Raw genomic sequence first — 144,179 nt, forward strand, 5'->3', positions numbered from 1 at the left:
GTCACAAGAGAAAACAGCCTTTGTGAAGAATGTGAGTTTGGAATGGCTGTTCCTCCTTGGACAGAAATTCAGTGCTGATATTTCAAAGGCAACTTCTTTGATACAAATTTGTTCACAGTTGCATTCAACCTGGAAAACAGCTCGACATTAATGTCACTGAAGGAAAGTGTGACTGCGTTGTATGTTTCAGAGTGTTTGTGTTGTTGTGTGTTGCTTGTGACTGAGACTGGGACGTGACGCAAGTGGGAGGGTTTATCTGAGGTTTGGAATATTTGTCAGTCAGGAACAAGAAAAATCAAAGGAACCAAATAAGAAAACCTATCTCTCATGTGGTTACCGAGAAACAGTGAGGAGATATTAAACGTTGTTCTTTTCAATACAGCAGTGTGAACATTGACCTTTCCTGCCTTTTATAAACAGTATTTGAAGTGTCTCGGTAACAATGTTCAGTGTTGATAAGAGTGGGGTCTGGGTGAGCAGCTGCTGAGTGTGACAGGGTCAGGACTGGATGCAGGAAGTACTCTGACAGTCTCTCTCTCTCTCTCTCGCTGATGGGTTTGAGTTGATTTTCAACTGGCAGCTGTTGGTGTTTCGATAAATCAAGTTCCCTCCACCCATTTTTTTGGACAGACAGTGTAGTATAAGGATGTAAAGGGTTAATGCTGAAGACATTGGGATCAATCACTCCCACTGTCAGAGTGATGATGTAACAGTCACATGAGATGAGGTTTGGGAGGAGAGAGCAGCACCAAGGATGCTAGCTCAGGAGGCTTGATGAGTGTGTATATAGTATTGTGTAAATTAGAAAAGAGTTCTTAGTTCTTTCAGCAGGAAATGCGTCCAGAAAATATCGAGAAACTCACAATTTTATTGTTCAGGAGTCGGAACACAAATATGAATTCCAAGTGACCGTTCTGGGTTCATTTAACAAAAAAAGGTAGAGAATAATATTACTCACTGATTGAAATCCCCCAGTGAGGAGACAGTTAAACAGGTGATCTGTTGGGGCATCCTTCGATCCAAGGTTTCTGCAGCATTTAATCTCCCTTTTTGGTGAAATTCTCTGTTATATGCAACTTTTTTTTTTATCCAGCTTTGAGGGGCAAGTGAAAAAACTGAAAAAAGTGAGCAGTTCCATCCTTTCTTTTCTTCCTTCTTCCCTTCTTTCCATCAGTTTCGCTTTTCTGTCTCAGATCAATATAGTGATGAGAATCCCAATTTAATCTGTTGTTTCTGGTGTTTTATCCATTCCAATCAGAATTCAACATTCCAATCAAATCTATTTGTTATTCCACAGTGTCTCTCCATGTGTTTTATTCTGTTGTATTCTCTCACAGTCTGTTTGATGATCAATGTTACATCTCACTCTCTGTTCAGGTGAAGATCAGAAGCAGTGATATCTGTTTACACCATCCACCAAGTCGGCCTGAAGATGTGCCTCGCCGATCATGTGGAGTTAGGAACATAGGAACATAGGAGCAGGAGTCGGCCATTCAGCCCATCGAGCCTGCCCCACCATTCAATATGATCATGGCTGATCATCCACTTCAATGCCCTTTTCCCCACACTTTCCTCATATTCCCTTATGTCATTTGTATTTACAAATCTGTCAATCTCTGCTTTAAACATACCCAACGACTGAGCTTCCACAGCCATCTGGGGTACAGAATTCCAAAGATTCACAACCCTCCGAGTAAAGAAATTTCTCCTCATCTCTGTCCTAAGGAGCTTCCCCCTTATTTTGAAATTGAGCCCCTGGTTCTCGACACCCCATCCAGATGAAACATCTTAGCTGCATCTACCCTGACTGTCCTTTAAGTATTTTGTAGGTTTCAATGAGATCACCTCTCATTCTTCGAAACTCTAGAGAATACAGCCCCAGTTTCCCCAATCTCTCTTCATAGAACAGTCCCACCATCCCAGGAACAAGTCTGATGAACCTTCGTTGAACTCCCTCCATGGCAATAATATCCGTCCTAAGGTAAGGAGACCAAAACTGCACACAGTACTCCAAATGCGGTCTAACCAAGGTTCTATACAATTGAAGCAAGAATTCACTACTCCTGTACTCAAATCCTCTTGTGATAAAGGCTAACATACTATTAGCCTTCCTAATTGCTTGCTGCACCTGCATGTTAGCTGTCAGTGACTTATTGACATGGACACCCAGGTCACCCTTATATTCTATACCTCAGCTAATAAAGGAAAGGATTCCATATACCTGTTGAACCACCTTATTGACCAGTCCTGCTACCTTCAGGGATCTGTGGACATTCACTCCAACGTCCCTCACTTCCTCTGCACCGTTCAGTGTTCTCCCATTAATTGTGTATTCCTTTGCCTTTTTTGACCTCCCAAATGCATCACCTCACCCTTGTCCAATTTGAATTCCATTTACCACTTCTCTGCCCACCTGACCAGTCAATTGATATCTTCCTGCAGTGTACAGCAGTTCTCCTCCCTATCAACAACACGGACAATTTTTGTGTCATCTGCAAACATCTTGATTGTGCCCTCTACATTTATGTCCATATCATTAATATATACCACAAAAAGCAGGGGACCTAGTTCTGAGCCCTGTGGAACACCACTGGAAACAGTCCTCCAGTTGCAAAAACACCTGTAACCAATTCCTTTTTGTTTCCTGCCACTGAACCAATTTTGTGTCCAGCTTGCTACATTCCCCTGGATCCCATGTGCTTTTATTTTTTTTAACCAGTTTGCCATGTGGGACCTTGTCAAAAGTCTTGCTAAAATCCATGTGGATCAGATCAACTGCACTATCCTCATCAATCCTCCTTGTTACTTCTTCAAAAACATTCAATCAAGATAGTCAGACAGGAGCTTCCCTTAACAAATCCATGCTGACGGTACTTGATTAATCTGTGCCTTTCTAAGTGACAGTTTCTCCTGTCTCTCAGAATTAATTCCAATAATTCGCCCACTATTGAGGTTAAGCTGACTGGCCTTTAATTATTTGGTCGATCATTCGCTTCCTTTTTCAACAATGGTGCAATGTTAGCAATAAAAACAAAAAGTGCTGGACATACACAGCAGGTCTGGCAGCATCTGTGGAGAGAGAACCAAAGTTAACATTTCAGGTCAGTGACCTTTCATCAGAACAGAAACGTTAACTTTGCTTCTCTCTCCACAGTTGCTGCCAGATCTGCTGTGTATTTCCAATGCAACTAGTTTTTATTTCAGATTTGCAGCATCTGCAGAATTTTGCTTTTATTGCAGTGTTACGAGACCTCCAATCCTCTGACATCACACCCGTATCCAGTGAGGGATTGGAAACTGATGGTCAGACCTTCCACTATTTCCTCCCTGACTTCTTTTAACAGCCTGGGGTACATTTCATCCGGCCCTGATGATTTATCCACTTTCAAGGATGCTAATCCCATTTATACTTCTTCTCTCCCTCAGTTTATCATGTCCAAAACTTCACACTCCTTCTCCTTAATTACAATATCTGCATCACCCCCCTCATTTGTGAAGACAGTAAAATATTCATTAATAAACATACCAACATCTTCCACACTGACACATAGGTTACATTTTTAGGTCTTTGATGGGCCCTACTCTTTCCTCAGTTGCCTCTGACTGCAATGTATTGATGAAACATCTTTGGATTTGTTTTGATTTTGCTTGTCAATATTCTTTCGTGATCTCTGTTTGTTCTTCATCGCTACTCCCAAATACCTCTAGTCATGTCAAAACACAACTTATCAGAAGGGGAATTTGAACCCACCCCTGCAGAGAGAATTGTGATCTGAATGAACCGTCTCAGACTGCTCGACCATCCTGACTACCCCATGTGTATGTTTAATGCTGACGAAATTATCCATTCATTGTGAAAGTATTTGTGAGATTGTGGAAATGTCTGGAAGAGGAAAGACCAACGGGAAAGCTCGGTCCAAGGCCAAGTCTCGCTCCTCCCGGGCTGGACTGCAGTTCCCGGTGGGCCGTGTTCACAGGCTCCTGAGAAAGGGTAACTATGCTGAGCGTGTGGGTGCCAGAGCCCAGGTCTATCTGGCTGCTGTGCTCGAGTATCTGACCGCTGAAATCCTCGAGCTGGGCGGTAACGCGGCCCGGGACAACAAGAAGACCTGCATCATCCCCAGACACCTACAGCTGGCCGTCCTCAATGATGAGGAGCTCAACAAGCTGCTGGGAGGGGTGACCATCGTTCAGGGTAGAGTGCTGCCGAATATCCCGGCCGTGTTGCTGCCTCAGAAAACCAGTGCTCCGGGCACGAAAACCAAGTCAATCTGCCAGGATTTTTTCAAATACTCAAAGGCTCTTTTCAGAGCCACCCACAGTATCTGAAAGGGCTGATTACTGTCTGAAGTCTGTTGTACCCGCACCTCTGTCTATCCCTCTTCATCTGGAACAACCAACGCTATCTTCCATTCCTTTCACCATTATGTGTTTAACTAGCTTCTCCTTATAGTCAGTCCAATATCAATGTACTAATGAAATGATCTGTGTCAGTGCTGGCAATTTCCATAGAATCATAGAAAAATTAGGGCACAGAAGGAGCCCATTCAGCCCATTGCGTTTGCTCTGGCCGAAAAAACTAGCCACCCAATCTATTCCCACCTTCCAGCACCTGATCCGTAGACTTGCAGGTTACAGCACTTCAGGTGCATGTCCAGGTATTTTTAAATGAGTTGAGGGTTTCTGCCTCCACCACCATTCCTGGCAGCGAATTCCAGACACCCACCACCCTCTGGGTAAAAACGTTTCCCCTCATGTCCCCTCTAATCCTTCTACCAATCACCTTAAATCTGTGCCCCCTGGTAACTGACCTCCCCACCAGGGGAAACAGGTCCTTACTGTCCACTCTGTCTAGGCGCCTCATAATTTTGTACACCTCATTCAAGTCACCCCTCAGACTCCTCTGTTCTAAGGAAAACAACCCGAGTTGCTCCAATATTTGCTCATAGCTGCAACTTTCAAGCCCTGGCAACGTTCTTGTCAATCCCCTCTGTACTCTCTCCAGAGCAATTATGTCCTTTCTGTAATGTGGTGACCAGAACTGTACGCAATACTCCAGCTGTGGCCGAACCGCCGTTTTATACAGTTCTAGCATTACATCCCTGCTTTTCTATTCTATACCTTGGCCAAAAAAGGAAAGCATTCCATATGCCTTCTTCACCACTCTAGCTACCTGTCCTGCCACTTTCAGGGACCTGTGGACATGCACTCCAAAGTCTCTCACTTCTTCTACCCCTCTCAATATCTTCCCGTTTATTGTGTATTCCCTTGCTTTGTTTGCCCTCCCCAAATGCATTACCTCACACTTCTCCAGGTTGAATTCCATTTGCCACTTTTCCGCCCACTCAACCAATCCATTCATATCATTCTGATGTCTACAGCTATCCTCCTCACTATCAATTACACGGCCAATTTTTGTGTCATCAGCAAATTTCCCAATCATACCTCCCACATTTAATTCCAAATCATTAATATATACCACAAACAGCAAGGGACCCAACACTGAGCCCTGTGGAATGCCACTGAAAACTGCTTTCCATTCGCAAAAACATCCGTCGATAACTATCCTTTGTTTCACTGAGTCAATTTTGGATCCAACCTGCCACATTCCTCTGTATTCCATGGGCTTTCATTTTACTGACCAGTCTGCCATGTGGGACCTTACTAAAATCCATGTAGACCACATCCACCACACTATCCTCATCAATGTTTCTTGTTACTTCCTCAAAAAACTCAATCAAGTTAGTGAGATATGACCTTCCCTTAACAAATCCATGCTGACTATCCCTGATTGATCCTTGCCTTTCTAAGTGGCAGTTTATCCTGTCCCTCAGAATTGATTCTAATAATTTACCCACCACCAAGGTCAGACTGACCGGCCTATAATTATTTGGCCTATCCCTCACATCATTTTTAAATAATAGTACAACGTTCGCAGACCTCCAATCCTCCGGCACCTCCCCCATATCCAGTGAGGATTTGAAGATGATCCTCAGCGCATCCACTATTTCCTCCCTGGCTTCCTTTAACAACCTCAGATGCAAACCATCTGGCCCTGGTGATTTATTCATTTTGAAGGATGTCAGACTCTCTAGTACTTCCACTCTCATTATGCTTATCGTATCTAATATTTCACACTCCTCTTCTTTGTCTGCATCAGCCCTCTCCTTTGTGAAGGCAGAGACAAAAACTCATTAAGAACCCCACACACATCTTCTGCATCCACTCATACGTTCCCTTGTACATCTCTGATAGGCCGTACCCTTTCCTTAGTTATCCTCTTGCTCTTAATGTACTGATAGAACATCTTTGGGGTTTCCTTCAAGTAGTTGTATCCAGTCCACATCCACCAAGTCACCTCTCAGTTTTGTAAAATTTGCCTTCCCCCAATTTAGAACTTTTACTTCTGTTGTATCTTTGTCCTTTTACATGATTATGCCAAAACTAATTGCAGTATGGTCACGAGGGGTGGTGGTGGCGTAGTGGTCTTGTCAGTGGACTTGTCAGTGGATTAGTAACCCAGACACCAAGGGTATTGCTCAGGGGACGTGGGTTCAAATCCCACCATTGAAATTTAAATCCAAATAATAAATCTGCAATTAAAAAGCAAGTCTAATGATGGTCATGAAACCATTGTTGATGGTTGTAAAAACCCATCTGGTTTACTCATGCCCTTTAGGGAAGGAAATCTGCTGTTCTTGTCTGGCCTGCATGCGACTGCAGACCCACAGCAATGTGGTTGACTCTTACATGCCCTCTGAAATGGCCGAGCGAGCCACTCAGTTGAAACTAAACACTACGAAGTCAATAAAAAGGAATGAAACCAGACGGACCACCCGGCGTCGACCTGGGCACCAGAAATGACAATGGCAAACCCAGCGCTGTCGACCCTGCAAAGTCCTCCTTAGTAACATCTGGTGGCTTGTGTTAAGTTGGGAGAGCAACAGCCTGACGTAGTCATACTCACAGAATCATACCTTACAGGCAATGTCGCAGACACTGCCATCACCATCCCTGGGTATGTACTGTCCCACGGGCAGGACAGACTCACCAGAGGTGTCGGTACAGTAGAGAGGGAATTGCCCTGGAAGTCCTCAACATCGACTCTGGACCCCATGAGGTCTCATGGCATCAGATCAAACAATGGACAAGGAAACCTCCTGCTGATTACCACCTACTGCCCTCCCTCAGCTGATGAGTCAGTACTCCTCCATGTTGAACAGCACTTGGAGGAAGCACTGAGGGTGGCAAGAGCACAGAATGTACTCTGGGTGGGGGACTTCAATGTCCATCACCAAGAGTGGCTCGGAAGCATCTCTACTGGCCGAATCCAAAAGGACATATCTGCTAGTGCTGCTTGATGGCAATATTGAAGGCACCTTCCATCACTTTAGGCCCCATCAGTCTACTCTCAATCATCAGTAAAATGATGGAAGGTGCCATCAAGCGGCACTCGCTTAGCCATAACCTGCCTCAGTGACACTCAGTTTGGGTTCTGCCAGGGCCACTCAGCTCCTGACCTCATGACAGCCTTTGTTCAAACATGGACAAAAGAGGTGAGGTGTGAGTGATTGCCTTTGACATCAAGGCAGTATTTGACCGAGTATGGCATCAAGGAGCCCGAGCAAAACTGAGGTCAATGGGAAAACCCTCCACTGGCTGGAGTCATACCTAGCGCAAAGGAAGATGGTTGTGGTTGTTGGAGGTCAATCATCTGAGCTCCAGGACATCACTGCAGGCGCTCCTCAGGGTAATGTCCTCAGCCCAACCATCTTCAGCTGCTTCATCAATGACCTTCCTTCAATCAGAAGGTCAGAAGTGGGGATGTTCGCTGATGATTGCACAATGTTCAGCACCATTCATGACTCCTCAGATACTGAAGCAGTCCGTGTAGAAATACAGCAAGACATGGACAATATCCAGGCTTGGGCTGATAAGTGGCAAGTAACATTCGGGCCGCACAAGTGCCAGGCAATGACCATCACCAATAAGAGAGAATCGAACTAACTCCCCTTGACATTCAATGGCATTACCATTGCTGAATCCCCCACTATCAACGTCCTAGGGGCACCATTGACCAGAAGCTGAACTGGAGTAGCCATATAAATACCGTGGCTACAAGAGCAGGTCAGAGGCTAGGAATCCTGAGGCGAGTAACTCACCTCCTGACTCCCCAAAGCCTGTACACCATCTACAAGGCACAAGTCAGGAGGGTGTTGGAATAGTCTCCACTTGCCTGGATAGGTGCAGCTCCAACAACACTCAAGAAGCTCAACACCATCCAGGACAAAGCAGCCCACTTGATTGGCATCCCATCTACAAACATTCACTCCCTTTTCCACCGACGCACAGTGGCAGCAGTGTGTACCATCTACAAGATGCACTGCAGCAATGCACCAAGGCTCCTTGAACAGCACCTTCCAAACCTGTGACCTCTACCAACTAGAAGTACAAGGGCATAAAATGCATGGGAACACCACCACCTGCAAGTTCCCCACCACGACACACACCATCCTGACTTGGAACTATTTCGCTGATCCTTCACTGTCACTGGGTCAAAATCCTGGAACTCCATTCTGAATAGCACTGTGGGTGCACCTACCCCAAATGGACTGCAGCGGTTCAAGAAGGCAGCTCACCACCACCTTCCCAAGGGCAATTAGGGATGGGTAATAAATGCTGACCTGGCCAGCGACGCCCAAAATCCCATGAATGAATAAAAAAAAGCTATCTCCAAAATGGTCACCCACTGCTACTTGCCCAGCTTCATTACTGAAGACTCGCTCCAGAGTTGTGCCTCCTCTCATTGGACTTGTGATGTGCTGGCTATTAAAGTTCTCTTGAATGCAGTTCAAGAATTTTGTGCCCTCTGTGCCCTTCACACTGTTTGTATCCCAGTTGATATTGGGATAGTTGAAATCCCCAACTATTATTTCCCTATAGTTTTGCACTCAGCAATTTGCCTACATATTTGTTCTTCTCTCTCTCTCACTATTTGGGGGTCTACAGTACACTCCTAGTAGTGTGGCTGCCCCTTTTTTATTTCTGAGCTCCACCCATATGGCCTCATTTGATGATTCATTTAGCATATAATATAATCCCTCCTCAAAGCTGTATGCCTTCCTTAACTAATAATGCTACACTCCCACCTTTTTTTATCCCTATGCCACATGAAAACTCTATATCCAGAGATGTTGAGCTGCCATTCTTGCCCTCTTGAAGCCGAGTTTCCCTTATTGCAATGATATTGTGTTACCATGTGTGGGCACAATGGCGCAGTGGTTAGCACCACAGCTCCAGGAACCCGGGTTCGATTCTGGGTACTGCCTGTGTGGAGTTTGCAAGTTCTCCCTGTGGGTTTTCGTCGGGTGCTCCGGTTTCCTCCCACAGCCAAAGAATGCAGGTTGATAGGTAAATTGGCCATTGTAAATTGCACCTAGTGTAAGTAGGTGGTAGGGAATATGGGATTACTGTCGGCGTAGTATAAATGGGTGGTTGTTGGTCAGCACAGACTCAGTGGGCCAAAGGGCCTGTTTCAGTGCTGTATCTCTAAATAAAAATAAAAAGTGTGATGTTACTTTATCAGCACAGGCTTGGAGGGCCGAATGGCCTGTTCCTGTGCTGTATTGTTCTATGTGTCTATCTGTGCCCTCAGCTCATCAGCTTTATTTACCATATGAATATACATACAAGTATAAATATTAGGAGCAGGAGTAGGCCATTCGACCCCTAGACCCTGCTTCCCCATTCAATAAGTTCACGGCTGAACTGATTACTCCACATTCCCGCCTACCCCCGATAACCTTTCACCCCTTTGCTTATCAAGAATCGATGTCCCTCTGCCTTAAAAATATTCAAAGTCTCTGCTTCCACCGCCTATTGAGGAAGAGAGTTCCAAAAACTCACCACCCTCTGAGGGAAACAAATTCTCCTCATCCCTGTCTTAAATGGGTGACCCCTTATTTTTAAACAGTGACCCCTAATGCCAGATTCTCCCACAAGGGGAAACATCCTTTCCACATCCACCCTGTCAAGACTCCTCAGGATCTGATCTGTTTCAATCAAGTTGCCTCTTTAAATAAATAAATATCCTTTAACACTGCCAAATTCCTCTGCTGCACACTTTTTAAACTTTGCTTCTTCTGTCTTTCAGAGTCATTTGCTAATTTTCTGCCTCCCGTTCCCTGCCCTGAAATTGCCCTGTCTGAAACTGCCCTCAGGTTCCCATCAAGCTGCCAAATTAGTTTAAACAATCCCCAACAGCATCTGCAAGGATATTCATCCCGGTCCTGTTCAGGTGTAGACCGTTCGACTTATATAGGTCCTACCTTCCCAAGAACTGGTCCCAATGCCCCAGAAATCGGAAGCCCTCCTTCCTGCACCATCTCTCCAGCCATGCATTCATCTGGTGTATTCTCCTATTTCTATACTCACTAGCATGTGGCCTTGGGAGTAATTTGGAGATTACTACCTTTGAAGTCCTGTTTGTTAATCTCTTTCCTAACTCCCTAAACTCAGCCTGAAGGATCTCATCCCTCTTTCTTCCTATATCGTTGGTACCAATGTGGACCACGACCTCTGGCTGTGCATCCTTGCCCTCCAGAATGCTCTGTCGCCACTCAGTGATATCCATGATCCTTGCACCAAGGAGGAAACCTGGTTTGCGAGCACTGAAATACCTATCTGTTCCCCGAACTATACAATCCTCTACCAGTATTGCTCGCTTGTATTTTCTCCTCCCTCCCTGCACAGCTGAACCACCCATGGAGTTCTGGTCATGACTCTCACTGCACTCTCCAGAGGAACCCTCTCTCCCATCAGTACTCAGAACTGAATACCAGTTAGAAAGTGGGATGCCCTCCAGGGACTCCTGCACTACCTGCCTTGACCTTCTTGTCTGTCTGGCAAACTCCCAATCCCTCTCAGCGTGTGCTCTCTTCAACTCCGAGGTGACAACCTGCTGAAAATCCACGTAGTTCTCTGCCTTGCGGATGCACAACACTGACTCCAGTTGCTGCTCGAGTTCTGAAACCTGGAGCTCAAGCTTCTGCAGCTGGTGACACTTCCTGCAGATGTGTTTGTCAAGGACACATGGTGCATCCATGACTTCCCACATACCACAGGAGGCACATTCCACTTGGCCGAGCTGCCCTGCCATAACTAAGCTTTACAAACTCATTATTGCTCGTGTAATAAGTGTAATAAGTAGATTAATTTACCAGTTACTCACCAATCAGCTTCTTCCCCTGTACCATGGAGGCTGAAAAAGCAGAAAAGAAAAGAGACCAAACAGCACCTCCTTCCCCGAGTCAGTGAAGTCCCTCACACATCAACTCACAGCTTTACACTCTGTCCAAACAGCACTTTCTAATCAGTAATTATTAGAAATTGCACTAACTAAAACATTAGTAACCTGACCAATTACAAGGTAGCTATTTGAGGGTTTTTAAACAAAGAGCTCTTTCCCCCATCCTGATTTCAGGTCCCACTCTGGACACTTGCTTTTGATTCCAGGACACTGAGGGCGGGGTGCTGCCGAATATCCAGGCCGTGCTGCTGCCCAAGAAAACCAGCGCTCTGGGCACCAAAACCAAGTCAATCTGCCAGGATTTTATCAAATACCCAAAGGCTCTTTTCAGTATCACCCACAGTATCAGAAAGGGCTGATTACTGTCTGAAGTCTGCTGTACCCACACCTCTGTCTATCCCTCTTCATCTAGAACAACCAGCGTCATCTTCCATTCCTTTCACCATCATGTGTTTAACTCGCTTCTCCTTATAGACAGTCAGATGTCGATGTAATAATGAAACGATCTGTGTCAGTGCTGGCCATTTCCCTGTCCTGATTTCAGACCCCACTCTGGACACTTGTTTCCCATTCCAGGACCTACTTGTATTAATATTCAGCACCACCTGTCAGTCAGAAACTTGTCTCAATGAACTGATCCTTTCACTGAACTTCCAACTGCTGCTGTCTATTTCTAGAGGGAAAGAGCTGCTCACTGTGTAAGGATGTGAGGGGAATGTAACCCGGCTGCTGGTGAGAAGGTCCCGTCTTCTCAATCAAAAGCCTTTTATTTTACGACAGTGATTCCCAGATTCCCAGCTGGTCCGTTGAGGATTTTGTTTTCACAGAAATATCTTGTTAAATACAAATCTGATTCCAACATGTCAGTAACAGGACAGAATGGGAACCTTTAAAAGAATGAAGCAACTATTGCAGTGGCTTCTCACTGTCCCCCTGAAGCCTGTGTGAAGGGGAATTACCAATAGTCTGTAATTTATTACTTCCACACCGAGTTTGAGTTATTTTTCACGTGAAAGATTGCTGAACGGAGTCTTTTCCTGTCAGTTACGGATAAGAAGTTGACAAAAAATGGCAAAATAAAGCTGTTCATAAAATAGCACCAGCAATTTGAGTCGGTAAAAGCAAAATTGTGTTTTAAAAGCGTTTTTTTAAAGCGTGACGGGAAAATAGATTTTTATGTACTTTTCCAGTTGATCACTTCTTTTCCACAGTGAAATTGGCAGCTTTCACGAATTCAAATATTCTGCCAGGTTGACAGGTTCAGCCAATGAATTTTTGTATTTTGTGCTTCGAGGTTCTCCGATTGGATCATTTATTTTATCTAATGGCCGTGTGGCGTAATAAATAAGGCGTTTGACTTCAGTGTATTTCATGAGGTTATCGGAAGATTGTAGGTTCGAGTTCTGCCACGGTCATTTTGACCCAAAGGGGTTATGCAGGGCTTTGGGGATCGAGTCAGGGACTGAACAGTTTGGAAACCCGACATGGACTTGATGGGGCGAATGGCCGCCTCATGTGGAAAGAGATGCAACAGGTCAGTGGCAAGTGGTCCAGAGGAAAACCACAAAGAAAAAACATTCCAAAGCCACCACCCAAACCAGTGGCCAGAGGAGGCTCTCTTCTGAATCAGACTGCAACAACTCCTCTTCACTGGACGGGGAAATGCTGGAACGACAGCCCCTTCAAAAGAGCCTGCAGAACTCCGAGATGGATGATAAAGCATCCCAGCCCCCGGGGACTGGAAGCTGTGATGGGCCCGGCGTGGCCCAACCCCAATGCCCCACACGTAACGACGTGGCGAACGCATCTCAGCTCCGGGACACCGGGAGCAAAGACACGTCTGGCACACCTGAGCTCCGGGAGACCGGGAGCTGTGATGTTTTCGAGGAGGAACAGATGGAAGCAGCTGAGGACAACCCAATCCTCTCTGCCTACAAGACCCCCCCGATGTCACCCGAGCGGCACAAACCCTGCATGAAAAATCAGGAGGGGTTTCTGAGCCCAACCAACGTGAAACTGCTTGCGCATACGATGGGTATGCAGGAACATCCCGAAGGGGAAGGACTGGGACTAGCGAGGACAAATGGTATGGGAAGCAACAACTAATTTTTAGTAAAAAATGGGTGTAAGAATTGCTTCCATTCATGTGCGTAGCATTAAATCGACTATGCGATGTATTTCAACCTTGGATTACCTTGCCAAGGTCAAAGCAGACCTACTGTTTCTGCAGGAGTGTGGAATACCACACCTCAGCACCGACAGGCAGTGGTCGCGATGGTGGTCCCACGGGCCATCGATCTGGTCGGGGGGTAATGACTGCCGTTCCTCCGGCCTGGGTATTCTGCTGCGGGGAGGTAACTTCACCATCTCCGAAGTTAAGGAGGTGGTGGGCGGCCGCCTCCTCGTAGCAGACGTGATGTGCAACAACGCTCCGCTCCGGTTGATCAACGTGTACGCCCCGGTACAACGCAGCGAGCGGCTGACCGTCTTCCAGCAGCTCCCACTGCTGCTGGCGACGTCCAGGCCGGTCATCCTAGGCGGTGACTTCAACTGCATCATCGATGCGGCTGGACGATCCGGCAGTGACGACAGCAAACTGGACGCTACGTCCAGATTCCCAATAGAAACAGTTAAGGATGCCAAACTGCACGACGTCTTCAGCAAACCTGCAGACGGAGCGCAGCGCAGATACACATGGTCAAGATCGGACGGGTCTGCCCGTTCCAGGATTGACTTCCTGTTTGTGTCCCGTGCTGTCACGGTCGGATCCACCGACGTCAAGCCGGTGTTCTTTTCCGACCACTGCCTCTTACTGGCCGACTGTCACTTACAGGACGACCAGCGGGTTGGCAGAGGGACGTGGAAGCTCAATGCGACACTGCTGACCCCAGAGAACGTTGAGGAACTCAAAAGGGATTACAATGGTTGGAGGACCGTGAAACCCCTCTTTCAGTCTCCAGTTCACTGGTGGGAAGCGATTAAGGAGAAGATCAAGAGGTTCTTCATCCACCAACGTGTTCAGAAGGCGAGAGAGAGACAGAGGGAACTGTCCCGACTCCAGAAAATTATGCAAAATCTACTCCGGTTGCAGTCAATGGGGGTCGAGGTCAAGGAGGACCTCCAAGAGGTGAAGAGCCAGCAGGCCTCGCTCTTTGCCAAGGAGGCCTCCAAGATCATCTTCCGGTCCAGAGTCCGCTCCATCGAGCAGGATGAGACGTGCTCGCGTTACTTCTTCCAAAAGGTACACAGAGAGAGCTCTGTTATCAGCAGCCTGAAGGAAGAAGATGGCTCGGTAACGTCTTCGCAGTCCGACATACTCAGGATCAGCAAATCCTTTTATGCTGGGCTGTATGACGCGAAGCCCACAGACAGCAGAGCCTCCCAGTCCTTCCTGTCATCGATCACAGAGGTCTTAGATGACAGCAGGAGGGAGGGACTGGACAAGCCGCTAACTCTGGACGAGCTGACAAAGTCCGTCGAGTCTTTCGAGACGAGTAAAACTCCCGGGAGCGACGGCTTACCGGTCGAGTTGTACTCGGCCCTGTGGGACTGGGTCGGCCCGGACCTGCTGGAAGCATACGAGAGTATGCTCCTGGCCGGCAGCATGTCAGAATCCATGGGAAAAGGCATCATCACCCTCATTTACAAGCAGAAGGGGGAGAGGGCAGAAATCAGAAATTGGCGGCCCATCTCACTGCTTAATGTTGATTACAAGATTCTGTCCAACGTCATAGCCAGTCGAGTCAAGTCTGCTCTGGAGTTGGTGATTCACCCCGATCAGACCTGTACTGTACCCGGCAGGAAGATCTCTGATAGTCTCGCGCTGCTCAGGGATACGATCGCCTACGTACGGGACATGAGGGTGGACACCTGCCTCATCAGCCTGGGCCAGGAGAAGGCTTTTGACAGGATATCGCACACCTACATGATGGACGTGCTTTCCAAAATGGGGTTTGGGGAGGGAATCTGCAATTGGATCCAACTGCTCTACACAAACATCAGTAGCGCAGTGTCAATCAACGGGTGGGAATCTGAAAGTTTCCCGATCAAATCTGGAGTCAGACAGGGCTGTCCTCTGTCCCCGGTCTTGTTTGTTTGCTGTATTGAACCCTTTGCTGAGTCAATTAGGAAGGAAGCGAGCATAAGAGGGGTGACAATCCCAGGCAGCGGAGGCACTCAGGTCAAAACCTCCCTGTACATGGATGACGTCGCCGTCTTCTGCTCGGATCCGCTGTCCGTGCGGAGACTGATGAGCATCTGCGACCAGTTCGAACTGGCCTCGGGAGCCAAAGTTAACCACGGCAAGAGCGAGGCCATGTTCTTTGGGAACTGGGCTGACCGATCATTTGTCCCCTTCACCGTCAGGTCAGATTACCTGAAGGTGCTGGGGATATGGTTCGGAAGGGCCGGGGCGTGCACCAAAACCTGGGAGGAGCGAGTAGCCAAGGTACGACAAAAGTTGGGCATGTGGGGGCAGCGATCTCTCTCCATTGTGGGTAAGAACCTGGCGATCAGGTGCGAGGCGCTCACGTTGTTGCTCTACGTGGCGCAGGTCTGGCCCATACCCCACTCCTGCGCCGTGGCAGTCACCCGAGCCATTTTCCGCTTCGTCTGGGGATCTAAAATGGACCGGGTCCGGAGGGACACGATGTTCAAATCTCTGGACATGGGCGGGAAAAATGTACCCAAAGTGGCCCTCATCCTGATGACCACCTTCGTGTGCGGCTGCATCAAGCTGTGTGTAGATCCCCAGTACGCAAACTCCAAGTGTCACTACATGCTGAGGTTCTATCTGTCCCCGGTGTTGCGAAGGATGGGCCTGGTCACATTGCCGCGGAACGCACCATGCAGTTGGGCGGCGCCGTACCACCTATCCTTCGTGGAGCAGTTTCTGCGGAAAAACACCTTTGACCACCGGTCCATCAGGCAGTGGTCTGCACGGAATGTCCTCAAGGCCCTACGGGAAAAGGAAACGGTGGATCCTGTCGGATGGTTCCCCGAGCAGACCGTCAAAGTAATTTGGCGGAATGCCTCATCACCAGAACTTTCAAACAAGCACCAAGACGTAGCTTGGCTGGTGGTGAGAAGAGCCCTCCCCGTCAGATACTTCATGCACACCCGAAGTCTCGCCCCCTCCGCACAGTGCCCCCGCGTTGGCTGTGGTGGGGAAGAGACGGTCGCCCACCTCCTCCTGGAATGTGCCTTTGCAAAGCAGGTGTGGAAAGAGATGCAATGGTTTTTGTCAAGGTTCATCCCAAGCAGCTCTGTCACACAGGAGTCTGTGCTCTACGGGCTGTTCCCAGGGACGCACACCGAGACAAACATCAACTGCTGCTGGAGGACTATCAATTCGGTGAAAGACGCCCTTTGGTCTGCCCGAAACTTGCTGGTCTTCCAGCGCAAAGAGTTGTCCACCGCCGAATGTTGCAGACTGGCACATTCCAAGGTCCAGGACTACGTGCTGAGGGATGCACTAAAGCTTGGGGCAGCCGCAGCAAAGGCTCAATGGGGTAAGACCACAGTGTCAGGTCCCCCCACCAAGCTGGACTGAGGGGCTGGATCCATGGGAAACCCCTCGAACTGTATCGTTAATATTCTCAATTGCTGTAAATGTAAAACTGTAATTGACATGACAATTGTGAAACGGAAGGGTTGGGAAGAAACTCATGACAGTATTGAAGGAAACTGATCTCCCTTGCAATGTTTGTATTTTTGGTGCTGTTTGGAAACTGTTTGGCAATGTAATTTTTACAGATTTTAATGAATAAAGTATATTTTGGAAATAAATAAAAAAAAAGTCAGTTTCAGTGCAGGAAACACCGTCTCGTGGGAAATAACATGACAAGGGGGTTTGGTTCCAGTGACCGATTCAACGGCTGCTGCAAAACTCCCGGATTCCCTCATTGCAGCGAAATCATTTTGAAATTCTATGAAAACAATGAGTGATTCTGGAGGAGTGATGTGGCTTTTCACTGAGGGCATGTGTCGACTGGGGAAATAACTAACTGGAGAGTCTCGGGCACTGTTTACACAGCCCGTTTAGAAAATCAAATCCACTGCACATCCTTGCTGCAAATGAAATGTCAAATTCGGGGATTCCAGTTTTTTTCATCCCGAACACAGCAGATTGATTGAACAAAGAATTAAAAGTAAAATACTGCGGATGCTGGAAATCTGAAATATTTCAGATTGATTGAACTGTTCTGAACAGCCTATCCCAGCTCCCATTTCTCGGTCACTGCTCTCTCTGTGAGGCGGTGGGTGGCTCTTAGAAGAGCCTTTGTTTTGTGTTTGCTGGAAAGGGTCAAATTGTTCAACCACCGGATCCGTAGAGAGTGCGGCCCTGCCGTTTCAGAGCGTACACCACATCCATGGCAGTGACCGTCTTGCGCTTGGCGTGCTCAGTGTAGGTGACCGCATCCCAGATCACATTCTCCAGGAAAACCTTCAACATCCCGCCAGTCTCCTCATAGATCAAACCCGAGATCCGCTTGACCCCGCCACGGCGAGCCAGGCGGCGGAGTGCTGGTTTGGTGATGCCTTGGATATTATCACGAAGCACTTTGCGGTGCCGCTTTGCTCCGCCTTTGCCCAGTCCTTTGCCTCCTTTACCTCTGCCAGACATGATGATTCTTCACTCAGGTCACTACACAATATGAGAAGCAGACTCTTGCAGGCTCTACTTTACACAGACCGCCCGGACCTGCCTGAGAATGGCAGAGAGAGAGCAGGAAGGGGAGGAGACAGAGTGAAGATTGAACAGAGAGCAGATGGGGAGGAGACACCCAGAGTGACAGACGGAGAGAGAACGGCCCCTCATCTTTCAGCTCCACCTCCAGTTTCCTCTGGTTCGCCAATTTCAAACCCTTTATGAACAGTGGAACCGAAACCCAGCTCTCCACACACACCCTTCCAGACTCGGCCTTCATAGTCAAGGCTTTCCAGAAAGCCGGAGCTTTTAAATATGGTTCCGCTACAATTAACACTCAGTAATATTCCCACCTAAACACAGTCCATTCTATAACAAATAACCTACTCAGTAACATCACCATTTCCACACACATCCTCTTCCAGCAGTTTACAAACACCTTATTGCAGCTGTTTGGGGAATCTCCTGTGTTAAGATTGGAGTTGGAAAGCGGCCTTTACCCGGCAGTGTTACCGTCTCACACTGAATCTGCCAGACATCCTGTTGATCTGCCTAGTTCCCCACTGTCTCTCTTGACTATTACATGGCACGGGTAGTATTTCAGAAAGTACTGCAATGGAGGGAGTGCTGGGGACTCCAGGCCAATCCTGGAGGGATGGGGGAAATATCTTTCGAAATTCCCTGGAGAGAATCGTGATATGACAGGTCTCCAGGGACAGACCAAGGAGAGAGTGTGGACATTGAATGGAAACATGGCAAAAAGAGTTGGGGATTCAGGAACACAATCCTCTCTGATAGGTTACAGCCTCCCCTCTGCTCCTGCTCTTTACGAGACACTTTTCCAGTTTAAATTTATGGACAAGGTGGGTTAGTTGCTCTCAGGGTGGGTGGGGGGAGAGGAGCCTCAGTGGCCATGGGTGGGACAGGGAAAATGGAGACAGAGAACCAGGACTCCGGTCACTCACCAGCGATGTCTGCTGGAAAGTATCTGTGGATCGGATGATGCCGAGGTCCCATGGAGAGGGGAAGGGGGTGGGGTGATGGAGTGAGGAGGTGGAGAGGGAGTGTTCGTGGTGTCACAGCCAACCCCCTGCCCAAACCAAACTCCCACATCCCAGCATTATATTGTCCAATTCCTGGAGGCGGAGGATGGCGATTCCCGTTGGATTAATTTCTAATGTTCGGCATCTTATCCTGATAAAATCGGCAGTTCTGAAGGAGGCCATTCTGTACTTATTCTCAGGTCATCGAGGCGTCATCTTTCCCTTTTCAGCTCCTGACTGCTGGTATTTTTGCTGTGAAATATGAAATGCAACGTATGTTCGCAGCTGTTTCTGCCCTGTTGCAGCCAGAGGAACATAGAAATGGGGGTAGGCCATTCAGCCCCTCGAGCCTGCTGCACCTTTCAATTAGATCCTGGCTCACCTGTATCTTAACTCCAGCTACCTGCTGTGATTTCATAAACCCTCAGACCATCACTGGATAAACATCTCTCAATCTCAGGTTGGAAATTGTCAATTGACCCTCAGGTTTATCTGATTTTTCGGAGAGAATTCCAGGTTCCCACTACCCTTTGTGTGAAAAAGTGCTTCCCGGCAATATTCCTGAAAGGCAGAACTCTAATTTTTGTGTTCTCCCCCTTTGTTGTGGAACTGCTTGTTTACAGATCTGACCGAAGTCCACACTGCAGAACAAACAGCTGTTCCTCTGATCCTGTCACTTCAGCTTTGGATTTGAAGCTCATGCCTCTTTCCATGATGATTCTTTGTGCCCTATCTCTGTAAATGGTTATGCCTGTCTTTTTGTCAGGTGTGTCAAACATTCTTTTTTCCAGTCCTACTCAGGACCCCACCCCCAGCTCTTTTTCCGGTACAATGATGACTGGATCAGCGTCATTTCCTGCTCCCGCTCCGAACTGGAAAATTTCATCAACTTCGTTTCCGATTTCCCCCTCACTGTGGTTGACAGGGCTCTCAACCCTTTTTATTATTTTATTTTATCTTTTTTTTAACCATGTGCCTGCCTTAAACTTGGTTTTTCAAGTATGTGCTTTTGGACAGAACTATTGATTATTCTGTCATTAACACTCTCTCTGCACTAATATTTTGTCTTTCACTACACCATTAGCACACTCCCTTTGCCTTTGCCCCATGACCTCCTTGTCAGTTAATCTCTCCTGCCCTCTGCCCTATTACACACCTTCCCTTTTGTTCTCTTCCCCACCTCCCCCCACCCCCGCTTCACTTGCTTAAAACCTATTACATTGAGTGTGGGACAAATTCAATCCATCTTTTGTACTGTATGAGATTAATTTTGACACACTTACTGGTACAGTATGTGACAGCGAGTTTAATTCTACATCTATCTGCCTGTGGTACTGTGTCTGAGTGTGAGATTATTTCAGTGTCAGTCGATGAAACTAAATGTGATTGTTTGATTCATTCTGTATGTCAATCATGAGTATTGTATGTGAATGTGTGGCAGCTTCTGTATCTATCTGCTACTGTGGGTGAATATGGATATCATTCGGTACCTGTCAGTGTCCGGAACGAAATGTGTGTGTGAGATTCATTGTGTATGCATCAATCTTACAGTCAGAATGTGACTGTATGGTTCATTCTCTATGTGTCAGTCGAAGGTACTAAATGTGCCAGTGGTTTTAATTATGTTTCTGTCATTGTATGTGAGTCATTTTATGGTCTCACTGTATATCTGTCAATCTCTGGTTCTTTCTGTGAGAGTGAGATTAATTCTCTATCTGCTGGTCTCTGAAAAACAGTGGCGCAGTGGTTAGCACTGCCACCTCACAGCTCCAGCGACCCGGGTTCAATTCTGGGCACTGCCTGTGTGGAGTTTGCAAGTTCTCCCTGTGTCTGCGTGGGTTTCCTCCGGGTGCTCCGGTTCCTCCCACAAGCCAAAAGACTTGCAGGTTGGTAGGTAAATTGGCCATTATAAATTGCCCCTAGTATAGGTAGGTGGTAGGGAAATATAGGGACAGGTGGGGATGTGGTAGGAATGTGGGATTAGTGTAGGATTAGTATAGATGGGTGGTTGATGGTCGGCACAGACTCGGTGGGCCGAAGGGCCTGTTTCAGTGCTGTATCTCTAAAACTAAAACTAAAACTAAATTTTGTGACTCACTCTGTGCCTGTCAGTCTATGATACTGTGAATAAGAGGGGAATATATATGGTGTCTGTCTGAACTTGGTATCGAGTATGATTGTCGGATTCATTGTGCATCTATCAGTATCCAGACTGAATGAGAAATAAGGTTCATTCTGTACGTGAAAATGTCTGGTATTCTAGCCACGTGAACTCGAATGTGCCTGTCAGTCTTTGACACTGTATCTGATTATGGGATTGACTCAATACCTTTCAGACTTTGGTACTATGCATATGTGTGGTTCAAGTTCTGCATGTCAGTCTCTGTTACTCCATGTGAGTGTCGATATCCTTTATGTATCTGTCAGTCTCTCGCAATGAATGCAAGTGTGGGATTAACTCTCTTTTCAACAGTATCTGGTACTGACTGTGAGCATGTGACTCCTACAGTATCTGTCAGTGTTTTCTATTGTATGTGAATGTGCAATTCCTCCTATGTCTTTCAGTGCCTAGTACAGTGTGTATGGGATTCATTCTGTACCTGTCAGTATCTGGTACTGAATGAGATTGTGGGATTCATTCTGTTGTCTGTCAATCTCTGCTAATGTACGTGAGTGATATCTGTTATGCATATATTATTTTCTGGTACTGGAAGTGTATATTGTATTTATTCTTTACTTGTTAGCCTCTGGTACCGCGTATGAGTATGGGTCTCATTCTGTATCAGTCAGTTTCTGGGACAGTCTGCGTGCGCATATCCACGGCTCATTTTGCATTTGGCAGTCTCTGGTACGAAATATGCGTTACAATTCATTTTTTATGTGTCTGTCTCTTGGACAGTCCACTACAGTGGGATTAATTTTGTACCTCTCAGCTGCTGGTTATGTCTGCAAGTGTACATTCTGTATCTATGTGACGCTGGTGCTGTATGAGTGTGGAATTCTTCTGTCCCTGTACTTAATATGTATCTACGGGATGGTATTGAGAACTATTTGTTTAATGCCATAATGTATCACCATTTTCTTGTCTCACTAGTATTTTAAAATATAGATCACTGAACATTTTAACTGTGTGTATTACTGAGTTGTGGTTTGAGCTTTTTGGACTAGTATTCAGTCTGTAACTGTATGAACACATTTGTGAATGACAACATATATTTCAAACTCACACATGGCATGCTCAGTATAATCAGAATCATTCAATTGATAAGATATCATTCAGTACAGCTCTTGGAGAGATTATTGGATTGGTATGTAATGTGTAGTGCAGTGTGCACTATTTGACATAATACTGTAACTTTCCTTTTGATACTGTATCAGATGTTTGTACTACATTGTAATCTGTCACTCAGTCTGCAGTCTGGGCTACATTATTCGGATTCATTCTGTACCTTTCCATCAGCTGCTCTACCTCATATTTAATTTGTAGCTTAGGATGCACTCTTGTGGGACTGATCCGGTGCTTTTCAATATGATAGTGGGTGTGATTTTGAACTAAGATTGATGTACCTAGCTTTCAGCAGTACTGAGTTGGGGTGAATTGGAAACAACTTCTGCCTCTCCTGCTTTGTTTGATTGTCTGCTGGATTGAAAATGTGTCTCTGGAACTTGGGATCAGTGTGAGTCTGACTGCTTCTTCTCTCTGTGACTGTGGAACTCATGGCCTGTCTGTGTCTCTGAGCTCTGGGATTGATAATGTACCTACTCTGTGTTAGAAGGAGTGGACTGTACATATCCTTGTGCCGGGGAATCATCACAATCCTTCTGGTTCCTTCAAGTATTTGCTGACAGAAAGAAAGAAAAATATCTCTTGTAACTCAAGATCAATTGAGGTGGAAGCTTGAAAAGACATGAATATACTATTTCAATTAATAATCATTATGACCAACCACAAAGGATGATCAGTAATACAAAGAGTGTCAGTGTCTGATTCCACTGCAGCACTCAGCTTCTGCTGATCAGGTTTTCTTTGGTAGTTTTATAACAATTTAGTGGCAGCCAGGAACAACCCAACATCTGCACTGCTCCATGAATGGGAATACCTGCTGGAGCAGGGCGATTTGCACAAGTCAAGTTTTTAATTCCACCTGGCATTATAATGCAAGAACATAATAACTAGGAGCAGGATTAGGCCATTCCGCCACTCGAGTCTGTTCCAACATTTAATAAGATCATGGCAGATCTGATCATAGTCTCAACTCCACTATCCTGCCTGTCCCAATAACACTTCACTCCCTTGTAAATCAAAAGTCAGTCGAACTCAGCCTTGAATATATTCAATGACCAGCTTCCACCATCCTCTTGGGTAGAGAATTCCAAAGAACAACAACCCTTTGAGAGAAGAAATTCCTCTTCAATTCCATCGAAAATGGGTGCCCCCTTATGTTGAAACTGTTCCCCCTAGTTCTTGATTCCCTCATGAGGGGAAACATCATCTCAGTAAATACCCTGTCAAGCCCCTTCAGTATCTTATATGTTTCATCAGATCACCTCTCATTCTTCTAAACTCCAATGAGTGTAGCACAACCAGGTCAAACGTTCCTCATAAGACAACATCTTCATCCCTGGAATCAAGCCAGTGATGTTTGCCTGAACTACCTTCAATGCAAGTATTTTCCTCCTTAAATAAGGAGACCAAAACTGTATACACACTCAAGGAGTGGTCTCACCAACACGCTGTACAGTTGTAGCAAGACTTCCCTACATTTCTACTCCATCCCCATTGCAATAAAGGCCAAAATTCCAATAGCCTTCCTAATTACTTGCTGTACTTCCATGCTAACTTTTTGTGATTCATATAAGAGGACACCCAGATCCCTCTATACCACAGCATTCTGCAGTCTCTCCTTATTTAAATAATATTCTTCTTTTCTCTACATCATACCAAAGTGGATAACCTCACATTTTCCCACATTATACTTAAAATGCCAAATTTTTCCCACACACTTAACTTGTCTTTATCTCTTTGCAGACTCATTGTGTCCTCCGCACAACTTGCTTTCACACCTTTCTTTGTATCAACAGCAAATTTAGTTACAATACACTCGATCCCTTTATCCAAATCATTAATATAGACTGGAAGTAGTTGAGGCCCCAGCACTGATCCCTGTGGCACTCCACGAGTTCCAGTTTGCAAACCTGAAAATGACACATTTATCCTAATTCTCTGTTTCTTGTTAGTAAGCATGTACCAGCGACCTGGGTTCGATTCTGGGTACTACCTGTGCAGAGTTTGCAAGTTTTCCCTGTGACCGCGTGGGTTTTCGCCGGGTGCTCCAGTTTCCTCCCACAGCCAAAGACTTGCAGGTTGATAGGTAAATTGGCCATTATAAATTGCCCCTAGTGGAGGTAGGTGGTAGGGGAATTGAGGGAAGTTGGGGATGTGAGAGGGTAATGGGATTAATGTAGGATTAGTATAAATGGGTGGTTGATGGTCAGCACAGACTCGGTGGCTGAAGGGCCTGTTTCAGTACTGTATCTCTAAATAAATAAAATAAACAATATATTACCCGTTAACACCACAAGCTCTTACCTTTTGCATGGCACTTTAGCGAATGCCTTTTCAAAATACAACTACACTACATCTACTGGTTCCCCTTCAGTTACCCTGCTTCTTACATCCTCAAAGAACGCTAATAATGTTGGCAAACTTGATTTCCTTTTCATAAATCCATGTTGACTCTGCATGATTGTATTATAATTTTCTAAATGTTCCACAGATTGGAGGGTGGCAAATGTAACCTCACTATTTAATAAAGGAGAGAGAGAAAAAACAGGGAATTACGGACCAGTTAGCCTTACATCAGTAGTGGGGAAAGTGCGAGAGTCTATTATAAAGGATGTGGTAGCAGAACACCTGGAAAGCATAAACGGGTTTGGACAAAGATAGCATGGGTTAACGAAAGGGAAATTTTGCTTAACAAATCTGCTGGAGCTTTTTGAGGATGGAACTAGTAGAATAGATAAAGGAGAACCAGGGGATGTGTTGTATCTGGATTTTAAGAAGGCTTTTGATAAGGTCCCACATAAGAGGTTCGTGTGCAAAATTAAAGCAGATGGGATTGGGGGTGATATACTGGCATTGATGGAGAATTGGTTGACAAACAGGAAACAGAGAGTAGGAATAAACGGGCCTTTTGCCAGGTGGCAGGCAGTGACGAGTGGCGTACTACAGGGATCAGTGCCTGGGCCCCAGCTATTCACAATATATATTAATGACTTGGGTGAGGGAACATTTCCAGGTTTGCAGACGACACAAAGCTGGGGAGGAAACTGAGTTGTGAGGAGTATGAAAAGAGGCTCCAATGTGATTTGGACAAGTTGGGTGAGTGGGCAAATGCATGGCAGATGCAGTATAACTTGGATAAATGTGAGGTTATTCACTTCGGTTGTAAAAACAGAAAGGCAGATTATTACTGAATGGTGACAGATTGGGAAAGGGGGAGGTGCAAAGAGACCTGGGTGTCCTTGTGCACCAGTCGCTGAAAGCAAATATTCAGGTGCAGCAAGCAGTTAGGAAGGCAAATGGTATGTTGGCCTTCATTGCAAGCGGATTTGAGTACAGGAGCAAGGAAGTCTTACTACAGTTATACAGGGCTTTGGTGAGAGCACATCTGGAGTATTGTGTGCAGTTTTGGTCTCCTTATCTGAGGAAGGATGTTCTTACCATGGAGGGAGTGCAAAGAAGATTTACCAGGCTGATTCCTGGGATGGCAGGATTGACAATGAGGAGAGATTGGGTTGACTAGGCCTATATTCACTAGAGTTTAGAACAATGAGAGGGAATCTCATAGAAACCTATAAAATTCTAACAGCACTAGTCAGGCTATATGCAGGGAGGATGTTCCTGATGGCTGGGGAGTCCAGAATCAGGGGTCACGGTCTCAGGATATGGGTATGCCATTTAGAACCGAGATGAGGAGAAATTTCTTCAATCAGAGGGTGATGAACTTGTGGAATTCTCTACAAAGAAAATTACAGCACAGGAACAGGCCCTTCGGCCCTCCAAGCCTGCTCCGATCCAGATCCTCTATCTAAACATGTCGCCTATTTTCTAAGGGTCTGTATCTCTTTGCTACCTGCCCATTCATGTATCTGTCTCGATACATCTTAAAAGACGCTATCGTGTCCACGTCTACCACCTCCGCTGGCAACGTGTTCGAGGCACCCACCACCCTCTGCGTAAAGAACTTTCCACGCATATCCCCCCCGAAACTTTTCCCCTCTCACTTTGAACTCATGACCCCTAATAATTGAATCCCCCACTCTGGGAAAAAGCTTCTTGCTATCCATCCTGTCTATACCTCTCATGATTTTGTACTGCAGAAGGCAGTGGAGGCCAAGTCATTAAATATATTCAAGAAGGAGATAGATATATTTCTTAATACAAAAGGGATCAAGGGATATGGGGAGAAAGCGGGAAGAGGGTACTGAATTATATGATCAGACTTGATCATTTTTGAATGGCAGAGCAGGGCCGAATGGCCTACTCCTGCTCCAATTTTTCTATGTTTTCTGCGATGACTGACTTAATCATTGGTTCCAGCATCTTCTCAATGGCAGACATTAGGCTAACAGGCCTATCGTTGCCTGCTTTCTCTTTGCTGCTTTCTTGAACAGGGACATTACATTTGCAGTTTAATATCCACTGGAACTGTTGCAGGATCTAGGGAATTTAAGAAGATTACAACCAATGCATCCACTATCTATGCAGACACTTCTTTTAAACCTTAGAATGTAGGCCATCAGATCCAGGGGACTTGTCAACCTTTAGTCCCATTAGTTTTCCAAAAACATGTTTTTCTCGCGATGGTGATGTTTTAAGTTCCCCCCTCCTTACTCCCCTTGATTTTCTACTATTCTTGGGATGTTTTTTGTGTCTACTTCTGTGAAGACAGATGAAAAATTCTTGTTCAGAGTATCTGCCATTTCCTTGTTTCTCTTGGATCAATCGTTCAACGGAAACCGACAGCTGCTGTTTAAAATGTTTCCTTGACACTACTCACCTGGCGCCAGCAATAGGTGTTGTTTGCATAACTGTCCCCATCCCTACTGTCTGGCTCTGTTCCCTCTATTCACTGCTCAATAACAACACAGTGTGAAACTGGAGCTAAACCATGAACATGCATTACAGGTTTGAGGAGAGAAAACAACAATGATTTTCAACAGCAGCTTCTTCCTGCTCTGTCTCCGTTACCTTGTCCACAAACAGCCTGAGAAAGGCGTCTCCTTCCGCGCTCACTCCAAGTTCCTGCTCCACTCCGCCTCTTACAAACAGCCCCCAACTCCCCCTGAACTTGCTCCGTCGTCAATGCTGATCTCTGAGCCCCTCTGCGGACAGGCTCTCAAAGCAATGTGCTGCTGGAAGGAGACTGCTGTTTACTCACTTACCCCAGGGCTCTAAGTCTCCATTCCCGTCTGTTTCAAACAAACTTCTTCCGCTCACTAATTAAATGACGCAGAAGGACACGGCTGGAGGAGGCGCATCGCGCATGCGCTTCTTTCCCCACTCATTTACAAAAAAATAAATTGGAATAAAAGCAAAATACTGCGGATGCTGGAAATCTGAAATAAAAACAAGAAATGCTGGAACCACTCAGCAGGTCTGGCAGTATCTGTGAAAAGTGAAGCAGAGTTAACGTTTCGGGTCAGTGACCCTTCATCGGAACTGACAAAAATAAACTGGAACTTTCCCCAGTTCAGTTTTCTCCGAGTTTGAGCAAAGGAACTGGGGCTGTGGGGAAAGGTCAGAGAACGTTTCAAGCTGGGGGATTCCCCCTTTCTGAAGCTCAGTTTGAGATCATTCCCTGCAGTGTGTTTGCTCTTCATTCACCCGTCTTCTCAAAGCAATCCTCCGAGGGAGTCGCTGTGTTTGCTGCGATCGCGCAGGAGTTAATATCTGACAGTAACAGTCCCAGATTAATGTCATCACATTGAAACTGTCCCTCACTGACAGTCATATCGAACGGTGTGAGCTGAGATATTACAGAGATCAACAGGGCCAAGAGCGTTAAATTTGGAACATTGTTCACCTCACTCTCTAACTGTTACCCAGAGTCTAGGAATAATAATGTGTCTGTTTCTGATACAATATCAATTAGAGATGAGACTGCACCGTCTGTCTCCCACGGATCTTTCAAGATAAAATGAGGCTTCCAGGTCAGCCTGCAACTGCTGATGGGGATCTCTCTCTCTCTCTCTCACTTATTCACTTTCAGCTCTGTCTCTAGTGCTCTATAAAAACGTGGGAGCCAGTTATTGGGTGTGATATGGACACACGAATAGAAAATGCACTATTGACACTCCCTCTCTAATGCTGTACATATGTTTGGGATACCATTATTTAGGATGATATGTATGCACTTTATTGTGTTACTAATACTGTCTCTGATGATACATAAGAATGTGTAATACAGTGTGATATAACACACTGTTACGAATGGTCGGACTGATTCTCTCTCTCTCTCTGTGGTGCTGTATATGAAATGGGGATAATGTTAGTGAGCATCATAGAATCATAGAATCATAGAAGGTTTAAGGCAGAGAAAGAGACCACTTGGCCCATCATCGGATGCGGCAGCCGAAAAACAGTGAGCGTAAAGGAATGGCAGGGGGCTTCAATCTCGAGAGTGCACCTCCTGTGCTATGTGGGAGTTCCTGGTTGCTTCCCGTGTCCTGGAGAACCATTTAGCGGTCATCACCTCGTAGCAGATGTAACGTAGAACAATACTCCGCTCTCGTTGATTGACGTCTATGCCCCGGTTCAATGCAGCGAGCGGCTCTCCGTCTTCCAGCATCTCCCACTGCTGCTGGCGACGTCCAGGCCGGTCATCCTAGGCAGTGACTTCAACGGCATCAACGATGCACCTGGATGATCCGGCAGAGACGACAGCAAACTGGATGCTATGTCCAGATTCTTAATAGAAACAGTAAAAGATGCCAAACTGCATGACGTCTTCAGCAAACCTGCAGACAGAGCGCAGCATAGATACACATGGTCAAGAACGGACGGGTCTGCCCATTCCAGGATTGACTTCCTATTTGTGTCCCGTGTTTTCACGGTCAGATCCACCGACGTCAAGCCGGTGTTCTTCTCCAAGCATTGCCTTTTACTGGCTGACTTTCACTTACAGGATGACCAGCGGGTTGGCAGCGGGATATGGAAGCTCAATGCAACACTGCTAACCCCAGAGAATGTTGAGGAACTCAAAAGGGATTACAAAGGTTGGAGGACTGTGAAACCCCACCTTTGAGTCTCCAGTTCAGTGGTGGGAAGCGATCAAGGAGAACATCAAGAGGTTCTTTATCTTCAAAGGGATCAGAGGGCGAGAGAGAGAGACAGATGGAAATGTCACGACTCCAGAAAAGTATGCAAAATCTGCTCTGGCTTCAGTCGATGGGGGTCAAGGTCAAGGAGGACCTTCATGAGGTGAAGAGCCAGCAGGCCTCGCTCTTTGCGACAGAGGCCTCCAAGATCATCTTCCAGTCCAGAGTCCGCTCAATTGAGCAGGATGAGATGTGCTCGTGTTACTTCTTCCAAAAGGTACACAGAGAGAGCTCTGTTATCAGCAGTCTGAAGGAAGAGGATGGCTCGGTAACGTCTTCGCAGTCCGACATACTAAGGATCAGCAAATCCTTTTATGCTGGGCTGTATGACGCGAAGCCCACAGACAGCAGAGCCTCCCAGTCCTTCCTGTCATCTATCACAGAGGTCTTAGCTGACAGCAGGAGGGAGAGACTGGACAAACCGCTAATTCTGGATGAGCTGACAAAGGCCGTCAAATCCTTCGAGATAAGTAAAACTCCTGGAAGCGACGGCTTACCGGTTGAGATGTATTTGGTCCTGTGGGACTGGGTCGGCCCAGACCTGCTGGAAGCATACGACAGTATGCTCCTAGCCGGCAGCATGTCAGAATCCATGAGGAAAGGCATCATCACCCTCATCAACAAGGGGAAGGGGGAGAGGGCAGAAATCAGAAATTGGCGGCCCATCTCACTGCTTAATGTAGACTACAAGATACTGTCAAAAGTCATAGCCAGTCGAGTCAAGTCTGCTCTGGAGTTGGTGATCCACCCAGATCAGACCTGTACTTTACCCACTCAGGGACACGATCACCCACATACGGGACAGGAGGGTGGACACCTGCCTCATCAGCCTGGACCAGGAGAAGGCTTTTGACAGGATATCACGCACCTACATGATGGACGTACTTTCGAAAATGGGGTTTGGGGAGGGAATCTGCAATTGGATCAAACTGCTCTCCACAAACATCAGTAGCACAGTCTCAATCAATGGGTGGGAATCAGAAAGTTTCCCGATCCAATCTGGAGTCAGACAGGGTTGTCCTCTCTCCTCTGTCTTGTTTATTTGCTGTATTGAACCCTTTGCTGAGTCTATTAGGAAGGATGCGAGCATAAGAGGGGTGACAATCCCAGACAGTGGAGGCACTCAGGTGAAAACCTCCCTGCACATGGATGACGTCGCGGCCTTCTGCTCGAACCCGCTGTCTGTGCGCAGACAGATGAGCATCTGCGACCAGTTCGCACTGGCCTTGGGAGCCAACTTTAACCACGCAAGAGAGAGGCCATGTTCTTTGGGAACTGGGCTGACCGATCCTTTGTCCCCTTCACCGTCAGGTCAGACTACCTGAAGGTGCTGGGGCTATGGTTCTGAAGGGCCACGGCATGCACCAAAACCTGGAAGGAGCGAGTCGCCAGGGTACAACACAAGCTGAGCATGTGGGAGCAGCAACTCTCTCCATTTTGGGTAAGAACCTGGCGCTCACGTTGTTGCTGGAAGTGGCACAGGTCTGGCCCATACCCCATTCCTGCGCTGTGGCGATCACCCGAGTCATTTTCCGCTTCATCTCTGGATCCAAAATGGACCAGGTCCAAAGGGACACGATGTTCAAACATCTGGATAAGGGCGGGCATAATGTACCCAATATCACCCTCATCCTGATGACTCCCTTCGTGTGCGGCTGCATCAAGCTGTGTGCAGATCCCCAATACGCCAACACCAAGTGTCACTATGTGCTGAGATTCTCTCTGTCCCCAGTGTTGAGAAGGAAGGGCCTGGTCTCATTGCCGTGGAACGCTCCATCTAGTTGGACTGTGCCGTACCACCAATCCTTCGTGGAACAGTTTCTGCGGAAAACACCTTTGACCACCAATCCATCAGGCAGTGGTCTGCACGGAATGTCCGCAAGGCCCTACGAGAAAAGGAGATGGTGGATCCTGTCGGATGGTTACCCGAGCAGACCGCCAAATCATTTGGCGGAATGCCTCATCACCAGAACTTTCAAACAAGCACCAAGGTGTAGCTTGGCTGGTGGTGAGAAGAGCCCCCCCGTCAGATCCTTTCTGCACGCCCGAAGTCTCACCCACTCCGCACAATGCCCTCGAAGTGGCTGTGGTGGGGATGACATGGTTGCCCAGCTTCTTCTGGAATGTGTCTGTGCAAAGCAGGTGTGGAAAGAGATGCATTGGTTTTTGTCGAGGTTCATCCCAAGCAGCTCTGTAACACAGGGGTCTGTGCTCTGCGGGCTGTTCCCAGGGACACACACCGAGATAACCACAACTGCTGCTGGAGGACTATCAATTCGGTGAAAGACACTCTTTGGTCTGCCCAAAACTTGGTAGTCATCCAGCGCAAAGAGTTGTCCACGACCGAATGTTGCAGACTGGCACACTCCAAGGTCCAGGACTACGTGTTGAGGGACGCACTAAAGCTTGGGGCAGCGGCAGCAAAGGCTCAATGGGGAAAGACCACCATGTAAGCTCCCCCCACCAAGCTGAACTGAGGGGCTGGATCCATGGAAAACCCCTCAAACTGGAGCAGGAAAATTTTCATTTGCCATAAAATGTACATGGCATGAAAAATGAAATGGAAGGGTTGTGAGGCAACTCACTCCTGTATTGAAGGAAACTGACCTCCTTTGCACTGTTAGTATTTTTTGACTTGGTGCTGTTTGGAACTGTTTTGTAATGTATTTTTTACAGATCTTTATGAATAAAGTATATTTTGGAAATAAAAAAAAACATTTGTGCAAGTCAGCGTTGTCAATTGCGGCTGCTTGAGCTCTGTGTTTGGACCTTGAGCAGCAGCTGGAGACACTGCTGTGCATTCATGAGGAGAGTTACATGGAAAGCATGTTCATCGATGTGGTCACCCCACAGCTTAAGAGTACGCAGGGAGAGAGGGAATGGGTGACCACAATGCAGTCAAAAAGAATCAGGCAGGAAGTGCAGGACACCCCGAGTGCATCTCACTCTCCAACAGGTATTCAGTTCTGAATACGGAGGACAGTGATGCTTCACCAGGGGAGTGCAGCCAGATCCAAGTCCATGGCACCATGGGTGACTCAGCTGCAAAGGTGGGTACAGGGAAGATTGGAAAAGCCATAGTGATAGATGATTCAATAGTGAAGGGAACAATCAGCTGTTTCTGTGGCCACAGACGTGAATCCAGGAATGGTGTGTTGCCTGCCTGGTGCCAGGGTCAAGGATGTCATTGAGCAGTTACAGAGCATCCTGAAGGGTGAGGGTGAACAGCCAGAATTTGTGGTCCACATCGGAACCAACAACATCGGTAGAAATAAGGATGTTGTCCTGCAGTCAGAATTTATGAAGCTTGGTAAGAAATTAGCAAACAGGGCATCAAAAGTAGTAATCTCCGGATTATTCCCAGTGCCACGCGCAAGTGAGTACAGGAATAAAAGGATAAGACAGATGAACGTGTGTCTGGAAAGATGGTGCAGGAGGCAGGGCTTTAGATTCTTGGGACAGGTCGCATGGATTGCTGTTGAACAGAGCCTGGACAGAGTTCCTTGCGGGACATTTTGCTAGTGCTGTTGGCGAGGGTTTAAACTCATTTAGCAGGGGGATGGGAACCGGAAGGTAGAGTCAGATGGGACAAAATCAGAAATGAAAATGGAAGGCAGAAAATTAATGGATGAGTCTGGAAGAAAGAGGAAACAAAGGTTAGAAAATTTAAAAAGAGTTTGGCAGTGCTCAAGCATATCTATTTCAATGCAAGGAGTATAGAAAATAAAGCAGATGAGCTGAGGGCACAAATAGACATGTGGCAGTATGATATCACAGCTATTACAGAAACATGGCTTAAGGAGGGACAGGAATAGCAGCTCAACATTCCTGGTTACAGGGTTTTCAGATGTGATAGGGAGGGGGATAAGAAAGGAGGGGGGGGTGGCAGTTTTGCTCAAAGTAACTATTACAGCTGTGAAGACGGATGATATGTTGGAAGGTTTATCAAATGAGGCCGTATAGATTGAGCTGAGGAACAAAAAGGGGGCAATCACACTGCTGAGAGTGTGCTATCGACCCCCAAACAGGAGATAGAAGAGCAGATATGTAGGCAAATCTCTGAGAAGTGCAAGAACAATAGAGCAGTAATAGTAGGGGATTTTAACCACCCCAACATGAACTGGGATACTTTTAGTGTGAAAGAAATTGAGGGAGCAGAATTCTTGAGGTGCATTCAGGAGAACCTTTTTAGCCAATATGTAACATGTCCAACAAGAGAGGGGGCAGTTTTCGATGTAGTTTTAGCAAATGAAGATAGGCAGGTGGAAGGAGTGGCAGTGGGAGAGCATTTTGGTGGTAGTGATCATAATTCAGTCAGTTTTAATATAATTATGTAAAGGACAAGGATAGAACAGGAGTTAAAGTTCTCAGTTGGGGCAAGGACAACTTTACTAAGCTGAGGAGTGAGTTAGCAAAAGTGGACTGGAAACAGCTACTTGAACGTAAATCAATGTCAGAGCAGTGGGAAGCACTCAAAGGGGAGATTCCAGGGGTTCAGAGTCAATATGTTCCCACAAAGAAAAAGGGTGGGAAGGCCAAATCTCGAGCCCCATGGATTTTATAAGGTAGTATTATAAGGCAGTAACGGAAAGCTTATGCCCGACTCAGAGAACTCAATACCACTGAAAGCCGAGAGGTGTATCGAATGTGGAGGGGGGAAATCAACATTGAAATTAGGAAAGCTAAGAGAGGGCATGAAAGAATATTGGCAATCAAAATCAAGGTTCGCACAAAGATGTTTTATCAATACATTAACAGAAAAAGGATAACTTTGGAAAGAGTAGGGCCCATAAAAGATCATGAAGGTAAACTATGTGTAGGGGCAGAAGATGTTTTCACTGTTCTTAATAAATATTTTGCATCTGTCTTCACAAAAGAGGGGGATGATGCAGATATTGGAGTTAAGGAAGAAGGGGATGAAGTATTGGATGTGATCAAAAGAGGGAGAGAGGACATATTAGTGACAGGACATACAAATAGCATATTTGTCAGTTGATAAATCACTAAGGATGGATGAAATGTACCCCACGCTGTTAAAAGAAGCAAGAGAGGAAACAGCGGAAGGTTTGACCATCGTTTTCCAGACCTCACTGGATACAGGTGTGATGCTGGAGGATTGGAAGACTGCGAACATTGTACCTCTGTTTAAAAAGGGAGTGAGGGATAGACCGAATAATTACAGGACAGTCAGTCTAACCTCAGTAGTGGGCAAATTATTGGAATCTATTCTGAGTGACAGGATAAAATGTCACTTTGAAAGGCACAGATTAATCAAGGATAGTCAGCATGGATTTGTTAAGGGAAGATCTTGTCTGCCCAACTTGATTGAAATTTTGAAGAATTAACAAGGAAAATAGATGAGGGTAGTGCAGTTGATGTAGTCTACATGGATGTAAATGTAGGGGGCATGATCAAGAAGTTTGCAGATGACACAAAGATTGGCTGTGTGATAAATAGCAAGGAGGATAGCTGTAGGCTGCAGAAAGATCTTCATGGTCTGGTCAGATGCACAGAAAAATGACAAATGGAATTCAATCCAGAGAAGTGTGAGGTGATGCATTTGGGGAGGTCAAACAAGGCAAAGGAATACACGATTAAGAGGAAAATGTTGAGAGGTGTAGAGAAAGTGAGGTACCTTGGAGTAAATGTCCACAGATCCCTGAAGGGAGCAGGACAGGTCGATAAGGTGGTAAGAAGGCATATGGAATTCTTTCCTTTATTAGCCAAGGTATAGAATATATGAGCAGGGAGGTTATGCTGGAACTGTATAAATCATTAGTCAGGCCACAACTTGAGTACTGTGTGCAGTTCTGATCACCTCATTACAGAAAGGATGTAATTGCACTAGAGAGGGTACAGAGGAGATTTACGAGGATGTTGCCGGGACCGGAAAAATGCAGCTTTGAGGAAAGATTGGATAGGCTGGGGCTATTCTCCTTGGCACAGAGAAGGCTGAGGGGAGATCTGACTGGCATGTACAAAATTTGTGGAGTCTGGATAGAATTGAAGTGAAGGGCCTGTTTACCTTAGCAAAGAGATCAGTGACTAGGGGAATAGATTCAAAGTGATTGGCAGAAAGATCACAGGGGAGATGAGGAAAAGACTTTTTAGCCAGAGGGTGAAGGGGGTCTGGTGGAATTGATACTGTATTTTAGTTTGATATTGCATCACTTTTTAGAATGGTATGTAATGTTGATATCAATCTACATTGATGGAATTGATTCTGTCTCTTTCAATTTCACAGTGTGGGCGATGTCTGAACTGGTATCTAATTTGTGTCTCAGCTTACAATATCTTTCAGCACCTTTGAAACATTCACTGCAATGAATGTTGTACTTGTATGTAACTTGTATCTCAGGGTACACTATGGGGATGTTTAAACATCCTTTATAATGAATGGGTGTGAGCTTTGGGTATGATATTTAATTTAAATCTCAGGGTACATCACTAGGTTAGATTCTGTGCCATTCAATCAGTGGCGTGTGCCAATTATATCTGATATTTAATTGCTAGCTCAGTCTGCATTATATTAGACAGGCAGAGAGATCTGGGCGTACAGGTCCACAGGTCACTGAAAGTGGCAACGCAGGTGGATTAGGTAGTCAAGAACGCATATGGCATGCTTTCCTTCATCGGTCGGGGCATAGAGTATAAAAATAGGCAAGTCATGCTGCAGCTGTACAGAACTTTAGTTCGGCCACACTGAGAATATTGCATGCAATTCTGGTCGCGACACAACCATTCGGACGTGGAGGCTTTGGAGAGGGTACAGAAGAGGTTTACCAGGATGTTGCCTGGTCTGGAGGGCATTAGCTATTAGGAGAGGTTGGATAAACCCGGATTGTTTTCACTGGAACGACGGAGGTGGAGGGGTGACATGATAGAGGTTGACAAAGTTATGAGCGGCATGGACAGAGTGGATAGTCAGAATCTTTCTCCCTGGGTGGAAGAGTCAGTTACTAGGGGACATAGGTTTAAGGTGCGAGGGGCAAAGTTTAGAGGGATGTGCAAGGCAAGTTCTTTACACAGAGGGTGGTGAGTGCCTGGAACTTGCAGCCGGGGGAAGTGGTGGAAGCAGGTACGATAGCGACGTTTAAGAGGCATCTTCACAAATACATGAATAGGATGGGAATAGAGGTATACGGAACCCGGAAGTGCAGAAGGTTTTAGTTTAGGCAGGCATCAAGATCGGCGCAGGCTTGGAGGGCCGAATGGCCTGTTCCTGTGCTGTACTGTTCTTTGTTCTTTGTTAGATTGACACATTGCATTTCAATCTGCTGGTGGGTGTGATTTTGACGTGGGATTGAAGTATCTGACTGTCAGTGGGACTCAATCGGGGTGAAATGGAAAAAACTTCTTTCTCTCCTGCTTTGTTTGGTTGTTGGATTGAAAATGTGTCTCTGGAACTTGGGATCAATGTGAGCCTGACTACTTCTGCAGTCTGAGACCAGGGAACTGATGAACTATCTCTTCCTCTGCACTCTGAGTGATAATGTAACTACTGTGTGTGAGAGGAGTTGGCTGCACTGTTCCTTGTGCCTCGAGTGCAGCAACCATCACATTCATCACAATATCGTCAAGTATTTGCCTGTATGAAGAAAAAAATATATCTGATAACTCAAGAACAGATGCGGTGCATAACATCAAAGAGGTCAATTTAATTTCTCAATCAATAATCATTAAGAACATCCACAAATGAAAACCGGTGTCATTATCTGCCTCCACTGAAGTACTGAAGCTCCCAGCTCCTGCATCGCAAGTGTTCTGGGCAGATCCATCCAGACAAAACACAGCGCTGGGATCGTCCCAACTGCTCTCTGCTCGACATATATTTCCAGCCATCCTGCTTCACATGCAAAATTTTTTTTAAAATGAAGCCCGATATGCATATCCCTCGATTCCTTTCTCCACATGCAATTGTTCATTTGTTCCACCTCCCCTTCAGTGCATCGATACTATTCACCCCAACCTCTCCCTGTGATAACAAATTCCAGATTCAAACCATTCACTGCGTAAATACATTTTTCATGAATTCCTCATTGGTTTTATGAATGACGATTTTATATTTTGGCTCTTGTTTCAGATGCCACCACAAGTGGAAGCATGTCTCCATGTACTCGATAAAAGCCCTTCACTATTTCCTCACTTTTTTCATTTGTTTGTGGAATGTAGGCATCACTGGCTATGCTAGCATTTATTGTCCAATCCAAATTGCCCTTGACAAAGTGGTGGTGAGCTGCCTTCTTGAGCCGCTGCAGTTCTTGAGATCATGACAGTGCTGTTTGGAAGGGAGTTCCAGGATTTTTACCCAGCGACAATGAAGGAATGGCGATATAGTTCCAAGTCAGGATGATCTGTGGCTTGGAGGGGAATTTGCAAGTGCTAGTGTTCCCTTGCAACTGCTGCCCTTGTCCTTCTCAGTCGTAGAAGTTCCAGGTTTGGAAGGTACTGTCAAAGGAGCTTTTGTGTGTTGCTGCAGTGCAACTTCTAGATGGTACGCACTGCTGCCACTGTGCATCAGTGGTGAATGGGGTGATTGTTGAAGGTGGTGCTTGGGGGCAATCAAGCAGGCTACTTGAGTGTTGTTGGAGCTGCCCTCATCCAGGCAAGTGGAGAGTATTCCATCATACTCCTGACTTGTGTCTTGTGAATGGTGGATAGGTTTGGGGAGACAGGAGGTAAGTTACTCACCACAGAGTTCCTAGCCTCTGACCTGCTCTTGTTGCCACGGCATTTATGTGGCTGGTCCAGTTCAGTTTATGGTCAATGGTAACCCCCTCCCCCCACGACCCACCCCCCCGCCCCCCGCCCCCAAATGTTGATGGTGGGGGATTCAGTTATGGTAATGCCACTGAACATCAAGAGGAGATGATTTGATTCTCTCTTGTTTGAGATGGTCATTGCCTGGCACTTATCTGACGCGAATGTTACTTGCCACTTATCAGCCCAAGCCTGGATGTTGTCCAGGTCTTGCTGCATCTGGGCACGGGCTGCTTCAGTAGCTGAGGAGTCATGAATGGTGCTGAACATTGCGCAATCATCAGTGAACATCCCCACTTTCGGCCTTGTGATGGAGGGAAGGTCATTGATGAAGCAGCTGAAGATGGTTGGGCCTAGAACACGAGCCTAAGGAATTCCAGCTGTAATGTTCTGAGACTGAGATGATTGACCTGAACAACCACAGCCATCTTCCTTAGTGCTAGGTATGACTGCAAACAGCAGAGAGTTTTGCCATGATTCCCATTTACACTAGTTTTGCTAGGGCTCCTTGGTGCCATTAATGGTCAAAGGTTGCCTTGATGTCAAGTGCAGTCACTCTCACCTCACAATGCAATGTTTCTTTAACTCTAAAATAAAAGCAAAATTCTGCAGATTCTGGAAATATGAAATTTAAAAAAACAAAAATGCTCAAAATACTCAACAGTTCAGGCAGCATATGTGGAGAGAGAAACAGAATTAACATTTCAGGTCTGTGTCCTTTCATCTTACAATATGTTTTATGTCCTGGTATGCAATGGTCAGGTTCATTCAGTTTGCAGTAATGGAATTAATACTGTGTCTTCCACTCTGACTATTTGTGAGATTTGTGGAGTGATGTGTAACATGTAGCTCAGTCTGCAGTCTGGGTACATTATTGAGATTAATTCTGTATTTTACAATCAGGTACTGTTTGTCTGTTCCATCTGACATTGAATTTGTAGTTCAGGCTGCTCTCTTGTGAGAGTGACACAGTGCCTTGCAATCTGATAGTGGGTGTGATTTTGGACTGGGATTGATGTATCTACCTGTCAGTGGGACTGAGTTGTGGTGAAATGGAAACAAGTTCAATCTTTCCTGCTCTGTGTGACTGTTGCATTGACTGTTGGTCTCTGGAACTTGGGATCAGTGCCGGTCTGACTACTTCTGCTGGTGGCGATTGTGGAACTGATGTCTCTGCTCTCTGTGAGTGATACTGTACTTACTGTGTGTGAGGAGCTGGCTGCACTTCCTCTTGTGTCGAGGAATCATGACATTTATTCTGCTTCCATCAAGTATTTGCCTGTAGAAAGGAAATGTATTTATTATAATTCTGGAAGAGATGTGGTAGAAGATACAAAAGTGACCAAAACAATTTTTCAATTAATAATCATTATGAACAATCACAAAGGAAACCCAGCAATGCAAACAGAGTCAGTGTCTGATTCCACTGCAGTCCTGCAGCCCCCAGCAACTGCATACCAGGGGCTTTGGCCATTTTACAACAATTAAATAACATCCAGAAACAATCCACTGGGCCATGAATGGGACTGACCGACGGAACAGGGACTTTTCCACAGGTCAGATTTCCAGTTCCCGCTCCCATGGTCCAACCGTTCAAGCGAAACCAAACAGCCGCTGTTTAAAATGTGTCCTTTACACTTCTCACCTGGTGCCTATAATAGATTCTCTTTGTGTAAATCTCCACATCCTGACTGTCCGCTTCTGTTTCCACACTTCACTGTCCAATCACAAGAAACTGTGGGATGAGGCTGAATCGCTCTCTTTGCGCTGGCACGGACATGATGGGCCGAATGGCCTCATTCTGTGCCGGAATTTTTCCATGTTTCTGTTTGCGGAATAGTTGCAGAAATCTGCGCCTGCGCTCCACTCCCCCAGCACTGCCTGTGAGCGGAAGAAGATGGTTTAAAACAGCCGGCAATGGAGAGATCCCGGTCCCAGTGGAAGGGAGAAAACAGCAGCCTCCTTGCAGCAGCACATCGCTTTGGGAGCGTGTCCGCAGATGGACTGAGAGATCAGCATCGAGTCCGGGGCAAGTTCAGGGGCAGGCGGGGGCTGTTTGTTTGAGGCGGAGTGGAGCAGGAACTGGTCCCGGAACATGGAGTGAGTGGGGGAAGGGAGAGGCCATTCTCGGGTTGTGTGTGGACCAGGGGATGGAGACAGAATGGGAAGAAACTGTTACTGCAGTGCAGTCAAACAATGATAATATTTGTATGGCTGGGCTTTCTTTGTGGGCGTTTATAATTATCATGAGAGATTAAATTCATTAAAATCCTGTATCTTCTACCTCACCAGTATTTGAATTATAAACATTCTTTTGTTCAAACAGGCAAATAATTGAATGAACCAAAAAAAATGATGTTTCCTCCACCAAGTTACATGGAAGAGTGTCACCAGCTCCTTCTCACACACAGTCCGTACATTGTCACTCACAGAGTGCAGAGACACAGAGAGGTCATCAGTTCCACAGTCTCAGACAGCAGAAACAGATCCAGAGACACATTTTCAATCCATCAATCAAATGGAGCAGGAGAGACGCACGTTGTTTTCATGTCACCCCAACTCAGTACCACTGACAGGTAGATACACAAATCCCAGTCCAAATTCTTACCCACTATCAAATTATCAGTGTGTCAATCCCACAAAAGAGCAACCTCAGCTACAAATTAAATGCACATAGAACTGACACATGGCTGCTGTTTCAAAGTTACAGAAATAATCTCAATGAAGTGCTCCGAGATTCAAGTTAAATGCCAGCCTAATATTTACACGGGTTTTGACTTTATTATCAGTATTAATTCCCATAATGTGTCCAGACATATACATTAGATACAAATCTCAAGTGCATAATCAGATTGCAGAGATACAAACTCAGATTCCACTTTAAAACTCATCCGGATTGTGAAACTAAAAGATACAATATGAATTTGATTCGTATAGTTTGAGCTATAAATTACGTACCAGTCCTAAAACCTCATATAGTGTCAGATGGAAGATACTGTACAATTCCAGACTGAGCTCATTTTACATGCAAGTCCAAGATTCTCACTCAGAGTTAGACTGAATGGCACTGATCAAATTGATGAGTACAGCCTGAGTTACACTTGCACATCAATCCTGTATCAGATTGCAGGATACATTATATTTCACGATTGTGTTCACAGTGACAGATACTATTTAATACTGGGCAAAACCTCAAACAGGATTTATGTATCTACCTGTCTGCTTTAAACCTACCACATCAGTGGCCTGTTGCTGTGCTGAATTTTTATGTAGAATAAATCCAGACTTGCACCAGTCCCAGTGACGGAAGGTTATATAATGAATCCCACACTCTCACAGAGTGCCAGACACCAACAGATAGAGAGTGATTTTAAAACCCATGCTCGGTGCCAGATGCTGAAAGGTATAGGTTGATTACTGCACTCACTGACAGTACCTCAGCCTGAGTCATCTAAAGCAACCTAACACACAAATAGTAGATTTGAGAGATTGAGAAAGAGTCCAAAACTCAGAGTAACAGACACTGATAGACACAATCTGAAAACTGCACGCACATGGATATAGTATTGGCTAACTCACAAGAAACAGAGTGGGGATAATTGGGGAATTTTCAAATTGGCAAACTGTAACTAATGGAGTGCCACAGAGATCAGTGCTGGTGCCTCAATCTTTATGGTCTTTATTAATAACTTGCATGAAGGGACCGAGTGTAAATCCAAATTTATGGATGGTACAACGATAGGTAGGAAAGCAAGTTGTGAGAAGGACACAAAGTGTCTGCAAAGAGATATAGATAGGTTAAATCAATGGGAAAATGTTTGGAGTATAATATGGGAAAATGTGAGATTGTCTACTTTGGCAGGAAGAATAGAAAAACAGAATATTACTTGCATAGAGACAGACTGCAGAATGCTGCTGTACCAAGGGATCTGTGTTTCCAGATACATGAATTACAAAAATGTTAGCATGCAGCTATAGCAAGTAATTAGGAAGGCAACTGGAATGTTGGCATTTTTAGGGTGGGGAATGGAGTTTAAAAGTCGGGAAGATTTGCTGCAACTGTACAGGGCATTAATGACATCCCAACTAAAGTACTCCACACAGTTGTGGTCTCCTTACTTAAGGAGGGCTATACTTGCATTGGAATCAGTTCAGAGAAGGTTCACTCGGCTGATACTTGGGAAGTTGGATTGTCTTATGAGAAAAAGTTGAGCAGGTTGGGCCTATACTCACTGGAGTTTAGGAGATTGAGAGGTGATCTTATTGAAACCTATAAGATTCTCAGTGGGCTGGACAGGTAGATGCTGAGAGGATGTTTCTCCTTGTGGGGGAATGTAGAATTAGGGACCACAGTTTCAAGATAAGTGGCCTCCCATTCAAGAAGGAGATGAGGAGGAATTTCTTCGCTCAGAGGGTTGTTCATCTTTGGAATTCTGTTCTCCAGAGGACTGTGGAGGCTGGGTCATTGAATATATTCAAGGCTGTGATAGACAGATTTTTGATCTAAAAGGCAGTCAATGGTCATGGGCGCAGGCAGGAAAGTGGAGTTAAGGCCACAATCAGAACAGGCATGATCTTATTGAATGGCGGAGCAGGCTCGATGGGCCAAATGGCCATCTCCTGCTCCTATTTTGTATCTTTTTATCTTCTTGCACACACACACACTCAACCAGTGTGTGGCAGTGGATCTAGAATTAATCCCACTTTCGTACAAAATACCAGCGACTGAAAGGTACAGAATAAATCCCACAGATACATACAGTATGACTGACAGGTACAGAATGAATCCCATGCTCACACACAGCACCAGGGATTGAAAGATACATGTGATTCCCACCCTCACAGAACAATATCAGACTGAGTTACAGAATGATTTCCACATTCACACAGAGCACCACTGACTGCTAATTAATTCATCCCACGATCACACACACTACCAGAGGCCGACAGATACAGAATGTATCGCACACTTTCACAAAGTACCAGTGAGTGACAGGTTACAGAACGGATCCCGCATTCACAAACTGTAATAGAGAATGGCAGATCCAGTACCAATGACCAATTCAGAATGAACTCCAAATTTACACATGACACTAGAGATGGAGAGATACAAAATTAATTCCACATTCACACTCTGCGAGAGACTGATAGTTACAAAATGGATCCAGAACATGCAGACAGTGCCAGAGACTGACAGTTACAGAATGAAGTAAACACTCACATACTGTACCAGAAATGACAGAAATGGAATTGATACCACACATATACGCAATACCAGAGATGGAGCAACAGAATGAATCACACACACACAACAGGAACAGAGATAGAGTTATACAGAATGAATCTCACACTCATGTACAGTACAACAGATTAACAAGTCAATGATCAACCTCAAACACACATGCATTACCAAGGGTCAGTTCAGAATGACTATAAAACTCAAATAATGTGTTAGAGGTTGAAAGATGCAGGTGAATACAAAACTCACACACAAGATACTAATAGATACAGCCTGAAAACTGCACTCAAACACAGTACAAGGGACTGACAGATACTGAATGAATCCCACACTCATATTCAAAACCAGAGACTGACAGATGCAGAATGGATGTCACACTAAACTTCTTCTTCGGAACTCCCTCGGGAATGAGGATGACTTTCTTCCACTCCAGGGTTGTGGGTCCTTAGGTAACTGAATAGTCCAATTCTTGATCCACACACTCGGCCACAGGTGGGGCAGATGGTGCTTAGTGAAGTGGGTGAATGGGATTCTCCAATTTCCAAATACTCCTTCCACTGTTTGCATTTGGTTGCTTCCTGGGCATGTCGACGAATTTCAAACTGGCTGGCACCTTCGCGGATGCTTCTTCTCCATTTTGGGTGGTCTCAGGCAAGAGATGCCCATGAATCAGTGCAGATGTCACATTTTTTCAGGATGTCTTGAAGGAAATTCTTGTAATGTTTCCTCTGTCGTCCTGGTAGCTTCTTGCCCTGATGGAGTTCAAAGTAGAAAGCTTGTTTTGGGACTCTGGCGTCAGGCATGGGGATGATGTGGCCCATCCAACATAACTGACTAGCCATGATCAGTGTCTCGATACTGGGGATGTTGGCCTGAGAGAGGACACTGATATTGCAGCGCCTGTCCTGCAACTGAATTTGCAGGATCTTGCGGAATCACCACCGGTGATATCTCTCCAGGACTTTGAGATGTCTGCTGTACAGTGTCCATATTTCTGACACAAACAGGAGGGCAGGTAACACTGCAGCCATGTCAACCATGAGCTTGGTGTCTGATTTGAGTTCTTTGTCATCAAACATTCTTTTCCTCAGATGACTGAAGGCTACACTGACACGCTAGAGGTGATGCTGCGTGTCATCGTCGATATCTGCCCTTGGTGACAGGAGGTTCCCAAGGTATGAGCAGTGATCCACATTGCCCAGTGGTTCACCGTGGATCTTGATAGTCGAGGGGCAGTGTCGGGGAGCAGGCTGGTAGAGGACCTTTGTCTTCTGGATGTTTTGCTTAAGGCCAATTATTTCATACACCTCCGTGAATGCATTGATCAGGGTTTGACGCTTGGCCTCTGAGTGTGCGCATACGCAGGCGTCGTCAGCATACTGCAGCTTGATGACAGAGGTTGGAGTGGCCTTACATCTGGACTGGAGGCAACATAGGTTAAATAGTTTCCCTCTCGTCCTGCAGAGTAGATCTACACATGCGACCGAAAGATCAGCTGATGGGCTGAAAGAACACTGGAACTGCAAAAATTAGCTGACAGCCACGACATGTCTGGATTCTTCAGCACAGTCAACAGCATTCACGGCCCATGTATCCAAGGACCTACCCCACTGAGAGCAAAAGAATGGAGTGACACTGATCAAGGACAGATAGGCAGTCTGCACTCGTTGCAAGGAGCACTTTGAAGATCTCCTCAATTGTGACTCAGTCCTTGATGCGAGTGCTCTTGACCGCATTCCACAGCATGCTACCCACCGTATTGTCAGCACAATCCCAGGCTGACAGAGATTGAAAAGGCCATCTGACAGCTAAAAAACAATAAGGCCGCTGGCATAGATGGAATTCCCATCAAAATTCTAAAATCTGGCAGAGAAGCACTCTTGACACAAATACATGGTCTCATTTCCCTCATTTGGAAGGAGGAGAGCATGACAGGGATCTCTGAGACACTGTAATAGTGATCATCTTTAAAGAAGGTGACAAGACTGACTGTGGTAACTACAGAGGGGTATCCCTGCTGTCCGCCACAGGGAAGGCCATCACAAGAGTCCCTCTCAACTGCCTCCTCCCCGTGGCTGAAGAGCTCCTTCTGGAATCACAATGTGGATTCTGTCCATCAAGAAGCACAATGGACATGATCTTCCCAGCAAGACAACTCCAAGGAAATGTAGGGAGCAGCAACAACCTTTCTACCTGGTCTTCTCTGACCTGACAAAGGCCTTCGACTCTACCAACCAGGAGGGATTATGGAACGTCCTCAAATTTGGCTGCCCAGAGAAATTCATCATCATCCTCTGACGACTGCATGATGACATGCAAGCTGTAATCCTTCCAACGGACCGACCACTGACCCAATCCCAATGCAAACTGGGGTCGAGCAAGGCTGTGTCATCGCACCAATGCTCTTTTCCATCATCATTGCCGCAACACTCCACCTCATCTCCTCATACTCACAGTACCAGAGACTGACAGATACAGAATGGATGTCACACTCACAGTACCAGAGTCTGACAGATACAGAATGGATGTCACACTCACAGTACCAGAGTCTGACAGATACAGAATGGATGTCACACTCACAGTACCAGAGTCTGACAGACACAGAATGGATGTCACACTCACAGTCCTAGAGTTTGATAGATACAGAATGGATGTCACACTCACAGTACCAGAGTTTGACAGATACAGAATGGATGTCACACTCACAGTCCTAGAGTCTGACAGATACAGAATGGATGTCACACTCACAGTACCAGAGTCTGACAGATACAGAATGGATGTCACACTCACAGTCCTAGAGTTTGATAGATACAGAATGAATCCACACAGCACCGGAGACTTCTTTTCTTCTTCTTCTTCTTTGGCCTCCTTGTCTCGAGAGACAATGGGTAAGTGCCTGGAGCTAGTCAGTGGTTTGTGAAGCAGCGTCTGGAATGGCTATAAAAGGCACATTCTAGAGCGACAGACTCTTCCACAGGTGCTGCAGATAAAATTGGTTGTCAGGGCTGTTACACAGTTGTTTCTCCCCTTGTGCTTCTGTCTTTTTTCCTGCCAACTGCTAAGTCTCTTCGGCTCACCACACTTTAGCTCCGCATTTATGGCTGTCCGCCAGCTCTGGCGATCACTGGCAACTGACTCCCACGACTTGTGATCAATGTCACAGGACTTCATGTCGTGTTTGCAAACGACTTTAAAGCAGAGACATGGATGCTCGGTGGTTCTGATACCAGTGACGAGGTTGCTGTACAATGTGTCCTTGGGGATCCTGCCATCTTCCATGCGGCTCACATGGCCAAGCCATCTCAAGCGCCGCTGGCTCCGTAGGGTGTATATGCTGGGGATGTTGACCGCCTCAAGGACTTCTGTGTTGGAGATACGGTCCTGCCACCTGATGCCAAGGATTCTCCAGAGGCAGCAAAGATGGAATGTATTGAGACGTCACTCTTGGCTGACATACGTTGTCCAGGCCTCGCTGCCGTAGAGCAAAGTACTGAGGACACAGGCTTGATATACTTGGACTTTTGTGTTCCGTGTCAGTGTGCCATTTCCCCACACTCACTTGGCCAGTCTGGACATAGCAGTGTTCTCGCAGCTACACTGTTTGGGATCTTCTTCTCCCTGCTGCTCTCACATGCGTTCAAGTCTTCAGAAGAAGGAATTTTCCTCCACACAAGATCAGATGGCAGTTTTTTCAACCTTGCCCGTCTAAGAGCGAAGAGCAAAGTACAGAAAGTCCGCATCAGGGAACTCCTCTTTGCTGACGATGCTGCATTAACATCCCACACTGAAGAGTGTCTGCAGAGACTCATTGACAGCATTGCGGCTGCCTGCAACGAATTGGGCCTAACCATCAGCCTCAAGAAAACGAACATCATGGGACAGGACATTATAAATACTCCATCCATCAATATGGGCGAACACGCTCTGGAAGTGGTTCAAGAGTTCACCTGTCCAGGCTCAACTATCACCAGTAACCTGTCTCCCGATGCAGAAGTCAACAAGCACATGGGAAAGGCTTCCACTGGTATGTCCAGACTGGCCAAGAGAGTGTGGAAAAATGGCGCACTGACACGGAACCAGAGACTGAGAGCTACCAAATTACATAAAACACTCAAACACAGTAGCAGAGAGTAAAATAAACGGAATTAATTGCACACTCACATGCAATAGCAGAGACACAACGACACAGAATCAGTCAATAAGTGTCCTCCCAACAACAGCCATGACATTTCCAGGGAGCTTGACACAGGGAGCGGCTGTTTTACTCCAAACTGGGACTGGAGAGAGTCTTTCTGAAATATACTTACAGATTGCAGTAAGGGTGTTTGTGATTGGTTGCAAATATTTATTCTGATTGGATGGCGGAAGACACCAATTGGAGAATTACAATATAAAACCGTTTTGACATCACTCCCAATCACCCAATCACAATCTTAACTTTCCCCCATCCCTCATTAGCATAGAGCTGTGGGATTGTCTATTTAATCCGCACTCGGAAGGGGTTTGGTTTATTTCTGTGTCTGCAATTGAAACTGAAGATGGTTGAGGGGAAGAAGAAAGCAGCTGCTAAGAAGGGCGCCAAGAAAACTGTGAGTAAATCGTCAGCAAAGGGAGGCAAAAGGCGGAGAAAGTCGAGGAAGGAGAGTTACTCCATCTACATCTACAAAGTGATGAAGCAGGTTCACCCCGACACCGGTATCTCTGTCGGAAGGGACAAAGGCGGTGACCAAGTACACCAGCTCCAAGTAAAACTGCACAATGGACTGAAAAACATCCCAAACACAACGGCTCTTTTAAGAGCCACCCACATTCTCTCTGAAAAAGCTACAACATCATCTCTCTGGTTTTGATTTGTTTTGTTTTTTTATACGAAGAGTCTGGAACTTTCTAATTGCCTTTCTGATCTCTTTTAACCCCATGGATTCTGGGTGATTCAGTTTCACTGTCTGTGAGATCTTTGTGTCTCTACTTAATAATGGGGCGTAAATTAATTACTGATCACTGAGCCCATGTGCGCTTTGATCTCGGACTATTCTCCGCACTTTTTGAAACAGTCTGTAAGCGGCGGCAGAAAGTCTCATTCACAGCATTGTGGAAGCGGACACATTTCAGGTCAATCTTTGTCAAGATACCGCATCACTGATTCTAGATTGAACCTATTTGTGGGAGAAAAAAGCGGACAGAAGATTTTTACTGTCAGGGTTGAAATGAGAGACTGAGGTTTCCGCCAACAGCGGGGTTTCTAGTAAATGTACTTATTAATTATTGAGGCCGAGCTTGAACAAGGGAAACAAGTGACTGAGAACTGATCTGTCAGCTTATTGACGAAATAGTACAATATCGAAAATGAACGCGCACATGGGGTCAGTGATCAGTAATTAATTTACACGGCATTATTAAGTAGAGACACAAAGATCTCAACAGTGAAAGTGAATCACCCAGAATCCATGGGGTTAAAACAGAGATCACAAAGGCAATTAGAAAGTTCCAGCCCCTTTGGATAAAAAAAAAACAAATTGATACTATCGGGATGATGTTGTAGCTTTTTCAGAGAGATTGTGGGTGGCTCTTAAAAGAGCCGTTGTGTTTGGGATGTTTTTCAGTTCATTGTGCAGTTTTACTTGGAGCTGGTGTACTTGGTCACCGCCTTTGTCCCTTCCGACACGGCGTGCTTGGCCAGCTCCCCGGGCAGCAGCAGGCGCACGGCGGTCTGGATCTCCCGGGAGCTGATGGTGCTGCGCTTGTTGTAGTGGGCCAGGCGGGAAGCCTCACCCGCGATGCGCTCGAAAATATCGTTCACAAACGAGTTCATGATGCTCATGGCCTTGGAGGTGATGCCGGTGTCGGGGTGAACCTGCTTCATCACTTTGTAGATGTAGATGGAGTAACTCTCCTTCCTCGACTTTCTCCGCTTCTTGCCGCCCTTTGCTGACGGTTTACTCACAGTTTTCTTGGCGCCCTTCTTAGCAGCTGCTTTCTTCTCTTCAGGCATTTTCAGATTCAATTTCAGACACAGAAATAAACCAAACCCCTTCCGAGTGCGGATTAAATAGACAATCCCACAGCTCTATGCTAATGAGGGATGGGGGAAAGTTAAGAATGTGATTGGGTGATTGGGAGTGATGTCAAAACGGTTTTGTATTGTAATTCTCCAATCGGTGTCTTCTGCCATCCAATCAGAATAAATATTTGCAACCAATCACAAACACCCTTACTGCAATCTGTAAGTATATTTCAGAAAGACTCTCTCCAGTCCCAGTTTAGAGTAAAACAGTCGCTCCCTGTGTAAAGCTCCCTGGAAATGTCCTGGCTGTTGTTGGGAGGACACTTATTGACTGATTCTGTGTCGTTGTGTCTCTGCTATTGCATGTGAGTGTGCAATTAATTCCGTTTATTTTACTCTCTGCTACTGTGTTTGAGTGTTTTATGCAATTTGGTAGCTCTCAGTCTCTGGTTCCGTGTCAGTGCGCCATTTTCCCACACTCTTGGCCAGTCTGGACATACCAGTGGAAGCCTTTCCCATGTGCTTGTTGACTTCTGCATCGGGAGACAGGTTACTGGTGATAGTTGAGCCTGGACAGGTGAAGTCTTGAACCACTTCCAGAGCGTGTTCGCCCATATTGATGGATGGAGTATTTATAATGTCCTGTCCCATGATGTTCGTTTTCGTGAGGCTGATGGTTAGGCCAAATTCGTTGCAGGCAGCCGCAATGCTGTCAATGAGTCTCTGCAGACACTCTTCAGTGTGGGATGTTAATGCAGCATCGTCAGCAAAGAGGAGTTCCCTGATGCGGACTTTCTGTACTTTGCTCTTCGCTCTTAGACGGGCAAGGTTGAACAAACTGCCATCTGATCTTGTGTGGAGGAAAATTCCTTCTTCTGAAGACTTGAACGCATGTGAGAGCAGCAGGGAGAAGAAGATCCCAAACAGTGTAGCTGCGAGAACACTGCTATGTCCAGACTGGCCAAGTGAGTGTGGGGAAATGGCACACTGACACGGAACACAAAAGTCCAAGTATATCAAGCCTGTGTCCTCAGTACTTTGTTCTACGGCAGCGAGGCCTGGACAACGTATGTCAGCCAAGTGTGACGTCTCAATGCATTCCATCTTTGCTGCCTCTGGAGAATCCTTGGCATCAGGTGGCAGGACCGTATCTCCAACACAGAAGTCCTTGAGGCGGTCAACATCCCCAGCATATACACCCTACGGAGCCAGCGGCGCTTGAGATGGCTTGGCCATGTGAGCCGCATGGAAGATGGCAGGATCCCCAAGGACACATTGTACAGCGAGCTCGTCACTGGTATCAGAACCACCGAGCATCCATGTCTCTGCTTTAAAGTCGTTTGCAAACACGACATGAAGTCCTGTGACATTGATCACAAGTCGTGGGTGTCAGTTGCCAGTGATCGCCAGAGCTGGCGGACAGCCATAAATGCGGAGCTAAAGTGTGGTGAGTCGAAGAGACTTAGCAGTTGGCAGGAAAAAAGACAGAAGCTCAAGGGGAGAGACAACTGTGTAACAGCCCTGACAACCAATTTTATCTGCAGCACCTGTGGAAGAGTCTGTCGCTCTCGAATGTGCCTTTCTAGCCATTCCAGACGCTGCTTCACAAACCACTGACAAGCTCCAGGCACTTACCCATAGTCTCTCGAGACAAGGAGGCCAAAGAAGAAGAAAAGAAGTCTCCGGTGCTGTGTGGATTCATTCTGTATCTATCAAACTCTAGGACTGTGAGTGTGACATCCATTCTGTATCTGTCAGACTCTGGTACTGTGAGTGTGACATCCATTCTGTATCTGTCAGTCTCTGGTACTGTGAGTGTGACATCCATTCTGTATCTGCCAGTCTCTGGTACTGTGAGTGTGACATCCATTCTGTATCTGTCAGTCTCTGGTACTGTGAGTGTGACATCCATTCTGTATCTGTCAGACTCTAGGACTGTGAGTGTGACATCCATTCTGTATCTGTCAGACTCTTGGACTGTGAGTGTGACATCCATTCTGTATCTGTCAGACTCTGGTACTGTGAGTGTGACATCCATTCTGTATCTGTCAGACTCTAGGACTGTGAGTGTGACATCCATTCTGTATCTGTCAGACTCTGGTACTGTGAGTGTGACATCCATTCTGTATCTGTCAGACTCTGGTACTGTGAGTGTGACATCCATTCTGTATCTGTCAGACTCTGGTACTGAGTGTGACATCAATTCTGTATCTGTCAGACTCTGGTACTGTGAGTGTGACATCCATTCTGTATCTGTCAGTCTCTGGTACTGTGAGTGTGACATCCATTCTGTATCTATCAGACTCTCGGACTGTGAGTGTGAGGAGATGAGGTGGAGTGTTGCGGCAAGGATGATGGAAAAGAGCATTGGTGCGATGACACAGCCTTGCTCGACCCCAGTTTGCATTGGGATTGGGTCAGTGGTAGGTCCGTTGGGAAGGAATACTGCTTGCATGTCATCATGCAGTCGTCAGAGGATGATGATGAATTTCTCTGGGCAGCCAAATTTGAGGACGTTCCATAATCCCTCCTGGTTGGTAGAGCCGAAGGCCTTTGTCAGGTCAGTGAAGACCAGGTAGAAAGTTTGTTGCTGCTCCCTACATTTTCTTGGAGTTGTCTTGCTGGGAAGATCATGTCCATTGTGCTTCTTGATGGACAGAATCCACATTGTGATTCCAGAAGGAGCTCTTCAGCCACGGGGAGGAGGCAGTTGAGAGGGACTCTTGTGATGGCCTTCCCTGTGGCGGACAGCAGGGATACCCCTCTGTAGTTACCACAGTCAGTCTTGTCACCTTCTTTAAAGATGATCACTATTACAGTGTCTCAGAGATCCCCTGTCATGCTCTCCTCCTTCCAAATGAGGGAAATGAGACCATGTATTTGTGTCAAGAGTGCTTCTCTGCCAGATTTTAGAATTTTGATGGGAATTCCATCTATGCCAGCGGCCTTATTGTTTTTTAGCTGTCAGATGGCCTTTTCAATCTCTGTCAGCCTGGGATTGTGCTGACAATACGGTGGGTAGCATGCTGTGGAATGCGGTCAAGAGCACTCGCATCAAGGACTGAGTCACAATTGAGGAGATCTTCAAAGTGCTCCTTGCAACGAGTGCAGACTGCCTATCTGTCCTTGATCAGTGTCACTCCATTCTTTTGCTCTCAGTAGGGTAGGTCCTTGGGTACGTGGGCCGTGAATGGTCTTGACTGTGCTGAAGAATCCTCACATGTCGTGGCTGTCAGCAAGTTTTTGTTGTTCCAGTGTTCTTTCAGCCCATCAGCTGTTCTTTCGGTCGCATGTGTAGATCTACTCTTCAGGACGAGTGGGAAACTATTTAACCTATGTTGCCTGCAGTCCAGATGTAAGGCCACTCCAACCTCTGTCATCAAGCTGCAGTATGCTGACGACGCCTGCGTATGCGCACACTCAGAGGCCAAGCGTCAAACCCTGATCCATGCATTCACGGAGGTGTATGAAATAATTGGCCTTGAGCAAAACATCCAGAAGACAAAGGTCCTCTACCAGCCTGCTCCCCGACACTGCCCCTCGACTATCAAGATCCATGGTGAACCACTGGGCAATGTGGATCACTGCTCATACCTTGGGAACCTCCTGTCACCAAGGGCAGATATCGACGATGACACGCAGCATCACCTCTAGCGTGTCAGCGTAGCCTTCAGTCATCTGAGGAAAAGAATGTTTGATGACAAAGAACTCAAATCAGACACCAAGCTCATGGTTGACATGGCTGCAGTGTTACCTGCCCTCCTGTTTGTGTCAGAAATATGGACACTGTACAGCAGACATCTCAAAGCCCTGGAGAGATATCACCGGTGGTGATTCCGCAAGATCCTGCAAATTCAGTTGCAGGACAGGCGCTGCAATATCAGTGTCCTCTCTCAGGCCAACATCCCCAGTATCGAGACACTGATCATGGCTAGTCAGTCATGTTGGATGGGCCACATCATCCCCATGCCTGACGCCAGAGTCCCAAAACAAGCTTTCTACTTTGAACTCCATCAGGGCAAGAAGCTACCAGGAGGACAGAGGAAACATTACAAGAATTTCCTTCAAGACATCCTGAAAAAATGTGACATCTGCACTGATTCATGGGCATCTCTTGCCTGAGACCACCCAAAATGGAGAAGAAGCATCCGCGAAGGTGCCAGCCAGTTTGAAATTCGTCGACATGCCCAGGAAGCAACCAAATGCAAACAGTGGAAGGAGTATTTGGAAATTGGAGAATCCCATTCACCCACTTCACCAAGCACCATCTGCCCCACCTGTGGCCGAGTGTGTGGATCAAGAATTGGACTATTCAGTTACCTAAGGACCCACAACCCTGGAGTGGAAGAAAGTCATCCTCATTCCCGAGGGAGTTCCGAAGAAGAAGTTTAGTGTGACATCCATTCTGCATCTGTCAGTCTCTGGTATTGAATATGAGTGTGGGATTCATTCAGTATCTGTCAGTCCCTTGTACTGTGTTTGAGTGCAGTTTTCAGGCTGTATGTATTAGTATCTTGTGTGTGAGTTTCGTATTCACCTGCATCTTTCAACCTCTAACACATTATTTCAGTTTTGTAGTCATTCTGAACGACCCTTGGTAATGGATGCGTGTTTGAGGTTGATCGTTTACTTGTTAATCTGTTGCACTGTTCATGAGTGTGAGATTCATTCTGTATAACTCTATCTCTGTTCCTGTTGTGTGTGTGCGATTCATTCTGTATGCTCCATCTCTGGTATTGCATATATGTGTGGTATCAATTCCATTTCCGTCATTTCTGGTACTGTATCTGAGTGTTTACTTCATTCTGTAACTGTCAGTCTCTGGCACTGTCTGCATGTTCTGGATCCATTTTGTAACTATCAGTCTCTCGCAGAGTGTGAATGTGGAATTAATTTTGTATCTCTCCATCTCTAGTGTCATGTGTAAATTTGGAGTTCATTCTGAATTGGTCATTGGTACTGGATCTGCCATTCTGTAGTACAGTTTGTGAATGTGGGATTTGTTCTGTACCTGTCACTCACTGGTACTTTGTGAAAGTGTGCGATACATTCTGTATCTGTCGGCCTCTGGTAGTGTGTGTGATCGTGGGATGAATTAATTAGCAGTCAGTGGTGCTCGATGTGAATGTGGAAATCATTCTGTAACTCAGCCTGATATTGTTCTGTGAGGGTGGGAATCACATGTATCTTTCAATCCCTGGTGCTGTGTGTGAGCATGGGATTCATTCTGTACCTGTCAGTCATACTGTATGTATCTGTGGGATTTATTCTGTACCTTTCAGTCGCTGGTATTTTGTACGAACGTGGGATTAATACTAGATCCACTGCCACACACTGGTTGAGTGTGTGTGTGTGCAAGAAGATAAAAAGATACAAAATAGGAGCAGGAGATGGCCATTTGGCCCATCGAGCCTGCTCCGCCATTCAATAAGATCGGGGCTGTTCTGATTGTGGCCTTAACTCCACTTTCCTGCCTGCGCCCATGACCATTGACTGCCTTTTAGATCAAAAATCTGTCTATCACAGCCTTGAATATATTCAATGACCCAGCCTCCACAGTCCTCTGGAGAACAGAATTCCAAAGATGAACAACCCTCTGACAGAAGAAATTCCTCCTCATCTCCTTCTTGAATGGGAGGCCACTTATCTTGAAACTGTGGCCCCTAATTCTACATTCCCCCACAAGGAGAAACATCCTCTCAGCATCTCCCTGTCCAGCCCACTGAGAATCTTATAGGTTTCAATAAGATCACCTCTCAATCTCCTAAACTCCAGTGAGTATAGGCCCAACCTGCTCAACTTTTTCTCATAAGACAATCCAACTTCCCAAGTATCAGCCGAGTGAAACTTCTCTGAACTGATTCCAATGCAAGTATAGCCCTCCTTAAGTAAGGAGACCACAACTGTGTGGAGTACTTTAGTTGGGATGTCATTAATGCCCTGTACAGTTGCAGCAAATCTTCCCGACTTTTAAACTCCATTCCCCACGCTAAAAATGCCAACATTCCAGTTGCCTTCCTAATTACTTGCGATAGCTGCATGCTCACTTTTTTGTAATTCATGTACCTGGACACACAGATCCCTTGGTACAGCAGCATTCTGCAGTCTGTCTCTATGTAAGTAATATGCTGTTTTTCTATTCTTCCTGCCAAAGTAGACAATCTCACATTTTCCCATATTATACTCCAAACATTTTCCCATTGATTTCACCTATCTATGTCTCTTTGCAGACACTTTGTGTCCTTCTCACAACTTGCTTTCCTACCTATCGTTGTACCATCCATAAATTTGGATTTACACTCTGTCCCTTCATGCAAGTTATTAATAAAGACCATAAAGATTGAGGCACCAGCACTGATCTCTGTGGCACTCCATTAGTTACAGTTTGCCAATTTGAAAATTCCCCAATTATCCCCACTCTGTTTCTTGTGAGTTAGCCAATACTATATCCATGTGCGTGCAGTTTTCAGATTGTGTCTATCAGTGTCTGTTACTCTGAGTTTTGGACTCTTCCTCAATCTCTCAGTGCTACTATTTGTGTGTTAGGTTGCTTTAGATGACTCAGGCTGAGGTACTGTCAGTGAGTGCAGTAATCAACCTATACCTTTCAGCATCTGGCACTGAGCATGGGTTTCAAAATCACTCTCTATCTGTCAGTGTCTGGCACTCTGTGTGATTGTGGGATTCATTATATAACCTTCCGTCCCTGGGACTGGTGCAAGTCTGGATTTATTCTGCATAAAAATTCTGCATAGCAACAGGCCACTGATGTGGTAGGTTTTAAGCAGATAGGTAGATACATAAATCCTGTTTGAGGTTTTGCCTAGTATTAAATAGCATCTGTCACTGTGAACACAATAGTGAAATATAATGCATCCTACAATCTGATACAGGATTGATGTGCAAGTGTAACTCAGGCTGTACTCATCAATTTGATCAGTGCCATTCAGTCTAACTCTGAGTGAGAATCTTGGACTTGCATGTAAAATGAGCTCAGTCTGGAATTGTACAGTATCTTCCATCTGACACTATATGAGGTTTTAGGACTGGTACGTAATTTATAGCTCAAACTATACGAATCAAATTTATATTGTATCTTTTAGTTTCACAATCCGGAAGAGTTTTAAAGTGGAATCTGAGTTTGTATCTCTGTAATCTGATTATGCACTTGAGATTTGTATCTAATGTATATGTCTGGACACATTATGGGAATTAATACTGATAATAAAGTCAAAACCCGTGTAAATATTAGGCTGGCATTTAACTTGAATCTCGGAGCACTTCATTGAGATTATTTCTGTAACTTTGAAACAGCAACCATGTGTCAGTTCGATGTGCATTTAATTTGTAGCTGAGGTTGCTCTATTGTGGAATTGACACACTGATAATTTGATAGTGGGTGAGAATTTGGACTGGGATTTGTGTATCTACCTGTCAGTGGTCCTGAGTTGGGGTGACATGAAAACAACGTGCGTCTCTCCTGCTCCATTTGATTGATGGATTGAAAATGTGTCTCTGGATCTGTTTCTGCTGTCTGAGACTGTGGAACTGATGACCTGTCTGTGTCTCTGCACTCTGTGAGTGATAATGTCCGGACTGTGTGTGAGAAGGAGCTGGTGACACTCTTCCATGTAACTTGGTGGAGGAAACATCATTTATTTTGGTTCATTCAATTATTTGCCTGTTTGAACAAAAGAATGTTTATAATTCAAATACTGGTGAGGTAGAAGATACAGGATTTTAATGAATTTAATCTCTCATAATAATTATAAACGCCCACAAAGGAAGCCCAGCCATACAAATATTATCATTGTTTGACTGCACTGCAGTAATAGGTTCTTCCCATTCTGTCTCCATCCCCTTGTCCACACACAACCCGAGAATGGCCTCTCCCTTCCCCCACTCACTCCATGTTCCGGGACCAGTTCCTGCTCCATTCCGCCTCAAACAAACAGCCCCCGCCTGCCCCTGAACTTGCCCCGGACTCGATCCTGATCTCTCAGTCCATCTGCGGACACGCTCCCAAAGCGATGTGCTGCTGCAAGGAGGCTGCTGTTTTCTCCCTTCCACTGGGACCGGGATCTCTCCATTGCCGGCTGTTTTAAACCATCTTCTTCCGCTCACAGGCAGTGCTGGGGGAGGGGAGCGCAGGCGCAGATTTCTGCAACTATTCCGCAAACAGAAACATGGAAAAATCCCTTCACAGAATGAGGCCATTCGGCCCATCATGTCCGTGCCAGCGCAAAGAGAGCGAATCAGCCTCATCCCACAGTTTCTTGTGATTGGACAGTGAAGTGTGGAAACAGAAGCGGACAGTCAGGATGTGCAGATTTACACAAAGAGAATCGATTATAGGCACCAGGTGAGAAGTGTGAAGGACACATTTTAAACAGCGGCTGTTTGGTTTCGCTTGAACGGTTGAATCATGGGAGCGGGAACTGGAAATCTGACCTGTGGAAAAGTCCCTGTTCCGTCGGTCAGTCCCATTCATGGCCCAGTGGATTGTTTCTGGATGTCATTAAATTGTTGTAAAATGGCCAAAGCCCCTGGTATGCAGTAGCTGGGGGCTGCAGGACTGCAGTGGAATCAGACACTGACTCTGTTTGTATTGCTGGGTTTCCTTTGTGATTGTTCATAATGATTATTAATTGAAAAATTGTTGTGGTCACTTTTGTATCTTCTACTACATCTCTTCCTGAATTATAATAAATACATTTCCTTTCTACAGGCAAATACTTGATGGAAGCAGAATAAATGTCATGATTCCTCGACACAAGAGGAAGTGCAGCCAGCTCCTCATACACAGTAAGTACAGTATCACTCACAGAGAGCAGAGACATCAGTTCCACAATCGCCACCAGCAGAAGTAGTCAGTCCGGCACTGATCCCAAGTTCCAGAGACCAACAGTCAATGCAACAGTCACACAGAGTAGGAAAGATTGAACTTGTTTCCATTTCACCCCAACTCAGTCCCACTGACAGGTAGATACATCAATCCCAGTCCAAAATCACACCCACTATCAGATTGCAAGGCACTGTGTCACTCTCACAAGAGAGCAGCCTGAACTTCAAATTCAATGTCAGATGGAACAGACAAACAGTACAGCAGCTGAGTCACCCATGGTTACCATTGACCATAAACTGAACTGGACCAGCCACATAAATGCCGTGGCTACAAGAGCAGGTCAGAGGCTCGGAACTCTGTGGTGAGTAACTTACCTCCTGTCTCCCCAAACCTATCCACCATTCACAAGACACAAGTCAGGAGTATGATGGAATACTCTCCACTTGCCTGGATGAGTGCAGCTCCAACAACACTCAAGTAGCCTGTTTGATTGCCCACATCCACCACCTTCAATAATCACCCCATTCACCACTGATGCACAGTGGCAGCATTGCGTACCATCTACAAGGTGCACTGCAGCAACACACGAAAGCTCCTTTGACAGTACCTTCCAAACCTGGAACTTCTACTACTGAGAAGGACAAGACAGCAGTTGCAAGGGAACACTACCACTTGCAAATTCCCCTCCAAGCCACAGATCATCCTGACTTGGAACTATATCGTCATTCCTTCATTGTCGCTGGGTAAAAATCCTGGAACTCCCTTCCAAACAGCACTGTTGGTGTTCATACATCTCAAGAACTGCAGCGGCTCAAGAAGGCAGCTCACCACCACTTTGTCAAGGGCAATTTGGATTGGGCAATAAATGCTAGCATAGCCAGTGATGCCTACATTCCACAAACAAATGAAAAAAGTGAGGAAATAGTGAAGGGCTTTTATAGAGTACATGGAGACATGCTTCCACTTGTGGTGGCGTCTGAAACAAGAGCCAAAATATAAAATCGTCATTCAGAAAACCAATGAGGAATTCATGAAAAATGTATTTACGCAGTGAATGGTTTGAATCTGGAATTTGTTATCACAGGGAGAGGTTGGGGTGAATAGTATCGATGCACTGAAGGGGAGGTGGAACAAATGAACAATTGTATGTGGAGAAAGGAATCGAGGGATATGCATATCGGGCTTCATTTAAAAAAAATTTTTGCATGTGAAGCAGGGTGGCTGGAAATATATGTAGAGCAGAGAGCAGTTCGGACGATCCCAGCGCTGTGTTTTGTCTGGATGGATCTGCCCAGAACACTTGCGATGCAGGAGCTGGGAGCTTCAGTACTTCAGTGGAGGCAGATAATGACACCGGTTTTCATTTGTGGATGTTCTTAATGATTATTGATTGAGAAATTAAATTGACCTCTTTGATATTATGCACCGCATCTGTTCTTGAGTTATCAGATATATTTTTTTCTTCATACAGGCAAATACTTGACGATATTGTGATGAATGTGATGGTTGCTGCACTCGAGGCACAAGGAACAGTGCAGCCAGCTCCACTCACACACAGTAGGTAAATTATCACTCAGAGTGCAGAGGTATAGATAGTTCATCAGTTCCCTGGTCTCAGACTGCAGAAATAGTCAGGCTCACATTGATCCCAAGTTCCAGAGACACATTTTCAATCCAACAACCAAACAAAGCAGGAGAGAAAGAAGTTTTTTCCATTTCACCCCGATTGAGTCCCACTGACAGTCAGATACTTCAATCCCACGTCAAAATCACACCCATTGAAATGCAATGTGTCAATCTAACAAAGAACAAAGAACAGTACAGCACAGGAACAGGCCATTCGGCCCTCCAAGCCTGCGCCGATCTTGATGCCTGCCTAAACTAAAACCTTCTGCACTTCCGGGGTCCGTATCCCTCTATTCCCATCCTATTCATGTATTTGTCAAGATGCCTCTTAAACGTCGCTATCGTACCTGCTTCCACCACTTCCCCCGGCTGCAAGTTCCAGGCACTCACCACCCTCTGTGTAAAGAACTTGCCTTGCACATCCCTCTAAACTTTGCCCCTCGCACCTTAAACCTATGTCCCCTAGTAACTGACTCTTCCACCCAGGGAGAAAGATTTTGACTATCCACTCTGTCCATGCCGCTCATAACTTTGTCAACCTCTATCATGTCGCCCCTCCACCTCCGTCGTTCCAGTGAAAACAATCCGGGTTTATCCAACCTCTCCTCATAGCTAATGCCCTCCAGACCAGGCAACATCCTGGTAAACCTCTTCTGTACCCTCTCCAAAGCCTCCACGTCCGAATGGTTGTGTCGCGACCAGAATTGCATGCCTAACTAAAGTTCTGTACAGCTGCAGCATGACTTGCCTATTTTTATACTCTATGCCCCTACCGATGAAGGAAAGCATGCCATATGCGTTCTTGACTACCTTATCCACCTGCATTGCCACTTTCAGTGACCTGTGGACCTGTACGCCCAGATCTCTCTGCCTGTCAAATATAATGCAGACTGAGCTAGCAATTAAATATCAGATAGAATTGGCACACGCTACTGATTGAATGGCACAGAATCTAACCTAGTGATGTACCCTGAGATTTCAATTAAATATCATACCCAAAGCTCACACCCATTCATTATAAAGGATGTTTAAACATCCCCATAGTGTACCGTGAGATACAAGTTACATACAAGTACAACATTCATTGCAGTGAATGTTTCAAAGGTGCTGAAAGATATTGTAAGCTGAGACACAAATTAGATACCAGTTCATACCTCGCCCACACTGTGAAATTGAAAGAGACAGAATCAATTCCATCAGTGTAGATTGGTATAAACATTACATACCATTCTAAAAAGTGATGCAATATCAAACTAAAATACAGTATCAATTCCACCAGACCCCCACCACCCTCTGGCTAAAAAGTATTTTCCTCATCTCCCCTGTGATCTTTCTGCCAATCACTTTGAATCTATTCCCCTAGTCACTGATCTCTTTGCTTAGGTAAGCAGGCCCTTCACTTCAATTCTATCCAGACTCCACAAATTTTGTACATGCCAGTCAGATCTCCCCTCAGCCTTCTCTGTGCCAAGGAGAATAGCCCCAGCCTATCCAATCTTTCCTCAAAGCTGCATTTTTCCGGTCCCGGCAACATCCTCGTAAATCTCCTCTGTACCCTCTCTAGTGCAATTACATCTTTTCTGTAATGAGGTGATCAGAACTGCACACAGTACTCAAGTTGTGGCCTGACTAATGATTTATACAGTTCCAGCATAACCTCCCTGCTCATATATTCAATACCTTGGCTAATAAAGGAAAGAATTCCATATGCCTTCTTACCACCTTATCGACCTGTCCTGCTCCCTTCAGGGATCTGTGGACATTTACTCCAAGGTACCTCACTTTCTCTACACCTCTCAACATTTTCCTCTTAATCGTGTATTCCTTTGCCTTGTTTGACCTCCCCAAATGCATCACCTCACACTTCTCTGGATTGAATTCCATTTGTCATTTTTCTGTGCATCTGACCAGACCATGAAGATCTTCCTGCAGCCTACAGCTATCCTCCTTGCTATTTATCACACAGCCAATCTTTGTGTCATCTGCAAACTTCTTGATCATGCCCCCTACATTTACATCCATGTAGACGACATCAACTGCACTACCCTCATCTATTTTGCTTGTTAATTCTTCAAAATTTCAATCAAGTTGGGCAGACAAGATCTTCCCTTAACAAATCCATGCTGACTATCCTTGATTAATCTGTGCCTTTCTAAGTGACATTTTATCCTGTCACTCAGAATCGATTCCAATAATTTGCCCACTACTGAGGTTAGACTGACTGTCCTGTAATTATTCGGTCTATCCCTCACTCCCTTTTTAAACAGAGGTACAATGTTCGCAGTCTTCCAATCCTCCAGCATCACGCCTGTATCCAGTGAGGTCTGGAAAACGATGGTCAAACCTTCCGCTGTTTCCTCTCTTGCTTCTTTTAACAGCGTGGGGTACATTTCATCCATCCTTAGTGATTTATCAACTTACAAATATGCTATTTGTATGTCCTGTCACTAATATGTCCTCTCTCCCTCTTTTGATCACATCCAATACTTCATACCCTTCTTCTTTAACTCCAATATCTGCATCATCCCCCTCTTTTGTGAAGACAGATGCAAAGTATTTATTAAGAACAGTGCCAACATCTTCTGCCCCTACACATAGTTTACCTTCATGATCTTTTATGGGCCCTACTCTTTCCATAGTTATCCTTTTTCTGTTAATGTATTGATAAAACATCTTTGTGCGAACCTTGATTTTGATTGCCAATATTCTTTCATGCCCTCTCTTATGCTTTCCTAATTTCAATGTTGATTTCCCCCCTTCACATTCTATACACCTCTCGGCTTTCAGTGGTATTGAGTTCTCTGAGTCGGGCATAAGCTTTCCATTACTGCCTTATAATACTACCTTATAAAATCCATGGGGCTCGAGATTTGGCCTTCCCACCCTTTTTCTTTGTGGGAACATATTGACTCTGAACCCCTGGAATCTCCCCTTTGAGTGCTTCCCACTGCTCTGACATTGATTTACGTTCAAGTAGCTGTTTCCAGTCCACTTTTGCTAACTCACTCCTCAGCTTAGTAAAGTTGTCCTTGCCCCAACTGAGAACTTTAACTCCTGTTCTATCCTTGTCCTTTACATAATTATGTTAAAACTGACTGAATTATGATCACTACCACCAAAATGCTCTCCCACTGCCACTCCTTCCACCTGCCTATCTTCATTTCCTAAAACTACATCTAAAACTGCACCCTCTCTTGTTGGACTTGCTACATATTGGCTAAAAAAGTTCACCTGAAAGCACCTCAAGAATTCTGCTCCCTCAATTTCTTTCACACTAAAAGTATCCCTGTTCATGTTGGGGTGGTTAAAATCCCCTACTATTACTGCTCTATTGTTCTTGCACTTCTCAGAGATTTGCCTACATATCTGCTCTTCTATCTCCTGTTTGGGGGTCGAGAGCACACTCTCAGCAGAGTGATTGCCCCTTTTTTGTTCCTCAGCTCAATCTATACGGCCTCATTTGATAAACCTTCCAACATATCATCCGTCTTCACAGCTGTAATAGTTACTTTGAGCAAAACTGCCACCCCCCCCTCCTTTCTTATCCCCCTCCCTATCACATCTGAAAACCCTGTAACCAGGAATGTTGAGCTGCTATTCCTGTCCCTCCTTAAGCCATGCTTCTGTAATAGCTGTGATATCATACTGCCACAGGTCTATTTGTGCCCTCAGCTCATCTGCTTTATTTTCTATACTCCTTGCATTGAAATAGATATGCTTGAGCACTGCCAAACTCTTTTTAAATTTTCTAACGTTTGTTCCCTCTTTCTTCCAGACTCATCCATTAATTTTCTGCCTTCCATTTTCATTTCTGATTTTGTCCCATCTGACTCTACCTTCCGGTTCCCATCCCCCTGCTAAATGAGTTTAAACCCTCGCCAACAGCACTAGCAAAATGTCCCACAAGGAACTCTGTCCAGGCTCTGTTCAACTGCAATCCGTGCGACCTGTCCCAAGAATCTAAAGCCCTCCCTCCTGCACCATCTTTCCAGACACACGTTCATCTGTCTTATCCTTTTATTCCTGTACTCACTTGCGCGTGGCACTGGGAATAATCCAGAGATTACTACTTTTGATGCCCTGTTTGCTAATTTCTTGCCAAGCTTCATAAATTCTGACTGCAGGACAACATCCTTATTTCTACCTATGTTGTTGGTTCCGATGTGGACCACAAATGCTGGCTGTTCACCCTCACCCTTCAGGATGCTCTGTAACTGCTCAATGACATCCTTGACCCTGGCACCAGGGAGGCAACACACCATTCCTGGATTCACGTCTGTGGCCACAGAAACAGCTGATTGTTCCCTTCACTATTGAATCATCTATCACTATGGCTTTTCCAATCTTCCCTGTACCCACCTTTGCAGCTGAGTCACCCATGGTGCCATGGACTTGGATCTGGCTGCACTCCCCTGGTGAAGCATCACTGTCCTCCGTATTCAGAACTGAATACCTGTTGGAGCGTGAGATGCACTCGGGGTGTCCTGCACTTCCTGCCTGATTCTTTTTGACTGCCTTGTGGTCACCCATTCCCTCTCTCCCTGCGTACTCTTAAGCTGTGGGGTGACCACATCTATGAACATGCTTTCCATGTAACTCTCCTCATGAATGCACAGCAGTGTCTCCAGCTGCTGCTCAAGTTCCAAACACAGAGCTCAAGCAGCCGCAATTGACAACACTTACTTGCACAAATGTTTTTCTTATTTCCAAAATATACTTTATTCATAAAGATCTGTAAAAAATACATTACAAAACAGTTCCAAACAGCACCAAGTCAAAAAATACAAACAGTGCAAAGGAGGTCAGTTTACTTCAATACAGGAGTGAGTTGCCTCACAACCCTTCCATTTCATTTTTCATGCCATGTACATTTTATGGCAAACGAAAATTTTCCTGCTCCAGTTTGAGGGGTTTTCCATGGATCCAGCCCCTCAGTTCAGCTTGGTGCGGGGAGCTTACATGGTGGTCTTTCCCCATTGAGCCTTTGCTGTGGCTGCCCCAAGCTTTAGTGCGTCCCTCAACATGTAGTCCTGGAGGTTGGAGTGTGCCAGTCTGCAACATTCGGTCGTGGACAACTCTGTGCGCTGGAAGACTACCAAGTTTTGGGCAGATCAAAGAGTGTCTTTCACCGAATTGATAGTCTTCCAGCAGCAGTTGTGGTTATCTCGGTGTGTATCTCTGGGAACAGCCCGTAGAGCACAGACCCCTGTGTTACAGAGCAGCTTGGGATGAACCTCGACAAAAACCAATGTATCTCTTTCCTCACCTGCTTTGCAAAGACACATTCCAGAAGAAGCTGGGCAAGCATGTCATCCCCACCACAGCCACTTCGAGGGCATCGTGCAGAGGGTGTGTGACTCCGGGCGTGCAGGAAGGATCTGACGGGGAGGGCTCTTCTCACCACCAGCCAAGCTACACCTTGGTGCTTGTTTGAAAGTTCTGGTGATGAGGCATTCCGCCAAATGATTTGGCGGTCTGCTCGGGTAACCATCCGACAGGATCCACCATCTCCTTTTCCCGTAGGGCCTTGCGGACATTCCGTGCAGACCACTGCCTGATGGATTGGTGGTCAAAGGTGTTTTCTGCAGAAACTGTTCCACGAAGGATAGGTGGTACGGCACAGTCCAACTAGATGGAGCGTTCCACGGCAATGAGACCAGGCCCTTCCTTCACAACACTGGGGACATAGAGAATCTCAGCACATAGTGACACTTGGTGTTGGCGTATTGGGGATCTGCACACAGCTTGATGCAGCCGCACACGAAGGTAATCATCAGGATGAGGGTGATATTGGGTACATTATACCCGCCCTTATCCAGAGGTTTGAACATCGTGTCCCTTTGGACCCGGTCCATTTTGGATCCAGAGATGAAGCGGAAAATGACTCGGGTGATCGCCACAGCGCAGGAATGGGGTATGGGCCAGACCTGTGCCACTTACAGCAACAACGTGAGCGCCTCGCACCTGATGACCAGGTTCTTACCCAAAATGGAGAGAGTTGCTGCTCCCACACGCTCAGCTTGTGTTGTACCCTGGCGACTCGCTCCTTCCAGGTTTTGGTGCATGCCGTGGCCCTTCAGAACCATATCCCCAGCACCTTCAGGTAGTCTGACCTGACGGTGAAGGGGACAAAGGATCGGTCAGCCCAGTTCCCAAAGAACATGGCCTCTCTCTTGCGTGGTTAACGTTGGCTTCCAAGGCCAGTGCGAACTGGTCGCAGATGCTCATCAGTCTGCGCACAGACAGCGGGTTCGAGCAGAAGGCCGCGACGTCATCCATGTACAGGGAGATTTTAACCTGAGTGCCTCCACTGTCTGGGATTGTCACCCCTCTTATGCTCGCATCCTTCCTAATAGACTCAGCAAAGGGTGCAATACAGCAAATAAACAAGACAGGGGAGAGAGGACAACCCTGTCTGACTCCAGATTGGATCGGGAAACTTTCTGATTCCCACCCATTGATTGAGACTGTGCTACTGATGTTTGTGGAGAGCAGTTTGATCCAATTGCAGATTCCATCCCCAAACCCCATTTTCGAAAGTACGTCCATCATGTAGGCGTGTGATATCCTGTCAAAAGCCTTCTCCTGGTCCAGCCTAATGAGGCAGGTGTCCACCTTCCTGTCCCGTATGTGGATGATCGTGTCCCTGAGTCGGTAAAGTACAGGTCTGATCTGGGTGGATCACCAACTCCAGAGCAGACTTGACTCGACTGGCTATGACTTTTGACAGTATCTTGTAGTCTACATTAAGCAGTGAGATGGGCCGCCAATTTCTGATTTCTGCCCTCTCCCCCTTCCCCTTGTTGATGAGGGTGATGATGCCTTTCCTCATGGATTCTGACATACTGCCGGCTAGGAGCATACTGTCGTATACTTCCAGCAGGTCCGGGCCGACCCAGTCCCACAGGACCAAATACAACTCAACCGGTAAGCCGTCGCTTCCAGGAGTTTTACTTATCTCGAAGGATTTGACAGCCTTTGTCAGCTCATCCAGAATTAGCGGTTTGCCAGTCTCTCCCTCCTGCTGTCATCTAAGACCTCTGTGATAGATGACAGGAAGGACTGGGAGGCTCTGCTGTCTGTGGGCTTCGCGTCATACAGCCCAGCATAAAAGGATTTGCTGATCCTTAGTATGTCGGACTGCGAAGACGTTACCGAGCCATCCTCTTCCTTCAGGCTGCTGATAACAGAGCTCTCTCTGTGTACCTTTTGGAAGAAGTAACACGAGCACATCTCATCCTGCTCAATGGAGCGGACTCTGGACTGGAAGATGATCTTGGAGGCCTCTGTCGCAAAGAGCGAGGCCTGCTGGCTCTTCACCTCATGAAGGTCCTCCTTGACCTTGACCCCCATCGACTGAAGCCAGAGCAGATTTTGCATACTTGTCTGGAGTCGTGACATTTCCATCTGTCTCTCTCTCTCGCCCTCTGAACCCCTTTGAAGATAAAGAACCTCTTGATGTTCTCCTTGATCGCTTCCCACCACTGAACTGGAGACTCAAATGTGGGGTTTCACAGTCCTCCAACCTTTGTAATCCCTTTTGAGTTCCTCAACATTCTCTGGGGTTAGCAGTGTAGCATTGAGCTTCCATGTCCCCCTGCCAACCCGCTGGTCATCCTGTAAGTGAAAGTCAGCCAGTAAAAGGCAATGCTTGGAGAAGAACACCGGCTTGACGTCGGTGGATCTGACCGTGAAAACACGGGACACAAATAGGAAGTCAATCCTGGAATGGGCAGACCCGTCCGCTCTTGACCATGTGTATCTATGCTGCGCTCTGTCTGCAGGTTTGCTGAAGACGTCGTGCAGTTTGGCGTCTTTTACAGTTTCTATTAAGAATCTGGACATAGCATCCAGTTTGCTGTCGTCTCTGCCGGATCATCCAGGTGCATCGATGATGCCGTTGAAGTCACTGCCTAGGATGACCGGCCTGGACGTCGCCAGCAGCAGTGGGAGATGCTGGAAGACGGAGAGCCACTCGCTGCATTGAACCGGGGCATAGACGTCAATCAACGAGAGCGGAGTATTGTTGTACATTACATCTGCTACGAGGTGATGACCGCTAAATGGTTCTCCAGGACACGGGAAGCAACCAGGAGCTCCCACATAGCACAGGAGGTGGACTCTCGAGGATGAAGCCCCCCTGCCATTCCTTTGCGCTCACTGTTTTTCGGCTGCCGCATGCGATGATGGGCCAAGTGGTCTCTTTCTCTGCCTTAAACCTTCTATGATTCTATGATGCTCACTAACATTATCCCCTTTTCATATGCAGCACCACAGAGAGAGAGAGAATCAGTCCGACCATTCGTAACAGTGTGTCCATATCACACTGTATTACACATTCTTATGTATCATCAGAGACAGTATTAGTAACACAATAAAGTGCATACATATCATCCTAAATAATGGTATCCCAAACATATGTACAGCATTAGAGAGGGAGTGTCAATCGTGCATTTTCTATTCGTGTGTCCATATCACACCCAATAACTGGATCCCACGTTTTTATAGAGCACTCGAGACAGAGCTGAAAGTGAATAAGTGAGAGAGAGAGAGAGAGATCCCCATCAGCAGTTACAGGCTGACTTGGAAGCCTCATTTTATCTTGAAAGATCCGTGGGAGACAGACGGTGCAGTCTCATCTCTAACTGATATTGTATCAGAAACAGACACATTATTATTCCTAGACTCTGGGTAACAGTTAGAGAGTGAGGTGAACAATGTTCCAAATTTAACGCTCTTGACCCTGTTGATCTCTGTAATCTTTCAGCTCACACCGTTCGATATGACTGTCAGTGAGGGACAGTTTCAATGTGATGACATTAATCTGGGACTGTTACTGTCAGATATTAACTCCTGCGCGATCGCAGCAAACACAGCGACTCCCTCGGAGGATTGCTTTGAGAAGACGGGTGAATGAAGAGCAAACACACTGCAGGGAATGATCTCAAACTGAGCTTCAGAAAGGGGGAATCCCCCAGCTTGAAACGTTCTCTGACCTTTCCCCACAGCCCCAGTTCCTTTGCTCAAACTCGGAGAAAACTGAACTGGGGAAAGTTCCAGTTTATTTTTGTCAGTTCCGATGAAGGGTCACTGACCCGAAACGTTAACTCTGCTTCACTTTTCACAGATACTGCCAGACCTGCTGAGTGGTTCCAGCATTTCTTGTTTTTATTTCAGATTTCCAGCATCCGCAGTATTTTGCTTTTATTCCAATTTATTTTTTTGTAAATGAGTGGGGAAAGAAGCGCATGCGCGATGCGCCTCCTCCAGCCGTGTCCTTCTGCGTCATTTAATTAGTGAGCGGAAGAAGTTTGTTTGAAACAGACGGGAATGGAGACTTAGAGCCCCGGGGTAAGTGAGTAAACAGCAGTCTCCTTCCAGCAGCACATTGCTTTGAGAGCCTGTCCGCAGAGGGGCTCAGAGATCTGCATTGACGACGGAGCAAGTTCAGGGGGAGTTGGGGGCTGTTTGTAAGAGGCGGAGTGGAGCAGGAACATGGAGTGAGCGCGGAAGGAGACGCCTTTCTCAGGCTGTTTGTGGACAAGGTAACGGAGACAGAGCAGGAAGAAGCTGCTGTTGAAAATCATTGTTGTTTTCTCTCCTCAAACCTGTAATGCATGTTCATGGTTTAGCTCCAGTTTCACACTGTGTTGTTATTGAGCAGTGAATAGAGGGAACAGAGCCAAACAGTAGGGATGGGGACAGTTATGCAAACAACACCTATTGCTGGCGCCAGGTGAGTAGTGTCAAGGAAACATTTTAAACAGCAGCTGTCGGTTTCCGTTGAACGATTGATCCAAGAGAAACAAGGAAATGGCAGATACTCTGAACAAGAATTTTTCATCTGTCTTCACAGAAGTAGACACAAAAAACATCCCAAGAATAGTAGAAAATCAAGGGGAGTAAGGAGGGGGGATCTTAAAACATCACTATCGCGAGAAAAACATGTTTTTGGAAAACTAATGGGACTAAAGGTTGACAAGTCCACTGGATCTGATGGCCTACATTCTAAGGTTTAAAAGAAGTGTCTGCATAGATAGTGGATGCATTGGTTGTAATCTTCTTAAATTCCCTAGATCCTGCAACAGTTCCAGTGGATATTAAACTGCAAATGTAATGTCCCTGTTCAAGAAAGCATTAAAGAGAAAGCAGGCAACGATAGGCCTGTTAGCCTAATGTCTGCCATTGAGAAAATGCTGGAACCAATGATTAAGTCAGTCATCGCAGAAAACATAGAAAAATTGGAGCAGGAGGAGGCCATTCGGCCCTGCTCTGCCATTCAAAAATGATCAAGTCTGATCGTATAATTCAGTACCCTCTTCCCGCTTTCTCCCCATATCCCTTGATCCCTTTTGTATTAAGAAATATATCTATCTCCTTCTAGAATATATTTAATGACTTGGCCTCCACTGCCTTCTGCAGTACAAAATCATGAGAGGTATAGACAGGGTGGATAGCAAGAAACTTTTTCCCAGAGTGGGGGATTCAATTATTAGGGGTCATGAGTTCAAAGTGAGAGGGGAAAAGTTTCGGGGGGGATATGCGTGGAAGTTTCTTTACGCAGAGGGTGGTGGGTGCCTGGAACGCGTTTCCAGCGGAGGTGGTAGACGCGGGCATGATAGCATCTTTTAAGATGTATCTAGACAGATACATGAATGGGCAGGAAGCAAAGAGATACAGACCCTTAGAAAATAGGCGACATGTTTAGATAGAGGATCTGGATCGGCGCAGGCTTGGAGGGCCGAAGGGCCTGTTCCTGTTCTATAATTTTCTTTGTAGAGAATTCCACAGGTTCATCACCCTCTGAGTGAAGAAATTTCTCCTCATCTCGGTTCTAAATGGCATACCCGTATCCTGAGACTGTGACCCCTGATTCTGGACTCCCCAGCCATCAGGAACATCCTCCCTGCATCTCGCCTGCCTAGTCCTGTTAGAATTTTATAGGTTTCTATGAGATTCCCTCTCATTGTTCTAAACTATAGTGAATATAGGCCTAGTCAACCCAATTTCTCCTCATACGTCAATCCTGTCATCCCAGGAATCAGCCTGGTAAATCTTCTTTGCACTCCCTCCATGGCAAGAACATCCTTACTCAGATAAGGAGACCAAAACTGCACACTATACTCCAGATGTGCTCTCACCAAAGCCCTGTATAACTGTAGTAAGATTTCCTTGCTCCTGTACTCAAATCCGCTTGCAATGAAGGCCAACATACCATTTGCCTTCCTAACTGCTTGCTGCACCTGAATATTTGCTTTCAGCGACTGGTGTACAAGGACACCCAGGTCTCTTTGCACCTCCCCCTTTCCCAATCTGTCACCATTCAGATAATAATCTGCCTTCCTGTTTTTACAACTGAAGTGAATAACCTCACATTAATCCAAGTTATACTGCATCTGCCATGCATTTGCCCACTCACCCAACTTGTCCAAATCACATTGGAGCCTCTTTGCATACTCCTCACAACTCAGTTTCCTCCCCAGCTTTGTGTCCTCTGCAAACCAGGAAATGTTCCCTCACCCAAGTCATTAATATATATTGTGAATAGCTGTGGCCCAGGCACTGATCCCTGTAGTACGCCACACGTCACTGCCTGCCACCTGGCAAAAGGCCCGTTTATTCCTACTCTCTGTTTCCTGTTTGTCACCCAATTCTCAATCAATGCCAGTATATTACCCGCAATCCCATCTGCTTTAATTTTGCACACGAACCTCTTATGTGGGACCTTATCAAAAGCCTTCTTAAAATCCAGAAACAACACATCCCCTGGTTCTCCTTTATCTATTCTACTAGTTCCATCCTCAAAAAGCTCCAGTAGATTTGTTAAGCATGATTTCCCTTTCGATAACCCATGCTGCCTTTGTCCAAACCCGTTTATGCTTTCCAGGTGTTCTGCTACCACATCCTTTATAATAGACTCTCGCACTTTCCCCACTACTGATGCAAGGCTAACTGGTCCGTAATTCCCTGTTTTTTCTCTCTCTCCTTTTTTAAATAGTGAGGTTACATTTGCCTCCCTCAAATCTGTAGAACATTTAGAAAATTATAATACAATCATGCAGAGTCAACATGGATTTATGAAAAGGAAATCAAGTTTGCCAACATTATTAGCATTCTTTGAGGATGTAAGAAGCAGGGTAACTGAAGGGGAACCAGTAGATGTAGTGTAGTTGTATTTTGAAAAGGCATTCGCTAAAGTGCCATGCAAAATGTTACTACACAATGTAAGAGCTCGTGGTGTTAATGGGTAATATATTATTTATTTTATTTATTTAGAGATACAGTACTGAAACAGGCCCTTCAGCCACCGAGTCTGTGCTGACCATCAACCACCCATTTATACTAATCCTACATTAATCCCATTACCCTCTCACATCCCCAACTTCCCTCAATTCCCCTACCACCTACCTATACTAGGGGCAATTTATAATGGCCAATTTACCTATCAACCTGCAAGTCTTTGGCTGTGGGAGGAAACCGGAGCACCCGGTGAAAACACACGCAGACAAAGGGAGAACTTGCAAACTCTGCACAGGTAGTACCCAGAATCGAACCCAGGTCGCTGGTACATGCTTACTAACAAGAAACAGAGAATTAGGATAAAGGTGTCACTTTCAGGTTTGCAAACTGGAACTCGTGGAGTGCCACAGGGATCAGTGCTGGGGCCTCAACTACTTACAGCCTATATTAATGATTTGGATGAAGGGATCGAGTGTATTGTAACTAAATTTGCTGTTGATACAAAGAAAGGTGTGAAAGCAAGTTGTGCGGAGGACACAATGAGTCTGCAAAGAGATAAAGATAAGTTAAGTGTGTGGGAAAAATTTGGCATATTAAGTATAATGTGGGAAAATGTGAGGTTATCCACTTTGGTATGATGTAGAGAAAAGCAGAATGTTATTTAAATAGAGAGAGACTGCAGAATGCTGTGGTCTATAGGGATCTGAGTGTCCTCTTATATGAATCACAAAAAGTTAGCATGGAAGTACAGCAAGTAATTAGGAAGGCTATTGGAATTTTGGCCTTTATTGCAATGGGGTTGGAGTAGAAATGTAGGGAAGTCTTGCTACCACTGTACAGCGTGTTGGTGAGACCACACCTTGAGTGTGTATACAGTTTTGGTCTCCTTATTTAAGTAGGAAAATACTTGCATTGGAGGTAGTTCAGGCAAACATCACTCGGTTGATTCCAGGGATGAAGATGTTGTCTTATGAGGAACGTTTGACCTGGTTGTGCTACACTCATTGGAGTTTAGAAGAATGAGAGGTGATCTTATGAAACATATAAGATACTGAAGGGGCTTGACAGGGTATTTACTGAGATGATGTTTCCCCTCATGAGGGAATCAAGAACTAGGGGGAACAGTTTCAACATAAGGGGGCTCCCATTTTCGATGGAATTGAAGAGGAATTTCTTCTCTCAAAGGGTTGTTGTTCTTTGGAATTCTCTACCCAAGAGGATGGTGGAGCTGGTCATTGAATATATTCAAGGCTGAGTTAGACTGACTTTTGATTTACAAGGGAGTGAAGTGTTATTGGGACACGCAGGACAGTAGAGTTGAGACTATGATCAGATCTGCCATGATCTTATTGAATGGTGGAACAGACTTGAGTGGCGGAATGGCCTAATCCTGCTACTAGTTATTATGTTCTTGCATTATAATGCCAGGTGGAATTAAAAAGTTGACTTGTGCAAAAATCCCTGCTCCAGCAGGTATTCCCATTCATGGAGCAGTGCAGATGTTGGGTTGTTCCTGGATGTCACTAAATTGTTATAAAACTACCAAAGAAAACCTGATCAGCAGAAGCTAAGTGCTGCAGTGGAATCAGACACTGACACTCTTTGTATTACTGATCATCCTGTGTGGTTGGTAATAATGATTATTAATTGAAATATTACATTCATGTCTTTTCTAGTTTCTACCTCAATTGATCTTGAGTTACAAGAGATATTTTTCTTTCCTTCTGTCAGCAAATACTTAAAGGAACCAGAAGGATTGTGATGATTCCCCAGCACAAGGATATGTATAGTCCACTCCTTCTAACACAGAGTAGGTACATTATCACTCCCAGAGCTCAGAAACACAGACAGGCCATGAGTTCCACAGTCACAGAGAGCAGAAGCAGTCAGACTCACACTGATCCCAAGTTCCAGAGACACATTTTCAATCCAGCAGACAATCAAACAAAGCAGGAGAGGCAGAAGTTGTTTCCAATTCACCCCAACTCAGTACTGCTGAAAGGTAGATCCATCAATCTTAGTTCAAAATCACACCCACTATCATATTGAAAAGCACCGGATCAATCCCACAAGAGTGCACCCTAAGCTACAAATTAAATATGAGGTAGAGCAGCTGATGGAAAGGTACAGAATGAATCCTAATAATGTAGCCCAGACTGCAGACTGAGTGACAGATTACAATGTAGTACAAACATCTGATACAGTATCAAAAGGAAAGTTACAGTATTATGTCAATTAGTGCACACTGCACTGCACATTACATACCAATCCAATAATCTCTGCAAGAGCTGTACTGAATGATTCTGATTATACTGAGCATGCCATGTGTGAGTTTGAAATATATGTTGTCATTCACAAATGTGTTCATACAGTTGCAGACTAAATACTAGTCCAAAAAGCTCAGACCACAACTGAGTAAAACACACAGTTAAAATGTGCAGTGGTTTATATTTTAAAATACTAGTGAGACAAGAAAATAGTGATACATTATGGTGTCCAACAAATAGTTCTCAATAGCATCCCCTAGATACATATTAAGTACAGGTACAGAAGAATTCCACACTCATACAGCACCAGCGTCACATAGATACAGAATGTATCACGTTTGCAGACAATACCAGTAGCTGGGAGATACAAAATTCATCCCACTGTAATGGACTGTCCTAGAGACAGACACATAAAAAATAAATTGTAACACACATTCAGTACCAGAGACTGCCAAATGCAAAATGAGCCCTGGATATGCACACGCAGACTGTCCCAGAAACTGACTGATACAGAATGAGACCCACACTCATACGTAGTACCAGAGGCTAACAGGTAAAGAATAAATACAATATTCACTTCCAGTACCAGAAAATAATATATGCATAACAGATATCACTCACATACACGAGCAGAGATTGACAGACAACAGAATGAATCCCACAATCTCATTCAGCACCAGATACTGACAGGTACAGAATGAATCCCATGCACACTGTACTAGGCACTGAAAGACATAGGAAGAATTGCACAGTCACATACAATAGAAAACACTGACAGATACTGTAGGAGTCACATGCTCACAATCATTACCAGATACTGTTGAAAAGAGAGTTAATCCCACACTTGCATTCATTGCGAGAGACTGAGATACATAAAAGATATCCACACTCACATAGAGTAACAGAGACTGACATGCAGAACTTGAACCACACATATGCATCGTAGCAAAGTCTGAAAGGTATTGAGTCAATCCCATAATCAGATACAGTGTCAAAGACTGATAGGCATATTTGAGTTCACTTCCATAGAATAACAGAGATTTTCACGGACAGAATGAACCTTATTTCACATTCAGTCTGGATACTGATAGATACACAATGAATCCTACAATCATGTTCAATACCAAGTTCAGACAGACACCATATATACCCCCCACTTATTCACAGTATCATAGACTGACAGACAGAGTGAATCACAAAATCAATTAATTTCAGAGACCAGCAGATAGAGAATTAATCTCACTCTCACAGAAAGAACCAGAGATTGACATATATACATTGATACCCAAGCTCACATAAAATGACAGACCCATAATTAAAACCATGACATATAAAATACTTTAGACTGACACATAGAGAATGAATCACACAGTCACATTCTGACTGTAAAGAGTGGTGCATACAGAATGAATCTCACACTCACATTTATTTCCAGACACTGACAGATACAGAATGATATCCACATTCAGCCACAGTGGCAAATAGATACAGAAGCTGCCACGCATACAATACTCATGATTGACATACAGAATGAATCACACAATCACATTTAGTTTCATAGACTGATACTCAAATAATCTCACACTCAGACACAGTACCACAGACAGATAGATGTAGAATTAAACTCGCTGTCACATAATGTACCAGCAAGTGTCAAAATTAATCTCATAAAGTACAAAAGATGGATGGAATTTGTCTCACACTCAATGTAATCACCAACACTGATCACGCCAAGCGCAAGACGGTCACTGCCATGGATGTGGTGTCAGCTCTGAAACGGCAGGGCCGCACTCTCTACGGATTCGGCGGCTGAACAATTCGACCCTTTTCAGCAAACACACAACAATGGCTCTTCTAAGAGCCACCCACTGCCTCACAGAGCGAGCAGTGACCGAGAAACGGGAGCTGGGATAGGCTGTTTAGAACAGTTCAATCAATCTGAAATATTTCAGATTTCCAGCATTCGCAATATTTTACTTTTAATTCTTTGTTCAATCAATCTGCTGTGTTCGGGATGAAAAAAAATGGAATCCCCGAATTTGACATTTCAGTTGCAGCAAGGATGTGCAGTGGATTTGATTTTCTAAACGGGCTGTGTAAACAGTGCCCGAGGCTCCACAGTTAGTCCCCAGTCGACACATGCCCTCAGTGAAAAGCCACATCACTCCTCCAGAATCACTCATTGTTTTCAGATAATTTCAAAATGATTTCGCTGCAATGAGGGAATCCGGGAGTTTTGCAGCAGCCGTTGAATCGGTCACTGGAACCAGACCCACTTGTGATGTTATTTCCCCCGAGACGGTGTTTCCTGCACTGAAATTGACAGGGTTTGTGAAACTGATCAGTTTCAGCTCAATCATTCAGGGACCTGGAATTCCCACAGTTTGAGCCCGCGCTCTCCCGAGCTCACTTCTGATTGGTCACCCTCTTCTCATTCACATGTCTTAACCAATCGCAGAGCTTCGAATTAGGAAATACAACAAATCACTGGCTTAAATTGGCAGACAGTTTGAATTCGAAAAAGCCGCCAATTTCAGTGTCGGAAAGAAGCGAATTGATGGAAAATCTGGCGTTAGTTTAAAGCTGTTCGTAAAATCGCGCCACGACTTTGTGCTGATAAAAGCGGAATAAAAAAAGTTTTTGATGGGTTATATATATATTACGTAGTTTTAATCTGTGATTTTTTGTCTGCTTATCTGTAACTGGCGGTAAAAGACTCAATTCAGCAATCTGTAACGGTACAAATAACTCAAAATTGGTGTTGAAGTAATAAATTAGACAGGCTTTGAGGGGACAGTGAGAAATCACTGAAACAGATGCTGAAACATTTGAAATAGCTCTCATTCGGTCCTGTAACTGACATTTTGGAATCAGACAGGAACCAGCCCTTTCACAGAGACTGTGGGTGGCTCTGAAAAGAGCCTTTGGTTTATTAGGTGACATTTTGGCCGCTTTACTTTTTCTGGGAGCTCTGAGCGCTGGTTTTCTTGGGCAGCAGCACGGCCTGGATATTAGGCAGTACCCCGCCCTGAGCGATGGTCACCCCTCCCAGCAGCTTGTTGAGCTCCTCGTCGTTGCGGACGGCCAGCTGCAGGTGTCTGGGAATGATGCGGGTCTTCTTGTTGTCCCGGGCCGCGTTACCAGCCAGCTCGAGGATTTCAGCGGTAAGATACTCGAGCACAGCAGCCAGATAGACCGGGGCTCCGGCACCCACACGCTCAGCATAGTTGCCCTTTCTTAGGTGCCTGTGAACACGGCCCACCGGGAACTGCAGTCCGGCCCGGGAGGAGCGAGACTTGGCCTTGGCCCGAGCTTTGCCGCCGGTCTTTCCTCTTCCAGACATTTTCACAAATACTTTCACAAAGAATGGATATTTTCCGCAGCATTTACTTTACTTATAGACTGAAAACTCTCCCCATTGGTCGCTACTAAATTCACCTCATTTGCCTATATTCTTCACCAATCAGGTCACTGACAAACAGAAGTAAGCGGGATTTACCGCCACAACATCAGAAGCAGAAAATATGTCAATTTCAAAAAGCCCGCCAATTTCATTGTCGCAAAGGAGTGGATTGAAATAAATGTCATCCTGAGTCAAATATTTAAAATCCCTTCTCTTTATTTTGTTCGATTCAACTCTTTCCATCACCAATTACAGACGCGGGTTTAAAATGTTGTTTAAATTGTGGATCTTTCTCCAATCGCTTTCAAACTGTCCCGGGAGGTACTAAATCCCTGTTCACAGCATTTCCCTGAAGGGAAACATTCAGTTTATCTTCAATCAGAGCCCAGTGTCCTTCTCTGAAAAGAGGGAGCCGGATCGAGTCCTCAAACTGCCCTTAATCTGTTGTGTAATAATCCCATTCCGGGCTGTTACACTGCGGAGAGTTACTGTTAATAAAATGATGAATCAGTTCACATTTCAGGAATAGAGTGAAGGGACTGAGGTCTGACCCTTACCGCTGAAAGCAGCTGTTAATGCGGTCATACAGGGGCTGTGCAAAACCACAATAACAGCTTTAAGCAAAAAGGTAAAGGCGGATGAGCGGATTATGGGTTTTAGTTCGGTTTATGGGACAGCAGACAAAAACACAGCAGTGGGACATTTATTATGTTACACATCGTCTTAAAATGATTTCATAGAGATGATGTAGCTTTTTCAGCGAGATTGTGGGTGGCTTTGAAAAGAGCCGTTGTGTTTGGGATGTTTTTCAGTCCATTGTGCAGTTTTACTTGGAGCTGGTGTACTTGGTCACCGCCTTTGTCCCTTCCGACACGGCGTGCTTGGCCAGCTCCCCGGGCAGCAGCAGGCGCACGGCGGTCTGGATCTCCCGGGAGCTGATGGTGCTGCGCTTGTTGTAATGGGCCAGGCGGGAAGCCTCACCCGCGATGCGCCCGAAAATATCATTCACAAACGAGTTCATGATGCTCATGGCCTTGGAGGAGATGCCGGTGTCGGGGTGAACCTGCTTCATCACTTTGTAGATTTAGATGGAGTAACTCTCCTTCCTCGACTTTCTCCGCCTCTTGCCGCCCTTTGCTGACGGTTTATTTAAGGTTTTCTTGGCGCCCTTCTTAGCAGCTGCTTTCTTCTTCTCCTCAACCATCTTCAGATTCAATTTCAGACACAGAAATAAACCAAACCCCTTCCGAGTGCGGATTAAATAGACAATCCCACAGCTCTATGCTAATGAGGGATGGGGGAAAGTAAAGATTGTGATTGGGTGATTGGGAGTGATGTCACAATGGTTTTTTATTGTAATTTCACAATTGGTCTCTTTCGCCATCCAATCAGATTAAATATTTGCAACCAATCACAAACACCCTTACGGCAATCAGGAAGTATATTTCACAAAGACTCTCTCCAGTCCCAGTTTATATAGAAAGAACGCTCCCTGTGTGGAGCTTCCTGGAAATGTCCTGGCTGTTGTTGGGAGGACACTTATTGACTGATTCTGTGTCGTTGTGTCTCTGCTATTGCATGTGAGTGTGCAATTAATTTCCTTTTTAGTCTGGGCGACTGTGTTTGAGTGTTTTATGTAATTTGGTAACTCTCAGTCTCTGGTGCTGTATGGATTCATTCTGTCGCTGTCAGGTACTGTGTTTGAGTGTGAGGAGATGAGGTGGAGTGTTGCAGCAAGGAAGATGGAAAAGAGCATTGGTGCCGATGACACAGCCTTACTTGACCCCAGTTTGCACTCGGATTGGGTCAGTGATAGATCCGTTGGCAAGGATTACAGCTTGCATGTCGTAGTGCAGTATGTTTCAGGAGGACATTCCATAATCCCTCTCGGTTGGTAGAGTCGAAGGCCTTTGTCAGGTCAGAGAAGGCCATGTATAAAAGTTGCTGCTTCTCCCTACATTTTCTTGAAGTTGTCTTGCTGTGAAGATTATGTTCACTGTGCCTGTTGATGGACAGAATCCACATTGTGATTCCAGTAGGAGCTCTTCAGCCACGGGGAGGAGGCAGTTGAGAAGGACTCTTGTGATGACCTTCCCTGTGGTGGACAGCAGGGATACCCCTCTATAGTTAACACAGTCGGTCGTGTCAACTTTTTTTAAAGATGATCACAATTACCGCATCACGGCGATCCCTGTCATGCTCTCCTCCTTCTAGATGAGGAAAATGAGACATGTATTTGTGTCGAGTGTTTCTCTGCCATATTTTAGAATTTTGATGTGAATTCTATCTATTCGGGCAGCCTTATTGTTTTTTGGCTATCCATCTCTAGTATCATGTGTGAATGTGGGATTCATTCTGTACCTGTCACTCACTGGTACTTTGTGAAAGTGTGAGATACATTCTGTATCTGTCAGTCTTCGGTATTGTATGTGAGTGTGGAATACATTCTGTCAGTGGCACTGTGTGTGAGTATTTGATTCATTCTGTCAGTCTCTGGAATGTTATGTGATTTGGGACTTAGTCTGAATCTGTCAGTGGTTCTGTATGTGTGGAATTCAAGCTATATCTGTCAGTATCTCAGTGTGTGTGTGAGTTCATTCTTTATCTGTCAGTCTCTGGTGATTTATGTGAGTTTGGCAGTCACTGAATCTGCCAGGTACTGTAGGAGTATTTGAGAATGATTTTGTATGTGTCAGTCTTTGCTACTACATCGGAGTGTGGGATTAATTCTGTATCTGTCAGCCTTTGGTAGTGTGTGTGATTGTGGGATGAATTAATTCGCAGTCATTGGTGCCCAGTATGAATGTGGAAATCATTCTGTAACTCAGTCTGATATTGTTATGTGAGGGTAGGAATCACGTGTATCTTTCAATCCCGGGTGCTTACTGTGAGCATGGGATTCATTCTGTACCTGTCGGTGGTACTGTATCTATCTGTGGGATTAATTCTGTACCTTTCAGTCACTGGTATTGTGTATGAAAGTGGGATTAATTCTCGATCCGCCACACATTGGTTGTGTGTGTGTGCGTAAGAACATAAGAAGATACGAAATAGGACAGGAGTAGACCATTTGGCCCATCGAGCCTGCTCTGCCACTCAATAAGATCATGGCTGTTCTGATTGTGGCCTTAACTTCACTTTCCTGCCTGCCCCCATAACCATTGACTCTGTTGTAGATCAAAAATCTGTCCATTGCTGCGTTGAATATATTCAATGACACAGCCTCCACAGTCCTCTGGAGAGCAGAATTCCAAAGATTAACAACCCTCTCAGAGAAGAAATTCCTCCTCATCTCCTTCTTGAAAGAGAGACTGCTTATCTGAAACTCTGGCCCCTAATTCTACAATCCCCCACAAAGAGAAACATCCTCTCAGCATCTACCTGTCCAGCCCACTGAGAATCTTACAGGTTTCAAAAAGATCACCTCTCAATCTTCTAAACTCCAGTGAGTATAGGCCCAGCCTGCTCAACTTTTTCTCATAAGACAATCAAACATCCCAGCAATCAGCCGAGTGAACCTTCTTTGAAGTGATTCCAATGCAAGTATATTCCTCCTTATTTAAGGAGACCAAAACTGTATGGGGATGGGATGTCACTAATGCCCTGTAAAGTTATGGCAAAACTTCCTTACTTTTATACTCCATTCCCCTTGCTAAAAATGCCAATTACTTGTGATACCTTCATGCTAACATTTTTGTAATTCATGTACCTGGACACCCATATTCCTTGGTACAGCAGCATTCTGCAGTCTCTCTCTATGTAAATAATATTCTGTTTTTCTATTCTACCTGCCAAAGTCGACAATCTCACATTTCCCCATATTATACTCCATCTGCCAAATGTTTTCCCACTGACTTAACCTATCTATATCTCTTTGCAGACACATTTTGTCCTCCTCACAACTTGCTTTCCTACCTATCTTTGTACCATCTACAAATTTATAAACAATATACTTGGTCCCTTCATGCAAGTTATTAATATTGACCATAAATAGTTGAGGCCCCAGCACTGGCCCTGTGGCACTCCATTAGTTACAGTTTGCCAATCTGAATATGCTCCATTTATCCCCACTCTCTGTTTTCTGTGAGTTAGCCAATCCCATATCCATGTGTGTATAGTTTTCAGTTTGTATCTGTCAGTGCCTGGTACTCTATGTGAGTTTTGGACTCTTTCTCAATCTCTCAGTGCTACTATTTGTGTGTTAGGTTGCTTTAGATGACTCAGGCTGAGGTACTGTGAGTGAGTGCAATAATCAACCTATAGTTTTCAGCATCTGGCACTGAGCATGTGTATCAGCATGACTTTATCTGTCAGTATCTGGTACTCTGTGTGAGTGGGGGATTCATTATATAACCTTCCGTCCCTGGGACTGTTTGCAAGTCTGGATTCATTTTACATAAAATGTCAGCACAGCAACAGGCCACAGATGTGGTCGGTTTTGAGCAGACAATATGTTTGAAGTTTTGCCAAGTATTAAATATCTGTCACTGTGAACATAATAGCGAAAGATAATGTATCTTTCAATCTGATACAGGATTGATGTGCAAATGTAACTCAGGCTGTACCAATCAATTTGATCAATGCCATTCAGTCTGACTCTGAGGGAGAATCTTGGACTTGTGTGTAAAATGAGCTCAGTCTGGAATTGTACAGTATCTTCCATCTGACACTGTATGAGGTTTTAGGACTGTGATGTAATTTATAGCTCAGACTAAACTCATCAAATGTATAATGTATCTTTTAGTTTCACAATCCGGATGAGTTTTAAACTGGAATCTGAGTTTGTATCTCAGGTTATACTATATTTCAGAATCTCTCAATCTGATTATGCACTTGAGATTTTGACTTGTATCTAATGTATATGTCTGGACACATTATGGGAATTAATACTGATAATAAACTGATAACATGTGTAAATATTGGATCTCAGAAGATGTTTTTTTTTAGAATTAGAATTAGAATTAGAACATTACAGCGCAGTACAGGCCCTTCGGCCCTCGATGTTGCGTCGACCTGTGAAACCATCTGACCTGCACTATTCCATTTTCATCCATATGTCTATCCAATGACCACTTAAATGCCCTTAAAGTTGGCGAATCTACTACTGCTGCAGGCAGGGTGTTCCTCGCCCTTACTACTCTCTGAGTAAAGAAACTACCTCTCACATCTGTCCGATATCTATCACCCCTCAACTTGAAGCTATGTCCCCTCGTGTTTGCCATCACCATCCGAGGAAAAAGACGCTCACTATCCACCCTATCTAACCCTCTGATTATCTTAAATGTCTCTATTAAGTCACCTCTCCTCCTCCTTCTCTCCAACGAAAACAATCTCAAGTCCCTCAGCCTTTCCTCGTAAGACCTTCCCGCCATGCCAGGCAACATCCTAGCAAATCTCCTCTGCACCCTTTCCATAGCTTCCACATCCTTCCTAGAATGCGGTGACCAGAACTGCACGCAATACTCCAGGTGCGGTCTCACCAGAGCTTTGTACAGCTGCAGCATGACCTCGTGGCTCCGAAACTCGATCCCCCTACTAATAAAAGCTAACGCACCATATGCCTTCTTAACAGCCCTATTAACCTGGGTAGCAACCTTCAGGGATTTATGTACCTGGACACCAAGATCTCTCTGTTCATCTACACTGCCAAGAATCTTCCCATTAGCCCAGTACTCTGCATTCCTGTTACTCCTTCCAAAGTGAATCACCTTGCACTTTTCCGCATTAAACTCCATTTGCCATCTCTCAGCCCAGCTCTGCAGCCTATCTATGTCCCTCTGTACCCGACAACATCCTTCGGCACTATCCACAAATCCACTGACCTTAGTGTCATCTGCAAATTTACTAACCCACCCTTCTACACACTCTTCCAGGTCATTTATAAAAATGACAAACAGCAGTGGCCCCAAAACAGATCCTTGCGGTACACCACTAGTAACTAAACTCCAGGATGAACATTTGCCATCAACCACCACCCTCTGTCTTCTTTCAGCGAGCCAATTTCTGATCCAAAGCTCTAAATCACCTTCAACCCCATACTTCCGTATTTTCTGCAATAGCCTACCATGGGGAACCTTATCAAACGCCTAACTGAAATCCATATACACCACATCCACTGCTTTACCCTCATCCACCTGTTTGGTCACCTTCTCGAAAAACTCAATAAGGTTCGTGAGGCACGACCTACCCGTCACAAAACCGTGCTGACTATCTCTAATGAACTTATTCTTTTCAAGATGATTATAAATCCTGTCTCTTATAACCCTTTCCAACATTTTACCCACAAACGAAGTAAAGCTCACAGGTCTATAATTACCATGGCTGTCTCTACTCCCCTTCTTGAACAAGGGGACAACATTTGCTATCCTCCAGTCTTCCGGCACTATTCCTGTCGACAATGACGACATAAAGATCAAGGACAAAGGCTCTGCAATCTCCTCCCTAGCTTCCCAGAGAATCCTAGGTTAAATCCCATCTGGCCCAGGGGACTTATCTATTTTCACACTTTCCAAAATTGATAACACCTCCTCCTTGTGAACCTCAATCCCATCTAGCCTAGTAGCCTGAATCTCAGCATTCTCCTCGACAACATTTTCTTTCTCTACTGTAAATACTGACGCAAAATATTCATTTAACACTTCCCCTATCTCCTCTGATTCCACACACAACTTCCCACTCCTATCCTTGATTGGCCCTAATCTAACTCTCGTCATTCTTTTATTCCTGATATACCTATAGAAAGCCTTAGGGTTTTCCCTGATCCTATCCGCCAATGACTTCTCGTGTCCTCTCCTTGCTCTTCTTAGCTCTCCCTTTCGATCCTTCCTGGCTAGCTTGTAGCTCTCAAGCGCCCTAACTGAGCCTTCACGTCTCATCCTAACATAAGCCGTCTTCTTCCTCTTGACAAGCGCTTCAACTTCTTTAGTAAACCACGGCTCCCTTGCTCGACAACTTCCTCCCTGCCTCACAGGTACATACTTATCAAGGACACGCAGTAGCTGCTCCTTGAATGTTATTGAGGTTAATTCTGTAACTTTGAAAAGGGAACCATGTGTCAGAACATAGAACATAGAACATAGAACATTACAGCGCAGTACAGGCCCTTCAGCCCTCGATGTTGCGCCAACCTGTGAAACCATCTGACCTGCACTATTCCATTTTCATCCATATGTCTATCCAAGGACCACTTAAATGCCATTAAAGTTGGCGAGTCTACTACTGTTGCAGGCAGGGCGTTCCACGCCCCTACTACTCGCTGTGTAAAGAAACTACCTCTGACATCTGTCCTATATCTATCACCCCTCAACTTAAAGCTATGTCCCCTCGTGTTTGCCATCAGCATCCGAGGAAAAAGGCTCTCACTATCCACCCTGTCCAACCCTCTGATTATCTTATATGTCTCTGTTACGTCACCTCTTCTCCTCCTTCTCTCTAAGGAAAACAACCTCAAGTCCCTCAACCTTTCCTCGTAAGACCTTCCCTCCATACCAGGCAACATTCTAGCAAATCTCCTCTGCACCTTTTCCAAAGCTTCCACATCCTTCCTGTAATGCGGTGACCAGAACTGCACGCAATACTCCAGGTGCGGCCGCACGAGAGTTCTGTCCAGCTGCAGCATGACCTCGTGGCTCCTAAACTCGATCCCTCTACTCATAAGAGCTAACACACCATATGCCTTCTTAACAGCTCTATTAACCTGGGTGGCAACTTTCAGGGATTTATGTACCTGGACACCAAGATCTCTCTGCTCATCTACACTACCAAGAATCTTCCCATTAGCCCAGTATTCTGCAATCCTGTTACTCCTTCCGAAGTGAATCACCTCACACTTTTCCGCATTAAACTCCATTTGCCATCTCTATGTCAGTTCTATGTGTATTTAATTTGTAGCTGAGGTTGCACTATTGTGGGATTGACACACTGATAATTTGATAGTGGGTGAGAATTTGGACTGGGATTTATGTATCTCCCTGTCAGTGGTACTGAGTTGGGGTGACATGGAAACAACGTCTGTCTCTCCTGTTCTGTTTGATTGAGGGATTGAAAATGTGTCTCTGGAACTATTTCTGCTGTCTGAGACTGTGGAACTGATGACCTGTCTGTGTCTCTGCACTCTGTGAATGATAATGTACAGACTGTGTGTGAGAAGGAGCTGGTGACACTCTTCCTTGTAACTTGGTGGAGGAAACATCACATTTATTCTGGTTCATTCAATTATTTGTCTGTTTGAACAAAAGTATGTTTGCAACTAAAATACAGGTGAGATCAAAGATACAGAGTTTTAATGAATTTAATCTCTCAAATAATAATGAGCCCCCACAAAGGAAGCCCAGCCATACAAATATTATCATTGTTTGACTGCACTGCAGTAACAGGTTCTTCCCATGCTGTCTACTTCCTCCGTCTGCACACAACCCGAGAATGGCCTCTCCCTTCCCCCACTTACTCCATATTTCGAGGCCAGTTCTCGCTCCACTCCGCCTTTTACAAACAGCCCCCGCCTCCCCCTGAACTTGCCCCGGACTCGATGCTGATCTCTGAGTCTATCTGCGGACACGCTCCCAAAGCGATCAGCTGCTGGAAGGAGGCTGCTGTTTGCTTCCTTCCCCCGGGAACGGGATCTCTCCATTCGCGGCTGTTTTAAACCATCTTCTTCTGCTCACAGGCAGTGCTGGGGGAGGGGAGTGCAGGCGCAGATTTCTGCAACAATTCCGCAAACAGAAACATGGAAAATTTCCGGCGCAGAATGAGGCCATTCGGCCCATCGTGTCCGCGCCAGCTCAAAGAGAGCGATCCAGCCTCATCCCACAGTTTCTTGTTATTGGACAGTGAAATGTGGAAACAGAAACGGACAGTCAGGATGTGGGGAGTTACACAAAGAGAATCGATTATAGGCACCAGGTGAGAAGTGTGAAGGACACATTTTAAACAGCGGCTGTTTGGTTTCGCTTCAACGGTTAGACCATGGGAGCGAGCACTGGAAATCTGACCTGTGTAAAAGTCCCTGTTCTGTCGGTCAGTCCCATTCATGTCCCAGTGGATTGTTTCTGGAAGTCATTAAATTGTTGTAAAATGGCCAAAGCCCCTGGTATGCAGTAGCTGGGGGCTGCAGGACTGCAGTGGAATCAGACACTGACTCTGTTTGTGTTGCTGGGTTTCCTTTGTGATTGTTCACAATGATTATTCATTGAAAAATTGTTTTGGTCACTTTTGTATCTTCTACCACATCTCTTCCTGAATTATAATAAATACATCTCCTTTCTACAGGCAAATACTTGAAGGAAGTAAAATAAATGTAATGATTCCTCGACATAAGGGGAAGTGCAGCCAGCTCCTCACACACAGTAAGTACAGTATCACTCACAGAGAGCCGAGACATCAGTTCCACAATCACCGACAGCAGAAGTAGTCAGACCGGCACTGATCCCAAGTTCCAGAGACATTTACTCAATCCAACAGTCACACAGAGCAGGAAAGACTGAAGTTGTTTCCATTTCACCCCAACTCAGTCCCACTGACAGGTAGATACATCAATCCCAGTCCAAAATCACACCCACTATCAGATTGCAAGGCATTGTGTCACTCTCACAAGAGAGCAGCCTGAACTACAAATTCAATGTCAGATGGAACAGACAAACAGTACCTGATTGTAAAATACAGAATTAATCTCAATAATGTACCCAGACTGCAGACTGAGCTACATGTTACACACCACTCCACAAATCTCACAAATGGTCAGAGTGGAAGACACAGTGTTCATTCCATTACTGCAAACTGAATGAACCTGATCTTACAAACAACAGATTATAAGATGAAAGGCCACAGACCTGAGAAATTAACTCTGCTTCTCTCTCAACATATGCTGCCTGACGTGCTGGGTATTTTCAGTATTTTATGTTTTTATTTCAGATTTCCAGCATCTGCAGAATTTTGCTTTTATTTTAGGGTTCAAGAAACATTGCATTGTGAGGTGAGAGTGACTGCCCTTGACATCAAGGCAGCCATTGACCTTGCATAGCATCAAAGAGCCCTAGCAAAACTGGAGTCAATGGGAATTAGGGGGAAAACATTTTTTTAAAAAAAGGAAGTTAATACCAAGCATAAAGGAAGATGGCTGTGGTTGTTCAGGTCAATCATCTCACTCCCAGGACATCACTGCAGTAGTTCCTCAGGGTATTGTCCAAACACCAACCATCTTCAGCTGCTTCATTAGTGACCTTCCCTCCATCAAAAGGCGAGAAGTGGGGATGTTGGCTGATGATTGCACAATGTTCAGCACCATTCATGACTCCTCAGATACTGAAGCAGCCCGTGTCCCGATGTAGCAAGACCTGGACAACATCCAGGCTTGGGCTGATACCTGGCAAGTAACATTCGTGCCACATAAATGCCAGGCAATGACCATCTCAAACAAGAGAGAATCTAATCATCTCCCCTTGATGTTCAATGACATTGCCATTGCTGAATCCCCCACTATTAACATCTTGGGGATACCATTGACCAGAAACTTAATTATACCAGCCACATAAATGCTGTGGCTGTCAGAGCAGGTCAGAGGCTAGGAATTCTTCAGCAAGTAACTCACCTCCTGTCTCCCCAATACCTTCCCACTATTTACAAGGCACAAGTCAGAAGTGTGAACAAATATTCTCCCCTTGCGTGGATGAATGCAGCTTTAACAACACTCAAGAAGCTCGACGCCATCCAGGACAAATTAGCCCGCTTGATTGGCATCGCATCCGCCACCTTAAATATTCACTCCCATTACCACTGATGCACAGTGACAGCAGTGTGTACCATCTACAAGCTGCACTGCAACAACTCACCAAGGCTTCCTGGACAGTACCTTCCAAACCCGCCACCTCTCCCACCTAAAAGGACAAGGGCAGCAGACACATTGGAAAACCACCATCTGAAAGTTCCCCTCCAAGCCACACACCATCCTGACTTGGAACTAAATTGCCAATCCTTCACTGTCACTGGGTCAAAATCCTGGTACTCCCTTCCAAACAGCGCTTTGGTTGTACCTACACAGCAAGGACTGCAGTGGTTCAAGAAGGCAGCTCACCACCACTATATCAAGGACAATAAGGAATGGACAATAAATGCTGGCCTGGCCAATGATGCCCACAACCTATGAGCAAATGAAAGAAAGGTAAGGAAATGGTGAAGGGCTTTGATAGGGTACACGGAGATATGTTTCTACTTGTGTTGGTGTCCGAAACAAGAGCCAAAAATATAAAATCATCATTAATAAAACCATTGAGGAATTCTTGAAAACCCTATTTATGTAGTGAGTGGTGAGTGGAATCTGGAATTTGCTTTCACAAGGAGAGGCTGCGGCGGATAGTATTGACACATTTAAGGGGAGGTGGAACACGTGTATGGGGAGAAAGGAATTGTGGGATACACACATTGGGCTTTATTTTTCGTTCATTCATTCATATAAAGCAGGATGGCTGGAAATATGTGTAGAGCATAGAGCAGTTGGGATGTTCCCAGTGCAGTGTTTTGTCTGGATGGATCTGCCCAGAACACTTGTGTTGCAGGAGCTGGGAGCTTCAGTACTTCAGTGGAGGCAGACACTGACACTGGTTTTCATTTGTGGCTATTATTAATGATTATTCGTTGAGAGATTAAATTGATCACTTTGATATTTTACACCTCACCTGTTCTTGAGTTATAAGATATACTTTTTCTTCTTCCAGGCAAATACTTGAAGGAATCATGATGAATGTGATGGTTGCTGCACTCCAGGCACAAGGAACAGTGCAGCCAGCTCCTCTCACACACAGTAGGTACATTATCACTCAGAATGCAGAGCCACAGTTGGTTCATCAGTTCCACAGTGTCAGACTGCAGAAGTAGTCAGGCCCACATTGATCCCACGTTCCAGAGACATCATTTCAATCCAAGAATCAAACAAAGCAGGAGAGAAAGAAGTTGTTTCCATTTCACCCCAATTCAGTCCCACTGACAGTCAGATACATCAATCCCAGGTCAAAATCACACCCACTAGCAGATTAAAATGTAATGTGTCAATCTAAATATAATGCAGACTTAGCTATCAATTAAATATCAGATAGAATTGGCACATGGTACTGATTGGATGACACAGAATCTAACCTAATGGAATACCCTGACATTTAAATTAAATACCAGAGGCAAAGTTCACATCGATTGATTATAAAGGATGTTTAAACATCCCCATAGTGTACCTTAAGATACAAGTTACATACAAGTCCAACATTCATTACAGTGAAATATTTAAAGCTGCTGAAAGATATTGTAACCTGAGACACAAATTAGATGCCAGTTCAGAATTCACCCACACTGTAAAATTGAAAGATACAGAATCAATTCCATTAGATCTAAACATTATATACCATTCTAAAAACTCAAACAATATCAAACTGAAATACAGTATTGATTCCATTCATATAGATTGATCGAAACAATACCAGTGCAAAAATCACATGCAGTATCAGATTGAGCAATGCTGATATGAAGTCTAAACTGATGTAAATTAGATGCCAGTGCAGAACTTACCCAGACTGCGGAATTGAAAAATACAGTAGACTGAGATACGGATTATTTACCAGCCAAAAACATCTCATACATTATCAGAGTGAAATAGATTATCAATTCCATTTGTGTAGACTGAGCTCCACATTACAAACCAGTATAAAAAAAATCTCATATCAGGTTGTTTTAGTTATTATGCTACAAGACTAATAATCCAGAAGTCTCGAGTAATGATCCAGAGACATGAGTTCAAATTCTACGACAGAATCTGAGTAATTTAATTTCAGTTAATTAAAAAAATCTGGAATTAAAAAATCTAGTATCAATACTAGTGACCTTGGAACTACTAGATTGTTGCAAGAAAATCCATCAGATCCAGGAATGTCCCAAAGAGAAGGAAATCTGCCATTCTGACCCAGTCTGGCCGATAAGTGATTCCAGACCCACAGGAATGTGATTCAATCTTAACTGTCCTCTGAAATGGCCCAGTAAACCACTCAGCATAATTGTAAGAGTAATTACTGATGGGCAATAAATACTGACCTTGCCAGCGATGTCAACATCCTGTGAATGAATAAACAAGCAGTATCAGACTGAGAAATAACATTATATATTCCATTGGAACAGACTGAAGTACAGATAACATAGCACGCCATAAATCTATAGTGTTCGAATGAAAGATACTGTCTCAATTATTTATTGCAGCCTGAGCTACACATTACATACCTATTTTTCTTTTTTAGAATTAGAACATTACAGCGCAGTACAGGCCCTTCAGCCCTCGATGTTGCGCCGACCTGTGAAACCATCTGACCTACACTATTCCATTTTCATCCATATGTCTATCCAATGACCACTTAAATTTCCTTAAAGTTGGTGAGTCTACTACTGCTGCAGGCAGGGCGTTCCACGCCCCTACTACTCTCTGAGTAAAGAAACTACCTCTGACATCTGTCCTATATCTATCACCCCTCAACTTAAAGCTATGTCTCCTCGTGTTTGCCATCACCATCCGAGGAAAAAGACGCTGACTATCCACCCTATCTAACCCTCTGATTATCTTATATGTCTCTATTAAGTCACCTCTCCTCCTCCTTCTCTCCAACGAAAACAACCTCAAGTCCCTCAGCCTTTCCTCGTAAGACCTTCCCTCCATACCACGCAACATCCTAGTAAATCTCCTCTGCACCCTTTCCAAAGCTTCCACATCCTTCCTATAATGCGGTGACCAGAACTGCACGCAATACTCCAGGTGCGGTCTCACAGAGTTTTGGACAGCTGCAGCATGACCTCGTGGCTCCGAAACTCGATCCCCCTACTAATAACAGCTAACACACCATATGCCTTCTTAACAGCCCTTTTAACCTGGGTTGCAATTTTCAGGGATTTATGTACCTGGACACCAAGATCTCTCTGTTCATCTACACTACCAAGAATCTTCCCATTAGCCCAGTACTCTGCATTCCTGTTACTCCTTCCAAAGTGAATCACCTCACACTTTTCCACATTAAACTCCATTTGCCATCTCTCAGCCCAGCTCTGCAGCCTATCTATGTCCCTCTGTACCCTACAACATCCTTCGGCACTATCCACAACTCCACCGACCTTTGTGTCATCCGTAAATTTACTAACCCACCCTTCTACACCCTCATCCAAGTCATTTATAAAAATAACAAACAGCAGTGGCCCCAAAACAGATCCTTGCGGTACACCACTAGTAACTAAACTCCAGGATGAACATTTGCCATCAACCACCACCCTCTGTCTTCTTTCAGCTAGCCAATTTCTGATCCAAAGCTCTAAATCACTTTCAAACCCATACTTCCGTATTTTCTGCAATAGCCTACCGTGGGGAACCTTATCAAACACCTTACTGATATCCATATACACCACATCCACTGCTTTACCCTCATCCATCTGTTTGGTCACCTTCTCGAAAAACTCAATACGGTTTGTGAGGCACGACCTACCCTTCACAAAACCGTGCTGACTATCGCTAATGAACTTATTCTTTTCAAGATGATTATAAATCCTGTCTCTTATAACCTTTTCCAACATTTTACCCACAACCGATTTAAGGTTCACCGGTCTATAATTACCAGGGCTGTCTCTACTCCCCTTCTTGAACAAGGGGACAACATTTGCTATCCTCCAGTCTTCCGGCACTATTCCTGTCGACAATGACGACATAAAGATCAAGGACAAAGGATCTGCAATCTCCTCCCTAGCTTCCCAGAGAATCCTCGGATAAATCCCATCTGGCCCAGGGGACTTATCCATTTTCACACTCTCCAAAATTGCTAACACCTCCTCCTTGTGAACCTCAATCCCATCTAGCCTAGTCGCCTGAATCTCAGTATTCTCCTCGACAACATTTTCTTTCTCTACTGTAAATACTGATGAAGAATATTCATTTAACGCTTCCCCTATCTCCTCTGATTCCACACACAACTTCCCACTACTATCCTTGATTGGCCCTAATCTAACTCTAGTCATTCTTTGATTCCTGATATACCAATAGAAACCGTTAGGGTTTTCCCTGATCCTATCCGCCAATGACTTCTCGTGTCCTCTCCTTGCTCTTCTTTGCTCTCCCTTTAGATCCTTCCTGGCTAGCCTGTAACTCTCAAGCGCCCTAACTGAGCCTTCACATCTCATCCGAACATAAGCCTTCTTCTTCCTCTTGACATGCGCTTCAACTTCTTTAGTAAACCACGGCTCCCTCGCTCGACAACTTCCTCTCTGCCTCACAGGTACATACTTATCAAGGACACACAGTAGCTGCTCCTTGAATAAGCTCCACATTTCGATTGTTCCCATCCCCTGCAGTTTCCTTCCCCATCCTACACATCCTAAATCTTGCCTAATCGCATCATAATTTCCTTTCCCCCAGCTATAATTCTTGCCCTGCGGTATATACCTGTCCCTGCCCATCGCTAAGGTAAACCTAACCGAGTTGTGATCACTATCACCAAAGTGCTCACCTACATCTAAATCTAACACCTGGCCGGGTTCATTTCCCAGTACCAAATCCAATGTGGCATCGCCTCTGGTTGGCCTGTCTACATACTGTGTCAGAAAACCCTACTGCACACACTGGACAAAAACTGACCCATCTAAAGTACTCAAACTATAGTAGTTCCAGTCGATATTTGGAAAGTTAAAGTTCCCCATAACAACTACCCTGTTACTCTCGCCCCTGTCGAGAATCATCTTCGCTATCCTTTCCTCTACATCTCTGGAACTATTCGGAGGTCTATAAAAGACTCCCAACAGGGTGACCTCACCTCTCCTGTTTCTAACCTTGGCCCATACTACCTCAGTAGACGAGTCCTCAAACGTCCTTTCTGTCGCTGTAATACTCTCCTTGATTAACAATGCCACACCTCCCCCCCCCACTCTTTTACCATCTTCTCTGTTCTTACTGAAACATCTAAATCCCGGAACCTGCAACATCCATTCCTGCCCCTGCTCTCGCCATGTCTCCAAAATGGCCACTACATCGAGAACCCAGGTACCAACCCATGCTGCAAGCTCACCCACCTTATTCCGGATGCTCCTGGCGTTGAAGTAGACACTCTTTAAACCAGGTTCTTGCTTGCCAGTGCCCTCTTGCGTCCTTGTAACCTTATCCCTGACCTCACTACTCTCAACATCCTGTACACTGGAACTACAATTTAGGTTCCCATTCCCCTGCTGAATTAGTTTAAACCCCCGCGAAGAGCACTAGCAAATCTCCCCCCCAGGATATTGGTACCCCTCTGGTTCAGGTGAAGACCATCCTGTTTGTAGAGGTCCCACCTACCCCAGAAAGAGCCCCAATTATCCAGGAAACCAAAACCCTCCCTCCTACACCATCCCTGCAGCCACGTGTTCAACTCCTCTCTCTCCCTATTCCTCGCTTCGCTATCACGTGGCACGGGCAACAACCCAGAGATAACAACTCTGTTTGTTCTCGCTCTAAGCTTCCACCCTAGCTCCCTGAATTTCTGCCTTAAATCCCCATCTCTCTTCCTACCTATGTCGTTGGTGCCTATGTGGACCACGACTTGGGGCTGCTCCCCCTCCCCCCTAAGGATCCCAAAAACACGTTCCGAGACATCACTATCTAAAATTGCAGACAGTTTCAGACTGAGATACAGTATTTATTCCATTACTGCAAACTGAGCTACTTGTTCCACAGGAGTTCTAAATACTGAACAAGTCTGGTCTCTTTTGTTTGGAAAAGAGGAAGCTGAATGATCACCTAATAGAAGCACTGAATTATATGAAAGGATTTGATAGGGTAGAGGTAGAGATATTTCCCATTTGTGGTGGAGTCAAAAGCTGTAAATATGAAATAGTCAGGAATAAATCAAATAATTAATTCAGGAGAAACTTCTTTACCCTGCTTTAGACCTGGTTCGAATCTGGAACATGCAGCACTTGGGTTGATGAGAATTGTTACATTTAACATCAAATTAAATGATTGATAAATTAAATATGAGGCAGAAAAGATTTGAGGGATTTGCAGATACAATTAGAGGAGGTAAGGTGGGAGGAGGCTCATGTGGAACCACCAGCACTTGGGCAGAATAGCTTGTCTCTGTGTTGTAAATTCTATGTAATTGTGTGTCGGATGAATTCTGAACTACAAACTATCCCAGAGATTAATGATTTCTGAATGCATCACACACATAGAGTACCAGAGACTGACAGACACTGAACAAAACTCACACTCATAGGCAGTACCAGAAACTGACAGATACTGAATAAAACCCACACTCATAGGCAGTACCAGAGACTGACGGATGTTAAATGAGCCCAGATTCAAAGGTTTACAGTGGCAGAGAGGTACAACAGCAATCCTACTCTCACACACAGTACCAGAGGCTGACTGATACAGAATGAATCACACAGTTACATACTGCAACAGAGACTTATTGGCAGTGTCTGAATCCTAAGCTCACATACAGAATTAGAGACTGACTGACGGCAGCATGAATTCCACATTCTCTTTCAGTAACGGAAACTGACAGATTGCCACAGATAAAGAATGATTCTTACTCTAAGGTACGGGACAACAGGCTCACTTATTTGGCACAGGGTCATCACTAACGTTTGGGCTAACTAAATGCAATAACAGCTCGTCTTGTTTCTTAGTATTTCTAAATCCCATCTGTCCAACAAAAGCTGAACAATTATTGCAGGTTGTGTCTGACTGTCTGATCTGTTAACTGCACTATATCACAAATTGCTGACGTTTTCTAGCTAAAAGTGAGAAATGCAACATAAGGGCAGAAATTGACATGGTCTGTCAGGGTGAAAGAAGCAGGTAATGTGAGGTAATAGATTTTTGTCTGTAAGTGCTGCACTGATATTGCTTCATATATTTATATTGAAAATAAAGATAATTGATTCGTAATAAAGGTTGTCTTCATTGACCCGATGATTGTAAATGTGCCCTGTTATATTTTACCAGTATTTACCATTGACCAGTATTTCTGTCTGTTTTTTCAGGATAGTATTTGCATTACTTCAAATAAAGAAAACATGACTACACAAAGAACTGAGCAGAATGCTGAAAGTTTCACAGCAAACAGTTAAAATAGAAAGCGATGAAATACAGAAAGATAAAAGCTAAAATACTGAAAACACTCAGCCAGTCCGGAAACAACTGTGGAGAAGTGAAGCTCGGGTTAATGGTCCAGTTCTGCGACACTTGAATAAACCTGAAACGTTGCTCCTACCTTCCTCTCTCCACAGATGCTGCGGGAAGTGCTGAGTGTTTCCAGAATCTTCTGTTATTATCCAGATTTCCAGTGTGTGCAAAAAGTCTCTTTTTGAATAAAATATTCCCTGGGAAGGAATTGTAAGATTTAGGTTCTGTGTTTACAGATACACAAAGAAGCGGGTCGAGCTCATAATGTCAAGCTCATAATAGTTTATTAAGAAGCAACAGTTTAAATATAATATTAAGAAGTAGCAGTTTATATATGAACAGTTTAATTATGGTAATGCATAAGCTAAACAGACAGAAAAGACAAACGACCCGTCACAGATTGAATGGATGACCGGTCCCGGATCATACAGTGGGGAAGAACAGTGTTGACCGTCTCCCCGACGATGAGGCAGGTGAGGTGTTGGTGTCCTCAGTCTTCTTGAGCCAACCAAAGTGTCAATCTGAAGGCGACTCTTTCCCTCCCGAGCACCCAAAAAAGTGGCTCAACTTAGAGAGGCCGGAATGTGAGAAACTGCTGAGAATAAGGGACCCTCGCAGCGAGGACACATTTCCCGGTGGATTTTCCAATAGAAACTGGGACTGGAGAGAGTCTTTGGGAAATGGAATTCCTGAATGTAGTGAAGGAGTTAGTGATTGGTTTGTAGATGTTAAATCTGATTGGAGGGCTGAAGAGACCAATTGTAGTATTACAATATAAAACCGTTGTGACATCATTGCCAATCGCCCAATCACAATCCTAACTTTCTCCCATCCCTCATTAGCATAGAGCTGTGGGATTGTCTATTTAATCCGCACTCGGAAGGGGTTTGGTTTATTTCTGTGTCTGAAATTGAATCTGAAAATGCCTGAAGAGAAGGCATCATCACCCTCATTTACAAGCAGAAGTGGGAGAGGGCAGAATTCAGAAATTGGCGGCCCATCTCACTGCTTAATGTTGATTACAAGATTCTGTCCAAAGTCATAGCCAGTCGAGTCAAGTCTGTTCTGGAGTTGGTGATTCACCCCGATCAGACCTGTACTGTACCCGGCAGGAAGATCTCTGATAGTCTCGCGCTACTCAGTGATACGATCGCCTACGTACGGGACAGGAGGGTGGACACCTGCCTCATCAGCCTGGACCAGGAGAAGGCTTTTGACAGGATATCGCACACCTACATGATGGACGTGCTTTCCAAAATGGGGTTTGGGGAGGCAATCTGCAATTGGATCCAACTGCTCTAAACAAACATCAGTAGCGCAGTCTCAATCAATGGGTGGGAATCTGAAACTTTCCCGATCAAATCTGGAGTCAGACAGGGCTGCCCTCTGTCCCCTGTCTTGTTTGTTTGCTGTATTGAACCCTTTGCTGAGTCTATTAGGAAGGATGCGAGCATAAGAGGGGTGACAATCCGAGGCAGTGGAAGCACTCAGGTCAAAACCTCCCTGTACATGGATGACGTCGCCGTTTTCTGCTCGGATCCGCTGTCCGTGCGCAGACTGATGAGCATCTGCGACCAGTTCGAACTGGCCTCGGGAGCCAAAGTTAACCACGGCAAGAGCGAGGCCATGTTCTTTGGCAACTGGGCTTACCGATCCTTTGTCCCCTTCACCGTCAGGTCAGACTACCTGAAGGTGCTGGGGATATGGTTCGGAAGGGCCGGGGCGTGCACCAAAACATGGGAGGAGCGAGTAGCCAAGGTACGACAAAAGTTGGGCATGTGGGGGCAGCGATCTCTCTCCATTGTGTGTAAGAACCTGGTCATCAGGTGCGAGGCGCTCACGTTGTTGCTCTACGTGGCGCAGGTCTGGCCCATACCCCACTCCTGCGCCGTGGCAGTCACCCGAGCCATTTTCCGCTTCGTCTGGGGATCTAAAATGGACCGGGTCCGGAGGGACACGATGTTCAAATCTCTAGACAAGGGCGGGAAAAATGTACCCAACGTGGCCCTCATCCTGATGACCACCTTCGTGTGTGGCTGCATCAAGCTGTGTGTAGATCCCCAGTACGCAAACTCCAAGTGTCACTACGTGCTGAGGTTCTATCTGTCCCCGGTGTTGCGAAGGATGGGCCTGGTCACATTGCCGCGGAACGCTCCATGCAGTTGGGCGGTGCCGTACCACCTATCCTTCGTGGAGCATTTTCTGCGGGAAAACACCTTTGACCACCGGTCCATCAGGCAGTGGTCTGCACGGAATGTCCTCAAGGCCCTACGGGAAAAGGAAACGGTGGATCATGTCGGATGGTTCCCCGAGCAGACCGTCAAAGTCATTTGGCGGAATGCCTCATCACCAGAACTTTCAAACAAGCACCAAGACTTAGCTTGGCTGGTGGTGAGAAGGGCCCTCCCCGTCAGATCCTTCCTGCACACCCGAAGTCTCGCCCCCTCCGCACAGTGCCCCCACGTTGGCTGTGGTGGGGAAGAGACGGTCGCCCACCTCCTCCTGGAATGTGCCTTTGCAAAGCAGGTGTGGAAAGAGATGCAGTGGTTTTTGTCAAGGTTCATCCCAAGCAGCTCTGTAACACAGGAGTCTGTGCTCTCCGGGCTGTTCCCAGGGACGCACACCGAGACAAACATCAACTGCTGCTGGAGGACTATCAATTCGGTGAAAGACGCCCTTTGGTCTGCCCGAAACTTGCTGGTCTTCCAGTGCAAAGAGTTGTCCACCACCGAATGTTGCAGACTGGCACATTCCAATGTCCAGGACTACATGCTGAGGGACGCACTAAAGCTTGGGGCAGCCGCAGCAAAGGCTCAATGGGGAAAGACCACAGTGTAAGGTTCCCCCACCAAGCTGGACTGAGGGGCTGGATCCATGGGAAACCCCTCGAACTGTATCGTTAATATTCTCAATTGGTGTAAATGTAAAACTATAATTGGCATGACAATTGTGAAACGGAAGGGTTGGGAAGAAACTCATGACAGTATTGAAGGAAACTGATCTCCCTTGCAATGTTTGTATTTTTTGGTGCTGTTTGGAAACTGTTTGGCAATGTAATTTTTACAGATGTTTATGAATAAAGTATATTTTGGAAATAAAAAAAAGAGAAGAAAACAGCTGCTAAGAAGGGCGCCAAGAAAGCCTTAAATAAACCGTCAGCAAAGGGCGGCAAGAGGCGCAGAAATTCGAGGAAGGAGAGTTACTCCATCTACATCTACAAAGTGATGAAGCAGGTTCACCCCGACACCGGCATCTCCTCCAAGGCCATGAGCATCGTGAACTCGTTTGTGAACGATATTTTCGAGCGCATCGCGGGTGAGGTTTCCCGCCTGGCCCATTACAACAAGCGCAGCACCGTCAGCTCCCGGTAGATCCAGACCGCCGTGCGCCTGCTGCTGCCCGGGGAGCTGGCCAAGCACGCCATGTCGGAAGGGACAAAGGCGGTGACCAAGTACACCAGCTCCAAGTAAAACTGCACAATGGACTGAAAAACATCCCAAACACAACGGCTCTTTTAAGAGCCACCCACAATCTCTCTGAAAAAGCTACATCATCTCAATGGTATCGATTTGGTTTTTTTTATGAAGAGTCTGGAACTTTCTAATTGCCTTTGTGATCTCTGTTTTAACCCCATGGATTCTGGGTGATTCACTTTCACTCTTGAGATCTTTGTGTCTCTACTTAATAATGCCGTGTAAATTAATTACTGATCACTGACCCCAAGTGCGCTTGGATCTCGGACGCGTTCATATTCGACCCCTTTCCTGTATCTCGTTAATAAAAGCTGACAGATCAGTTCTCAGTCACTTGTTTCCCTTGTTGAAGCTCGGCCTCAATAACTAATAAGTACATTATCTGGAAACCCCGCTGTTGTAGGAACCCTCAGTCTCACATTTCAACACCTGACAGTAAAAATCTTCTCTCCGCTTTTGTCTCCCACAAATAGGTTCAATCTAGAATCAGTGATGCGGTATCTTGACAAAGATTGATCTGAAATGTGTCAGCTTGCAGAATGCTGTGAATGAGACTTTCTGCCTCCGCTTACAGACTGTTTCAAAAAGGACTGAGAATAAACCCGAATAGATACCGGATTGTAAAAGTGTATCTGGAACTTGTGACAATGTGTAGAATAATACAAGAGGAGAAAGATTTTAAATTTTTTTGCTGTAAAATGAAATTGCCTGTTAATGCGATATTCTATATTGAAGCTGCTCCTTGTTTTACAGATATATTAGCGGGCTTTTCAAATTTAAAAAATCGGTTGGAGTCTGACAATTTAGCGCCGTTATTTTCCGCCGTTATTCAGTGTGGAATCTCCGGATTGGTGAATTAAGCAGCTCTGGGATTGGAAATATGAATCACATCATGAGATGCAGTAACAGAGTGACCAATCAGCAGCCTTCACCACTACCATCCCAGCCCAGAGGGACCAATGTCAGCGGATTTCAGCATTCTTTGTGAAAGTATTTGTGAGATTGTGGCCTGAGCAGACTGCCAAAGTCATTTGGTAGAATACCTCATCACCAGAACTTTCAAACAAGCACCAAGATGTAGCTTGGCTAGTGGTGAGAAGAGCCCTCCCCGTCAGATCCTTCCTGCACGCCCGGAGTCACACACCCTCTGCACGATGCCCTCGAAGTGGCTGTGGTGGGGAAGAGACAGTTGCCCATCCTCGTTCTGGAATGTGTCTTTGCAAAGCAGGTGTGGAAAGAGATGCAGTGGTTTTGGTTGAGGTTCATCCTTAGCACCTCTGTAACACAGGACTCTGTGCTCTGCGGGCTGTTCCCAGGGACGAACTCCGAGACAAACATCAACTGCTGCTGGAGAACTATCAATTCGGTGAAAGACGCCCTTTGGTCTGCCCGAAACTTTCTGGTCTTCCAGCGCAAAGAGTTGTCCAGGACCGAATGTTGCGGACTGGCACATTCCAAGGTCCAGGACTACGTGCTGAGGGACGCACTAAAGCTTGGGGCAGCCGCAGCAAAGGCTCAATGTGGAAAGATCACAGTGTAAGGTCCCCCCAGCAAAGTGAACGGAGGGGCTGGACCAATGGGAAACCCCTCAACTGTATCCAGAAAATATTTTGTTTGCTGTAAAATGTACGTAGCATGTAAAATGAAATGGAAGGGTTGTGAGGCAACTCACTCCTGTATTGAAAGAAACTAATCTCATTTGCACTCCTTGTGTTTTTCGACTTTGTGCTTTTTGGAACTGTTTGGTAATCTATTTTTTTTAATAGTTTTTTTATGAATAAAGTATACTTTGGAAATTTAAAAAAAGTGTCTGGAAGAGGGGCAGCCACTGCAAAGTCTCAATGAGGTATAAAAACTGTGTAAGGTTCTCCCACCAAAGTGAACAGAGGGGCTGGACCCATGGGAAGCCCCTCGGGCTGTATACACTGAATATGGGTTTGCTGCAAAATGGAAGGGTTGTGAGGAAACTCACTCCTGCATCAAAGAAAACTGATTTCCTTTGCACTTTTTGGGATGTCAACTTGGTGTTATTTTGAACTGTTTTGTACTGTATTTTTTTTACAGATTTTTATGAATAAAGTATATTTTGGGGGAAAAGAGGAAGAGGAAAAGACCAGCGGGAAAGCTCGGGCCAGGGCCAAGGCCAAGTCTCACTCCTCCCGGGCTGGACTGCAGTTCCCGGTGGGCCGTGTTCATAGGCTCCTGAGAAAGGGCAACTATGCTGAGCGTGTGGGTGCCGGAGCCCCGGTCTATCTGGCTGCTGTGCTCGAGTATCTGACCACTGAAATCCTCGAGCTGGCCGGTAACTGGGCCCGGGACAACAAGAAGACCCGCATCATCCCCAGACACCTGCAACTGGCCGTCCGCAACGACGAGGAGCTCAACAAGCTGCTGGGAAGAGAGGCCATCGCTCAGGGCGGTGTGCTGCCTAATATCGAGGCCGTGCTGCTACGCAAGAAAACCAGCGCTCAGAGATCCCAGAAAAAGTAATGCGGCCAAAATGTCATCTAATAAACCAAAGACTCTTTTCAGAGCCACCCACAGTCTCTGTGAAAGGACTGGTTACTGTCAGGAGGGAGTCAGAGATGGAGTTATTGTAATGGTGCATTGACCAGTTTCACATCTGTCCAGGTGTGTTTTCCGTTCCCTCTCTGGATTTCGCTCTGCTCCTCTGCTCACACATCCCCCTGCACCCTCCCCCCCCCCACCCCCAATTAAATGAAGAACTGAACTACATGATGTCAATCAACAATTTAATAAATGCCGCCACCTTCAATTTCATAAATTTGGAGACCCCCTCGGTGCATTAATGATAAGTGGTTTGGTGCTGATGAATTAATTTAATAATGGAAGTATCTGGGTCAATTCTGGTCTGTTTTTCATTGAGACAGTTTGAATTCTTTTTTTCTCTCCGGTGATCTGAGCGCCGCTTCTCAATGAGAATTTGCTCCCGGAACAAAGTGCAGGAAGGAAGAGGTCTTTCTCGGGCTGTGTGTGGACAAGGTAAGGGAGACAGAACGGGAAGATTCTGCTATTGAAAATCATTGTTGTTTTCTGTCCTCAAACCTGTAATGCACGTTCCTGGTTTGGCTTTAGTTTCACACTGTTTGTTGTTCTTGAACAGTGAATAGAGGAAATAGAGCCGGGCAGCAGGGATGTGGGCAGTTATGCGAACAACAACTATTGCTGTCACTCGGTGAGAAGTATCGAGGAAATACTTTAAACAGCGGCTGTCGATTTCGGTTGAATGGTTGGTCCAATGAGAAACCAGGAAATGGCAGAGACTTTGAACAAGTATTTTAACTCAGTCTTCATGGTAGAAAACACTAAAAGCATCCAAAGAATAGTATAAAATCAAGGGGAAAAGGAGGGAAGGAACTTGAAACGATCATTGTCGCTGGAAAAAATGTATGAGGAAAACTAATGGGACTAAAATCTGACAGATCCCCCAGACCTGATGGCCTGCATCCCAGAGTTTAAAAGAAATGGCTCCAGCCATAGTGGATGCGTTGGTTGTAATCTTCGTCAATTCACGAGATTCTGGAACAGTGCCAGTGGATATTAAAACCACAAATGTAAAACCCCTATTCAAAAAGCAGGTAATGATAGGCCTGCTAGCCTAATGTCTGTCATTGGGAAAATGCTGGAATCCATGATTAAGTAAGTGGTAGCAGAACATTCAGAAAATTAAAGTACAATCATGCAGAGTCAACATGGATTTATGAAAGGAAAACGATGTTTGACAAAATTATTAGAGTTCTTTGAGGATGTAACAAGCAGGGTATATGAAGGGGAACCAGTAGATGTAGTGTATTTGGATTTTAAAGGCGTTCGAAAAAGTGCCATGTAAAAGGTTACAACACAAGATAAGAGCTCATGGTGTTCAGGTGTAATATATTAGCACGGATAGAGGATTGGCTAACTAACAAGAAACAGAGAATTGGGTTAAATGGGTCATTTTTCAGGTTGGCAAACTAATTAGTGGGGTGCCACAGGGATTGGTGTTGGGGCCTCAACTACTTACAATCTATATTAATAACTTGGATGAAGGGATCGAGTGTATTGTAATCAAATTTGCTGGGGATACAAAGATAGGTGGGAAAGCAAGTTGTGAGGAGGACACAATGAGTTTGCAAAGGGATAAAGACAGGTTAAGTGTGTGGACAAAAATTTGGCAATGAAGTATAATGTGGGAAAATGTGAGGTTATCCACTTTGGTATGACGTATAGAAAAGCAGAATATTATTTAATTAGAGAGAGAATGCAGAATACTGTGGTACAGAGGGATCTGGGTGTCCTCATATATGAATCACAAAATGTTAGCATGAAAACACAGCAAGTAATTAGGAAGGCAAATGGAATGTTGGTGTTTATTTCAAGGGGGATGGAGTATAAATGTGCAGGTTGTTGGTTCGACCACACCTTGAGTGTTGCATGCAGTTTTGGTCTCCTTATTTAAGGAGAGATATATTTGCATTGGAGGTAGTTCATGCAAGTACCACTAGGTTGATTTCTGGGATAAAGGTGTTGTGTTATGTGGAAAGGTTGACCTGGTTGTGGTGCACTCATTGGAGTTTAGAAGAATGAGAGTCAATCTTATTGAAATACATAAGATTCTGAGGGGGCTTGACAAGGTATTTGCTGAAATGATGTTTCCCCTCATGAGGGAATCGAGAACTATGGGGGAACAGTTTCAAAATAAGGAGTCTCTCATTTTAGATGGAGTTGAGGAGGAATTTCTTCTCACAAAGGGCTGCTATTCTTTGGAATTATCTACCCAAGAGGATGGTGGAGGTTGGTCATTGAATATATTCAAGGTTGAGTGAGACTGACTTTTGATCTACAAGGGAATAATTGGTTATAGGGGCAGGCAGGATAGTGGAGTTGAGGCCATGATTTGATCTGCCATGATCTTATTGAATGGTGGAACAGGCTCGAGTGGCAGAATAGCCTAATCCTGCTCCTAGTTATTATGTTCTTATGCTATAATGCCAGATGGAAATAAAAATATGACAGAGACTGCAATCTGAAGACAACAGAAGGCAGGTCCCTCCCTCTCTCACACACACACATGCAGAGTCCCAGAGACCCATGGGAGTAGCTCAACCCTCAAGACAGAAGACCAGCGAAACAAGTTTGAAAGTGTGCACTGGTCCCCAGCAAGAACTGCAAGCCATAACAGCAATCAAAGACTTTACATCAAACCCAAAGCCAGCAACTGAACTCCAGCTATTGCTTCAAATCTTTTCCCCTTTTCCGTTTCTATTTGTGTGTCTGTTTATCACATATGTACGCTAGCGTGGTTGTGCTGCGTATCTTTATTCATTTTAACTGAATTAGATTTTTAAGGTTAATAAACTTACACTGTTCTTTTTTCAATCTGAGAAAACATGCCTGGTTGATTTCTTTGCCATTAGAATTAGGGAGTAGTGAAGCTAAAACATGGTGTTTTAAAAAGTTAAACCCTGTTACAGGTAAGGAAGAGGCTGAGAGGGGGAGCCTTTCTCACCTGGTCGTAACAATGACTTTTCTAGCTTCTACCTCAATTGATCTTGAGTTACAGAGATATTTTTCTTTCTCTCTGTAGGCAAAAACTTGAAGGAACCTGAAGGAAGGTGGTGATTCCCCAGCACAAGGAAAAGTGCAGTCCACTCCTTCTAACACAGAGTAGGTACATTATCACACCCAGAGCACAGAGACACAGACAGGCCATGAGTTCCACAGGCACAGAGAGCAGAAGTAGTCAGACTCGCACTGATCCCAAGTTCCAGAGACACATTTTCAATCCAGCAGACAATCAAACAATGCAGGAGAGGCAGAAGTTGTTTCCAATTCACCCCAACTCAGTACTGCTGAAAGGTAGGTCTATCAATCTCAGTTCAAAATCACACCCACCACCAGATTAAAAGGCACCGGACTAATCCCACAAAAGTGCAGCCTAAGCTACAAATTAAATATCAGGTAGAGCAGCTGATGGAAAGGTACAGAATGAATCCTTAGATTTCTTCGAGGCGGCTCAGTGGCGCAGTGGTTAGCACCGCAGCCTCACAGCTCCAGCGACTTGGGTTCAATTCTGGGTACTGCCTGTGTAGAGTTTGCAAGTTCTCCCTTGTCTGCGTGGGTTTCCTCCGGGTGCTCCGGTTTCCTCCCACATGCCAAAGACTTGCAGGTTGATAGGTAAATTGGCCATTATAAAATTGCCCCTAGTATAGGTAGGTGGTCGGGAAATGTTGGGATGTGGTAGGAATATGGAATTAGTGCAGGATTAGTATAAATGGGTGGTTGATGGTTGGCACAGACTCGGTGGGCCGAAGGGCCTGTTTCAGTGCCGTATCTCTAAATAAATAAATAAAATAAATGTAGCCCAGACTGCATACCCAGTGACAGATTACAATGTAGTCCAAACATCTCATACAGTATCAAAAATAAAGTTATAGTATTATGTCAATTAGTGCACACTGCACTACTCATTTCATACCAGTCCAATAATCTCTGTAAGAGCTGTAACGAAAGATAGAGTATCAATTCAATGATTCTAATTGTACTGAGCACACCATTTGTGAGTTTGAAACATTTGCCATCATTCACAAATGTGTTCAGAGTTACAGACTAAATATTAGTCCAAAACAGATAGCAATGAGGAAAAACCTCTTTACTCAGAGCGTTGTTAAACATTTGGAATTCTGTACCCCAGAGGGCTGTGGAAGCTCAGTAATTGAGTATGTTGAAAGCAGAGAGTGACAGATTTCTAAATACAAATGACATAAGGGGATATGAGGATAGTGTGTGAAAAAGGCATTGAAGTGGATGATCAGCCATGATCATCTTGAATGGCAGAGCATGCTCAATCGGCTGAATGTCCTGCTCCTATGATCCTATGTTCCTAAAACTCTCACACCACAACTCAATAAAACACACAGTTAAAATGTGATCCATATTTTGAAATACAAATGAGGCAAGCAAATCGTGACACATCATGGCATTAAGCAAATAGTTCTCAATACCATCACTGAGATACATATTAAGTGCAGGTACAGAGGAATCCTGCAACAGAATTTCATAGATACACAATGTATCACATTTGCAGACAATGGCAGTAGCTGAGAGATACAAAATTAATCCCACTGTTACTGACTGTCCCAGAAACAGACACATAAAAAATGAATTGTAACACACATTCAGTACCAGAGACTGCCAAATGCAGAATGAACCCTGGATGTGCACATGCAGAGTGTACCAGAAATTGACTGGTACTGAATGAGACCCAGACTCATATGCAGTACCAGAGACTAACAGCTGAAGAATAAATCCAACATTCACTTCCAGTACCAGAAAATAATATATGCATAACAGATATCACTCATGTACAGTAGCAGAGATTGACAAACAACAGAATGCAGCTTGACAGTGGCGAAGGTGCGAGAGCGAGCTTACAGCTGGGAAGTCAATTTCAGTGGAAGTTTAAAAGTTAATTCCCTTTTGTTTTCGGAGGACCAGGGGACTGCTGGGGAAGTAAAAACTATATATTTGGGTGGTTTATAATCTCTTTCTTTTAGTTTTGGTGACTGCAGCTTGACAGTAGCGAAGGTGCGAGAGCGGGCTTACAGCTGGGAAGTCAATTTCAGTGGGAGTTTAAAAGTTAATTCCCTTTTGTTTTCTGAGGACCAGGGGACTGCTGGGTAAGTAAAAACTATATATTTGGGTGGTGGCTGTACCCGATACACTACACGTGTCGTGTCTCCCACCCACCCTCCTCCTCAGACAAAAAAAAAGGACTTCTCGGCCTTTTGGCTAAGATCAAGTGTAGTATCTGTTCTTATCAGTGCTTATTTGATTGAGAAGAGACCATGATCATTGCCTTTTGATCCTGGGGAAGCTTTGAGTAAAATGGCTATAACCAATTTTCGAGCTTCGGGCCAGGGAGTGCGGAACACCGTTCGGGTGGTCGTGAAGGACAAGGAAGGAGATGCACCGGTTGATCGCACCTTCTTCATCAAGAAAATTCTCTTCGATTGCTGCGGATTTCAAGCGACGGACGTCTTCTGCCTGCAGGATTTCCCCAGCAGTGGATACTTTGACGTGACGTTCCGGAACGTGGCGGGATGCATCAAGTTCCTGAAGGCGTTCAAGGAGAAAGGGGACCGGGCGCCACTGTCGATCCTCACAGCGGAGCCGCTCTTCACACTTCCGTCACAACGGGACCGGGTGGTGACAATTCACCTCTACAACCCCCATGTTCCGGTGGTGGATGTACTCACCTTTCTCGCCAGGTATGTCGAGGTGGCCAGCACTGATGTCAAGGACCCCTTTGGGATCTGGACCAGCAAGCGGCAGGTCAAGGTGACCTTGAAGGTAGATCCCAGTGGAGCCATCATCCACCCTCCCTCCAGCTTCGCTATCGGGGGAAGTCGAGGCTTCTTGGTCTACGCTGGGCAGCCCAGAGTTTGCCGCACCTGTGGCAAATCTGGTCACATGGCAGCCAACTGCAGCACGGTTGTTTGCAAGAACTGCAAGGAGGAAGGCCATCAGACCAAGGACTGTAAGCAGACTAAGTGTTGCAACTTGTGCGGTGCGGCAGGCCATCTCTACAAGACCTGCCCCAAACGTTGCCTCAGCTATGCTCAGGCGGCAAGGTCCAAGGAAAGGCCGCGAGAAGGTTCGACGAAGGCGTCCGCTGTTCGAAAGGAGACCAGCAACATTCTCCGCAGTGAGGAACTTCAACCTGAGAAGGAAGGGGAGGCAGCTGAAACCAACGACCCAGCACCTACCCAGCGCCCGGAAACCCCTCCTCCACAGACAGAATCAATGGAGGAGGAGGCAGCAGATGGACAAACAGGTCAGTGGCAAGTGGTCCAGAGGAAAACCACAAGGAAAAAACATCCCAAAGCCACCACCCAAACCAGTGGCAAGAGGAGGCTCTCTTCTGAATCAGACTGCAACAACTCCTCTTCACTGGACGGGGAAATGCTGGAACGGCAGCCCCTTCAAAAGAGGTGGCAGAACTCCGAGATGGATGATAAAGCATCCCAGCCCCCGGGCACTGGAAGCTGTGATGGGCCCGGCGTGCCCCAACCCCAATGCCCCACATGTAACGACGTGGCCAACGCATCTCAGCTCCGAGACACCGGGAGCAAAGACACGTCTGGCGCACCTGAGCTCCGGGAGACCGGGAGCTGTGATGTTTTCGAGGAGGAACAGATGGAAGCAGCTGAGGACAACCCAATCCTCTCTGCCTACAAGACCCCCCCGATGTCACCCGAGCGGCACAAACCCTGCATGAAAATTCAGGAGGGGTTTCTGAGCCCAACCAACGTGAAACTGCTTGCGCACACGATGGGTATGCAGGAACATCCCGAAGGACTGGGACTAGCGAGGTCGAATGGTATGGGAAGCAACAACTAATTTTTAGTAAAAAATGGGTGTAAGAATTGCGTCCATTAATGTGCGTAGCATTAAATCTACTACGCGATGTGTTTCAACCTTGGATTACCTTGCCAAGGTCAAAGCTGACCTACTGTTTCTGCAGGAGTGTGGAATACCACACCTCAGCACCTACAGGCAGTGGTCGCGATGGTAGTCCCACGGGCCATCGATCTGGTCGGGGGGTAATGACTGCCGTTCCTCCGGCCTGGGTATTCTGCTGCGGGGAGGTAACTTCACCATCTCCGAAGTTAAGGAGGTGGTGGGCGGCCGCCTCCTCGTAGCAGACGTGATGTACAACAACGCTCCTCTCCGGCTGATCAACGTGTACGCCCCGGTACAACGCAGCGAGCGGCTGACCGTCTTCCAGCAGCTCCCACTGCTGCTGGCGACGTCCAGGCCGGTCATCCTAGGCGGTGACTTCAACTGCATCATCGATGCGGCTGGACGGTCCGGCAGTGACGACAGCAAACTGGACGCTACGTCCAGATTCCTAATAGAAACAGTTAAAGATGCCAAACTGCACGACGTCTTCAGCAAACCTGCAGACGGAGCGCAGCGCAGATACACATGGTCAAGATCGGACGGGTCTGCCCGTTCCAGGATTGACTTCCTGTTTGTGTCCCGTGCTGTCACGGTTGGATCCACCGACGTCAAGCCGGTGTTCTTCTCCGACCACTGCCTCTTACTGGCCGACTGTCACTTACAGGACGACCAGCGGGTTGGCAGAGGGACGTGGAAGCTCAATGCGACACTGCTGACCCCAGAGAACGTTGAGGAACTCAAAAGGGATTACAAAGGTTGGAGGACCGTGAAACCCCTCTTTGAGTCTCCAGTTCACTGGTGGGAAGCGATTAAGGAGAACATCAAGAGGTTCTTCATCCACAAAGGTGTTCAGAAGGCGAGAGAGAGACAGAGGGAACTGTCCCGACTCCAGAAAATTATGCAAAATCTACTCCGGTTGCAGTCAATGGGGGTCGAGGTCAAGGAGGACCTCCAAGAGGTGAAGAGCCAGCAGGCCTCGCTCTTTGCCAAGGAGGCCTCCAAGATCATCTTCCGGTCCAGAGTCCACTCCATCGAGCAGGATGAGACGTGCTCGCGTCACTTCTTCCAAAAGGTACACAGAGAGAGCTCTTTTATCAGCAGCCTGAAGGAAGAAGATGGCTCGGTAACGTCTTCGCAGTCCGACATACTAAGGATCAGCAAATCCTTTTATGCTGGGCTGTATGACGCGAAGCCCACAGACAGCAGAGCCTCCCAGTCCTTCCTGTCATCTATCACAGAGGTCTTGGATGACAGCAGGAGGGAGAGACTGGACAAGCCGCTAATTCTGGACGAGCTGACAAAGGCCGTCGAGTCTTTCGAGACGAGTAAAACTCCCGGGAGCGACGGCTTACCGGTCGAGTTGTACTCGTCCCTGTGGGACTGGGTCGGCTCGGACCTGCTGGAAGTATACGAGAGTATGCTCCTGGCCGGCAGCATGTCAGAATCCATGAGAAAAGGCATCATCACCCTCATTTACAAGCAGAAGGGGGAGAGGTCAGAAATCAGAAATTGGCGGCCCATCTCACTGCTTAATGTTGATTACATGATTCTGTCCAAAGTCATAGCCAGTCGAGTCAAGTCTGCTCTGGAGTTGGTGATTCACCCCGATCAGACCTGTACTGTACCCGGCAGGAAGATCTCTGATAGTCTCGCGCTACTCAGGGATACGATCGCCTACGTACGGGACAGGAGGGTGGACACCTGCCTCATCAGCCTGGACCAGGAGAAGGCTTTTGACAGGATATCGCACACCTACATGATGGACGTGCTTTCCAAAATGGGGTTTGGGGAGGGAATCTGCAATTGGATCCAACTGCTCTCCACAAACATCAGGAGCGCAGTCTCTATCAACGGGTGTGAATTGGAAAGTTTCCCGATCAAATCTGGAGTCAGACAGGGCTGCCCTCTGTCCCTGGTCTTGTTTGTTTGCTGTATTGAACCCTTTGCTGAGTCTATTAGGAAGGATGCGAGCATAAGAGTGGTGACAATCCCAGGCAGCGGAGGCACTCAGGTCAAAACCTCCCTGTACATGGATGACGTCGCCGTTTTCTGCTCGGATCCGCTGTCCGTGCGCAGACTGATGAGCATCTGCGACCAGTTCGAACTGGCCTCGGGTGCCAAAGTTAACCACGGCAAGAGCGAGGCCATGTTCTTTGGCAACTGGGCTGACCGATCCTTTGTCCCCTTCACCGTCAGGTCAGACTACCTGAAGGTGCTGGGGATATGGTTCGGAAGGGCCGGGGCGTGCACCAAAACATGGGAGGAGCGAGTAGCCAAGGTACGACAAAAGTTGGGCATGTGGGGGCAGTGATCTCTCTCCATTGTGGGTAAGAACCTGGTCATCAGGTGCGAGGCGCTCACGTTGTTGCTCTACGTGGCGCAGGTCTGGCCCATACCCCACTCCTGCGCCGTGGCAGTCACCCGAGCCATTTTCCGCTTCGTCTGGGGATCTAAAATGGACCGGGTCCGGAGGGACACGATGTTCAAATCTCTGGACAAGGACGGGAAAAATGTACCCAACGCGGCCCTCATCCTGATGACCACTTTCGTGTGCGGCTGCATCAAGCTGTGTGTCGATCCCCAGTACGCAAACTCCATGTCTCACTACGTGCTGAGGTTCTATCTGTCCCCGGTGTTGCGAAGGATGGGCCTGGTCACATTGCCGCGGAACGCTCCGTGCAGTTGGGCCGTGCCGTACCACCTATCCTTCGTGGAGCAGTTTCTGCGGGAAAACACCTTTGACCACCGGTCCATCAGGCAGTGGTCTGCACGGAATGTCCTCAAGGCCCTACGGGAAAAGGAAACAGTGGATCATGTTGGATGGTTCCCCGAGCAGACCGTCAAAGTCATTTGGTGGAATGCCTCATCACCAGAACTTTCAAACAAGCACCAAGACGTAGCTTGGCTGGTGGTGAGAAGGGCCCTCCCCGTCAGATCCTACATGCACACCCGAAGTCTCGCCCCCTCCGCACAGTGCCCCCGCGTTGGCTGTGGTGGGGAAGAGACGGTCGCCCACCTCCTCCTGGAATGTGCCTTTGCAAAGAAGGTGTGGAAAGAGATGCAGTGGTTTTTGTCAAGGTTCATCCCAAGCAGCTCTGTAACACAGGAGTCTGTGCTCTCTGGGCTGTTCCAGGGACGCACACCTAGACAAACATCAACTGCTGCTGGAGGACTATCAATTCGGTGAAAGACGCCCTTTGGTCTGCCCGAAACTTGCTGGTCTTCCAGCGCAAAGTGTTGTCCACCACCGAATGTTGCAGACTGGCACATTCCAAGGTCCAGGACGACGTGCTGAGGGACGCACTAAAGCTTGGGGCAGCCGCAGCAAAGTCTCAATGGGGAAAGAGCACAGTGTAAGGGTCCCCCACCAAGCTTGACTGAGGGGCGGGATCCATGGGAAACCCCTCGAACTGTGTCGTTAAAATTCTCAATTGCTGTAAATGTAAAACTGGAATTGACATGACAATTGTGAAACGGAAGGGTTGGGAAGAAACTCATGACAGTATTGAAGGAAACTGATCTCCCTTGCATGTTTGTATTTTTTGGTACTGTTTGGCAATGTAATTTTTACAGATTTTTATGAATAAAGTATATTTTGGAAATAAAAAAAAAGGACTCTGTTGTGTTGATAAGGTCAGCTTTTTATTTAAGAAGTTCTGTCCGTTGGATTGCTAACCTAACAAGTTTTGACAGTTTTTTGGTTTTTCAGTAGATTTGTTGGGAATTTAGAATAGAGGGAATGGAAGTGAAGGCAGTTGTATGTTCCTCCTGCGGAATGTGGGAGGTCAGGGTCGCCAAGAGTGTCCCTGCTGACTGCATCTGCGGGAAGTGCACCCAACTCCAGCTCCTCGAGAACCGCGTTAGGGAACAGGAGCTGGAGCAGGATGAACTTCGGATCATTCGGGAGGCGGAGGGGGTTATTGAGAGGAGTTATGGGGAGGTAGTCACACCTCAGGTAAAAGTAGGTAGATGGGTTACCGTCAGGGGAAGGAGAGGGAACCAGCAGGCAGTGCAGGGATCCCCTCTGGCCGTTTCCCTCAACAACAGGTATCCCGTTTTGGATACTGTTGCGGGGGACGACTTACCAGGGGTAAGCAATGGGGTACGGGTATCTGGCACAGAGTCTGTCCCTGTTGCTCAGAAGGGAAGGGGGAAGAGGAGCAGAGCTTTAATCATTGGGGACTCCATAGTTAGGGGAACAGATAGGAGGTTCTGTGGGAATGAGAGAGAAGCACGGTTGGTATGTTGCCTCCCAGGTGCCAGGGTTCGTGATGTCTCGGATCGTGTTTTTGGGATTCTTAAGGGGGAGGGGGAGCAGCCCCAAGTCGTGGTCCACATAGGCACCAACGACATAGGTAGGAAGAGAGATGGGGATTTAAGGCAGACATTCAGGGAGCTAGGGTGGAAGCTTAGAGCGAGAAAAAACAGAGTTTTTATCTCTGGGTTGTTGCCCGTGCCACGTGCTAGCGAAGCGAGGAATAGGGAGAGAGAGGAGTTGAACACGTGGCTGCAGGGATGGTGTAGGAGGGAGGGTTTTGGTTTCCTGGATAATTGGGGCTCTTTCTGGGGTAGGTGGGACCTCTACAAACAGGATGGTCTTCACCTGAACCAGAGGGGTACCAATATCCTGGGGGGGAGATTTGCTAGTGCTCTTCGGGGGGGTTTAAACTAATTCAGCAGGGGAATGGGAACCTAAAATGTAGTGCCAGTGTGCAGGATGTTGAGTAGTGAGGTCAGGGATAAGGTTACAAGGACGCAAGAGGGCACTGGCAAGCAAGAACCTGGTTTAAAGTGTGCCTACTTCAACGCCAGGAGCATCCGGAACAAGGTGGGTGAGCTTGCAGCATGGGTTGGTACCTGGGATCTCGATGTAGTGGCCATTTCGGAGACATGGGCAGAGCAGGGGCAGGAATGGATGTTGCAGGTTCCGGGATTTAGATGTTTCAGTAAGAACAGAGAAGATGGTAAAAGAGGTGGGGTGGGGGGGGTGGCGGGTGTGGCATTGTTAATCAAGGAGAGTATTACAGCGACAGAAAGGACGTTTGAGGACTCGTCTACTGAGGTAGTATGGGCCGAGGTTAGAAACAGGAGAGGTGAGGTCACCCTGTTGGGAGTCTTTTATAGACCTCCAAATAGTTCCAGAGATGTAGAGGAAAGGATAGCGAAGATGATTCTCGACAGGGGCGAGAGTAACAGGGTAGTTGTTATGGGGGACTTTAACTTTCCAAATATCGACTGGAAATACTATAGTTCGAGTACTTTAAATGGGTCAGTTTTTGTCCAGTGTGTGCAGGAAGGTTTTCTGACACAGTATGTAGACAGACCAACCAGAGGCGATGCCACATTGGATTTGGTACTGGGTAATGAACCCGGCCAGCTGTTAGATTTAGATGTAGGTGAGCACTTTGGTGATAGTGATCACAATTCGGTTAGGTTTACCTTAGCGATGGGCAGGGACAGGTATATACTGCAGGGCAAAAATTATAGCTGGGGGAAAGGAAATTATGATGCGATTAGGCAAGATTTAGAATGCGTAGGATGGGGAAGGAAACTGCAGGGGATGGGAACAATCGAAATGTGGAGCTTATTCAATGTGCAGCTACTGCGTGTCCTTGATAAGTATGTACCTGTCAGGCAGGGAGGAAGTTGTCGAGCGAGGGAGCCGTGGTTTACTAAAGAAGTTGGAGCGCTTGTCAAGAGGAAGAAGAAGGCTTATGTTAGGATGAGACGTGAAGGCTCAGTTAGGGCGCTTGAGAGTTACAAGCTAGCCAGGAAGGATCTAAAGGGAGAGCTAAGAAGAGCAAGGAGAGGACACGAGAAGTCATTGGCGGATAGGATCAGGGAAAACCCTAAGGCTTTCTATAGGTACATCAGGAATAAAAGAATGACTAGAGTTAGATTAGGGCCAATCAAGGATCGCTGTGGGAAGTTGTGTGTGGAATCAGAGGAGGTAGGGGAAGTGTTAAATGAATATTTTGCGTCAGTATTTACAGTAGAGAAACAAAATGTTGTTGAGGAGAATACTGAGATTCAGGCTACTAGGCGAGATGGGGTTGAGGTTCACAAGGAGGAGGTGTTATCAATTTTGGAAAGTGTGAAAATAGATAATTCCCCTGGGCTAGATGGGATTTATCCTAGGATTCTCTGGGAAGCTAGGGAGGAGAGTGCAGAGCCTTTGTCCTTGATCTTTGTCGTCATTGTCGACAGGAATAGTGCTGGAAGACTCGAGGATAGCAAATGTTGTCCCCTTGTTCAAGAAGGGGAGTAGAGACAGCTCTGGTTATTATAGACCTGTGAGCCTTACTTCGGTTGTGGGTAAAATGTTGGAAAAGGTTATAAGAGACAGGATTTATAATCATCTTGAAAAGAATAAGTTCATTAGCGATAGTCAGCACGGGTTTGTGAAGGGTAGGTCGTGCCTCACAAACCTTATTGAGTTTTTCGAGAAGGTGACCAAACAGGTGGATGAGGGTAAAGCAGTGGATGTGGTGTATATGGATTTCAGTAAGGCATTTGATAAGGTTCCCCACGGTAGGCTATTGCAGAAAATACGGAAGTATGGGGTTGAAGGTGATTTAGAGCTTTGGATCAGAAATTGGCTAGCTGAAAGAAGACAGAGGGTGGTGGTTGATGGCAAATGTTCATCCTGGAGTTTAGTTACTAGTGGTGTACCGGAAGGATCTGTTTTGGGGCCACTGCTGTTTGTCATTTTTATAAATGACCTGGAAGAGGATGTAGAAGGGTGGGTTCGTAAATTTGCGGATAACACGAAGGTCGGTGGAGTTGTGGATAGTGCCGAAGGATGTTGTAGGGTACAGAGGGACATAGATAGGCTGCAGAGCTGGGCTGAGAGATGGCAAATGGAGTTTAATGCTGAAAAGTGTGAGGTGATTCACTTTGGAAGGATTAACAGGAATGCAGAGTACTGGGCTAATGGGAAGATTCTTGGTAGTGTAGATGAACAGAGAGATCTTGGTGTCCAGGTGCATAAATCCCTGAAGGTTGCTACCCAGGTTAATAGGGCTGTTAAGAAGGCATATGGTGTGTTAGCTTTTTTTAGTAGGGGGATCGAGTTTCGGAGCCACGAGGTCATGCTGCAGCTGTACAAAACTCTGGTGAGACCGCACCTGGAGTATTGCGTGCAGTTCTGGTCACTGCATTATAGGAAGGATGTGGGAGCTATGGAAAGGGTGCAGAGGAGATTTACTAGGATGTTGCCTGGTATGGAGGGAAGGTCTTACGAGGAATGCCTGAGGGACTTGAGGTTGTTTTCGTTGGAGAGATGGAGGAGGAGAGGTGACTTAATAGAGACATATAAGATAATCAGAGGGTTGGATAGGGTGGATAGTGAGAGTCTTTTTCCTCGGATGGTGATGACAAACAAGAGGGGACATTGCTTTAAGTTGAGGGGTGATAGATATAGGACAGATGTCAGAGGTAGTTTCTTTACTCAGAGTAGTAGGGGCGTGGAATGCCCTGCCTGCAACAGTAGTAGACTCGCCAACTGTAAGGGCATTTAAGTGGTCATTGGATAGACATATGGATGAAAATGGAATAGTGTAGGTCAGATGGTTTCACAGGTCGGCGCAACATCGAGGGCCGAAGGGCCTATACTGCGCTGTAATGTTCTAATTCTAATTCTAAGAATGAATCCCACAATCTCATTCAGTGCCAGATACTGACAGGTACAGAATTAATCCCACCCATACACACTGTACTAGGCACTGAAAGACATAGGAAGCATTGCACATTCACATACAAGAGCAAACATTGACAGATATTGGAGGAGTCACATGCTCACAGTCAGTCCCAGATACTGTTGAAAAGAGAATTAATCCCACACTTGCATTCATTGCAAGAGACTGACAGTTACATAAAGGTTTTCCCACACTCACATAGAGTAACAGAGACTGACATGCAGAACTTGATCCACACCCATATATAGTACCAAAACCTGAAAGATATTGAGTCAATACCACAATCAGATACAGTGTCAAAGACTGACAGGCATATTATAGATAAAAGCAAAATACTGCGGATGCTGGAAATCTGAAACAAAAACAAGAAATGCTGGATTCACTCAGCAGGTCTGGCAGCATCTGTGGAAAGAGAAGCAGAGATAACGTTTCGGGTCAGTGACCCTTCTTCGGAACTGAGTTCACTTCCATAGAATACCAGTTATTTACATGTGCAGAATGCATCTTGTTTCACATTCAGTCTGGATACTGACAGATACACAATGAATCACGACAATCATACTCAATACCAAGTTCAGACAAACACCATATATATCCCCCAATTATTCACAGTATCATAGACTGACAGACACAGAGTGAATCACAAAATCAATTAATTTCATAGACCAGCAGATAGAGATTTAATCTCACTGTCACGGAAAGAACCAGAGAGTGACAGATATACAATGAGACCCAAGCTCACATAAAGTGACACACATAATTAAAACCACGCACATACATAGTACCTTAGACTGACACATTGAGAATGAATCAAACACATTCTGACAATAAGATTGATGCATACACAATGAAACTCACACTCACATTTAGTTCCAGACAGTGACAGATACAGAATGATATCCACATTCAGCCACAGTAGCAGATAGATACAGAAGCTGCCCCACATTCCCATACAACACTCATGAATGACATACAGAATGAATCAAACAATCACATTTAGTTCCATAGACTGACACTCAAATAATCTCACACTCAGACACAGTACCACAGATATCTTTAGAATTAAATTCACTGTCATATAATGTACCAGAAAGTGTGGCAAAATTAATCTCATACAGTACAAAGGATGGATGGAATTTGTCCCACACTCAATGTAATAGGTTTTAAGTAAGTGAAGTGGGGTTGTCGGAGGGATGGGGGTGGAGGTGGGGAAGAGAACAAAATGGAAGGTATGTGTTAGGGCAGAGGGCAGGAGAGATTAACTGACAAATAGGTCATGCGGTAAAGGGAGAGTGCTAAGGTTGCAGTGAAAGGCAAAACATTAGTATAGAGAGAGTGTTAATGACAGAATAATGAACAGTTCTGTCCAAAAGCACAAACTTGAAAAATCAAGATTAAGGCAGACACATGGTGACAAAAAATGATAAAATAAAATAAAATAATCTAAAAGAGCCAGTCATGCTCTGAAATTATTGTACTCAATGTTCAGTCCGGAAGGCTGTTGAGTGTCTAATCAGAAAATGAGGTTCTGTTCCTGGAGCTTGCTTCACTGGAACACTGCAGCAGGCCGAGGACAGAAATGTGGGCATGAGAGCAGGGTGGTGAATTGAAATGGCAAGCAACCGGAAGCTTGGGTTTATGCTTGCGGACTGAGCAGAGATGTTCCGCAAAGCAGTCACCCAATCTATGTTTGATCTCCCCAATGTAGAGGTGGCTGCATTGTGAGCAGCGAATACAATGTATTAAATTGAAAGAAGTACAGGTAAATCGCTGCTTCACCTGGAAGGAGTGTTTGGGACCTTGGATGGTGAAGAGAGGGGAGGTAAAAGGACAGGATCTATGCCTCCTGCAATTACATGCAAAGATGTCATGGGAAGGGGACAAGGTGTCAGGGGTAATGCAGGAGTGGACTAGGGTGTCACGGAGGGAACGGTCCTTTGGATTGCTGACAGGGGAGGGAAGATTGGTTTGGTAATGGCATCACGCTGGAGGTGGCAGAAATGGTGGATAATGATCCTTTGGATGTGCAGGCAGGTCGGGTGGAACTTGATTGCAGTTCTGGGAGGGAGGAGAAGGGATGAGGGTGGAAGTGCAGGAAATTTGTCAGACATGTTTGAGAGCCCTGTCAACCACAGCTGGGGGGAAATCCTCGGTTGAGGAAAAATGAAAACACATCAGAAGTGCTGTTGTCGAAGGTTGCATCATCAGAAATGATGTGTCTGAGATGGAAAAACTGAGAGAATGGAATGGAGTCCTTACAAGAAGAAGGGTGTGAGGAAGTGTAGTCAAGGTAACTGTGGGAGTCAGTGGGCTTAGAATGAATATTAGTGGACAGCCTTATCCTCAGAGATGGAGACCGATAAGTCACAAAGGGAAGGGAAGTGTCGGAGATAGATCATGTGAAGGTGAGTGAAGGGTGGAAATTGGAAACAAAGTTGATGAAGTTTTCCAGTTCGGGGCAGGAGCAGGAAATGACACTGACACAGTCATCATTCTACCGGAAAAAGAGCTGGGGTGTGGGGCCCTGAGTAGGACTGGAGAAAGGAATGTTTGACATACACCACAAAAAGACAGGCATAACTAGGACCTATGCGGGTATCCATAGCAAAGCCTTTTATGTTATTCTCTGAGTAACACACCTCCTGACTCACCAAACCGTGTCCACCATCTGCAAGGCACAAGTTAGGTGTGTAATGGAATACTCTCCACTTGCCTGGATGAATGCAGCTCCAACAACACTCTGGAAGCTCGACTCCATCCAGGACAAAGTAGTTCACTTGATCAACACCCCGTCCACCACCTTAAATATTCACTCCCTCCACCACTGGTGGACAGTGGCAGCAGCGTTTAACATCCTAGACAGCACCTTCCAAACACCCGACCTCTACCACCATTTTTTTTACAAGATGCACTGCAGCAACGCACCAAGCGTCCTTCGACAGCACCTTCCAAACCCGCAACCTATACCAACTAGAAGACAAGGGCAGCAAATGCATGGAAACGCCACCAACTGCAAGTTCCCCCCAAGTCACACACTATCCTGACTTGGAACTATATCGTGGTTCCTTCACTGTCACTGGGTCAAAATCCTGCAACTCCCCTCCGAACAGCACTGTGAGTGTACCTACCTCACATGGACTGTAGTGGTTCAAGACAGCTCACCACCACCTTCTCAAGGGCAGTTAGAGATGGGCAATAAATACTGGCCTAGCCAGCGACGCCTACATCCCATGAATGAATTTTAAAAAGGTACACACTGCTGCCACTGTGCATCAGTGGCGGAGGGAGTGAATGTTTGTGGATAGGGTGCCAATCAAGTGGGCTGTTTTGTCCTGGATGGTATCGAGCTTCTTGAGTGTTGTTGGAGCTGCACCTATCCAGCAAGTGGACAGTATTCCATCACACTCCTGACTTGTGCCTTGTCGATGGTGGACAGGCTTTGTGGAGTCAGGAGGTGAGTTAATTGCCGCAGGATTCCTAGCCTCTGACCTGCTCTTGTAGCCACAGTATTTTTTTGGCTACTCCAGTTCAATTTCTGGTCAATGGTAGCCCCTGGGATGTTGATAGTGGGGGATTCGGCGATGGTAATGCCATTGAATGTCAAGGGGAGATGGTTAGATTCTCTCTTGTTGGAGATGGTCATTGCCTGGCACTTGTGTGGCATGAATGTTACTTGCCACTTATCAGCCCAAGCCTGGATATAGTCCAGGTCTTGCTGCATTTCTACACAGACTGCTTCAGTGTCTGAGCAGTCATGATTGCTGCTGAACATTGTGCAATTATCAGCGAAAATCCCCACTTCTGACCTTCTGATTGAAGGAAGGTCATTGATGAAGCAGCTGAAGATGGTTGGACCTTGGACACGACCCTGAGGAACTCCTGCAGTGATGTCCTGTAGCTCAGATGATTGACCTCCAACAACCACAACCATCTTCCTTTGTGCTAGGTATGACTCCAACCAGCGGAGAGATTTCCCCCTGATTCCCTGGAAGGACAATAGCAGCAGATACATGGGAACACTGCAACCAGCAACCTCCCCTCCAAGCCACACAACATCGTGACTTGGATCTATTTTGCCGAGGGCATATCAAAATCCCGGAACTCCCTCCCTAATAGCACTGTGTGTGTACCTATAATATGTGGACTGCAGTGGTTCAAGTAGGCAGCTCACCAAAACCAGGGCAATTAGGGATGGGCAATAAATGATGGTCCTGCCAGCGATGCTTACATCCCATGAAAAAAATAACAAAAATGAAATGGAGTTAAAATCTCTATGAAAAAAATCTTTATAAAATTCTGCAATCAGTCCATGTGACCAGGAGATCCCCACCCCCTTCATTCCAGTTCCCGCTAATTTTACTTGCATTGATTCCACTTCATTGTCACACACGATTCTCTCATCCTCCTTTAAACCCTCTTCAATAAAACCACTCACTTTCAATAATTTGCAAATGGATTCATTTGTACATAACCCCTAATAAATAGGAGATACTGGAACGGCTGGCTGTACTTCATGTTGATAAGTCATTAGGACTGGTTGGGATGCAACCAAGACTGCTGAGAGCTGCAAGGGTGGAAATTGCTAGAATCTTCTGATTTTTATTTTTTGGATTGACAGCTGCCAGCCATTTGTTTGTCCCAGGACACAATAACGAACTAAAATGAATCTGCACCGAGCAAATATTAACGTCCCACATCTGCAGGTTTCTTCCAAAACATCAGGGATTTCAGCCTCAATCCTCGGACTTTTTATGCTCTCTTCCATTGATATTTTGTCCCCTGATTAAAATTGATCCTGGGAAGTCTGTCCTCTGAGCGGCCTGGCACTCCGAGTTCCTCAGCAGACATCCGGTTGCTGTTGGTGGACCAAAAGAGCCCGAAAACCCGAGAAGAAACGTCTCCCAGGGCCCTCCGAGTGTGTCTCCATTGGACCATGCAGCCACTACCTGTATAATGGATAGCAATGGTGAGGAGTATGAGTTATTTCAGTGCCTGCGTTCTGTGGAAATTGAGGATTAAAGATTAAAAATAATTAAAATCACTGAATAGGTCTTCTGTGAGCAGGACTTAAACCAAACTGGGATAAGTCCAGTGGATTTCAATGTTGAAATCTTTAACCACTGGACCTTGGCAGCTGAAATCACACCCCTTTTATACAGACCGAGAATCATCCTACACTGATCCACTTTTGCTCATTTTTGTGTCCGGGGACAAAAAAGTTCTTTGTAGCTGTCAATCAAAAAATGGTTGGAAGGAACTTCATTTATTCAAACACCAGCAGCCGCCAGTTGTCAATGAATTCAATCCCATCAGCAATAGAGAGGGAGAAAGAGAGAGAGAGACTGTTAGAGAACTTCCTGCATTCAGTCCTGACCCTGTCACACTCAGCAGTTTCTCACCCAGACCCTACTCTCATCAACACTGAACATTGTTACCGAGACCCTTCAAATACTGTTTATAAAATGAATAAAGGTTCAAAGTTTATGACAGCTGGACTGAATGGAACCAAGTTTAATAAACTTTTCACTCTGACTTGATAACCACATTCGACAGTCCTTCAATTGGTAGCAAAGTTATCAGCTGTAAGAATATTTTTACTGAGTTGAATAATTTCTGTGTGAGGAATGTTCCAGCATCATAAACCATGGGAACGTGCTGATCGAGCTGTGTCTTCATCACTTCTGGGCAATCAGATAGTTCACCCTTCATTCTGTTCTGATTCACTTTCCCAAAGTGGTTCTACAGATTCTCAAATCTGGGGACAAGGATTTCTTATTTGCTTCCTTTCAGTTTTTATCATTCTCAACTGACAATATAATCCAAAACTCGGACAAATCCTCCACCTTGCATCGTGTCCCAGACTCGGTGGAAAGCAGCACATAGTGACATGAACACACTGAGAGATACAATCCGTCACACTCTGATTCAGTGAGATTAATGTCAAGAGTGGTTTTCAGATCAAATGCAATGATGAACACATTTCTTTCAAAGGAGGTGTGGTTGACTGAGGTACCTTTATAGTATTTGCAGTGAATTTTTGTGCAAGAAGGGACAATCGTCAAACATCCATTCCGAAATCCTTCGCTCATCAAAGACAGATAGAGTTCTGTTTTAAATAAAAACAGAAAGTGCTGGAAATATTCCGCAGGTCTGGAAGCATCTGTGCAGAGAGGAGCAGAGTTAACATTTCAGCAGTTCTGATAAAATGTCACAGACCTGAAATGTTAACTCTGCTTCTCTGTCCACAGATGCCACCAGACCCGCTGAATATTTCCAGCACTTTCTGTTTTCGTTTCAGATTTCCAGCATCTGCAGTATTTTGCTTTTGTTACTGTCCTGTCTTATTGTGCTGCTCAATAAAGTAGTTGGAAAACCAAGTGAAAGTCAGGCATTGAGGGGATTTGAACCGAGGATTGACCTTTTCATTAAAGAGGTACTTCGACCAACTAAGTCACAGCGTCAAAATGCAGTGTTCAAGTGTTTTTTGAGCTATGCATTAGTGCAAATCTCTCTAGCTGTGCTGAACATTAATTTCTATCTCTGGGTTCTTTCTGAATCTGTGAGTTTGCAGTTCTTTGCGAGTGAGTGGGAGACATGGAGATATGTTTAGACGATTTCCTGGCAAATCATTTGCAACTCCATATTTTTCTGAAATTTGTACGAACACATTAATGACATACGACACGCCGTGAAATTTCTCCACAAAACACTGAAAGGTAACATTGTTAATTGTGAGGGGGGGTTTTCACTTATTCAGACGCACATCTGGAAGGAGTGATCAGAACGTGATTCACACATGACGTGATGACGTAATGGCGTGAATAAACACTTCCTTGAACTGGCCATATTTGGTATCCATTTTCTCTGCTCGACCCACCTGAATATTATAGAGAAAATGGCAACAAGGGGAAGATAAAGTCTGTAAATATAGGCAGAAAACAGCAGCAGGGACTGCAGTAAACAAGATCAGCCAGTTCCTGGTGACTTAGTTGCTCGGATAGTGGAGAATTTGGCTGGGTTGTGGACAGCCTGAGCCTCAGACTGTCTCCTGAGTTGAATAGGATACCGCACGGTCTTCGTGCTCATTGAGGAAATTTGGCTGTACTCATGGGATACAGCTGAAAGATGGCAACGTATGAGAGGGTTTGAGCACCATTCAGTTCCTATATGGAAAGAATGGGCATGTTTTTAGAGTTAAGAATATTTTGGGACTGGAAGGTGAGGAGGTCAAGACTCAGAATAAGGCAATTCCTGAGCAAAAGAAAACAATTTTGCTTGTGGAAATTGGCCTGGAAGTGTATGGTATGCTGACAAAGCTTCCTGCTCTGAACAAAGCAAAATATGTGCCAGTCAAAACAATATCACCAAGTTGGAGGAACATTTCAATCCAAAGCCACGAGAGATAGCAGAATGCTACAAATTTGGAACCAGAAATCAGAAAAGTAGTGAAGCAGTTGGTGAGTATATTGTGGCACTGAAGAATTTCTATTACATTGCAACTTTGGCACATTCTTAGACCATGCATTATGAGACATATTTGTGTGTGGATTTGGTGAACAAAAGAATCCAATCGAAGTTACTAAACACACAAAATCTTACCTTTGAGATTGTGTGTAAGATTGCTGTTTCCATGGAGATGGCATCAAAGAATGTTAGGGAATTTTGTCCTATGCAGGTAACTAGTACAGGCTTCTGTCCACTGTTAAAGTGCTTCAGCCAAGTCTAAAGTGGACAGACATAGCCAGAAGAGTGCCAATGATAGCAGTTTAGTGTCGTTATCACCATCAGGGCAACCACACAGCCCAATCATGTCAGTACAGAAATGCAAAATGTTTTAATTGTCAAGCAGAGGCCAAAGAAGGAAAGGGAACTAATTCCAGTGATAATGGAAAACAGTGATGTTATAAGGGTGGAGTTCACAATCTTGAAGTGAATCCAGAGTGCCTAACCAAAGAGGAGCAAGGGCTGTACAGCATTTATGCCACTAGCAATCACTCAAATGATGGAGACTTTTGTATAATGTTGTTGGTAAATAAACAGTACATTGCTACGACCATGGATTGCTCCATCATGAGTAGAGAAATGTATGGGAGCAAAGTCAGTGATGTCCGTCAAACTGAGAGCACCAGTCAATTGAAAACCTACTCTGGTGAGGTGTGAGAAATGTGTGGGCAAATGGAGTGCAATATCCAACATAAGGGCAGGCCCCTCAAGTTACCCATTGTTTAAAAAATTAGGTCAGTGGAAGTAGGCATCACTGGCAAGGCCAGCATTTATTGCCCATTCCTAATTGCCCTTGACAACTGAATTGCTTGCTAGGTCATTTCAGAGGACAGGTGAGAGTAAACCACATTGTTGTGGGCCAGCATCACATACAGGCCAGACCAGGTAAGCACAGCAGATTGCCTTCTGTGAAGGGTATGAGTGAACCAGATGGTTTTTAATGAAAATCAATTATAGTTGCATGGCACCACTGCTCAGATTTTATATTATTCATTAATGAATTGAATCTGAATTCCACCAGCTGCCATGGTGGGATTTAAACTCATATCCCCAGGGCATTAGTCTGAGTCGTGAGATTATTAGTTCAGTGACATTGCTGCTATGCCAGCCTCTCCCCGACAAGGTAGTGAGATATGTCAACAAACCAATAATAATGGGGAAAGACTGGCTTTGAAAGCTGAAGTTAGACTGGAAGCATGTTTTTTCAAGTTGAAACAACCAAGGAGCTTGATCAGGCATTGAATTGTTACAGGAACACTTTCGAGGACAGCTATGAAGGCATAATCAGTGTGAAAGCTCACATCTGAATCAGGCCTGATACCAAACCAGTATATTGCAAAGTTTGGCTGCTTCCTTATGCTTCCAAAACCCAGGTTGAAGAGGAGCAAAAGAATCTGGAGAGATATGGTGTGCTGGTGAAATCTGATCACTGTGATTGGGCAAACCCAATTGTCATTGTGCCCATGTCAGACAAAACCATCAGTCTATGTGGGGACGACAATGTCACAATGAACCAGGCAGTGGATTATGAGAAGTATCCACTACTGATCTCGAGATTTGTATGCGGATTTAGCAGGATCCAAGCTATTCACAAAGTTGGATTTATTCCATGCTTATGCACAGCTCAATGTGAATCAAGTGAATCTGCAGTATCTCACAATAAACACACACATGGGGTTATACTCCTACATAAAGCTGCCGTACGGTGTGAAGCCTTCTCCAAACTTCTTCCAAGTTACAATGGGTAAGATTTTACAAGGAGTGCTACATTGCTTGTGCAATCAGGATGATGTGTTGATCATGACTGTAACAAATGAAGAGCATTTTCAAGTGTTGGATGAAGTGTTAAAAAGGCTCAATGATCACAATGTGTCAGTTGAAAAAGAACAAGTGTGCCTTTGTACAATCTGAGGTGGTGTACCTTGGCCTGATAATCAATGAAAAGTACTACAGCCAGTGAAAGAGAAGATAGAGGCTATGGTCAAAGACCCTAAGACAAAAAGATGTGTCTGAGCTTAGTACTTTTCTACGCATGGTCCAATACTACTTGCAATTTCTGCCTGAGCATGCAATGGTGTTAGCTCCACTACATGAGTTGTTGAAGAAAGATGTGAAATGGAAATGGTCTAAAGCACAACAAGATGCTTATGATGCATGTAAGAGAAGCTTGACCAGTGACACACTACACATTCATTACCACACAAATGGTGAACTGAAGCTAGCTTCAAAATATGGAGTTGGAGCAGCAATCAGTCATGTTGTGGATCATGGTCAGGAGAAGCCCAGAGCATTTGTGTCACGTACCCTGACCAAGAGTGACTGGAACTACACACAGATAGGAAAGGAAGTGTTTGGAATCATCTTTGGAAACAAAAAGTTTCACCAGATTTTGTTGGGTGGAAACTTTACGCTAGTAACAGATCATAAACCACTAATAGCTATTCTGGGACCAAAGTCTACAATACTGACAATGGCAGTATCAAGGATGCTGCAGTGGGCTGTACTTCTCTCACTGTTTGACTGTAACATTGAATATCGTAGTTCAAAGGAGAATGCTATCGCTGACGCACTGTCACATTTACTGCATGAAGATTTAGATGTAGACTGTGAAGGTGCAATCTTCATAATAGAAATTGTGGCCATGGCTGAGTCGACCAGTCGGCAGGTTCACTGTGAGCCGATAATACTGCCGGGTAAAGGCCGCTTTCCAACTCCAATCTTAACACAGGAGATTCCCCAAACAGCTGTAATAAGGTGTTTGTAAACTGCTGGAAGCGGATGTGTGTGGAAATGGTGATGTTACTGAGGAGGTTTCTTAGTATCGAATTGATTGTGTTTCGGTGGGAACATTACTGAGTGTTAATTGTAGCGGGACCATATTTAAAAGCTCCGGCTTTCTGGAAGGCTTTGACTACGAATGCCGAGTCTGGAAGGGTTTGTGTGGAGAGCTGGGTTTCGGTTCTACTGTTAATAAAGGGTTTGAAATTGGCAGCCCGGAGGAAACTGGAGGTGGATCTGAAAGATGAGGGGCCGTTCTCTCTCTGTCTGTCACTCTGGGTGTCTCCTCCCTCTCGCTCTCTGTTTAATCCTCACTCTGTCTCCTCCACTCCCTGCTCTCACTCTGCCTTTCTCAGCCAGGTCCAGGGGGTCTGTATACAAAGGATCCTGAAGGATTCTGTTACTCATGTACTGCAGTGATCTGAGTGAAGAATCACCATGTCTGGCAGAGGTAAAGGAGGCAAAGGACTGGGCAAAGGCGGAGCAAAGCGGCACCGCAAAGTGCTTCGTGATAATATCCAGGGCATCACCAAACCAGCAATCCGCCGCCTGGCTCGCAGTGGCGGGGTCAAGCGAATCTCGGGTTTGATCTGTGAGGAGACTCGCGGGGTGTTGAAGGTTTTCCTGGAGAATGTGATCAGGGATGCGGTCACCTACACTGAGCACGCCAAGCGCAAGACGGTCACTGCCATGGATGTGGTGTACGCTCTGAAACGGCAGGGCCGCACTCTCTACGGATTCGGCGGTTGAACAACTTGACCCTTTCCAGCAAACGCACAACAAAGGCTCTTCGAAGAGCCACCCACCACCTCACAGAGAAAGCAGTGACCTGGAAATGGGAGCTGGGATAGGCTGTTCAGAACAGTTCAATCAATCTGCTGTGTTCGGGATACAAAACTGGAATCCCCGAGTTTGATATTTCAGTTGTAGCAAGGATGTGCAGTGGATTTGATTTTGTAAACGTGCTGTGTAAACAGTGCCCGAGACTCTCCAGTTAGCTATTTCCCCAGTCGACACATGCCCTCAGTGAAAAGCCACATCACTCCTCCAGAATCACTCATTGTTTTCATAGAATTTCAAAATGATTTCGATGCAATGAGAGAATCCGGGAGTTTTGCAGCAGCCGTTGAATCGGTCACTGGAACCAGACCCACTTGTGATGTTATTTCTCCCGAGACGGTGTTTCCTGCACTGAAACTGACAGGGTTTGTGAAACTGATCAGTTTCAGCTCAATCATTCAGGGACCTGGAATTCCCGCAGTTTGAGCCCGAGCCCACTTCTGATTGGTCACCCTCTTCCCATTCGTATGTCTTAACCAATCGCAGAGCTTCGAATTGGAAAATGCAGCAAATCATTGGCTTAAATTGTCGACCTGACAAAGTTTGAATTCGAAAAAGCCGCCAATTTCAGTATCGGAAAGAAGCGATTACTGGAAAATCTATCCAAAGCTGATCGTTTTATATATATATATATATATATATACATGTATGACCATTAAAAAACATTTATATTCCGCTTTTATCAGCAAATTCCTGGCACCATTTCAAAGCTGTTCGTAAAATAGCGCCAGGAAATTGTGCTGATAAAAGCGGAATAAAAAACAAGATTTTGGATGGTTATGTCCATATTTTACGAACAGCTTTAATCTGTAATATTATTGGTTACTCATCTGTAACTGCCGGCAAAATGTAACGGGACAAATAACTCAAATTCGGTGTGGAAGTAATAAATTGGACAGGGTTTCGGGGGACAGTGAGAAGTCACTGAAATAGTTGCTTGAACATTGTAAATAAATCTGCTTCGGTCCTGTTACTGACATTCTGGAATCAGACAGTAATCAGCCCTTTCACAGAGACTGTCGGTGTCTCTGAAAAGAGCCTTTGGTTTATTCGATGATATTTTGGCCGCTTTGCTTTTTCTGGGAGCTCTGAGCGCTGGTTTTCTTGGGCAACAGCACGGCCTGGATATTAGGCAGCACCCCGCCCTGAGCGATGGTCACCCCTCCCAGCAGCATGTTGAGCTCCTCGTCGTTGTGGACGGCCAGCTGCAGGTGTCTGGGGATGATGCGGGTCTTCTTGTTGTCCCGGGCCGCGTTACCGGCGAGTTCGAGGATTTCAGCGGTCAGATACTCGAGCACAGCAGCCAGATAGACCGGGGCTCCGGCACCCACACGCTCAGCATAGTTGCCCTTTCTCAGGAGCCTGTGAACACGGCCCACCGGGAACTGCAGTCCAGCCCGGGAGGAGCGAGACTTGGCCTTGGCCCGAGCTTTGCCGCCGGTCTTTCCTCTTCCAGACATTTTCACAAATTCTTTCACGAAGAATGGATATTTTCCACTGCATTTACTGTACTTACAGACTGAAAACTCTCCTCATTGGTCAGTACTTAATTCACCTTATTTGCCTATATACATCACCAATCAGGTCACTGACAACAGAAGAGGGCGAGATTTACCCACCACAACCTCAGAAACAGAATTTGTCAATTTCAAAAAGCCCGCCAATTTCATTTTCGGAAAGGAGCGGATTAAAATAAATGTCATCCTTCGTCAAAGATTTAAAATCCCTTCTCTTTATTTTCTTTTATTCAACTCCTTTCGTCACCAATCAGAGACGCGGATTTTAAATGTTGTTTAAATTGTGGATCTTCCCACAATCGCTTTCAAACTGTCCCGGGAGGTACTAAATCCCTGTTCACAGCATTTCCCTGAAGCGAAACGTTCAGTTTATCTTCAATCAGAGCCCTGTGTCCTTCTCTGAAAAGAGGGAGCCGGATCGAATCCTCAAACTGCCCTTAATCTGCTCTATAATGATCCCATTCCGGGCTGTTACACTGCGGAGAGTTACTGTTAATAAAATGATGAATCAGTTCACATTTCAGGAATAGAGTGAAGGAACGGAGGTCTGACTCTTCCCGCTGAAAGCAGCTGTTAAAGCGGTCATTCAGGGGCTGTGCAAAAAAAATAACAGCTTTAAGCAAAAAAGGAAAGGCGAATGAGCGCATTATGGGTTCATGGGACAGAAGACACAAACACAGTAGTGGGATCGTTATTATATTATACATTATCTTAAAGTGATTTAATAGAGATGTTCGGATGCAGCTTTTTCAGAGAGATTGTGGGTGGCTCTTAAAAGAGCCGTTGTGTTTGGGATGTTTTTCAGTCCATTGTGCAGTTTTACTTGGAGCTGGTGTACTTGGTCACCGCCTTTGTCCCTTCCGACACGGCGTGCTTGGCCAGCTCCCCGGGCAGCAGCAGGCGCACGGCGGTCTGGATCTCCCGGGAGCTGATGGTGCTGCGCTTGTTGTAATGGGCCAGGCGGGAAGCCTCACCCGCGATGCGCTCGAAAATATCGTTCACAAACGAGTTCATGATGCTCATGGCCTTGGAGGAGATGCCGGTGTCGGGGTGAACCTGCTTCATCACTTTGTAGATGTAGATGGAGTAACTCTCCTTCCTCGACTTTCTCCGCTTCTTGCCGCCCTTTGCTGACGGTTTATTTAAGGTTTTCTTGGCGCCCTTCTTAGGAGCTGCTTTCTTCTTCTCTTCAACCATCTTCAGTCTCAATTTCAGACACAGAAATAAACCAAACCCCTTCCGAGTGCGGATTAAATAGACAATCCCACAGCTCTATGCTAATGAGGGATGGGGGAAAATTAAGATTGTGATTGGGTGACTGGCAGTGATGTCACAAAGGTTTCATATTGTAATTCTCTAATTGGTCTCTTTCGCCATCCAATCAGATTAAACATTTACAACCAATCACAAACACCCTTCCTGCAATCAGGAAGTATATTTCCCAAAGACTGTCTCCAACCCCAGTTTCTGTTGAAAGAGCCGCTTCTTATGTAAAGCTCCCTGGAAATGTCCTGGCTGTTGTTGGGAAGACACATATTGGCTGATTCTGTGTCCTTGTGTCTCTGCTATTGCATGTGAGCGTGCAATTAATTTCATTTCTTTTTTCTCCTATCCTGTGTTTGAGCGTGTTGTGTAATTCGGTAGCTCTCAGTCTCTGGTGCAGTAGGGATTCATTCTGTATATTACAGACTCTGGTACTGTGAGTGTGACATCCATTCTGTATCTGTCAGTCTCTGGTACTGTGTTTGAGTGTGAGGAGATGAGGTGGAATGTTGCAGGGAGGAAGATGGAAAAGAGCGTTGGTGCGATGACACAGCCTTGCTTGAGCCCAGTTTGCATTGGGATTAGGTCAGTGGTAGGTCCGTTGCCAATGATTACATATCATGCAGTCGGCAGACGATGGTGCCGAATTTCTCCGTGCTGCCAAATTTGAAGAAGATGTTCCATAATCCCTCCCAGTTTGGAGAGTTGAAGGCCTTTGTCAGGTCAGAGAAGGCCATGTAGAAAGGTTGCTGCTGCTCCCTACATTTCTCTTGGGAATGTCTTGCTGTGAAGATTATGTTCACTGTGCCTCTTGATTGACAGAATCCACATTGTGATTCCAGTAGGAGCTCTTCAGCCATGGGGAGGAGGCGGTTGAGAAGGACTCTTGTGATGACCTTCCCTGTGACGGACAGCAGGGCTGCCCCTCTGTAGTTACTACAGTCTGGGTTGTCACCTTTTTTGAAGATGGTCACAATTACGGCATCTCGGAAATCCCTGACATGCTCTCATCCTTCCACATGAGAGACTTGAGACGATGTATTTGTGTCAAGAGTGCTTCTCTGCTGTATTTTCGAATTTTGGTGGGAATTCCATCTATGCCGGTGGCCTTATTTTTTTTTTAGCTGTCAATCTCTGTCAGTCTGGGATTGTGCTGACGTCATGGTGGGTAGCATGCTGTGGAATGTAGTCAAGGGCACTCACATCAAAGACGGCATCGCAATTGAGGAGATATTCAAAGTGCTCCTTCCAATGAGTGCTGACTGCCTCTCTGTCCTTGATCAGTGTCACTCCATTCTTTGCTCTCAGTGGGGTAGGTCCTTTGATACTTGGGCCGTGAATGATCTTGACAGTGCCGAAGAAGCCACATATGTCGTGGCTTTCAGCAAGTTTTTGTAGTTCCAGCGTTCTTTCAGCCCACCAGCTGTTGTGTCAGTCGATCTACTCTATAGTACGAGTTGGAAACTATTGAACTGACTTTGCCTCCAGTCCAGAAGCAAGGCCATTCCAACATCTGTCATCTAGCTGCAATCCGCTGACAACGCCTGCGGGTGCACACACCCAGTGACCAAGCTTCAAACCCTGATCGATGCATTCATTGAGGCATATGAAAGAATTGGCCTTAAGCTAAATGTCTGGAAGACAAAGGTCCTCTGCCAGCCTGCTCCCCGACACTGCCCCTCTATATCAAGATCCATGGCGAACCACTGGACGATGTGATCACTGCTCATCCCTCGCGAGCATTGTCTCATCAAGGGCAGCCATCGACAATAGGGCAGCACAGTGGCGCAGTGGTTAGCACTGCAGCCTCACAGCTCCAGCGACCCGGGTTCAATTCTGGGTACTGCCTGTGTGGGGTTTGCAAGTTCTCCCTGTGTCTGCGTGGGTTTCCTCCGGGTGCTCCGGTTTCCTCCCACATGCCAAAGACTTGCAGGTTGATAGGTAAATTGGCCATTATAAAAATTGCCCCGAGTAGAGGTAGGTGGTAGGGAAATATAGGGACAGGTGGGGATGTGGTAGGAATGTGGAATTAGTGCAGGATTAGTATAAATTGGTGGTTGATGGTTGGCACAGACTCGGTGGGCCGACGGGCCTGTTTTAGTGCTGTATCTCTAAACTAAAGACAATCCAACATCCCAGGAATCAGCCGAGTGAACTTTCTCTGAACTGATTCCAATGCATGTGTACCCCTCCTTAAATAAGGAGACCAAAACTGTGTGGAGTCCTTTAGTTGGGATGTCACTAATGCCCTGTACAGTTATGGCAAAACTTCCCTCCTTTTATACTCATTCCCCTTGCTAAAAATGCCAACATTCCATTTTCCTTCCTAATTACTTGCCTTAGCTGCATGCTAACGTTTTTGTAATTCATGTACCTGGACACCCAGATCCCTCGGTACAGCAGCATTCTGCAGTCTCTCTGATGCAAGTAATATTCTGCTTTTCTATTCTTCCTGCCAAAGTAGACAATCGCACATTTTCCCGTATGATACCCCATCTGCCAAATTTTTGCCCACTGACTTAACCCATCTATATCTCTTTGCTGACACTTTGTGGCCTCCTCACAACTTGCTTTCCTACCTATCTTTGTACCGTCCATAAATTTGGCAACAAAACACTCAGTGCCTTCATGCAATTATTAATATAGGCCATAAATAGTTGAGGCACCAGCACTGATCCCTGTGACACTCCATTAGTTACAGTTTGCCAATCTGAAAATGCCCCATTTATCCCCACTCTCTGTTTCCTGTGAGTTAGCCAATTCTATATCCATGTGTGTGTAGTTTTCAGATTGTGTCTGTCAGTGTCTGGTACTCTGAGTTTTGGACTCTTTCACAATCTCTCAGTGCTACTATTTGTGTGTTAGGTTCCTTTAGATGACTCAGGCTGAGATACTGTGAGTGCAATAATCAACCTATACAGTGGCGCAGTGGTTAGCACCGCAGCCTCACAGCTCCAGGGACCCGGGTTCGATTCCGGGTACTGCCTGTGTGGAGTTTGTAAGTTCTCCCTGTGTCTCCGTGGGTTTTCTCCGGGTGCTCTGGTTTTCTCCCACAAGCCAAAAGACTTGCAGGTTGGTAGTTAAATTGGCCGTTATAATTTGTCACTAGTATAGGTAGGTGGTTGGGAAACATAGGGAAAGGTGGGGATGTTTGGTAGGAATATGGGATTAGTGCAGGATTAGTATAAATGGGTGGTTGATGTTCGGCACAGACTCGGTGTGCCGAAGGGCCTGTTTCAGTGCTGTATCTCTAATCTAAAAAAAAAACCTTTCAGCATCTGGCACTTAGCATGTGTTTCAGACGATGGAGGTCGAGGTCAAGGAGGACCTCCATGAGGTGAAGAGTCAGGAGGCCTCACTCTTTGCCACAGAGGCCTCAAAAATCATCTTCCGGTCCAGAGTCCACTCCATCGAACAGGATGAGATGTGTTTGCACTACCTCTTCCAAAAGCTTCACACAGCTTCATCAGAAGCCTGAAGGAAGAGGATGGCTCGGTAACGTCTTCGCAGTCCGACATACTAAGAATTAGCAAATCCTTTTATGCCGGGCTGTCTGACGCGAAGCGCACAGACAGCAGAGCTTCCTGTGATCTATCACAGCTGTCTTAGATGATAGCATGAGGGAGAGACTGGACATGCCGCTAACTCTGGACAAGCTGACAAAGGCCGTCAAGTCCTTTGAGACGAGTAAAACTCCCGGAAGCGATGCCTTACTGGTTGAGTTGTATTCGGCCCTGTGGGACTGGATCGGCCCAGACCTGCTGGAAGGATACGAGAGTATGCTCCTGGCCGGCAGCATGTCAGAATCCATGAGGAAAGGCATCATCACCCTCATCTCCAAGCGGAAGGGGGAGAGGGCAGAAATCAGAAATTGGCAGCCCATCTCACTACTTAATTTTGACTACAAGATGCTGTCCAAAGTCATAGCCAGTCGAGTCAAGTCCGCTCTGGAGTTGGTGATTCACCCTGATCAGACCTGTACTGTACCCGGCAGGAAGATCTCTGATAGTCTCGCGTAACTCAGGGATACGATCGCCTATGTACGGGACAGGAGGGTGTACACCTGCCTCATCAGCCTGGACCAGGAGAAGGCTTGTGACAGGATATCGCACACCTTCATGATGGATGTGCTTTCCAAAATGGGGTTTGGGGAGGGAATCTGCAATTGGATCAAACTGCACTTCACAAATATCAGTAGCGCTGTCTCAATCAATGGGTGGGAGTCAGAAAGTTTTCCGATCCAATCTGGAGTCAGACAGGGCTGTCCTCTCTCCCCGGTCTTGTTTGTTTGCTGTTTGAACCCTTTGCTGAGTATATTAGGAAGGATGTGAACATAAGAGGGGTGACAATCCCAGGCAGCAGAGCCACTCAGGTTAAAACCTCCCTGTACATGGATGACGTCGTCGTCTTCTGCTTGGACCCGCTGTCTGTGTGCATCTGCAACCAGTTCGAACTGGCCTCAGGGTCCAGAGTTAACCAGGGCAAGAGCGAGGCCATGTTCTTTGGGAACTGGGCTGACCAATTCTTTGTCCCCTTCACCATTAGGTCACAGTACCTGAAGATGCTGGGGATATGGTTCGGAAGGGCCGGGGCGTGCACGAAAACCTGGGAGGAGTGAGTAGCCAGGGTACAACATAAGCTGAGCATGTGGGAGCAGCGATCTCTCTCCAATATGGGTAAGAACCTGGTCATCAGATGCGAGGTGCTCACGTTGTTGCTGTATGTGGCGCAGGTCTAGCCCATACCCCACTCCTGCGCTCTGGTGGTCACCCAAGTCATTTTCCACTTCATCTGGGGATGCAAAATGGACCGGGTCCGGAGGGACACGATGTTCAAACCTCTGGATAAGGGCGGGAAAAATGTACCCAACATTGCCCTCATCCTGATGACTACCATCGTGTGCGGCTGCATCGAGCTGTGTGTAGATCCCCAGTACACAAACACCAAGTGTCACTATGTGCTGAGGTTCTATCTGTACCCGATGTTGAGAAGGATGGACTTCATCACATTGCCGCGGAACGCTCCATCCAGTTGGGCCGTGCCGTACCACCTATCCTTCGTGGGAAAATTTCTGCAGAAAAACACCTTTGACCACCAACCCATCAGGCAGTGGTCTGCATGGAATGTCCACAAGGCCCTACGGGAAAAGGAGATGGTGGATCCTGTTGGATGGTTCCCCAAGCAGACTGCCAAAGTCATTAGACAGAATGCCTAATCACCAGAACTTTCAAACAAGCACCAAGGTGTAGCTTGGCTGGTGGTGAGAAGAGCCCTCCCCGTCAGATCCTTCCTGCACGCCCGAAGTCTCACACCCTTCTCACAATGCCCTTGAGGTGGCTGCGTTGGGGAAGAGACGGTTGCCCACCTCCTTCTGGAATGTGTCTTTGCAAAGCAGGTGTGAAAAGAGATGCAGTGGTTTTTGTCGAGGTTCATCCCAAGCAGCTCTGTAACACAGGAGTCTGTGCTGTATTGGCTGTTCCCAGGGACATACACAGAGATAAACATCAACTGCTGCTGGAGGACTATCAATTTGGTCTGCCCCCCGAAACTTGCTGGTCTTCCAGCACAAAGAGTTGTCCACGACCGAATGTTGCAGACTGGCACATTCCAAGGTCCAAGACTACGTGCTGAGGGACGTACTGAAGCTTGGGGCAGCCGCAGCAAAGGCTCAATGGGGAAACACCACTGTGTAAGGTCCCCCCACCAAGCTGAACTGAGGGGCTGGATCCATAGAAAACCCCTCGAACTTTATCGGGAAAATATTTGTTTGCTGTAAAATGTACATGGTACGTAAAATGAAATGGAAGGGTTGTGAGGCAATTCACTCCTGTATTGAAGGAAACTGATCTCCTTTGCACTCTTTGTATTGTCTGACTCGATGATGTTTGGAACTGTTCTGTATTGTTTTTTCTTACAGATTTTTATGAATAAAGTCCATTTTGGAAATAAAAAATGTCAGGAAGAGGAAAGACCAGCGGGAAAGCTCAGTCCAAGGCCAAGTCTCACTCCTCCCGGGCTGGACTGGAGTTCCCAGTGGGCCGTGTACACAGGCTCCTGAGAAAGGGCAACTATGCTGAGCCTGTGGGTGCTGGCTGCTGTGCTCGAGTATCTAACAACTGAAATCCTCGAGCTGGCCGGTAACGCAGCCCGGGACAACAAGAAGATCCGCATCATCCCCCGACACCTGCAACTGGCCGTCCGCGACAACGCGGAGCTCAACAAGCTGCTGGGAGGGGTGACCGTTGCACAGGGCGGGGTGCTGGCTAATATCCAGGCCGTGCTGCTGCCCAAAAAAACCAGCGCTCAGAGCTCCCAGAAAAAGTAAAGCGGCCAAAATGTCATCTAATAAGCCAAAGGCTCTTTTCAGAGCCACCCACAGTCTCTGTGAAAGGGCTGATTACTGTCTAATTCCAAAATATTTGTAACAGGAATGGCAACTATTTAAAATGTTTAAGCAACTATTTCAGTGACTTCTCACTGTCTCCCTGAAGCCTGTTTGAAGGGGAATTACCAATTGTCCACAATTTATTACTTCCAAAGGATGTAGGTGCTTTGGAGAGGGTGCAGAGGAGGTTCACCAGGATGTTGCCTGGTATGGAGGGCGCTAGCTATGAAGAGAGGTTGAGTAGATTAGGATTATTTTCATTAGAAAGACGGAGGTTGAGGGGGATCCTGATTGAGGTGTACAAAATCGTGACAGGTATAGACAGGGTGGATAGCAAGAAGCTTTTTCCCAGAGTGGGGGATTCAATTACTCGGGGTCACGAGTTCAAAGTGAGTGGGGAAAGGTTTAGGGGGGATATGCGTGGAAAGTTCTTTACGCAGAGGGTGGTGGGTGCCTGGAACGCGTTGCCAGCGGAGGTGGTAGACGCGGGCACGATAGCGTCTTTTAAGATGTATCTAGACAGATACATGAATGGGCAGGAAGCAAAGAGATACAGACCCTTAGAAAATAGGCGACATGTTAAGAAAGAGGATCTGGATCGGCGCAGGCTTGGAGGGCCGAAGGGCCTGTTCCTGTTCTGTAATTTTCTTTGTTCATCGTTCTTTGTTCCACACGGAGTTTGAGTTACTTGTCCCATTATAGATTGCTGAACAGAGTTGTTTACCGCCAGTTCGAACAGTTGACAACAATTGACAAATTAAATCTGCTTGTGAAATAGCGCCCGGAATTTGTGACAGTAAAAGTGGAATATGGAAACAGGTTTTTAACTTGTTACTGGACTTTTTTTTATTATTTCCAAAATATGCATTATTCATAAAAATCTGTAAAAAGTACATGACTAAACAGTTCTAAACAGCACCAAGTCGAAAATTACAAACAGTGCAAAGGAGGTCAGTTTCCTTCATTGCAGGAGTGAGCTGCCTCACAACCCTTCCATTTCATTTTCCATGCCATATACATTTTACAGCAAACGAAAATTTTCCTGATACATTTCGAGGGGTTTTCCATCGACCCAGCCCATCCGTTCAACTTGGTGGGGGGACCTTACACAGTGGTCTTTTCCCATTGAACATTTGCTGCGGCTGCCCCAAGCTTTAGTGCGTCCCTCAGCACATAGTCCTGGACCTTGGAATGTGCCAGTCTGCAACATTCGGTCGTGGACAACTCTTTGTGCTGGAAGACCAGCAAGTTTCGGGCAGAACAACGGGTGTCTTTCACCGAATTGATAGTCCTCCAGCAGCAGTTGATGTTTATCTCAGTGTGCGTCCCTGGGAACAGCCCGTAGAGCACAGACTCCTGTGTTACAGAGCTGCTTGAGATGAAGTTCGACAAAAACCACTGCATCTCTTTCCACACCTGCTTTGCAAAGACAAATTCCAGAAGGAGGTGGGCAACCATCTCTTCCCCACCGCAGTCACCTCGAGGGTGTTGTGCAGAGGGGGTGAGACTTCGGGTGTGCAGGAAGGATCTGACTGGGAGGGCTCTTCTCACCACCAGCCAAGCTTCATCTTGGTGCTTGTTTGAAGGTTCTGGTGATGAGGCATTCCGCCAAATGACTTCGGTGGTCTGCTTGGGGAAGAGGATCCGCCATGTCCTTTTCCTTTAGGGCCTTGAGGACATTCTGTGCAGACCACTGGCTGATGGACCGGTGGTCAAAGGTGTTTTTCCGCAGAAACCGCTCGATGAAGGATAGGTGGAACGACACAGTCCAACTGGATGGAGCATTCCGCGGCAATGTGACAAGGCTTCGCAACACCGGGGACAGATAGAACCTCAGCACGTGGTGACACTTGGAGTTTGCGTCTACACACAGCTTGATGCAGCCACACACGAAGGTAGTCATCAGGATGAGGGTGATGTTGGGTACATTTTTCCCACCTTTATCCAGAGGTTTGAGCATCGTGTCCCTCCGGACCCGGTCCATTTTGGATCCCCAGATGAAGCGGAAAATGGCTCGGGTGACCGCCACAGCGCCGGAGTGGGGTATGGGCCAGACCTGCGCCATGAACAGCAACAACGTGAGCGCCTTGCACCTGATGACCAGGTTCTTACCAACATTGGAGAGAGATCGCTTCTCCCACATGCTCAGCTTGTGTTGTACCTTGGCTGCTCGCTCTTCCCAGATTTTGGTGCACACCCCGGCCCTTCTGAACCATATTCCCAGCACCTTCAGGTAGTCTGAGCTGACGGTGAAGGGGACAAAGGATCGGTAAGCCCTGTTCCCAAAGAACATGGCCTCTCTCTTGCCGTGGTTAACTTTGGCTCCCGAGGTCAGTTTCAACTGGTCGCAGATGCTCATCAGTCTGCACACAGACAGCGGGTCCGAGCAGAAGACCGTGACGTCATCCATGTGGAGGGAGGTTTTAACCTGAGTGCCTCCTCTGCCTGGAATTGTCACCCCTCTTCTGCTCACATTCTTCCTTATAGACTCAGCAAATGGTTCAATACAGTAAACAAACAAGACAGGGGAGAGAGGATAGCCCTGTCTGACTCCAGATTGGATTGGGAAACTTTCCGATTCCCACCCATTGATTGAGACTGCGCCACTGATGTTTGTGCAGGGCAGTTTGATCCAATTGCAGATTCCCTCCGCAAACGCCATTTTGGAAACACGTCCATCATGTATGTGTGTGATATTCTGTCAAAAACCTTCTCCTGGTCCAGGCTGATGAGGCAGGTGTCCACCCTCCTGTCCCGTACATAGGCGATTGTATCCCTGAGTAGTGCGAGACTATCGGAGATCTTCCTGCCAGGTGCAGTACAGGTCTGATCAGGGTGGATCACCAACTCCAGAGCAGACTTGACTCGACTGGCTATGACTTTGGACAGAATCTTGTCGTCAACATTAAGCAGTGAGATGGGCTGCCAATTTCCAATTTCTGCCCTCTCCCCGTTCCGATTGTCAATGAGGGTGATGATGCCTTTCCTCATGGATTCTGATATGCTGCCGGCCAGGAGCATACTCTCGTATACTTCCAGCTGGTCCAGGCAAACCCAGTCCCACAGGACACAATACAGCTCAACCGGTAAGCCATCGCTTCCGGGAGTTTTATTCGTCTCGAAGGATTTGACGGCCTTTGTTAGCTCATCCAGAGTTAGCGGCTTGTCCAGTCTCTCCCTCCTGCTGTCATCTAAGACCTCTGTGATAGATGACAGGAAGGACTGGGAGGCTCTACTGTCTGTGGGCTTCGCGTCATACAGCCCAGCATAAAAGGATTTGCTGATCCTTAGTATGTCGAACTGCGAAGATGTTACCGAGCCATCTTCTTCCTTCTGGCTGCTGATAACAGAGCTCTCTCTGTGTACCTTTTGGAAGAAGTAATGCAAGCACATCTCATCCTGCTCAATGGGGTGGACTCTGGACCGGAAGATGATATTGGAGGTCTCCGTGGCAAAGAGCGAGGCCTGCTTTCTCTTCACCTCTTGGAGGTCCTCCTTGACCTCAACCCCCATCGACTGTAGCCGGAGCAGATTTTGCATACTTTTCTGGAGTCAGGACATTTCCCTCTGTCTCTCTCTCGCCCTCTGAACACCTTTTGAGGAGAAAGAACCTCTTGATGTTCTCCTTGATCGCGTCCCACCTGTGAACTGGAGACTCAGGAGGGGTTTCACGGTTCTCCAACCTTTGTAATCCCTTTTAAGTTCCTCAACGTTCTCTGGGGTTAGCAGTGTAGCATTGAGCTTCCACGTCCCTCTGCCAACCCGCTAGTCGTCCTGTAAGTGACAGTCGGCCATGACGAGGCAGTGGTTCGACAAGAACACTGGCTTGACGTCAATGGATCTGACCGTGACGGAATGGGCCACAAACAGGAAGTCAATCCTGGAATGGGCAGACCCGTCCAATCTTGACCATGTCTATCTACGCTGCACTCCGTCTGCAGGTTTCCTGAATACGTCGTGCAGTTTTGCATCTTTTGCTGTTTCTATCAGGAATCTGGACATAGCGTCCAGTTTGCTGTCGTCTCTGCCAGATCGCCCAGCTGCATCGATGATGCAGTTGAAGTGACCGCCTAGGATGACTGGCCTGCACGTTGCCAGCAGCAATGGTTGATGGCAAATGTTCATCCTGGAGTTTAGTTACTAGTGGTGTACCGCAAGGTTCTGTTTTGGGGACACTGCTGTTTGTCATTTTTATAAATGACCTGGATGAGGGTGTAGAAGGGTGGGTTAGTAAATTTGCGGATGACACGAAGGTCGGTGGAGTTGTGGATAGTGTCGAAGGGTGTTGTAGGGTACAGAGGGACATAGATAGGCTGCAGAGCTGGGCTGAGAGATGGCAAATGGAGTTTAATGCGGAGAAGTGTGAGGTGATTCACTTTGGAAGAAGTAACAGCAATGCAGAGTACTGGGCTAATGGGAAGATTCTTGGTAGTGTAGATGTACAGAGAGATCTTGGTGTCCAGGTACATAAATCCCTGAAGGTTGCTACCCAGGTTAATAGGGCTGTTAAGAAGGCATATGGTGTGTTAGCTTTTATTAGTAGGGGGATCGAGTTTCGGAGCCACGAGGTCATGATGCAGCTGTACAAAATTCTGGTGAGGCCGCACCTTGAGTATTGCGTGCAGTTCTGGTCACCGCATTATAGGAAGGATGTGGAAGCTTTGGAAAGGGTGCAGAGGAGATTTACTAGGATGTTGCCTGGTATGGAAGGAAGGTCTGACGAGGAAAGGCTGAGGGACTTGAGGTTGTTTTCGTTAGAGAGAAGGAGGAGGAGAGGTGACTTAATAGAGACATACAAGATAATCAGAGGGTTAGATAGGGTGGATATTGAAAGTCTTTTTCCTCGGATGATGATGGCAAACACGAGGGGACATAGCTTTAAGTTGAGGGGTGATAGATATAGGACAGATGTCAGAGGTAGTTTCTTTACGCAGAGAGTAGTAGGGGCGTGGAACGCCCTGTCTGCAACAGTAGTAGACTCGCCAACTTTAAGGGCATTTAAGTGGTCATTGGATAGACATATGGATGAAAATGGAATAGTGTAGGTCAGATGGTCGGCGCAACATCGAGGGCCGAAGGGCCTGTACTGCGCTGTAATGTTCTAGTTCTAATTCTAATTCTAATTCTAAAGACGGTCAACCGTTCGCTGCATTGAAACGGGGCGTACATGCTGATCAACCAGAGCGAAGCATTGTTGTACATTACATCTGCGATGAGGAGGCGACTGCCCACCACCTCCTTAACTTCGGAGATGGTGAAGTTACCTCCCCGCAGCAGAAGACCCAGGCCGGAGGAATGGCAATCATTACCCCCTGACCAGATCGATGGCCCGTGGGACCACCATTGCGACCACTGCCTGTCGGTGCTGAGATGTGGTATTCCACACTCCTGCAGAAACAAGGGGTCGGCTTTGACCTTGGCGAGGTAATCCATCGCATAGTGGATTTAATGCTACGCACATTAATTGAAGCAATCCTTATACCCATTTTTTTAAAGTTAGTTGTTGCTTCCCATACCATTTGTCCTTGCTAGTCCCAGTCCTTCAGGATGTTCCTGTATACCCATAGTGTACGCAAGCTGTTTCACACTCGTTGGGCTCAGAAACTCCTCCTGGTTTTTCATGCAGGGTTTCTTCCACTGAGGTGACATCGGTGGGGGGGGCGGGGGTCTTGTTGGCAGCAGGGATTGGGCTGTTCTGTGCTGTTCTCCTCTGTTCCTCCTCGAAAACATCACTGCTGCCGGCTTCCCAGAGCTGAAGTGCGCCAGATGTGTCTTTCCTCTCAGTGTCCCAGAGCTGGGATGTGTTGGCCATGTCGCTAGGTGTGGCGCTTTGGGTTTGGGGCTTGACAGGCCCATCACAGCTTCCAGTGCCCGGGGGCTGGGGGGTTTTATCTTCCAGCTCCTTTTGAGTTCTGCCGCTTCTTTTGAATGTGCTGTCGCTCCGGCACTTCCTCATCCAGTGAAGAGGAGCTGCTGTAGTCTGTCTCAGACGGTAGCCTCCTCTTGCCACTGGTTTGGGTGGTGGCCTGTTCCGCTTTTGGAGGTCTTTTCTTTGTGGTTTTCCTTTGGACAAACTGCCACTGACCTGTTTGTCCATCTGCTGCCTCCTCCTCCATTGATTCTGTCTGTGGAGGAGGGGTTTCCGGGTGCAGGGTAGGTGCCGGGTTGCTGGTTTCAGTTGCCTTCCCTTTCTTCTCCTTCTCAGGTAGAAGTTCCTCACTGCAGAGAAGGTTGCTTGTCTCCTTTCCAACACCGGACGCCTTCGTCGAATCTTCTCCCGGCCTTTCCTTGGACCTTGCCGCCTGAGCATAACTGAGGCAGCGTTTGGGGCAGGTTTTGTAGAGATGGCCTGCCGCACCGCACAGGTTGCAACACTTACTCTGCTTACAGTCCTTGGTCTGATGGCCTTCCTTCTTGCAGTTCTTGCAGACAACCGTGCTGCAGTTAGCTGCCACGTGACCAGATTTGCCACAGGTGCTACAAACTTTGGGCTGCCCAGCGTAGACCAAGAAGCCTCGACTTCCCCTGATAGCGAAGCTGGAGGGAGGGTGGATGATGGCTCCATTGGCATCGACCGTCAAGGTCACCTTGACTTGCCGCTTATTGGTCCAAATCCCAAAGGGGTCTTTGACATCAGTGCTGGCCACCTCGACGTACCTGGCGAGAAAGGTGAGTACATCCACCACAGGAACATGGGGGTTGTAGAGGTGAATTGTCACCACCCGGTCATGTTGTGACGGAAGCGTGAAGAGCGGCTCCACTGGGAGGATCGACAGCGGCGCCCGGTCTCCTTTCTCTTTGAACGCCTTCAGGAACTTGATGCATCCCGCCACATTCTTGAATGTCATGTCAATATACCCACTGCTGGGAAATCCCGCAGGCAGAAGATGTGCCTAGCTTGAAATCCACAGCAATCGATGAGGATTTTCTTGATGAAGAAGGTGCGATCGACCAGTGCATCTCCTTCCTTGTCCTTCACCACCACCCGAATGGTGTTCCGCACTCCCTGGCCTGAAGCTCAAAGATTGGTTATAGCCATTTTACTCAAAGCCTACCCAGGATCAAAAGCCACTGATCATGGTTTCTCCTCTGCCAAGTAAGTACTGATAAGAACAGATACTACACTTGATCTTAGCCAAAAGGCTGAGAAGCTCCACCACTGGCGGTCTTGCCTTCAGTTGCCTGGACCCCAAGCTACTGGACATAGATTTTCCAGTAATTCGCTTCTTTACTGCACTGAAATTGGAGGCTTTTTCGATTTAAAATATTCTGTCAGGTCGACAATTTAAGCCAATGCTTGGCTGCATTTTCTAATTCAAGGCTCT

At 45.9% G+C, this 144,179-nt stretch overlaps 3 protein-coding genes and 2 pseudogenes across 3 annotated transcripts; 2 read left to right on the forward strand and 3 right to left on the reverse strand.

Annotated features, from left to right (window-relative positions):
• Positions 1 to 3,879: 3,879 nt before the first annotated feature.
• Positions 3,880 to 101,896, forward strand: LOC137360608 (uncharacterized). Its single transcript, XM_068026000.1, has 5 exons — positions 3,880 to 4,243; positions 74,202 to 74,221; positions 86,027 to 86,045; positions 101,214 to 101,230; positions 101,519 to 101,896. The coding sequence occupies exons 1-5, from the start codon at positions 3,880 to 3,882 to the stop codon at positions 101,894 to 101,896; spliced, it is 798 nt and encodes a 265-aa protein (XP_067882101.1).
• On the reverse strand, positions 77,318 to 77,707 carry LOC137360589 (histone H2A-like). The gene has a single exon (XM_068025981.1). It carries the CDS (start codon positions 77,705 to 77,707, stop codon positions 77,318 to 77,320), a length of 390 nt encoding a protein of 129 aa, XP_067882082.1.
• A 5,281-nt stretch (positions 101,897 to 107,177) lies between the features above and the next one.
• LOC137360622 (U2 spliceosomal RNA) lies at positions 107,178 to 107,286 on the forward strand (annotated as a pseudogene).
• A 21,482-nt stretch (positions 107,287 to 128,768) lies between these two features.
• LOC137360591 (histone H2AX-like) lies at positions 128,769 to 129,149 on the reverse strand (the record flags this gene model as incomplete). The annotated part of the gene is made up of 1 exon (XM_068025984.1): positions 128,769 to 129,149. A coding segment is annotated over exon 1 (381 nt), but the record flags the coding sequence as incomplete, so codon positions are not given.
• A 14,725-nt stretch (positions 129,150 to 143,874) lies between these two features.
• Positions 143,875 to 144,009, reverse strand: LOC137360618 (U2 spliceosomal RNA; annotated as a pseudogene).
• Positions 144,010 to 144,179: the final 170 nt, after the last annotated feature.

This window comes from Heterodontus francisci, unplaced genomic scaffold (genome assembly GCF_036365525.1).
Source record: "Heterodontus francisci isolate sHetFra1 unplaced genomic scaffold, sHetFra1.hap1 HAP1_SCAFFOLD_59, whole genome shotgun sequence".
NCBI classification, from domain to species: Eukaryota; Metazoa; Chordata; class Chondrichthyes; order Heterodontiformes; family Heterodontidae; genus Heterodontus; species Heterodontus francisci.

What these genes read in the sequence shown, in the direction of transcription:
- LOC137360608 (XM_068026000.1), top strand. Translation starts at nt 3,880, where the DNA reads ATGTCTGGAAGAGGAAAGACCAACGGGAAAGCTCGGTCCAAGGCCAAG. An exon ending in GTTGCTGCCTCAGAAAACCA is followed by an intron (nt 4,244 to 74,201) that starts GTGCTCCGGGCA and finishes ATTAAATATGAG; the next exon opens with GTAGAGCAGCTGATGGAAAG.
- LOC137360589 (XM_068025981.1), bottom strand. Translation starts at nt 77,707, where the DNA reads ATGTCTGGAAGAGGAAAGACCGGCGGCAAAGCTCGGGCCAAGGCCAAG.